Source organism: Anopheles cruzii, chromosome 3, assembly GCF_943734635.1.
Source record: "Anopheles cruzii chromosome 3, idAnoCruzAS_RS32_06, whole genome shotgun sequence".
NCBI lineage: Eukaryota > Metazoa > Arthropoda > Insecta > Diptera > Culicidae > Anopheles > Anopheles cruzii.
The window spans coordinates 70,215,177-70,359,355 of NC_069145.1; the positions used below are offsets into that span (position 1 = coordinate 70,215,177).

Consider the following 144,179-nt stretch of genomic DNA (forward strand, 5'->3'; position numbering starts at 1 on the left):
TTAGTTATTGTAGAGCAACACACGAGCCGACCGGCGGCGTGTGATGGCCAGCCACACGCCAGTTTTTCATTTCGGTTTTGGTTTTTAAATCAATCTCTCGTAAATCAGTGCGCGCACGGCGGTGATTGGTGATAAGAGGAGGAGGATCTTCGCAACAAATTAATCTACTTTTCTGCATTCCTCGTGACGCACAAGACATAATTTCGACCACTTTAGAGTCGTGTGCGATGCGCGCTGCACGCTAATCAACCCGGAGAAGAGATGTTTTATGGAAAACTAAAAATGCTTCATCCATTCATGTCCCGGGGGCGACCACCAGGGAAGTAGTAGCAGCTGCGGCCCTGCGTCGTGTGAAGGTGGTGTGGCTCCTTCGGTTTTCCAGTCCCGGGGAGAGTAATGGACCATCGTCGAAAAGAATGGAGGCTTCTAAAAATACTCCAAACTGCATTAAACGTTGGCGGTCGGTTGGACTGCGGCGCCACGAGACCACCGCCACCAGAAGAAGCGGATCTCTTATAGGCGGAAGAAAATGTTGCAGCATACCCACCACCCACCGTCACCGGGATCAAGAATCGGATTGAAGTAAATTTTTTGGTGAAAATAATTTACTACGATAACATAAACAAACGCAAAATGGATGGATGGCTGGCTGGTAGTAGGACACGGCTGGCAACTGGATTGATCTCGGCAGTGAACCCTTTCTAGAGAAGAGCTACGATCCCTGCTTTGGAAGGTGCCCAGGAAGACAAGGCAGCGTTCAAATAGCTTTGACGTGGCTTGGATCGACATTAATCACAACCAGGAGGAGTCCGGTCAGTCGATCGTTAAAAATGGATCGACCACAGTGAAGTGTTGAGAGCGTCATGAGGCGCAGTCGCGCAACGAAATGTAAATATTTCTCTTTCATTCTCTCGCTACGCTCTAACTCCAGTCCAGCACCAGTCCTGAGATTCGTATCTTAGCAGCAAGAAACAAAGTACTTCCTTCGCCATATGAACTGGAAAAATAACTCCCTTCTGGCTGGTGTTGATGGGGCTTCGAACACTTTCGTTTTCAGATTGATCGCTGCAGATTATCACACATCATAATCTACGGCTTCCGTATTTGCCAGTTAAGCTTACCACCGCCTTAAGAAGCAGTAACGATCGAAGAAGAGGCCATTGCGTGACGATACAACGGCAACAAACAACCAATAAAAGACATCTCTGGAGAGCCATCCGGAAAACAGAAAGATTGGTTGCCGTTTGCCCCACCACAAAAAACAAACAGAACATAAAAAAGAAGAACCCATTTATTTGATGCTCCCCCTACTTTTGCTCCTTCTCATAATCATAAATCATAGATAACTAATTCTAAGCTTCGGCTTTTTTGGGCCATCGAAAAGAAAGAAAACGTCCATGACCCACTAAAGGGCTGAGAGAAGTCAACCAACATCGGGACCAAAAAGCAGAGCTCTTTCTTTTACTTGACCTGCATTTTAAGAGCGTCCATAAAAACCCAGAAACAAGTGAAGAAGTTGGTAAAAGCGGCGCTCACCACCCAGAGAACCAACCACTACCCCAATAATTTTGTTCAGTATTGTTGACGGTTGCTGTGCCCCATAAATCTTGCTTCCATCGTCCACCTGCACACACAACAAACCCCTGTGTGTGCGGCGTACCAAATTGCCCCCAAACTAGAACTTAATTCCCCCTTCAAATTCCCTGCCTTTCCAGACAACCCCAGAGAGACTAAAATTGAGCGCGCGCGCCAAGGTTCAATGTCCTTCTTCTAGCCCGGTTTTTGCCCTGGCATTGGCATCGTGTTTTTTTCTCGGGAAACTCTAAACAAGAAAATGGCCATGAAAGTGCCATCATTTTCAAAACTTTCCCTTTCGCGACCGGCAAAGAGCAAATTGCCTTCGCAAACGTGTCCTTGTGGTCTCTCTCTCGCTTCTTACAAACGCCACATACCATCGCCCAAACACAGCTTCTTCTTGGGACCGCGACTTGGGTTGTTGTCATTTTGGAAGTCTGACGTTTCTGTTATCTTTATCACTCGGGAAACGTGACTTCTTTTCGAATGAGAGCCCCCTTCGAAGCCTCGAACTATACACTTAAGCCCAACTGGTGCTGATGTCTTGGAGAAGCGCTGCTGCTGCTGCGGTGGCTTCGGCATTGGGCTGGAAAATTTAATTAAAATTCGTATCCCATTATTTGAGAGGCAAACCCGAAAAAGCCGGTAGCCGGTAACGACGGAGTTTTGCCGGTAAAAATCGATACACTCTCTCTGATGTTCTCGCTGATGAAAATCAGTCACAAATGTGTTTGTTATTGTGTGCCTCTGATTAAAGGATTCGAGGTCTAGGCTGTATATTGTCGGGCGCCAGTGGCCCCCGTACTTCAAATTGAATAATTCATTATTAATCCAAGATGAAATTAGTTTTCTGACCCTTCAATGGAAGCAACTAATTCATGGCTCTAGCTGCTCTGTCACTATAAAATTTGAAGTCCTTAACAAATTCCAATACTGTAAAACTATTTACTAAAACGAGTAAACTAGTTTAAAATAGAGTAGTAGAAAAGCACAGAGTGTAAGAAATATGTTATTTCTTATTATTCTTGGTGCCGATGGCAATGAAACTCAAAAGACACTTAAAATGACAGCTTATTGATGAAGGTTGATTAAATTTTTGAGAGCAATCGTTTAACATGACGTAAGTTAACGTTACCGTGCAAGCAGAGCAGCACTACCAGTATTGCCGTTTTAGAAAAGGATGAATTTTATTTATTCGCTTTCTCGTGCGGTTCAATTTTCATCGGCTTAACAGGCAAAGTGAAATATATGACTCGCACTTTCGCCCGACAGGGTTTCCGATTTTTCACGCAAACCAGCGGCGTTCTGAGTGAAAATGTATTTTATAAGGTTTTAAACACCCTTCGAAAAGACGCATCGTTTCTCGGGCCAGCGTCGCAGAGAGCGAGAGAATCAGTAAAGTTTAACAACATTTTCTTCACTTTCTCGCCGAGCCGTGCGCGCTTTCACAATTAATATTCTGGCTGCCACCCTGGTAGGGTGATTCCTCCCCGAGCCTTTTGAAACCCTCGCTGCGGTCAAACACGTGGACGGGCGTCAGAAGAGATTAGCATTTTATGCAATTCCAGCCCAGGCCAGCCGCCAAAAGCCGAGCTTGCTTCCCCTGCTACGCGATTTTTGGCTGACTTTTCCCCCAATTCCGGTGGCGGCTTCTGTTTTCCTTCGGCGCGTTATGTGCCTTTCCATGTATTGGGACGATTCGGTTCGTCTGACGGTGATTAAATGACGGACTCCGGGGGAACGACAGCTTGTCGTTGGCACCCCTCGCTTATGTGCAAATCTAATCATCGCTCACAAATCGTGGAAATGAGATTACGGGCCGGAAGATGCGTTTCTTACGGTAGGATGGATACCTCCTGGTTTGCCCCGAGGGCAACGCAAACGGAATTGTGGTTCCCGGCGCCTCCCTTGACACACATTTTCCGGAGTGGGTAGAAGTAGACCACCGACCGAAATTGGGAGGGTTGCAAGTGTGCAATCATCTCTCTCGGGAGTCCGCCTCTTGATCCGGCCACACAGCCAACAGCAATGTGTCGTAATGTGTTCTTATTATCGAAAAAGGGCGCAAGTGGTTTGGAGGGCACACGCTAATACATGTAGGACATAAACCATCTGACGCTAAAACTTTCAAGAGGAAGCTGTTCCGCAAACTTCGGAGAGTTTGTCCAAACAGATTGTTTTGCTATTCCATAGCTGGAATGAAAAAAAAATACTAGAAAAATTCCCAATAACGTTACCAAACTAATTTCCGGTTCGAAAACCGATGGCGGAAATCGAGCATTAAAATCCTACACTTGACTGGAAGAGTAAATTGTGTTGTACCCAGAATTTGAACAATATGAATGTGTGCCAACCAACGATTAGATTGAACAACGGCACAGAACAACAACAGAGGTACTGCCGCCGACGCATTGTGCTATTATCCTACCAAAATGTGTTTGAAAACTACAGAGGCTAGTCACGGGGGACGCCGCCACGCACGAACCTGGAACGAACCTCTAATAATTGATCTATTAGCGATGTTCGGCTTGGTGGTGGATGATGTTGTAGCAAAAAGCAATTTTCCCATACAGCATATCAGTCATGCATAAATTTAGTTTAAAATAGAGACACCACGCCCGTGCGATTAAAATTGATCACGACACGCTGGTGGGTCGGTGATGGCCCGCCGTAGTTTATGTTGTAGAAAAATGATGTGAAGCGCCAGAACACGACGCCGTTTCGCCGTTTTCTACATATGCTGGACGACGATGGACGTTAATTATTAAAAGAGGACCCTTATCATCGTCGCGAGGAAAAAACAACAGCATTCTCCTGATAGAATTTATCGTTGGGAGTCATGTGTTCTCCACTTTAAAGCAACCTTCTTCGTCAGTTTTAAAGCTAGAGATCCTCTCTCTTTGGGAGCCATACGTTTTTTATTATCCTTGCGCATCAGCGTTCGTCATAAATTTACAATTAACCGAGAAAAGCATTTCACCCTCGGCGAACAAGAAGCGAAGTTTGATGCAGCGCGTGCGGTTGTCGTTTATTGGCTTGTTAGAGAAATTTGTTTGTCAAAAAATGCTGAAAAACAATAAAAACAGGGATCAGAGAAATGGAATTTACGATCGCTGGAGCATCAAAGTTCTCTTCATTCGATGCAAGACGTCGTGATGTTCTCTGCCTGCCGTTTAAACGAAAAGCCGAATCGAATTTTACAACTTTTAGAACAAATGCAATATTTAACACGGATCCAAAGCCGTTTTGGGTGAAAGGTTTTCCGAGCGAACGTTTCGTGGAACTACACAGTTCTGTGACACAACGCACCTGCGCTGCAACGACAAAAGTTGATAGGGAAAATGTTTAGATGACCGAAAAGTGCAAGGGCCCATCGTAACTCACATGATCGGACACTGAAAAGCCGTCCCTGAGCACACCCCGGATACGTGCGTTGGGGCGCCGGTGGTGATGGTGTACCAAGAATGACCCGTGCCGCCCCATGTTCTGTCTCACCCGAGGGTAATTAGGGTCTGAGCACGAGTCACGCGTGCAGTGAAATCATTTGAAGCGGAACGGAAACCGAAAAAACCACTGTTGGGTGGTGCATTTTCTTTCTTGCACCTACAACACTGGGGCGGTTTCCGTATGCAATATTAGGGAACGCTTGTGACCCATGAAAAAGCGGAAATGACAAATTCGTTGCCCGGAGGGGACGCGGGCCCAAGCAGTATGGTGATCTAGGCACACAGAATAACTAGTAGAAACAACAATTATTAACAATTCCTAAAGGGTGTGAAAAATACAGGTTTTCTGTTCACTGTTCATCAGAGTGTGTTGAAGAGAACGAAGATCGATTCGAGTTTTGGCCATTTTCGATTGTCAAGTGTTTCTCTTTCGTTTCCCGATTCCCAATAATATTCCAACCAGACGAAGTGTTGCTTCCGATCGAAAAATGCATCTAAAGAATAAGAAAACGGCCCAACATGCAGCTGGCGTCTGCTCTAAGCGCCCCGGCGGTCTGGTGCTTAAGGGTTTAAAAAGATCGACGCCACCGATCGACAAGGAACAAACGTCTTCGCGTATGCGTCTGCCGCCACCGCCGGGCCGCTCTCGACCAAAGGTGCACATTTTCCGGGTGTTGAAAGGAAATTCGAAACCACCGCACCACCCCGGAGGATCAGTTAGGGTCTTCTCGCTCTCATCGGGGATTCGGAGTGCATTCCTGCTTTTCATTTACCCACAAAGCCACGTGATGGTCGCGGTCTGTGCGTTAAGTGTGCACGACGCACGACGGGAAATTGTTGAGATAACTTGGCGGTTTTGGACCCCGAAAAGGACGATACAAGAAATAATGTACACTGGAGGACCGATAAATCTGGTGAGAGTGAAGGCCACGACAGCAGTCTTCGTTTGCAGAGAAACACCCCGGCGATCGTGGACTCTTTTGGGCGACACGCGACTTTCTTCGACTTTGTTCCTTCTTCTCGGGCTCAACACACGTCTGTCGTCGTCGTCATTAGTATTTCCTCATTGAGATAAATATATACCCTTCGACGGGGCGTCCGTCCTCCGTCGTGCGTACCCAAGAGGAACATTACCTTCGCAAATGGCAGCAGCCTCAAACATCGATCGCTCGGCGTTTACCCCACAGACAGCCCAAAACCGAGCCTCTTGCGGTGATGTTTGTTTTGACGTTTTTTCCATGTGTCGATCGGCAAACGCGCAGCGAAAGAAAATATGTTCTCACCAGAAAATGAAGAAGAACCGGCAGGCAATTTGTAGACAACATTTCGCTGGCGGATGGCGGCGGGCGCCCTCCTCGAGCGCAAAGAGAAGATATTAAATTACTATTTGGTTAAAATTTGTGACCGACAGAACAGCGCGGACAGCCCGCTTTTCCCCTATGTCCCTCTCGATCGCTGCGAGAATTGAGGAAAGATCTACGACCTGTGAAACATGACGAATTGACGGCAAACCAAAGTGACAGCAATGTTGAGATGTTGGAAGAAAAAAATTTCACCTTTTCGGGAAGATAATTAAGAGCAGGGGTCTATTAAATTTAAATATGTACGACAATTAGTTAGACAAGTTGAGCGACCGGAAACATCATTTAAAAGGTAAACGAGAGACCATGTTGGTCGGTGTAATATTTGACATAGTTGAATGCTAACATCTTGTAATTGAAGTGATCAAACGTCCTTCAAATAAAACACTCTCGACATTCGAAGGTTGGTTTAAAATATTAAAAGAAACGTAATTCATAACATGAGAAAATTCGCAACCAAAAATAGTAATTAAGTTCCCCATCATCATTAAGGATCATTTGATCATCTAAAACATGCATTTGCAAATCTCATTCACTGATTAATGTCAATAACACTGACGGGAAGATAAATCACGGCACCAGTAAAGCCGACGAAAAGCCCGGGAAAGGGCCTCTTGCCGCAACCCAAACACATCCTTCCTCCTTCACACAATTTCGCACCCAAAGCCCATCGATGATAAGGGCACGTGCCGATGATAGGAGTCTTTGCGGCACGTTACATGTCCCCCGTCGTCAGGTCCACAATTTCCCTTTTAATTTATCTAATCCGATTTTGCCGGGCCAAGGCACTCTACCTGCCGCAATTGCTTCCGGTAAAGGGATATTCGTTCAATCCACGTGACGTACCAGTCTTTGCTTGGTTTTCTGCTTTCCTTTACCTCTATTTGTTCAGTGTCTCTGTGGGTTTTCGGTTGATGGTGGCTGTTTGCCCTGACCCAGTGTGCTGCGCCGTACGCGGAACAAACATCCTCCCCATGCTCAGCCTGTGCAAACAACAGGACTCATCTCCTGCAGTCCTTATCTCACTTGAAACAGCAGGGAAGCTACACGCAACAACGGCCGGGCCGACACTACCGTTGACAAGGCAAACACAAGCACCAGAGTTTTAACCCTTCGAATATAGGGAGAAGAAAAAAACTGTTTAGACCCACAGCGCTGTTGCATCGCCGACCAACGGGATAAGGGGAAAAAAGGGCTCGAAACCTGAAATGCAAACGTAAGTGAATTTCTGTCAGTAGGACCTAGGACGCCGGAACCGGGACACGTTCCATTGTAAAAGCGACCGAAACGTGCGATTCCTTTTAAAATAAAGTGCAATTTTATTGTCCCAACCGTTCGCGAAGGATGAGAGAGACCTAAACGTTTCTTCCTGATCGAACATGCGCCATTTGAAGTCATCTTCGCCAGAAGGGACTATTTTCGATTCCCACAAGAGCCCAAAGATGATTGACGAATGGGTAACGTTGACTGAGTTTTACGCCAAAAACCGTCGCCCGGGACATTAGAATGCACTCACGTGGGCCCGGAACTGCACGACCGCGTGAAGCACTTTTGATCGTAAAAATATGATCGCCAGGATCGCCTGGGACCCGTGGAAAACGCGGGGTGGAGTGTGTAGGGTTGCATTCCCTTTTCGTCTCTCGCGTTACGCCATGCCATAAATCACTTCAAAACAATTGGATAAAAACATACATTTCAATCGTTTTCCATCACCTCTCTACGGAAGGGCGCGCGTCACGTCGGCTCGCATCTGCCGGAAAAGGGGAAAATGAGGTTGGAATGTGTGTGTGTCGCTGTCCGTCGGCGGAAAAAGTGGAACGGAAACCGATGCCAAGGCACACAGTGTGCTCACACCCTCCACATGATGGTACTGATTTCGAAGAGGGCCATCACCTTTTGGAAGGGAACGCGTGCCCGCCGGTCCGGGTACAAGTTTATTGCACCTCCGCGCGATCACCGGGTGTGTGTGTGTTCCCTTGATTGGGAAAGGATATCCTGCGAACACAGGATGTTCACAGATGTTGGGCTCACTATTTTTCGCTGTTCGGCAGTTATTAGAGGCACTTTTCGTTTGTCAGCAAATGATTCGCTCATGCAGAGCGAATCATCGTCCTTGTGTTGCTACGGTCGAGACAAGGACTCGAGAGACCGAACCTGAAATAGGACACGCAGGGGGAATAAACTGACCCACACCCAGCAGGAGGAGAGCATTGCAGTGCCCGAAATGCAGGAACCCATTTGATAGTGGTCCCCTTCTATTGTGAAAGGCTTTCTGCAGCCACGGCGGCCAACGATGCAGCTGCATAGTGTGCGGTGGTGAGTCGAAGGAATCGGGACAGATCCTGCTGTACCGTCACCCCTACCGGTCAGTCATTTTGTGCCATGGTCATTCTGCACGACTGTGACCCACTACAATGAATTCTGTTCGTCCTTGGGTCTCTCTCTCTCATCGCCTAGAAAAACACACTCAAAATGTTTGTTCATAAATAGGAAATAGCAAATGATGAAGTAATTAGAACGTGATTTGAACAAACAATTTGGCATGGCCTTTCTTCAACACGCCGCTGAACGTGGGGAAAGCAAATGTTGAACATTACAGGAACTAATCGCCGACAGAGACAAATGGTTTGTGTAAACATTGTGCGCCAATTGATGTGTGGCCATGGAGGCTTGACTTTTACAATTAAATGAACACAGTAAATAGCAAATTGCGTAATTTAGGCTTAATAGAAAGTATAAAATCATACTACATTGTTTGTGAAAAAAATAACATAATTTTATTTTGGTTTCTAGATTTTCAACCGCACATTTGAAAAATAAATTTCCGCCCGAACGGTATAAGTCCTGGGGACCACTTCTCCTTTGTTCCCCCCGACGGCTTCAACGGTTCGGTCGTATCAAATTTCACGAGCTCTACGGTACTTCAGCTTGCTTTTGCATTGCTAATTTCGTGCTTACCTTAAGCACGTCACAGGATAACAAAAATCAGTTATCCATCAAAATGAGATTTCGACAGGGAAAAGAATGTCCTGACGCAAAATAGAGAGAGAGAGAGAGAGAGATTGTGTGTGTTATTTGATCGTTTGGTTTCACAGGATTTTTTGGTACGAATGAAAGGAGGCTGACGGTATCGCACAGCTGGAACGGCATCACACATAGGCTCACATTCTAAAAAGGTCATTTCTTCCGTTTGGCGTCCTCACAGAACACAAGGCAAACCCGAAATGCCGAGCATGTGCCGGGCACGTGCACGTGCGTCGTGTGCCGCTGCTGATGGTGTGAAATCAAATCCTTCGCGAATCACAATTCGTTGCCCATTGTGAGGGCGACCGCACCACGCAGCACCACCAGCAACAGCTGCTCTTCTTCTGATTCCCTTTACCACCACACCACACCAAAAACGGGTGCAGTAGTGCCAATAATGTGGAAATCATTCGGCCACGTGCGCTTGACCAAAACTGCATGTCTCCCGCTGTTGGCGTTACATGTTTTGGGATTCTACAGGATTATAGACGATCCAGGAAAGAAGTCAACTAACGGACGAGCGACCGGGCACGCAGCAAACTGAACCGCCATTTCCTTTCCGGTTCCGGTGGCAAAACACGCGACTCAAACGGATCGTTGCACAATTCCCCTTCGAGGATACGTTCCATGCTTCGAATCAGAGAGAAGTAATCCGATTTCGATAATCTCCGTTTGATGCATTCGGGCATGCCCAATATTTTCTCCTGAGCGGAAAAGGGCAATACAACATTTGAAGATTTGGGTTACTGGTCGCTGCAGACTACTCTTAATTACCAGATTAAGGAAAATAAAGAGATGCACATCCTGCTTACGGGAATCATTATCGAAGAGGTTTTCTATTGAATGGCTGCACATGGACGAAAGTGATTATTGCTTTGCACACATTTTGAAATCATACCTTAGTTTCTTTGAACTGGATAATTTGGTGCTACTTTTCCAAACGGAACCGTTCTAGGAAAGCAGGAACGAAAATAAATACGATTTTGCTCAAACCGACTGCGGGTAGCATCAGCAGCAACAACACACAGATACATTCGTGTGCTTTGAAGTGGTTAACAGTGTCGTAATTAGAACAAGCCACAACCGGAAAGTAAACTTGCTCCCCGTGGTCGAATACATGAATATAAGTGAAAAGAAAAACATTGCCACCTGGCGCTGCGATGCACCATTTTTTGGGGGTGAAAAAGCGAAACGAAAACAATCGGCCGGTGCAGGATTTGATACTTAAATTACTTTCATGGGGTGATGCAATCCACCATGTACTTGACCGACAATTCAATCGTACAATACAAATAAATACAAAATCGCAACTGCTCGCTTTTGTTGGTCAGCACACTCAAAACGTTTGAATCGCTCTTGTTTTTGTTGATGCCGTACTGCTGTGAATATTATTATTGTACAGCAATTGGTGGGAAAAGGGTGCTTTCCATGAGGCCCCACAAATGCCCTGGGCGCGTAAAGTAACCCTAATTAAAGGCAATGTGTTAAAACAATAACTTACCACCCAGGAAGTGACTCACGGATTCGATAGCCAACGCCCCTAATGCAATAAAAGTTATGCTCCATTTTGGAGGAGAGAACGAACCGTTGGTGGTCACAGGTCAGTGCGACTCCGTAGCAAATAATGATTAAAATATCAAATAACCGTACGCTTTTTTCGTGGTTTTTATAATATTTGGGCACACAAGCGACGACTTGGGTAAAGGGTTATCCCCTAAGCACGCTACTTAGAGAGGTTATTGCCGTCCTTGCTATTAGACACGTCGTGGTTATTAACGTACGATCCTGCGCGAGCTGGACAGGACAGCACATTTCGTTCGCTAATTTGCTTTCAGTCTCCCTTGGGGGCAGGTAGGTTAAAAAAATGCAAATGGCGGTTGGTGGTTTCGAAAAAGAACGGACAAATAGTTTTTTTCTTTTGTTTCTCCTGCCGTAGCCGGCGAACCAGCATGTTTGTCATGCGAGGGTACCCTGCGAAAGGGTCGAAAGGGCCGGCGGAAGATAACCGTCAACTGCAGGTCCTTTACCCCTTCTACGATGGACGTGTCCCCGGTGACGGTGGGTCAAGTGCATCGACGTCTCACAGTCTTTTGTGCGGTTGCAAGTGTGGTTTACTAAACTTTGTGGAAGTCTTTCTAGTTTTATGCAATTTTCTACATAAGAGGAATAGCGCAGGACCCCGTATGCCTTGGTACTTTGCTAAACCGCAAAAAGTGGCCTTCTTCCAATGGTTGACAGTAGAATGACCATCGATTTTTTACTCACTTCGAAGTGGGCGTGTAATGTCTCGTCGCTCCCGTGGATTAGGCGGCTAATCCCCTTATAACTAACTGGCTTTCAGCGAGCATAACAATGCGCACGGTTAGAGAGAGTCGCGATCAGCAATAGCAGCAGTTCCGGAGCTTTAAAAACAACACACCCAAAGAGTTCCACAGCCTAATAGTCATCGTAGACCGTTCGTCAATGTCTCAATCGTAGAGAAGATAGCAAGGAGTGTGTGTTTGTGGTGATATTTCTGAAGGGGCTGAAAAAGACACATGCATCCCCCTCGTTTTGTGCATGAATTGTGCGTCGAACACTGTCGTACGTTATTGCCTCCGCTGCTTTTGATCCATTATTAATGACACCCAATCGGAACCGGGCCGTCGAATCAAATGCTCATCATCGTCTTCGGAGTTGGACGAGATCAATTGTACGCATGAACGGATCTTTTGGAAATCGCAAACAGATCCATCTCCAACCAAATGGAAGAGAAGAGTCTAGGCCGTGGATGGATGATGCATTTCATTGAATCCGTTACGCTCCAATTTCCGAAGATAAATTTATTGAACGGTTACCGCGTAGGATGTGACATCGGAAACCGAAAACTAACTCTAAATTAGACACGATCTTATGCCGGTGTGTAAAGTCATCGTGTGTTTTAAGACAAAAACCGGTAGTCTTTAATAGAATTCTTTCACCTACTGCTAGAAGCTTTCCCATGGGATAATCCACGCATCTAAACTGCAACCGCATCGGCACACAGACGGCACCTACAGCTGTTCTTTTTGGTGCATCGTATTTCCCCGTGAACATAAACGTCCCTCCTTGCTGCCTTTTTCCAGTGTATTTCATACCTCAAGCGCCGCCACGCTCGTTCGTATCTAATGGCTGAGGTAATTAGACGGCTCCAGGAAACCAAACACCAACGGGACTTTTTCGAACGAAGAATTAGGCCACTTGTCGCAACACAGCCCGGTCGGTTTTCTGGTGGTGTAATTGAGTTTAAAAAAAAAGGTGTGGTTTCGATTTCAAACTACGTGCGCCGTGGACCGGCGGGGGTAGTTCCTCGGAAACCAGGAAGTGGGCTCACAGTAACAGGATAAAGAGAGTGCTTGTGCAGGCGACAGCGAGGATTAGCCTTGCGAGAGGATTAGCGGCGGAAGGATCAGACTCGGCGCGGCGCGAATCGGCTCACGATTCGGAGAAAGAACCGTGGAAAGTTAACCACCCGAAAACGCGCTTGACCGTCGGTGTCCTTCGAAATGCGGAAATGGAATTCTTATCTCGAGGCCATAAACACATTGTTTGCATTGATGGCAGCTCATTAGGTTTATGAAGAAGAAAAATGGCTACGCCAGTATGGTTTAGGTGGTAATGAAGAAAAGATTGTTTAAACGATGCATGATTAGGAGGAGAAACCTATTTTCAATTTACCACATCATTGTCGACGATTTCCCCACATGACTTCCGTTGACCACGGTTCGGTCAGCGGGGGTCCCCCCGCTGTACTGTATGGCGTGTAAAAGCACATTCAAAATTGACCCCTTGTCCTGCACATGAGGAACAGGATAGGTTCGTGCCATGCAGCTTGGCCCTTATTGTTCCGTTTTATCCTCCCGCCACAGGAACAATAGTGATCCGCGTGTGTTTCCGGCGCACAACATCGCTGCTGCTGCTGCAGGGGTGTGCGTTTCTACTCTCCTGCGGGTCCGGTCGTTGGTCGATTAGCGTATTTGATTAAAACAAAAATTCAACGATCCGAGATCGAGCGATAAACTTGACTCCGATCTCTGTGTGTTCACGTCGTCCGTCATCCATTGAGGACCTTATGGTAAGCGTCGCCGGTCTAGGGGTGCATATTCTTGAACGCAGACCCAGAGCAGTGCTCTTGCTGCTGTCTCACGATAAATAACGATCCTTAATCATGCCACTTGCCCTTGCCGTGGTTATAACATTTTTTTGCTCGATCGGTAGACAAATACAAATCATTTTAATGAACACGTCAATGACGGATATGATCTAACGTTTTTGGGCTTATGATTCGGTGCAACATACATCCGCTGGTGATGGAAGATAAATGACAAATTTTCCCTTTTAACATTTGCTTATCCGGAAGCGTATTTGCGTAGCCCATCATGGAACACACTCAACAAGAGAGAGATAAACGCACCGCTCGCCGTTGACAAATGTTTACCGATGAACTTACAAAACCCGGGCCCGCCGAACGGCTCATGTCCCGGCGCCGTTAAATGTCCACTTGAACCGAATTGTCCTGTGGTCGAGGTACCTGAAAACGCGGTGCACCGTCGAGACCACAAAAGGACCCCACCACCGAAAGATTACCCACGGCAAGGGACAGGACTCGAAAATCAACGATTCCAGACGACGGCGGCTAATAAGAGGACCATTACACAGGGCCAGCGACAAAATTCAGCGAGTGAGACCCTTTCTCGCGTGTGAAAGGACCAAGTGCGGCGACGGTTGCCGGGGCCGCCCGGGTTCTTTCGGCTTCTTTTCATTAAAGTCCATTACGTTTGCATTTTCCGAATTATTCTATCGTTTGTTCGCACAGACCGTGAGCGAAGGGTAAACACCCCGGGTTCCTCCGCGACCGGTTTGGAAGGATAACGGACGTAGGTTGGCAAGAAGGATATTGCGGGCCCCGGGATGTCCCTATGATGCGCGGCAGGCACACATGTAATGCAGCTAGCTAATCAGTCAGAAACAGACGCTACCACGACCGTGCCATCGTGCTGTGCGAATCAACCATTAGAAAAGGGGAAACTTGCCACAGATAAGCACAGATGGACCTATAGCTGAAACGGGCGGCGTGCAATATTTAATGATATTTAATTATCGAAAAAAAAATTACAGTCTAAACAATGCGTTGCAGTTTTCTGTTTAGTTATTCATTATACTCTTTCCGACGGAGCTGATTTTATCCACGAACCCCGGTCGAAATTCAGCAGACCGGAACCTGGCGGGAGCAGCATAGTGGCCAAAATTGCATGTAACTTCCGACGGTGAGCTATGCGAGTGTACAAAAAGGGGTTTTCGTACTCTTGCGCTTATTTTTACCATCGGAGGAAGGTATACGGCGGCGACCAGTTGTTCCCACCAAAAACGATATCGATCATTGCCTGACCCTCTCGCCGACCACTGGTTCTCTCTGGTTTTTGGGGTCCGTTTGGTCGCCAACTGGTCATTTCTTGAACACCAGCCCAAAAAGCCCTAATTTGCATTCACATTTACCGATTGAACCTCGTTGCGGTCACAAAAAAAGCAACCACGACGATTTAATAGCGTGAATAGCATTTTTTCCGTTTCGATCGGTGGGTAAGCAGCGGCAGACGTTTAGATTAGAAATAGGGAACCATTTTTCCTACATATTATCAACGATGAGAATTTTCGTTTCTTGTAAAACCTTCGCTCGTTCGCCTGATGACACCCGAGACACGCCAACTTGTGCACCAACCCGTCTAGACAGGAAATTAATTTATTTTTTCTCACTTCCCATTTTGTGGCTCGAAACGAGAGAAGCCGCTAAAATTAAAACGAAACGGAATTCTTTCCCACCACATTTCTAATTCCAATACACGCCACACCCTCCTCTTTTTGCCGAAGAGAGGTTGGCCGTCGATCGGAAAAATTCCTTCCATGCCGGGGCTTGCAACAATGTTGGCCAAAATAAATACCATTTTCATAGGCCAATAAACCGGCTGCCGGATCCACGCGGCAAATAATGCCGGGCGTTGCCACGGCGACAGGTCGATGGTAAACAAACACAGGCCTCGGAAGGTGGCTTTGACAGCCTGCTGCGTGTTTTGGACGGGTTGTTTCAGGAATTCCGTTTATCGCACTACCCCAGCGTTTTAAAATGTGTGTTGTCCTCAGACTACAAGTCCCTACACTACTGCGAAAAGTAACGTTTACTTCACGCCGAGTAGTTACTTTCTGGCACCGAACCTTACAAGAGGGTGGCAAACGATTTGGGGAATTTCTCGAGCAGATAAACGGTTTTAAAAGCCCGAGGGTGACATGGAAGATGCGTTCAGGACGATGTTTTTAATTTCAAAAATATTTGTCTTTCCTTATCACATTTTTTATGCCAATTCTATGCCACGTGATCAACGGTCCAGCGTACATCTTGGGACGAGGGCGCATGGACGGACTCTGACCAGGGGGGAGAGTTTGCAATTCGTTTCGGTTCCGCTACAACTACATTCCTAATCGAGCGGGAAAAGAAGGCAAATTTGAAACGATCCACCAATGTCGTTTGCGTAAAGAACGTTATGTTTCGTTTGACACAGGAATCAAACAGAACAGCATGTGACCAGAGAAATCATTGAAAGCAGATACACGTTGATTGAACGGTGATTGACAATTCATATCAAACCCATAAGGGGAGAACGGGGATACGCGAAAAGCATTCTTTTGTGAGGTGGCCTTTAAACGGTGATTCACGGTGGACAGTAAGATGACCAGCCGCGTGCCGCGAGTTCGTGTTTGGTACGGGAAAAGGAAAAAATTACCCGCACAAGTGGCTCACGCGTTGTGAGACGCGTCAATTGACTCAGTTGCGGGGCCGCGAAGAAGCAACCCCATTTGGGTGACAAGACACAACCGCGCGTCAAACTACTACGTCGACGATGCGTCATCGTCATGATCGCGATCGCACCTTGCGGCGGTCACACGTTGGTGTGCGTGTGTGAGATGCATCACCACCCTTTCGCTACATGATCATTTCCGAACCGCTCCATCAATCGCTAATAAAGGTTAATACTCGTATTTATAGTTTTTAGGACATTTTTTGACTTAACAACAGTGATAAAAAACAGAAAACCGCGGCCGCTAACTTGGATGCGGTTTCTAGCACACGCACACCTGCACGTTCCGCGGACTGATCCACAACAAACGCCGATCCGATCCACGCCCTTTTGGCGTCAAAAGTCAACGCAGCGCGAGTTGCGTAGCAACAGGTGTGTGTTGGTGAGTGATCCTTGGGTCCCAGGTACACACCTTTTGCCACCATTACTTCGTACGTACGCACACCACTATCGCCCTTTGGACCGCACAGGAATTTCTCCCGAAAACCGTAGGGTTCGTTGCTTTTCGCTCGTTTAAAAGAAATGATATTCCACGACCTGTCGCGAATATGTTGCGAAGCTTCGGTGGAAGCGTCAAACAATCGGCACAAAGGGCAACGATAAAAACTCAATTCCACGAACGCATAGTAGCAGACAGAGTACTCGAGAAACTGGCACCTAATTAAGGTCTGGACGAGGAACACAATAAGTTAGCGTTGGCTTCATTGTTGCCGGGTGGTCCTCTGACGTTTCCAACGAAAACGGAGGCTTGGCCGATTGTTTCACATTTTGTCCGGCAGCACCAAAGAAAACAACCATCAAAAGATGGCACAGAGACACAAAGGTGCTAATGTTCGGAGGCACTATTTACCTGTTTCTTCTGTTGCTTCTCACACGTCGTACGCATGCAGCACACGGGTTCCGAGAGTCGTGGCGGTTGAAAAGCCCACACCACCACCGTGCGATGATCGTGGCGCGGCCGCGGCGCTGCCCGCGGAATCACCAACACACGCACACGCGGCGAGGTGATCCACGCTTACGACGACGGCACAGAGAGATCTCGGAGGCAACACCCAATTTTGAAGAATGCGAACTATTGGAAACTGAAACTTGAATTTAACTTCAATCCGCTTGCTGAACTTATTGAACTCGAATAGCGGCCGTTAGCAGTGCACTTTTATCTCCGAATTATCAAACAGCAGGGTGGAGCAGCGCAGCATAATGTGCTCGACGGGGATGAATAATGATCGATCAGCGGTTGCAGGGGACGGAGAGGGGACGGCCACTTGGAAGCTTCTTAATAGAATTATATTCGAGCGGTCAAGAGATCACTGGTGGGCTGGTCATTTTTGCTGGCGTCACTTATTATGCTGTACGCGAGCGCACCCTCTTTTCCTGAACACGCGTAGGGTGGCGGCCGGGCTCAAGGCGGACACATACGATGCTTTCGTAATCACACTGCTCCGGCACTGGAAAAGGATTCACCGCGCACCACGGTTCAAACGGCGAGCCTCACCAAGCATTCGCTGGCGTTGGCTTAAAACACACTTTATTCGCGCATATCCTTATCACGCAATTTTATTTATTATGCTACAGGAAAGGATACCTTGGTGATCTACGCGCCCCAATCAAAAAGGGATGCATCCGCACAAAACACACGCACAACCGTTCGCGACAAAAGTTTGAATTTTTCTGATTTTTTTTAATGATCCCATGAACCAATAGTTGAACCTAACTTTGAAACTTCGAACCTGACGAAATGCCGATTGTTCTCGCTCTCGCTCACGCTTTCGCTCGCAACTCTAACTCGCTCTCGCTCTAAATTACGAAACTTCCCGAACATTCACCCGAAGTAAGCTGCTCGAATTTCCGAACACGCCCTGCTCGAAATGTTTCGTTTCTGAAGGGGCGCAAGGCAACGTTAAACGGCAAACAGTCGAGCAGTTCAAATATAGTGCAGAAAACTGGCCATCGTGAATTCCAAATGAAATCCAAATGCATTCAAATTTAGTCTAAGTATCCTCCCCTAAACGTTCTCTAATGACTGTTTTTTCAATTATTCGTGAACACTTAAATTTTAAACTGCAATTTTCCACGAAAACTCTCACCACTTTGTGGATGGGAAACCACGTGCAGAAAGTTTGTACCAAGTTTGAAATGAATCGGTCAAGTAGTTTTAAAATGGTAGTGAACACGGAGTTCAAAAAGGAATTATTACACAAAGGCGTTGAAAGAATCGGACGCGTTTAAGGACACGAGACAATACCTTCAATAGTTTTGATCAGATTTCGACTTACAATTTTGGGAATATATTCTGGAAATGTTCAACAATGACAATTGACCCCCCGCTGATAGAGCAGTCGGTAGTGCTCTTCGCTGTCACGCAGCTGGCCTGGGTTTCGAATCCCGGGATCGGTTGTCACTCAACCGGCCATGGTTTCGATTCCCGATACCGGCGTGATAGGGGGGTTGGCGCGGGGCTAACAATCCCGCCCGTAAAAATGAAATGTTAGAGAGAGCACCAGAGATTAACATTGTCTCTGGTGCAGGCCAAGACCGCGCAGCGGTTGTAGAGCCAAATAAGAAGAAGAAGAAGAATGTTCAACAATAAAACACGATTAAATATAAAATGTTGACCCTTTCTGTCCGTTCTATTGACAATAAATAAAAACACCAGAGCGTCAGAGAAAAAAACAAACGGTTGGTTTATTATTTTTCACTAGGTTAAATTTTGTTTGATTTTCTTAGAAATAGTTTAACATTGTCGGTTGTTGATGTTATTAGAAAAAGAAAAATGTCGCACAAAGCGATTTCAATGAGAGCCCTCGTTTGGATGCTGTGTGCTAATTAGTGAAAAAGCCATTCAGGGTGCGCGTCGCAGCCCTTTCCAGTTGATTAGCACTGCGAAGATGTGGAAGAGAGGTTTAGCGAATTGCATTCGGTGAAGATGTGGCAATTTTATTATTTCTAGTCGTTTGAATAAGGTAAACCTACCGTGTGGTTTTAGTAGAAAAATTACCAGCCGATAAGCGGGGCGACAAGTATGGCCTGTCAGCGCTGCTGGTGCTGTACCGGTGTACAGTTTGCGTGCTTAATTGAACGATTAAAGGTTCCGTTCTTGCATCCATTTGATCATGCGTTCAAACGTACAAGAAGTAAAACGAATTGCTTGAGTTGTCACCGGTTGATCGGGCAGCCGTGTGAAAATATTCATAATATTGTTGTGAAATTGAATTAGGCGTTTCTATAACACGGCAAAAATTGGGCTCCCGCTGGTGTCGTTTCCGTTTCCTACACTATCTACTTAATAAGAAATGGTGGTCTTTATGCAGCTACAAATTATCGAAAGAATGCCATTGAAGTTGATGTTGGTGGACTTTCATTGATTTGGTTTCCGTTGTACGGTTGTACATCCTAATTTACTGTTTTATGTAATTCATTCTACACACTGCATCGTTTCACTATGTACCGATTTGCTCTACAACTGTGTCCAACTACAAACTGTTTCGCCGTTCCTGTTGACGGAAAGAACGATATTTTTCCGTCGATTTTACCGGCGCACCGGAGACTGATAGTTTTACATTTTGCTTCCTATTCCGAAAGTACAACGATCAACAATGGTTTAGCATTGTATCACTGTTTTTTTCTGGTGGTGGTGCTGCTGCTAATGCTTTTCAAGGTTTTGATTTTGGTGATACAACTATCGCGGCTCTGCTAATCGCGGCCAGTTCAAATCGCAATCATAATTTCTACACGAACGCCTTTACGCTACACGTGCATTCCGGAACAGAAATATTTCAAAATAGAGTGAAAACCATTAGATAAAAATCCTCAAACTACGAGGAGCATACAAGTTGAGAACGGTTTGAAAAACAATTCAAATACTCTCTTTAAATTAAATTGGATCGTTACGATTGGCGATGCGTGTTTGCGATGTTCTCTGCCGCAACCGTTACATGTTACAGTAATCGATTCCACCAAATCCAATAAACGAAAAACTTTTTCACGACTCAGACGGGAGCAACGTGACTGAACCGGAACAATGCTACGATTAACGATCGGTCGTCGGCTGCAAAAAACTGTTCGACGAAGGCCTGTAATGTTGCGATTTAATGCTTTGCTGTCGGTTGCTTTCTCATATGTACAACATCGGTCAAAGGCGGTACGGGTGGAGAGCATCACTTCTTCAGCTTTTCCCTGCAAAGAAATGGCGGAAGAAAAACAAACGAAAAATATTGGAAAAATGGCAACAAAAAACGAAAACCGACTTAAGTGTATGAGTTTGAACAACACAATTGAAACACAAGAAGAACAGGCACAATAACGGGAAATCGGCAACGGAAACTGATAAACAAATGCGCAGGACGCAGTGTCCAGGAAACACGCAAACACAACGAAACGGTGGGTAACACAATAGTTAAAGCGTAGGAAGGCACAGTTGCACAACGAAACCACTCAACATTGAACGATACAGCAGAAGATAGCAGAAGAAGACAGAATGTTATTTTAAATCAACTGTTTTTCTTTTATTGGTCAAACATTATACATAATAACAATATCTGGTAGTTTTTTTCCTGCTTTCTTTTGCCTGGTTTTCTCTCTCTCTTCGCTCTCTCTTCGCCTCATGCTCATTTCCATCATCTCTCTACTTAGCTCTCGTTTATGTTTGCTGTTTATTTAGGTTCTCTTTCTTCTGTTTGTATTTTTCTTTTAATTTAATATTTCATTTCTTTGTCTGTGTGTGTCTGGTTTGTCTGAGAGTGTAGTGTGTTTGATGTTTTTCATTTCTTTTATTTATCATAACTCTACGGGTGTTTGTTTTATTTACTCTGTTTTGCCAGCGCCGCGGCACAGCACTTTTCTCGTCTCTCCGTGCGCACGAGCGCACAGGGATTTCGTGCGTTGTGTGTCTGCTGTGCTGCTGCGCACCGGTACCGGAAGCGGCGGGTTGCCAAATTAGTTTCGTTTGGTTTTCTTTTTGGTTTGTTTTGACTCCTTTTACATACTTTGTTTACGACCCCCCCTTCATTTTCCACCCCCAACACTGGGCGCGATGGCTACGCCCCTTCGGCTGAGTGGCCAGTACCTCTTGTGTGCAAGACGAATGGGTCACTGTTCCGTCTGCGCATTGCTTTAGACTTTAGTGTTGTATAATTGTGTATAATGCTTAATGGTTGGTGCTCTTGAGATGGGGCGTATGATAAGCTGGGGTGCGTACCACCTTCGTGGTACGTTTAATTTTTAATTCCGCGCGAGATGTTTGCTCTTGTGCCATATTGGCCGGTGCCGATGGTCACAATTTCCAGCTGAGAACTCTGAATTTCCGCACGTCTAGCGTTTTACTTTCGCGCGCTACAAAATGCTTCATTTCCGGGAGGCGGACAGTAAATCGGTAAAGCGTACAGTTGTGGGGGTAACTAATAATTACACAGTTCAGTTCAGGTGGTGTAATTGATAAGTAGTGCTAAACCGATGCCGCCATCCGTCCATCCGCAATCATTGTACGCGAACACGAACGGATTGTTAGCGGATCGCGTCGCTGAAATGAACTGGAAAAGACGAACCGCTACCATCGATGGCGGCCCTACTTCCTCTTACCAACAACGAATGGTCCTGGTGGTCCTTACTAACGCAGCTAACAATGGCGCACGTATTGGTGGCTGTCAGCAAATAAACTACGGCAGACAAGCAAGTAACGAGGTCAACGTATTTCATAAAAGTTAACAGCTGTAAATAAGCAAACGATGCTACGCGGTCTTACTTCCGCATCTGTTTTCCGGCTAACTAACGGCTAATTTGTAGAGACCGTGGTTTCACGATTGGATCACACCTTCATGAAGTCCACAGAAGGGATAAATTTTACACTAAATGGCGTGGCCCGGATGCGCCAGAGATAAATTACACGCAATGAGTAAAGAACCTGTCTCACTGGTCAAAACTGTTTGAAGCTTCCGATTTTCAGGCTCAGCACCTCAGGATGTGCACTTCCACACGCACTTCCACTCAGAGGAACATCGCATCCCGGATGCGCGACACGCAAATTGGAGTTGTTTCTTTCTTCTAGCTCTTTGATTGCAAGAGTCTTTTCTTGCTACCCGCGGTTACCGCAATGGTTGGCCTTTACATCCACTTTTCCCCACAAACTGGTCGCGAGAGGAAAATACGATAAGAAAATGTGCTAATGATTCATTTTTTGTAGCTATAATGGTTTTGAAATACGAGTTCTTTAAAGACCAAACGTCTTCATGCATTCGTTTGGATGATTTTCCGAGTACTTAAAAATGCTTGCACATGCTCGTGTGTGTGTGGTTCTCGTGTGGAATTTTATATTATAAATGTGGACGAGGTGCGCAAATGTGTCCGGTAGCTTCAAGTGGAGTGTGTGCACGTAATGTAACCGTGTGAATCCTGTGTGTAATGGCGCAGAGTTGCGAGATGTACAGAGGCTTAACTTACATCCACGGGAAGGGGCGCGAACGACGAATAGACGAAATGTGTGTTGAGAATCCGTTTCAAAATTCCTGTACAATCAATCGGGCCACTCGTGCCCATCCGGCTTCCGGCGGCGGCGACGACGATGACGACGACGGCGGCGCGGCGGAGTCAGTTTCAGTTTCCGGTTTTAGCAAAATTTCCCACCCGTTCGCATCGTCTTACTGTGTGCTGTGGTTTCGCAGCTCTTTTCTTTCCCTTTTATGGTTTAGTGAGAAAGTAATTTGAACACATAATGTGTGTGTGTGTGTGTGTTTGTGTACATGTGTTTGTATAAAACAAATCCTGGATCAAGAGGGCTTCATCCGTGGTATATTGTTGTTCCTGTTTTTTGCGTTTAGCTCTCGTTAAAACGTATCATGCATTAGTTTCGTATTTAAATCGGGTAAATCTGTTGTTGCATCGTTTTCTTTATCATCGTTTTGCCTCTGCGTCTCTCCTGGTTCGTATTTCAATAAACGTTATTCTAACGATCGCACCACACCGTCGCTCTATGCATAATAATGCGCAATTTGCAAATATTTTATTCAAGATATCTACAGTGTGTGTGTGTGTGTGTGTGTGCTTTCTGTGCTGGTCGTGCCTGGCGTATGCACTCGCACAGTTTGGTGATACGGTTATCGAAAATTAGTAACTAGTAACAGAAACCGAAACGCATCGAAGACATGTACACTGAGAAGACGCTGAACCAATGGTACCACCGCCGCAGCATGGGTAGTGGGATACGGTGGACGCGAGAAGGATAAGGCGGAAATGAACGTGCAGAGGCACTTCCTCTTCGGGTGCTGCCTCAACCTGGCAACATGGCGCGAAGTTCAACTGCCCGAAAGGGGCCCCAAAAGCAGTGCCCTTGAATCGATTCAACAAACGGTAAACAACATTAATCAACAAATAGACCGAACGCAGTTGAACGGGTGTGTTTAAGACTCTATTAGGTAATACTTCTTGTTCTCTCTCTCGCTCCATCTTTCTCAGTTATTATTATTGCGATACGAAAGGCTATGAACACGATGTCTTCATTTGCTTCATCTTCTGATAACCCGTGTCCGGCAGCAGCAGATGCAGTGAACGTTCTCTCGGGAGGCTCCACTTACGGTTTATTTTTCTGTTCCTCGAACTTACTCTTTCTACACTATTCGTCAAAGCATCACCGCCCCGCGCTGTGGGTGGTGTTTCCTTTTTACTGCCTTGTTTCCTTGTTTTTGGGCTTCTACTATAACTTTTATGCTGCCTTTCCTTCCTTCTGTTTGCTTTCATAGTACCAAGTTGAAAGGAAAGTGTGGGTTGTTTTTAAATTTTCCTTTTCCTCTGTTTTCCCATTTTTTGCATTGCATTTGCTCTTATTTCACGACTACTTTACGTGTGTACGTCGCACGCGTTCTGTAGCATCGTTCTGCGAAACGCAACGAGTGCTCTCCGCAGGTATTCGTTAGCTTAGCATTTAAATTGTCTACACACAATCTCTTGTCTTGTCTGTTTTCTTTTTCTCATTTACTGATAAGGCGACTAGTAAACAAATGATTTGCTTATTTCTTCCCACCATTCGCGCGTGCCGGGAAAAGGCGAGGAAGTATCGTACTTGGAGTTTTGCTTGTTGGTTTCGGCATCGGCAGAACATTGTACAAAACGAACTGGTACCGGAAAGAAGAGCATGATGGACACTAGTTTTTGAGCCAGAGCGGCAGAGCTGCACCGAGCTGGAGCGTTTGTTGATTGTGGTTTGGTTTTCGAATTGCTCCAACAATGCCCGCGCAAGGCATAGAAGCCAACAGAAAGACCTTCTTGCGCAAACTATGGTTAGCTCTATCTGTCCGCCGTTCGGTTCCACTCCACGAGCGGTGTCAAGAGATGCGTGCTGCGCGATGTAGTTTACGTTCGTTCGAGTAGAAACACTAAAGCCTAGCGAATCCGACAGCCAGGGAGAGAAACCATACATTTGCCAAATCAAGTCGCTTCTCTGTAGTACGGTAAAAGAGCGCATGGTGTTGTTAGCTAGTCCGATTTGATTTTATCCTAATATTCCTTTTTGCCCATAATTTGATTTTATTGAAGTCGGCTACAAAAATAAATGTGCTCGAGTAGCGCTAATAGTAATCGCTCTCCGAGCGATTGGCTCTCGAAGCCTTCGTGTGCCCGGAGGAACCCGTCTACCATTCCGTTTTCTCCCTATCCTCAAAACCATGCGTTTCCGGGGCTGTTTTGTGTTGTGGGTTGGTTTTTTCGGGTGGTTTCCATGTTTGCCAGGGTCTTTTCACAAGTGTCTTCTACTAGTTCCACTAAACCTACGCCCTACTACGTCGCGGCTATCCGGCTGGTTGGCTCTACTATACGCAGAAAGATCAAAAACTGACCACGAAAAGGCTACGAACATTGAGAGGAAAATGAAAACCCAAAAACCTTTCGACCCTGTCGATCGGCCTACACGGTAACAGGGCTCGCTACGAACCCTACACGTGTAGAAGCTTTTCCGGTACTCGGTTTCGGTTTCCACACCGTGCATCAACAACTGTTCAGCACATTCCATTCGCTGATTCGCTTCCAATTGATCTATTCGTACTGTTTGCTCCTGCGACCTCCCCATTTTTGTCTAACATTAGTTCACTCTGCTCGCCACCTATAACTGATAAGCTACTCTGGTTTTTGTTTACCCTTATTTTACACTATGTACAGTGGTGCAAAAGCATACAGACGATCGCTGCTGACGTTTGTTAATACCGATCAACTACTACTTATCGTCAGTTGCTTAATTGCTACGTGTTTCTTGTATCGTCTTGTACTCATTCATCTCTCCAGCACACGTTGCTTCTCCCGAGAATCGGGACCTTGAATGAGTTTCGAAATGGTCAACGGTCAACTGGCAGATCCTTTCGAATTGCAAACCTGCGTTCGTTCGTAGCAATTTGACCACATTCGTCTTCTTTCTCCATCTCCGTCAACTCGCGTTGCATGGGATGTTGCGCGCGTGAAGCGGAATCGATGTACAAAATGAATCTTTTCTGGTGCGCCCCATACGTGAAAGGTGGTAGAGGTGGCCAAAGTCAGCTACCCTTTTCGGCGCCACCAAATGCGCGGCGTGTGATCGCTTTGCTTTTATTTTGTGATTTTAAAAATGCTCCCTATGATAAACTCTCCAAAAGCCGTGGGTGTTGTTTTCGTGGGCTGTATGATACAAAGAACGAGGGAACTAAATGTGGCAAGATGAGCGACGGGCTCGTGATTCGTTTGCGAGTGACTGTGAATGAAGTGGCGTCTGCTGAAACGGCACAGCAACATGACAGAGAATATCGTTTGACGAGAAATTTGACCATACCATATGATTACTAACTAATTGTGTTTTTTGCTTTGTTTTTACCGAAACAACCTTCGCTACAACACAAGAGAGCGCTCAACAGTGATAAGACACTAAACAATCAAAGGGAGTCCTTGTTTTATTACTTGTTCAGTATTACCGTCCGCTACGAATCTACGTGTGTGTCCTGGCACTTCAACTGGAAGATTGAGGAATAGATCGTCGTCTCAAGTCAACTGGCGCAACCGCCGCAGGCAGTTTCGCCAGTCGGTTACATCTTTAGAACACGAAAAGACACCGCTCGCTGCCCGTCTCCGACCGTTTGGGGTTTGAAAAATAGTCTTTCAAAGGGTAGAATTTTTAAAGCATGATTTTTCTTCTCATTCAATTATCTAAACGTACCCCATCATGTTGATTTAGTATTAGTAGTAATAGTAGTAGTAGTAGTTTTTTTTTACTAGTAGTAATAGTTGAAATATCACCGCTATGAAGGACAATGGATGTAAAGCTATCGATTTCATCAGTGTGATGGTCAGGGAAGTAGGTGGTTAACGAGAGAGTCGACAAGGAGGAGAGTACAGGACTCGGACATTCGGGGAAGGTTTGAGAGCTTTTGGTGTGTATTCTGTTCACCTGTTCGCCTGGTCTGTGAGTGTGCGCACATCCAATAGAACCGATAGACCGATTGAGCATGCGTGGTTGAAAGCTACGTGGGAAAACGGTGATAAGATTGCTCGGCACTACGAATGATTCGACGATTGATAGTGTGTGTGTGTCTATGGTTTGGTTTCCATTCTCTGTAGCCTTATGCTTAACACTATTTTGTAAAACCGAATCCGCTGGCTACGTAAACGTGCGCATCCAACCGGCGCTGGCTGTCGTGTGGACATCGAGAAGGAAAACTTTCAGCGAAAGGACACAGTGATGCGATGTTTGCGTATTGATCTACAAAACTTTTTCGCCCGCTCGATCACTTGTTCCAACGTGTTCCGGTTCGGGAAAAATGACTGCACTGTGCTTGTCCGGATTTTTGGGGGGGTGCCGTGCAGAACCTTCCAGTCGCCAGCAGTAAGACGTATTTGCAATAAGCCTTTTCCTGTACTTCTTCCTCCTGCACTCATTACAATATGTTGCTGACTTGCTGCTTCGGTAAGTGGTAACTCTACTTGATGTCACTCTCTGGTGGGATTCAATGCGTAAACTGCAACGGGTTTTCTCAGCTGAGCTGTGTGTGTGTTTTTTGGACATCTGTGGTTAATTTTTTAGTGGTCCACCAATCGTGGGCGACCCGGCAGCTACAGCTTACGGTTCCACCACTCACAACACATCGGTGGCTTCTACACGGCTCTTCTAGCTGCCTGCCGGATGTACTTCTCTGTCTGTGTGTATGTGTGAGTTATTCGAGGAGGTGTTGTAGGTTTAGTAGATGTAAAACGGGCCCTTTCGCACGGCAGGATCGACACACCCAGCCAGCCCAGCAGTTCCTCTGCCGGCCGTGGGTTGCGATTTTCTGCGATTTCGTATCTTCAGAGAGCCGCATCATAAGTTCACACTATACACTAATGCATGTCGTACTGATTTTTTGTTTGTTTTATTTATTTTTTTGTTCATTACTGGTTTACTTTTTTGCTCTACTTATCTGCCCATTGTAGGGTAGTCGAAATTAGGTTATTTAGTGTTCAGAGTTTTGGTATTTTCCGTTTTGTTTCTCTTTTCTCGTTTGTTAAATGTGGTTCTTAGGTCTCCCCTGTCTTCTCTCTCTCTCTCTGTCTCTGTATTTCTTTTTTTTCCTCCAGTAGCAGTATTTGCTTGTTGGTGAATGCTTTTGTTAATTCAAATTCTCATTATCAACGTTTATTCTAGATTCTCAAAAGTACCGGTATCTATCCGTAGTTTGTTGTGATGAGTTTTAAAGGTGTCTACTTCGTTCTCCTTGCAGGTTTAGAAGCTTACTGCTCGTCTAGTTTAATGCTTACCGTAAACTGTTGTTCTTCGTTTATTTTCCCCTTTTTTGTTTAAACGTGTTTCGTTCTTACGCTCTAGCTCAATCGCTTCTTACGTTATTTCTACAAGTAGCGCTCAACGTTCACGGATTGATCACGGACGCTGCGACCGTGGCGTAACGCGGCCCTCTGTATGGCGAGTCGAGTGTGTATTGTAGCGAGGTCCTGTGGCGGGACATCGCTTCGAAAAAAAAACCCTGACCTACTCGTCAACAATTCATTAGTTTAATGATTTCGACCAACGGTCGTTGTACGGCGCTAGACTTATCATTAGTTGTAATTTCGAGAGCTTTTTCGCCTTCTCCTGTGCGACCGTGAACGAAGAGTTCACCATTTTGTTCGTCCAATCATGTTCAGTTTGGTACATTTACACATCGAAACACGTACAACACACACACATAGACACATGGAAACACAGAAAAACGAAAACGAAAATTTATCGAATTCAGACCACAGCGCGAGACCGAGAGACACAGAGAGTTTGAGAGAGAGAGTGGAACATTAACAGATCACAAGTTTTGGTTTTCCATTAGCAACATTCGCAACAAGTGGCCCGAGTTCCGTTGCACCACGTTCGGTTGTTGTTGTTGCGCACGCACGAGAAAGTAGTGGTCGTGTTGATGGTGTGTAGTAGTAGTAGTAGGAACAGAGAAATGTAACGAGTTCAAACATCGTGTAACGCAAACGGAAGAGGAAGAGAGAAGAGAGAAAATGCGTCAATTTCATCGGCCACTGCTTCACAACATTTAGTTTGCATACAAATCGGGAATCGGCATTAGTGAGGTTTCACACGGCTGGAAGAGGGCGCTCTACTGGCTCTACAAGGAACTCGGATTGGATTGCGCAGCTGCTCTCTGCCCGGGCCGGATTGCAAGCGAGCAAATTAGTACGAGCGCAACCGAAAATTTGAAACGGAAATGGGTGGAACTACGTTGCCACTACATCGACGGCTCGCCCGAAGCACAGAACGCGGGTGTTACGCGGGGAAATGCATGCAAATGTAATGTATCCGCACAGCGCGCTCGAGAGGTCGGAAACCGGATGGTCAAACAATAACGCAACTGCATGCTGAAGGGGAAACTCAAAACGGAAGCGATGCGGCGATGCCATGATGGAAACAATACGGTGGTGGTGGTGTGTGAAGAATAAAACAATTTAAAATATTTCTTTCCAACTGCGTTCGATGGATGGACCCGAATGATTCGTTGACGCTTTTGACCGTTTTCCCACCCCGCAACCAGTACCGACTGATGCCAGGGGGCCATTTTCTCGCCAGCAAATGAAACTCATCAGCGGGAGTGATGTTGTTAGAAGAAACGAATTCCTTTTTATTGAGATTCTAGTCGGCACTAAGTGCACCGCCTCTTCCTTGGGGTGCCCGTCGTCGCTACTACAATAGGTATGTGCTAGGTGGTGGTGTAGGTTTGTCAACCAGGTGTGTGTGTTCCGTTTCCGTTGTTAAAATACTGACAAAGGCTAACAACAAAGTGGCAACATCACTGCTCTAGGTTTCGCCCTCGGGCTCGGGGTGGTGTTGAAAGATACGGAAAAAGTTTAACTCGATTAAAGTTCGCCCACTGAATGCGGTGGCCCACCTGCTGGTGGCCAAAATTCATAAGCGCCAACGCACGGCGTAGGGTCGCGTGGCGTACGGGTGCGGCTTTACGATGGGAAGCACGCAAAGGCTAGTGAAATCTTTAAGTACGTGGCTGTGCGTTTGCGGGCCATGGCCTCTCCGACCGGGAAGTTGGATCCGGAAAAATAGGGCCCTGCTTTCGATGCCGGGGGACAATGCCCGGGGGCATGGTACCAATTCCTTGCTCCGGTCTTGAAAAGTTCAAATCTAGTCAGATCGCGCTGTTTGGGAACTGGCAACAGGGAAAGACAGACAGAATGAGAGAAAGGGAGCGAAAAACAAACGACAGACACTCAAAATGGCGATACTAAATCGCCTAAAAACCTAAACTTGTTTCTCAAATCGCAGGGTTATTCCCGGAATCGGTAGGAAAGTAAAGAAAGAAAAAAAAAACAACAGAAATTACAAACACCGAAAAGCGTTACGATGGTAGCTGTTGGTTCCCGCGCTCGTCAAAACACAAATTACGCACGTATCGCCACACAACACGCACGTGCGCACGCGGCGGCATCCCGCGGAATTTCTCGCCCGTTTGCGCGAGTGTCTCTCTACTTTCTTTGGCGTAGTTCGGAATCTTTACCATTGTAGCCGTTCTTGGTTCTGCGGGAAGCGGGAAAAAGGAAGAAATGAAAAAGAGAGAGAGAAAGAAAAAGGTAGCTTCGGTTAGGAAAGTTTCGGTGGTTTGGTGGGGTAATAATTGTCAGGCAGCGGCGAGCGACCGCGTGAGGTTAGAGAGAGAGAGAGACAGCCGCCGAAAACAATCCCTCCCCGCCGGGCTTAGTCCGGTTAGTACTGGTTAACGTCGGAAGTGGTTAGTGCTGCCCACCGCTAATGGCGGTTAGGCTAGGGTTCGAGAGAGAGGCCAACGGTGATGGCGAAACCACCCATGCCGCGAACGATTAAGGCATTCGATTAGTGACGAAAACAAACCGCCTATAGCTACATCAGTTTTGTTAGTCATAACCATCCAAACCGACAGGCTCGGAAAGCTAACAGCTCTTTGCAATTATTACGCGGTTGTGGACCACGTGGTCCGAACGCTACCGACCAGCTGCGATCGATAGCTGCGTGCTCTCAGTTGGAGTGGCTGCATGGCCAAACGAAGGCCCCCTCGGTGCGTGTTATCAAAACAGAAACAAAGACCACACAAAACGATACTATGAAGCGAAACGAAACAGTGACACGACACGGAACGGCAGATAGAACGGGTGAATGGCAATGGATGAGTTCTCGAGATTGAGACATGGATAAATGGATAAACAAAAGTCGTAAGCGCTACTGGATCACTACTACTCGGTCAACTCGCAGTCCGCGACACACACATAGTATGGCCTTCACTCGGGGTGACGACGGCAGGACGCTGCAGCCAAACGATACAGTTTTCCACGCTGGTCAGTCACCCCGGCGAGCCATCCGGGGACACACTACGAGGGGTACAAAGATGAGGCGTAGCGGAAGGGCTGAAGGGGGGGTGGGGGGTTGGGGGAGCTTAGAGAGCTAGTTTGGGGTCGGGTGCTACTTACTGGTCCGGACTCTGGTCGGTATCACTCTCCTCGATCTCTGTCTTGTTACGTCTTTTTTCGCATATTAAAATAATCGCACATAATACAACAACTTCCGCAATGATACCCAAAAACACGTACAGCGCAGCGTACTTTCCTAAAATGGCACACGAAAAAGGCAGTATTAGTTCGGTCCGGTTCGGTCGGGATCGTCGCACGCGCTCGCCCGCTACTGCACCTCTAACTCTAACGGTCATCGCGACCTGCGCCGGTTTGCCCGTGATGTCGGTGGCATTATTTCGCGCCTCGCAGGTATAGTCGGTGTAGTCGTCCAGCGTTATGCTATCGATGGTGAGCACTGCGTTCTCCACGCCCCTGTCGTCCTCCTGCAGCACGATGCGATCTTTCGACGCGTTATAAGTATTGTTGCCTGTGGAGAAGCGGAAACAGAAAGGGCCATTAGTTTACAGACAAAATACCGACCGACGAATCTGTAATGTGAAGATAATGTATCTTTCTTTGTAGAAAATGTGCAGCTGCAGCACGATTACGAACGCGCGACCTGCTCCGAATGATGGGATGGTTTGTGGCATCAGTTTGGAACGCATCCCCACGAAGGAAAGAAGGTACCGAGAAGAGAGCCCACAAGTCACGTATAGTGCTCTTGAAGAACACACTCCATCCACGCGGCTGGTTGTGTAGCTCGCGCTCGCGATGAGAAGACACTTTGCGCAAAAATCATCGCTTCCGCGAAGACCATCATTAACTACACACACACAGCCACGCCGTGCCGCTGCGACAAAGCGAGCCCCGGAAGTAGAACAAAAGTCCATTAGTGGGCTGCCCAGCGTGTAGTCTGGCGCGGTCGTGGACGATAAGTTCCGCGCGTACAGCCTCCCGACCGACCCAGCGTCCCCTTTCTGGCTTGTGATAGGCTTTGGTAAGCCCCACGATAATGTCTTCGTTCGATTCGTGTGCCGGGGGATGTTCTCGCATTTTCGTCCTGTTTTTTTCCTCCGCCCAAGCAAAACTCCCACTGGCAATGGGCCGGAAATTAGGGGATCGTGGCTGGACTATCCCGGACCATCCACTGACTGTGGTTGCATCCATTAGTGTCGTACAGGCGGGCGCCCTCAGGGGGTGACGATGTTTTGGTCGATCGATCGGCGGAGGACGACACAGGCCAGGCGTAGTCGCGCGCCCGGATTCTTCGACGCACCAACCGTCGCCGTTGTCGTGTTGAGCAATTTAATTTATGCCCAAAAGATTGCGTGACCGCGTGAGGTGTGTGCTTGGCCGTTCCCCAGAGCTAGCCGTCGCTTCCCGAAACACGCAAGACTAATGCGCTGCGTGTTTCCTCTGCCATACCGGCACGTGTTCGGCGCGCGTTGGCTCTGGTTTGCGTCTGGAGCCGCGGCGTGCATAGGGAGTGTGGCGTTAAATTTGATCAATTAGGAAACCACTTCCGTGCGATCCGAAGCGGAGCTGCTACCGATTGAAAACCTGGCGACCAAAATCCTACAAACAGAAGCGAACTGTTGATCGTAATGAGATCAAAGTTAGGAAATTATACACAATCAAATTGTCCCATTTGTCTGTGCCGCTATCCAGTGTCCTGCAGTGTTTGGTTCGGAGGTAGATTGGACGTGACAAAGGCCTCACTTATCGATCGAACACCGTCGCTGTATCGTTGAGACTCTCTCAAGGGGACACCCCATCAATAAATGATTAAACCGATTCGGACACAACAACAACGCTTTCATAAAAAAAATAGGACTTCCAAACAGTGTCTGGTGGTTCTGTTGGTTTAAAAAATAACCGAAAAATAACTACCCCCAAGGGAGGGCGGGTCAATGACACAGAACGATGTCATACTTGACACTGACAGAGCAGTAGTAAATATTTATCCGATTTGTGGTGTTCCGGTTGAATCCTTTTTCGCCAGCCCACCCCCGGTTGGTGGTGCTAAGATAAACGGCGTTGTTTATGTCCGGAGCGCGAGAGACTCCGACCCACGGGGGTTTCGGGGTTTTTGTATTTAAATTTACATTCTCTTCGCGGGTAAACAAATTCTGCACACTGCACACAAAGCGGAGCAGCTGCAGATTCAGTTTGCCCGCGGGGGGCTGGCCGAGGAAGCGGGAAACTGTGCCATCGTTTTTTTTATTTGCTGGCAGCCACCAGCGCAGCGCCGCAGCAAGACGGCGTCATACTCTGGACAGCGTCATATAGATCACCGACAGGTTTATGAAGAAACATAAAACCGATCGATTTTATGGTGTACAGGGCATAAGAACAAGAATCAATAGCTTAAGCAACACCGGCACCGTTGCGCCAGGGAACGGGCTTGTTGTGTGCCGCAGCCAAGTACACGTCAATCATTCGTTTTTTTATATGCCGGAAGAGGTTCATCGGCGTCTCCCGAGGCCGTCTAGTGGAGGGCGCCGTGACGAGCAGTCGATCGTGGATCATGTTTGTTTATTGATTTGATTACTGTTAATCGAATGTGTCCACAGTGGACGGTTTCAGGGGCGCGATTCGGCTCCAACGACGCGGGCGCGCGCGCGCGTGATGGTCATTATTTTAAAGCAAACAAACAACCGCTTTTATGGGCGCTCGCATTTGGCATTGTTTTATGGATTTCTATGTTTTCACCATCAATCCGATGGCGCTTTCAAACGGGAGACAGTACCCGATCAACGGAAAATATACGTTCGTTTCTATCATTCACGATGATCCACGATGTCACGTAAAGAGTGTACCAAAAAACGGTGCTACAAAAACCTGAAGCGATTGCCATAATCCGGCCAGCCGGGATGGGCCACATCAAGGACACTCCGACACACGACAACCAGGCGAAGGGGACGACGCCGATTGTTCGTCGCGTGTGGTGGAACGCAAATGAGGACGGTCGACGAAAGGCCATAAAAAGTCCAAAAGAGAGCCGCACAAAAACACACAATCGTCGCCCCCTTCGGGCGGTGTATTAAAAATAAATTTTAAATTAAGCTGATAATGCTTATGAGCCGTGAGCAGATATCGTTCCTGGTCGTGTGCGCCCTCTCGTCGCTATTTATAGCGCGCCAGTGTCGGAATATTTTTGTCCCATTCCTTCCGTCGTCCTCGTGCGCCGTCACCGAGTTCCGAGTGTCGTCCCAATAATGTCGTTCGCCGTTTGCGTTTTGCACGACATTTCTCTGGCCGTCGATTTTGTTGGCACGAAGTGCAGGCGCGTCCTCTGCGTTTGGTGGTGGCGCGATGGCGGTGATGCTTCGCCAGAGCTCTCATCTCGTCGGAGGGGCCACCGCGCCAAGGCTTTTGCTCCACTCATTTGCTCTTCCAGCATAAAAATAGTGACAACATAATGGCTTTCAAGGTGAACGCTGCGACGAGCACGGCGCGGAGCGACACAATACACGCGACGGAGCCTCTTCCCATGTGTGTGTGTGGGGGGTCTCATACAGCCTTCTCTCGTACAGGGCACAAGCCGTGGTGTCTAGCAGTGACCATAGCGCGGGCATTTCCCCGTATGGAAAAGAAATATGTCGCTAGGGTTCGGGAGTAGCCATAAACGGCACAATAATGGACTTTTCGTGAGCCGTGTGTGTAGATGTTTCCTTTCCTTCTCACTCTTTGGAGGACCAGTTTCGACCTCAAGCTGTCCCCCATTCCGATCTGGAAATCTGATTGATAATCCTTATCGAGTGTTCCAATGATGCGCAAATATTTGTAACAGCACTTGAATAATCATCATGAGCCGGCTCCGTAGGGCTTTCATCTAATCAGACGTAGCTGGTGATAAAAAGTTGAACAAAAATCCAACCCGGGCGCGAAGCAATAAATTCAATCATCGCTTGAACAATTTAAGATAACGACCAACAAATAAAGGTGTCAATCATCGGGGCTAGACGATGTAGCGAGCGATATCATTTTTCATCCCTTTCCGTCTGCGTCTTCGCGTTGGTCACGCTTCACCGACTCTTATCGATTCGCGAAGACGTTTTCGGACGTGCTAATGGCGCCGGTCACCGTCGTCGGCAGGGAATTCTGGGAAGATGAGGTTGCGGAGGGACCGCTGCTGACCACACTTACCGATTGTCCAGGTGATCTTCGGATCCGTTCCGTAGGCTATACAGCGGATCGTTAGCTTCTCGCCCTCCACTATGTTCGTTTTGCCTACCTCTGTGCTTTCAAATTTAACAACAACATTTGCTGCAACGAAACCAAAAAGGCAAAGTTAATGGCAGTCACTTCAGTGTCTCGGTGGCGCCGTTCCTTGGTGCGGCCCCTTGGTGCTTACCAACTACGGTAAAATTTTTGGATGCATTCAGCTGATGCACACTACACGTGTACACGCCGGCATCGGTCTCCAGTGCCCGGGTGATGATGAACTTCCGTTCCGCCGGAATCAAATTGTAGCGACCCTTCAGCGACTCGATTTCACTTACGTTTTTACCGTCTTTTGACCTGAAACAGAAACGCGGCGGTGAAACGATTAGTAGTGCTCCTCTCTCTCTCTCTGTCTGGCGCAAGATGGAATACGATATGCTTTTAGCCGAGGGCATAAGGCTCGCGTGGCACGCGTGCTTACGTCAAAGGACGTCACTGCGGCTGCACAGGAAATTCATGATTATTTGCCCGGGCCAGTTCTCGGGAAGCCACCACGGCACACCACGTCACCGTTGTTCTCGGCCGAAGCCGAAAGATAAACAGTTTAATTACCTAGAAGATGCTTGCTGCAGAACTTTATCGTCCACCTGACGTCAACTGCGTCAGGGGTCCCACGAGCTCTCTCGCTCTCTTTCTCTCTCTGTTGAAAGAAGATGGGAGGGAGAAATGCCAGGGCATCAAGTTTCCAACGCTTGGGAATTGCTTTTCGAAAGTTAGCTCTTCGACAAATCGATCTGAAGTGATACTGTGCGCCGGCATTCCATCATCCAGCGGCACCGCCAGCCAGCAGCAGGTTCAAATTATTTAGGTCAAGTTCTTCGTCTGAATGACTGGCGCGCACCCAGAAGACTGTTCGGCCCACTCTGGCCCAAAGAAAAGTCAGTGTCAGAAGCCATTCATGCGAGAGAATGTGTGGAGCACAAAAAACGATAAATAAATGTTCAACGAACGCGCTGACGTCAGCCAAACCGGGGGTCTGTGTGTGGCGGTGTTAATGAGATGTTTACTTTCAGACCCACACCGTTTTTTTTTGTTGAATACCTTTTGGCACCCTCCTCGGCCGCGGGCCAGGATTCTTGTGAGAAGGGGAAAAAAGGAAGAAGCACGCCAACAGAGAGCTTTGGACGGCGGTAATCTTGTTGGATCAATAGCATCGTCGCCCGGTGTGCTGCTGCTGCGAAACGCGCGCTCTTCTGGGCCACAATTATGTTGTGAATATTTTATGATCCCTCCCATCGATGGAGGCGCCTGGTGGCGCGTATAGCGCGTAGGCCTCTCCGAGACAGAGCTGGAGTTTAATTTTACACCACGACAACCCCGCAGCGCATTGTTCACCGGAGCCGGCAAGAAGCGCCCACGTCTGTGACCTCACGCAACCGGTTGGCGAGAAAATCCGAAGGTACTCCTGGGGGGTAAGAGAACCGATGAAAAGTTTTTCCTCCCAGCACAGACATTTTGGGGTTTAAAAGATTCACCCACCAACCACGGCATCCCAAACAGGCGATAGAACGAAGAGCGTCATCCTTTCTTGCCGGTAAGAGGACCGAAAAAAGGAAGCTGACCCATTTCGTCCCACGCGGGAGCAAGCCCAAGAAATAAAAACAGCCGGGAAGATAGTTACGAAGCGCAAATGGGGAGTTTGATAAATATTAATGGCAACCCAGCCAGTGGACGTGCCCCGTGTGTTGGGTGTACCCTCGCGTGACCTTAAAGTGCATCCCGATGACAGGGGGGGGGAATTGCAATCTGTAAGCGCATCTGTGGACTGTGGAGAGGCCGGGAACAAGAGATTAGCCCGGCATGATAAGGCGCGACAAGAGTGAATCGATCTGGTCGATCCAAAAAAGAAGGCGGACCGAGCAGGGAATCTGTAGGGAAGGATCTTAACAGCTACGATAAGGAACTAGGACAGCAGACACTTACCAACTTAACTCATAACTTCCATCCTTTGTAACATTACAACCGAGCGTCAATGCTTTACCTAGGTCGAAAATTTTTAAACTAGTGCTGGCATCGTCGTAGTTAGGCTGCAGTACATCTGTAAGTGTGACCAACAGAGAAAGAAAGAGAGAAAGAGCCGGAAAAACCGAGAAAACTATTAGTATATATCTCATAATCGAATCAGGGGACCACCTCCAGGGGTTTCTGGAGAGGCAGCTGGTGCTGTAAAGGAACGATTGAAATAAAACGGAAACGGCGGAAGTGAAAAACTGGAAAGCGACCAAAAAGAAGGAAAATCGAAACACACACAGCTGGTAAGCAGAGGCGGAAAAGAGAAAGAAAAATGTACTGGAAAAAATGGGGAAAGAAAAACCGAAACGCAGGGCGTGGAAAAGTGCCTCGAACGGGTGCGCGCAGCAGACACTGATAACAACGGGGCTGGGGCTGGCTAGATAAAGTAGAAACTTGCATCAAACTCGTTAAATAATGGTACGAAAAGGAAGAAAAATCGAATATGCAACAGACAAGCGAGAAACTACGAGCCGCGTTCGATAAGGAAAATGTACAGAAATGATAAATCGAAACGCTTCTCCGGTATCTAAAATGTAAAACTTTTTGCCGCACTAAAACAGTAGCGCCAGATACAAATTAATCGGTTCGAGCAACAACATCAACAACTCAGCCTAAAGCCTGGGCCTTAGAATAACTAGCATCAAATAACCGAATTCCACCGTAAAGCCACTCCCTCCCACCGCCGCTGGCCGTTGTTGGGCGGCGGATAATAATATCCGTTTGAAAATCTCCCCTCACGTCCGGCGGCGGCAGCCCTGAGCACAGAATGAAGCCATCACAATTTCCAACGCCGGAACGTCGGGGAGCCGCCGGCCGCCACTCGCTCTAATTTTCCACCCACCCTAAGACGAACGGGATGGGCGGTCACCGGCGGCCGCCGAGCGAGCACCTGTTCCGTTTCCATCTTGGTGTAATTTGACTGATCGTCTTTTGGCCGACCGGTGGTCGTGGTTGGGTTGCTGCAAGGAGCGTGTCGGTGGGTTTAGCGGGAGCTCCAACGCTCGGGAAGGAGGCTGTGGCACGGCAAGACAATAATGCTGGCTGGCCAAAGGACCACGACCGGCCGACCCAGTTTCACCGGACAAAGAGTGAGTGAGGGAGAGCGAGGCACACCGACCACTAGAGTGCTGTTGCTTCGGAGGTGTAACCGGTGGATTAACTTCACGGACGGAGGGATGAAGGGACGGCCAGGGGACGACGGGACGCTCCACCTTGGTCACACCGTTCCTCCAAAAATGCCACACGCGCCGAAGCACCCGAGAAATGCCATGATTACTTAATGAAAACCGCAGTCATCTGGCTTTTAATTTGGTGAGCTTCGGACTGGATGGAACGCCGCGGACGGTGGCACTCGCCCGGTGCGCCCGCTCCGGAACATATACACGACCCGCCCGCCCTTTCCGCAGGCCTCCCCGGTAGCAGCCGCAAATGAGACACAGCCGGCGGCAGCCGTGGCCGCGGCCGATATTTATAAAATTAATAAATATTTAATTTGCCGTTGTTTACAATCGCCGGCCACGGCCCAGACCAGGCGCCCGCTGGGAGTGGGTGGTGCGGTTGGACTGGTGCGTGGGTGGGTGGTAGCTGTTGACTTTTTACTGCTTGATTTTTATCGGCCACGAACGGTCCAGTAGCGGCGCGGACCGTAGGGCGTCATCGGGCTCGGGGAGCGATCGCGACGACTAAGGATCGCGAAGAGATTAACCTGAGACATTTCCGTGCTGCATGGCAGGGTTCAATAGAAACATCTTTCTTTCCGTCGGTTCGTTTGTTTGGACCATATTTTGTGGGGCTCCCCGGGGGGGTCTTCCAATTTCGTTCCGAAAGCTACATCATATCCTCTGCCAATTAAACTGTCAATCGTTTAGAACCCGAGCTGACCAGTGAGTGGGCACGGCAGAGTGACATTTAAGAGTAAGAGAGGGAGAAAGTGTGAGAGACAGGGCCGAAAACGGGGACAACGGCAAACATTGACATTCCGTGACATCACCGCAGGGTCGCCCCTGTAGTTAGACTTCTTGGGTAAACTCGGAGCGCGCGCCTCCGAGTCACGCGAGTCTGGGCCAGGGGATCCCTTCGGACGACCGCCCGTCCGCTACTAATCAAACAATTAAAACACGGATATCGGTTACGCATCGCCACGCGCCACAAGGCACCGGGGTTGTGTTTGTTTTCTATCGACCATCACATTTCGGGTAAAAAGGTGTCATTTCTAGCTGCGGCTAATTGGCGGTGTACCAAAAGAAAGAAAAAAAAAATTACCAAAAATTGGGACCCACCATTTTGCCGCACGTTATTGGCCGGATAAGACCGGTTTCGAGTGGCCAGAAACTGGACATAACCGCGTTTTAGTGCACCCCACAAGCGTCATCTAGAGAGAGACGAGTCTCGTACATTTCACTGCGACCTTCGGTCGGGGCCTCGGTCACTTCCCCGGGTTCCCCTTCAGTTCGTGGGGACGTGGAAGTAGCGCCATAATTTGGCCTTTTACTGTCGGACGAGAGCTGTCGGTCGGGTTAGTTTCATGTGCCTCTATATTACCGACTCTGCGCTCGCAGGGCCGTCAAAGCCAATATGCCAAAAAGGAAACGGAATGGACAGCGTAAGACAAGAGCGCTGCGCGAGGTTTGTGCTGCTCCCGAGTCTCCCCGGGGTCCTACCGATAACCGAGAAGACCGCCGGGGAAAACATCAAAGCACAGCGGCGACAGCTTAGCTCCGCAGCAATACACTTTGTCGAACATGGCCACCACCACCTTCCCGGGCAGATGCGCAGTGCGTGCGTGTGAAGAGTAGTTTTCACCGGCTGGCAACCGGTCGGAGGTGGTTTAGCGTCCCGCGAAAGCCGAGAACCGAGGTTCTGAGCAGAAGGTGTGGGCCTCCACGTGGTTTACGAGAGAGTTTGACTTTTGTGTTACCGATATTTCGGTTTCGGAACGTATCCGTTTACTGTGTCCGCGAGGGCGGCAAGACAAAGGCAAGACCCGTCACAAAATTCCACATTCGAGAAAAGGCGTGATGAGCTGAAGATCACATTTCGCAGTGAGGAAATTTTGAACCAAGCATTCTCCCGTCTTTGGGGGTGCTGATTATGTATTAAAAGGCTTAAAGCAGCGGAGACCAATTCGGGAGGAGCTTCGCTAAAGGGGTAAAGCGACATGGTGGTCCCTAACATTGGCGGCGACCCCATTTGCAATATTTATGATAAAGATGGCAGAAACTCCACTCGTTGCACGGTCGGTCGGTAGGTCCCATCCGGTCCCAGCCGGATAGGGCAGGCTTCGAAGGGTTGCTACTCCAAAGAAGGTGGCGAAAGTTGATGCCCAACGTAGGCCTACGAAAGGCAACACCTTATCGAGCTTCTTCGCGAAACGAAGGACGCCCCCCCGTGTGTGTGTGTGACCTAATTATGCTAATGTTCGCTCCGTGTGTGCTCAACAGGTATATGAACAAACCGGGGACCCAACAGTGGCCCTGACTTATGTTGTTGCTGCGTGTCGAGTACCTTGTCGGTCGTGAAGAGGACGATGTGTCGGCGAGACACTTTGTAAAATGTGCATAACTCGTCGTCCGCACCGCTACACGGTACTATGCTAATGAACACACACACGCAAATTGATTCACGGGTCCGGAAAATCGTCATTTTCCCGGCATCCACCGTGAAGCGGCCGTGCTTCGCTAGGCCCCCCCCGTTTTTCATTACAAACTCACCGACGGTACGGAGAAGAAAATTTAAGATTAAGCAAAACACTAAAAGATGGCTATCGGTTTGCCTAGCGAGTTATAATCGAGCACTACAGTAGAAAACGAACATAGACAGATAGTGAAGGTAGAAGAGGTTAAATAAAACAGAGGGCAAGCTAATTGGTTCTCAAAACAGTAAAGCAAACAAGTTTGGAGAGTGTAGACGAAACGGGTCGCTTTATTGCATCGATTTACGCACGGCCGGCCTCTACGGGGAACCAGTCAACTCGTATCAACGTACGCAAGCTCTGCAGGCGCGCGGCAAGGTACACAAGAATGTCGCAACTGTTTTTTTGAAGTAAATGTGGCAATACAGATTGGAGCGTAAAGTTAATTTTTTGTTTGTCTTTTTTGGAATGGTTGCTATTGCTACTAAGCTCGCCCACAGCAAAGCCGAAACGAAAAATGATAATCGAGTAACGAATCATTGAACACGAAAGCGATAAAGAAAATGCGAAACATAATGAAACATAAACACACAATTCAAGCAATGGCCGCGCAAACACTATTGAGGGTAAGTAAATGGAAACAAATGAATGCAAGTAAATGAAACTTCTTTTTTACACAACACAATGCAACCAGCCAGAACCAGCGATCAACAGGCACAAACCTAGGCACAGAAATGATAAACATTAAAAGCATCAGCACTAACTATGTTAAAAAGTGCAACAAAATCATGGCACAAAACTAGCGATGAACAAACAATTGCTTTCGACGGAACTAATTGCAATGCACAGTAACGGATCGGAACGACGGAAGCGAAAGCCCAGACAGAGTGAAAACCGGAGCGCATTCCCAGGATCGCAAGCCGATCGCCGATCATGGTGCGAGCCCCTCGCAGAAGCCAATTGTGCGAACAATTTGAAGAATCCATCCTTTTTTAATTTTTGATCGGGTGCTGAAACAAAAAATCGTGAACGCGTAAACTTAGCAATAAAATAAAAGAACTCCAAGGACACGCAACACTATTCGCTCCCTTCGTTCTCTCTCGCTCTCTCTCGTTCTTTCTAGCATTGAACAACTACAAAACTATTCACTTTGCCCTTGCTGGCTACGTAAAACGTGAAACAAACTAAAAACTAGCGCAAACAATTATTGCTGATTTTCGCTTTGGTTTTTTGGCACATTTGTGGTTTGGCCCAATTGGGTTTTGCAACACGAATTTTTTGCTCGAATCGGAACAAAATAGAGGGAAATTCTTGTATCCTCACCGGCAGCAGCCGTTGTGGTGATGGTGGCCGAGGTGGTGGTGATGGCGAACGCGACGGCACCGTTCGCCGCGGCCTTCAGTGTCGTGTGATGTTCGTGGTGATGATGCTGCCGATGGTGACCGCCACCGACACCCTGCTGTTCGGGTGCCTCTGGAGGCCTGGGGGTCGTTGTGGTCGAAGCGGTGGTTGGTGTCGGCGTTGTCGTTGCCAGAGCCGTAGTACTGGGCGGGGTTGCCGCCACCAGGGAGGTTCGCGTGTGATCCGGTATGTGCGGCGCAGTTGGCAGTAGTAATCCTTCCTCCACCAGCGCGCCGTCGGAACCGGTGGAAGGTTCTTCGTCTTCGTCCACCGTGGCACCGCCGGTGTTTTCCGGGCGCTGCTGGAGGAGCAGATTCCCATTTAGCTGTAGCTCCTCCAAGCTGTCCACCCGGATGATGCCACTGATGTCGCTCTTGTTCTGGATCAGCTTGTCGATGTTGTCCTCCTCAATCGAGAGGGCCTTCCCGTCGATCACGATCTCCGTGTCGGTCCGCATGTCACCCTCCGCTTCCTCTCGATCGCTTCCACCGATCGAGTCGTCCAGATCGACACCCGAGGCACCTCTTTCGTCCCCTTCTTCTTCTTCTTCCTCTTCGTCACCCTCGAGCGGTGCCTCGATCAGGGGAGGTGGTGGATGCTGCTGGCGACCACCAGCGGGGTGCTTTCCGACCCCATGCACTGCACCCGCGGACATAACCTGTTCCAGTTCTTCTTTCTCCTTCAACCGTAGGTCCTCGCCGCCGTCGGGTGATTCCTTTTGACCCGCGACGACGAATCGCTTCAAATCTTCCTTGCTGCTGGTGGATTGGGCGGAACCACCGTACGGTTTCTTGTCGGAACTCGGTCCACCGTGGTGGCGATGCCCACCGCCCGCCGCCGCTACCGACGACGGTTGCTGCTGGTGATGGTGGTGTTGACTGTGGCCGACCTTCGGCGGCAGTGGCAGTAGGTCTTCGCCGGTGGCCGACGGCAGCGATCGATCGATGGCGGCCGGCGCCAGGGCTACGGCCGTCGTAAAGTGGTGGTGGTCGATCGCGAGGGGCGCCACCAGCGTGGACCGGGCCGTGCCGAGAAACGGTTCTTCCAGCCGCTTCCCGGACGAACCGACCAGCGGCACGTGACTGAGCAGCGAGCCGTTCCGGAGCACGTACAGCTGGTGGTAGTTCTTGTACAGCGCGTTACACTGGTACCGGCCCTGGTGCTTCGGCAGCGCGCGCTGCACACTGATCGATGCCTCGATCTTGTCTCGGTTTCCTTGGCCGACCGAGCGGTGGCGACCGTGGCACGAATGGGGAAGAGAAAAGCTCGATCAATTCAGCGGCCAAGAAGAACGCCTTCCTTACGCCGTTTCCAGGCAACGTCTACTACGATGCTGTGCAAGCCTCTCTCTCTGCTAGCTTACGCGTTGCTACTCATATGAAACCTTGTGATGTGTGTGAGAGTATGTGTGAACGGCAAGCGAAATGGGGCATGAGTCCCTACGGTGACTGAGATCGTTTCAACTCCTTGCTGCTCGTGCCAATAGAGACGAGAGACGAACGATCGACTCTGATGAGGTGATCGGTTTTAATGCCAAGCGCTTTCTTCTGAAACGATCTGTTCTACAAATAACTTTTCCTGAGCAACGCTAAAAGGACATTAATGCAGATGATGAATTTATCCAATATTTTATCTACAGAGTATTTATTCACAGCAAATTAAAAAAATATTTTGAGGACATTTTTAAATGATTTGAATTATGCTATTGAACAAAAAATGCTATTTTTTCTCAAATAATCAATTGTCAGTTAATTGAATAAAATGACTATGTAAACAGTGTTGCTTCTAGTTCTCTAATGTTTGCTTCTCTAAGAGCTGTGTGCATTTGGCAAAAGAAGAATGCTAAATGTCACTTTCTCTTAACTTTCCAATTAGTACTCTTACCGATGAATAAACACTCTATACAATAATTGTGGCCTTTGTCATCCCTTTCATGATCAAGTGGTGTGTATTTCTAGCATGCATATTCTACGCTCTATTTCTTTTTCCGCGCGATCGCAGCCAATTGGAGCTCCCATTCGGCGAGACAACATCGTGCAGCTCTTGCTTAAAAAAAATCGACATTTGTTTTGCTCTTTGAAAGCACGCCACGTGTTGGGTGTTTGAAACCGTCTACGGGGGAAACCAGACCGGCATACATTTTTCTTGGCCACCATCGTACGTTTTTTTTACTCTCCCCAGTTTTTGACAGCCAGACGACACAGTGCTGCTGGTGGGTGGGTGGTGTGCGGATCGTATTTGCGTGGGAAGCACGTCGTACCAGAAACGGATATTTGTCTTGGGTGCATTTTCGTTTGCCCACCACCTTCACCCACGGCATGACAAGTCCACTCCGAGTGCGTCTGAGTGACGCAGGATAACGGATATGTTCAATTAGTGAGAGCGCGGCCGATACACACGGTCGTTGCGCCAAGCGGTGAGCTCCAATCTTTGGCCCTAATCCCAAAGTGACTCATAATGATGATGATGAAGGTGAACCTGAACTAGTTACACAACGTGGTGCCCTTCCGTTGAGATGGAATTTTCCAGGAAGATATCTTCCGATCGGCCAATTGACCACTACACGCACACATACACACGCGAGCGCTCGCTCCAACACTATATCCCTCGCTACCGCTACCCGGGGAGTGCCGATGGGATCGTGATGATGATGATGATGCGAATGCGTGCGAAGGCATGGCGTCGTCGGTGCCGTTACCTGCGATGCCCATCTCGCTTTCGATGTAGCTGTGCTCGTCCTTGCCGTGGCGAATGTTGCTGTGCTTCCGGATCGGTTCACCGTCCTTGTGCCACTCGACCGGGTTGGCGATGCTGATGATGCACGAGATCGAGAACGGTTTGCCGACCTCGACCTGCGAGTCACCGTAATAGATCACTTGGTACAGATTGTTCAGATCACGCTTGTGAGCACCAGCACCTTTGGGTTTTGTTTCATATGCATTGTTTTTTTTGTATGCCACAAGAGAAGTTGATAGATTTAATCGCTCCGCACGAACGGAACCGGACGCGCGCGCAAACGAGCGCAGATGACAGAATTGATGTGAAGGAGAGGCCACCAGAAAGGAAACGAGCGTTTGGAAGAAAGATATTAAAATTTCGCACAACTGACACATGCCGCAGAACTCGTTTCAAGGCCACTCTGCTTTGCTTTGGAACCTGAAACGGGGGGTGATAGCTTTCGGAAACGTTTCCCCAGCGCGATGAGTGAAGCATGTCTCGTCCGCGTGGTTAATTATCGTGGCGCTGACTACGACTAGGCGGTGAGGCGAAAGCGATTGTTGAAGCACTACTACAGGAGCATGGGCAAACGTTCTAATGACACGACACATGACGAATGGACACCATAATGTGGCGTTCGGAAGCAAGCAAAAGAAAGCAGGGAAGAACTGAAGTGAGCGCGGGAAAACTGTAAGCAAGTCTGGCATTGTTTTAAACGCCGCCCGTCGGTCCTATTTTTGGCGTGGCGAGTGAAGAGCATTATTCACTTAGCCAGTCAAGTTCGCACACGCAAAATAACCCTTAAACTTGGAAGCCCCATCCGAAAAGTGCCTTCCCTCGTGTTTCGTTACCGTGCGCCGTTGACTGATTGGCCTCGAAACATGATTAATCGCGGAGCGTGGCGTAACGAGCCACCGGCATGCGGCAATTAAATGGACCACCCCGTTCGCACCAGTTTTTTTTTTCATTTGATATTAGCTCATCTGCACAACCGGATGACGGATGTAGTTCCCGTGGCGCTAAAAAATGTATACATCATTCAGCGAAACAGCCTCGGTTACGGTGGCCACTCGGCGCTGAAAGTTTCATTAAACCTCGTGCTCCCATCCCAGTACGGTTTTCCCAAGAGAAGAGCGCCATGCTCCTCCGCACAGTCGTTTGGCTTTCAGCGGCGACGGCGGTGGGTTCATTTCATTTTAGTTCGTAAATTACGTAACCTTCGCTCCTTCTGAGCGCTTCCTCCCCACCAGAAAACTCTTTGCAGTTCTTTGCTCCCGCTCGGTTATTTGCTGCCACATCATCCCCAGCCCGTTAAAACATGCATGAGGAATGTAATTTCCAGCCTGCATCAGCTTTCCGCGTCAACTTTCTTACATCTTTCGGGCGGCCTCTACCGTGCGAGAGTTTTCCTTTGGCTGCGCGCCGAAGGTTGTAGTTGGTGGCCGTTGTTGTCCTTTCGTAGTCAGCACCGTCGTCGTCGTCGTAATGGGTGCAAAAGTTTCAACCAACTCAACCCTGCCGTTGGCATCGTCTTGTCCGTGAGTGTGTATGTCGGAAACCACTTCCGTTTCATTGCCACACCGAAAGGCGCAACCTGTACTTCTGTTCTCGCTCTCGCTCTCTCTCTCTATCGAACCAACCCAAGACGCGAGTGTCCTGTGGTTTGTCATCCTCCTGGTAGGGCGGCTCCTGGCGCCGAAAGTGCCGATGAACCCGGCGAGGCGGCGAACAACAGCAAAATTTACAAGCGGAAAAACGTAAAATTTTCCCTCCACTTGTGGTGCGCGCTGTTGTCTGGTGTCGATTGAATCGATGAAAACTTTCCAAGCGCCCTCCCCGGTCGTCGTCGGTTCGAGCACCGAACCAGCATCGTCAGTTATGCCTGATTCCGGCGCCGGAAAAGCGGCAAAAGCAGAAGAGTTCACGCGAAAGGGCATATCGGATGTGCCACCTTCCTTCCTGGGCCGGGTGCCCGTATTATTGGTGTGTCTGTGTGTCGGTGTGTGATGGGGTAAAAGGATGACTGAACAATTCTCAACCCCATAATAGGATCAAGACCGAAGATCGAGGTTGGGCGACAGAGAGAGAGAGAGAGTGAGAGAGAGAATGCTTTCTTGTCAGCAATTTCCCTAACGTGAACGGCTGGGCGCCTCCATCTCGAAAAGGACCAAGCGCCTCCATCGATCGCTTCAAAGTTTTGTTGTTGCCGTCCCCGTCGTCGGCGAAGGAAGACCGGAATCAGGGCCGAAGTCGGGAAAACCCATCGACTCATGGGGGAGGGGGCCCCATTGTTTCGGGCCGGGCGTGTGGAATCACACTTGAAGCTCGGCGCCGTGTAAAGCGGTGATATCTCGCCGTGAAACATCCATTTTCCATATTGCCCCACACACGACGGGCGGACGGGACGGATCGCGGAGGAACGCTGGTGGTGGTGGTGGTGGGTGGTAAAAATAATAACATCCACCGGAAAACGGAACCACAGCGACCCCGGTGCGGTGCACGGGGAGCTGCTCGGTTCTTCAAGAGTTTCAAGGAAAAAGTTTCGACGTCGAGGCCGGCGCGTTCGTCGCTATGTCCCTGTGTCCGTGCCTCCGGTGAGATGGTGACGATTGTGTGGTTGTGGTAAAGTTTGCGTGGACTTTTGCTTAAAAACGGCGGCCGACGACGAGGCGCTGACGAAATGCGCGAGAAATTGATTGATTATCTTCTGTATACACACCAGGCGCGACGACAGTGCCCGAGGGGTCTTGGGGGGAAAAAGAGACAACACCACGACAGTAGCCCGGTGTACGGAGGGGGGGCCTATTCTTTGTGCACGAGGGATCGAGGGAAAGCGCTCTTACGCTTGGAGTGGATTTTGTGTCTTCGGCTTAGCAGCGACAGCAGCGATTAGACGAAGCCCGCCAAGAGCGTCGCTTTATGGCCCTTGAAAGAGGCGCCGTCGCTGGGCCCCCCCATCTCCGCTGCCCGTCAGATTAACTCACGTGATAGGACACGCTCCCGGTGGCTCTTGCTGGAGTGGCCATACACCGCTTTTCGCAGCACCACTTGTAGCTGGGCTGGGCTACTGTTCTGGTGGAATCGCTGAGGATTTTTCTTGCCTTTCGAAGCCTTAATTTTCCATCCTCACGAGAGGTAGGGAACGGACGGACTGACGGACGGACGGAGCGATTACATCTACTGTCACTCCGGTCCACAAGTTGGGTATCCCAAGCGAATGAAGACGAGAAGAAAAGTTGCTTAATTTGAATTTTAAATTCAGTCCGAGGGCAAGAGGGATAGAATTTTCTTCTACCCCCATTAGGGCGCCTTCACGATTGTGAGTTAATTGAGGAGCCACGAGGTGAGCTGGGCGATTGGGTCATTCGTGGGTCCATAAGTCCGAACGGTGAAATACATTTGCAAATTATCCAGCGCAGATTTGCTATGGCCAAACAGCTGATTGAAATATCAAACTCAAAAGGACCTCAAGGACTTTGCTGAATAAAGTGGAAAATTCAGTTTCCTACAACATCTTTTGGATTTATTGACCCACGTGTTGCACTTCATTCGCAATGACCGGAATCCCGCAAAAGTCAAGGCCTCTGACTCTAGTGTCCCAACCGTCCATTTATATTAAATCTTGGATCCATTAATTCAACAAAAAACGGAACGAGAAATCGCAATAAAAGCCCCGACCCGAGTAGTAAGTGCATTTCATCAGCACTATCTTTCGTTTGCGTGCGTAATTGAAGGACGTAAGCATAATTCCCACCGGCAACTTAACTCAATTACGAGCCCCCGGCACCGTAACGGAAGTGGAATAAAATTTTAATGCTCCTCGCGAGACCCTCGGTGCACCCGCGGCTTCGGAATAATTGTTTTATAAACACATTGCACCATCGCGCGGCCCAACAAAATAAATATATGTCTAGGCCCGGGTGGGGGCCACCATATCTTGGGCCAGATTTAATTGAGCAGTGCGCTCGCTGGCGAATGGTGCTGGAGGTAACCCGCTGGAGGGGTAACGAAGATTGAGCCGAGAGGAGTTTTGAGTTTTTACTCTCCACCATTTTTATGACCATAACACGGTACGTATCCTTAAAGCCGATCGTATCGACTCGCTCTCTCTCTTTCGTTCCGTTCCATTAACACAACCCAGTGGCCCCTGAGGTGTGATGAGGGGAACGGTGGTCAGGTCAGGCACCGCACTTCCCAACTACCCACAACCCGTGGCCACGTGCGGGAAATGCTAAATAATCGATCGAAACCGAATGCCAGATGGCCTCCTCCGTTCGGTGGGGTCGATATTAAACGAAAGCGTGAGGGGCACCGCTCACGGGGTAGGTGGGTGAAAAGCGGAAGACCCCACCCGTCTCACGCGGGCCTCTCACAAACAGCCTACGGCGGGGGCCCAAGCAGCGGCAGCAGTACAAATTGGCAGGATGGCAATTTTCTCACTCGATCACACGCCTTTGTGTGTGTGTGTGTGTGTGTGTGGTTTGATAGCGTGTGGGAGGGCTGGCTGTGCGTTCCACAAAACTCACAGTTGGGAACAACAAAAATAAACTCTCCATTTTCTCGCCGCCAGCAACAGCCCGGACCACCCCCGGGTCCGGCCAACGTTACTTCGCTTCTCCGTTACATAACAGTCTACACGATCGATCGATCGACAAACGACCACCTTGAGGACTCTCCCTCCCCTTGAGGCAGGCACTGCCACCTTGCCACACCAAGCCCGATTAGCGTCTTCATTCAGCGAGCGAGCAAGTCAGATCGGAGACTCATTAGCGGAGCGGACAAGATTATTGCGAACCTGTCGATCGAAGTCGGTCGGGTGCTGCCAATTTCATTAAAGCTACACAACATCGTGCAGGAGAAGCCTCTGCGCGCCGGTACATGGTCCGGTGTGGCCCCGAAATTACCATTCTATCGCCCCGTACGACGGCACGAGACGGGCGGGAAAATCACATTAACCACCGTCGTTCGGCTGGTCAGGGTCACAAAATCGATATCGTTGCCCCGGCGCGGAAGGCAAGGCAAAAGACCGATTCACGGGCAGCGGAGCACGTGGCTCGGAGGACCTCCACATACTGATTACTGACCACAACTTGCACGGCACCACAAAAAGGTATCGGAATCCGTAGAAAAGTAGAAGTGGTTCACCAAGCCCAGACAACGGGCAAACTTTGGGGCCGAGAAGTAGTCCATCGTTTCATCGTGTGCCGGAAGTGCCCGCACCGGGTTGTTCATCAACACCGACCTTTTGCTTCCTTCTCTCTCCCTCTCTCGACGCACAGTGAGAAACCATCGTGGCCGCTCCGTTGTATAGCACAATTTAATTATTGAAGTAATAAATTGCAGTCTCCAATATCTGCGCTCTGTTACGACGGGTGGGCTGAAGTCGGATAGGTATCTCGCGGGGTGGTGTGTCGAAAAATACCGAACAGCAGTCGGCAACGTTTGGTGGGTTTAAGTTACAACCCTATCCCTCCACGCGGGTAACGTCAAGGGTGCTGAAGGATTGGCCTCGAGAGGTTGCATCAAGCGGTCGAGAATTGGAAAATAATGGGTTAAGTGTACAAGTTTAACGCGGCAATCTGCAGCACAGGGTAATTTTCCGCTTAGCGGAGAAAATGCGAGATTGAAAACGGAATCGGACGCACACAGCATAGTAGAGGGTAACGATGGCGAAGAAAAATGAATTCCGTCCGCAGACCAGGAAAGAAAGTCTACCGCCACAGGGAAGTCCGCAGGCCGATGCTAATTGTAGACCTCTTTCGCTCGCGTGGATCGTCGAGATATCCAATCAAAAGAATACACTTTCGTTTGGCATGGCAGCGCAAAACATCGCGCGCGAATGGAAAAAAATGAAACGGCCAATAAAACTACAGCTCAAAAATAGGTAAATACGGCGGATTTGTCATTTTGACAGCTCGCGCGTTCGATGCTAGTAGGCGGCCGACCGACAAATGAAAATCGAAAAAAAGAAACCGAAATCTCTCCCAAAAAGTAGATATAAATAAACCACTCGCCGCCGGAAAAGCGCGTGCTGCTGGGTAGACATCAAGGGGACACCCTTCTGGCCACTAATAGATGTTTGGAAGGGGAACCCCCTACAACAACGTCTCGGCACAAAAAAAAACAGGGTCTTCTCATCCGTGGGGCAACAACATTTCTCTCGATACACAAAGCTCCAGAGTCTTCGTCTTAGAGAACGGCAGCCAGCCAAGACTGCGCGCCGACGACGGTCACCGTTGACAACGGTTGCTCGAGAAAGGGCATCTAGTACTCTTGTCGTGCGCGGAAAGTGTATTGTGGAAAGAGATATACGGGACGCGACAGCTGCCGCCGTCGTGCGGGTGTACGTGGCCACCCGGAACTCGCCGAGAACCGTTCTCGGTTTCAGCTGTGTGAACACACGACTGGATTCTGGCCCCGACCAAAAGAAGACGATCGATCGAGACAGACGGTCTTCGGTGTTGCGCGTTGCGAGTGATGCGATGTGACTTTCTTCGCTCACCTGTCACATGACAGAGGTGAGAGACACAGCTTTCGTGCACTGATCACTCGCCTGTGTGCCACAGCCGGACCTTCTGAACCCTGGACCTACCGAATTACCGAACGAAAAATAGTAATAGTAAGCGAACGGAAGACGCGGCCATCCTTTTAGCGCTCGCACACAAACACACACACCAGCAATCATCAATCGAATGAACTCGCGGAAAATGAGTGTCCACAGGCGAAGGGGCCACTCATCAGGCGCACCACATTGTTACATCATCTCGCGGCCAGCTAGCAGCTGTGCGCCAGCCAGCCAGCCAGCCAGCTAGCTAGCGAGTGGTCCTGACTTCCTGCGGACCAGCGGAAACGGCGAGCCCGCGAGTGAGTGCCTCGAGGTGAGTGTTTTGTTGTCGTCCCCGTGCTCAGGATCAGCCGCGGGCCACCCGTTGGCAGGCGCTTGCGCTTCTCGCCACAGGACTCTCTCTTTTCATCTTGTGCCCCTCTGTGTGTGTGTGTGCAGGTCGGTGGGCTGCCACTTTTGCCGCCGTGTGACACACAAAACATTCCCGCATCAATGACGTCATAGTTGTACGCGCGCCACCGACAAATCGGAGGCTGGTGTGGCATCTCTCTCTCTCGCTCTCTTTCTCACGCAGCCACACAACCCCGTTTGCGGATAGAGGTAGGTAGGCAATGCCCACTGTGACCCACTTTTTCTCGTCCTTTGAATCCGGACCGGGTGACCGTCAAGTCAAGCCCTCTCCTCGAGCGCAAGCTGCACACCAACCGAACCCATCAAATTACCGTTCGATGCGCGATGCCCACCAACCGCAAGCGGTCGGTGTGTGTGTGTGAGACGGAGCGGGACGGAACGACAACAATATATTTTTAGTGCACAACAGCCGCCCAAACACACACACACAGGGACACGGGCACACGGGTGTGCAGTTGTTTTCGATTAGAGAGACCGTGGTGATCATCGTCTCCTCGTTTTGAGGTTATTTTGGTCGCCAAAAGCGACGTCAAGCAGCGCGGCTCGTGGGGCACCGGCTGCTGCTGCTGCTGCGGCGGCTGTTGGCCTAATAATCTGCGCGTCGGTAACATGACAATCCAGACCGTACCGGTCGCCGGTGGTCAGATCTCGCCGTTTCGATTATTAATCGCGCCCATCGCGCGTAGCGCAATAATGTCGGACGCGGGCGAGAAGGAATTCGGGTCAGTCACAGGACCGAACGATGGGAGAGACTAACCCGGAGGAGAGGCTCTGCATAGAACATCGCACCCGCCGCAACCAGCCACCACACCACCCACTTTTCGCCCGGAATCAGAGACGCACCAGTCGCGGCAACACGATTTGCGGTGACGTTTGACAGATGAAAAATATCGTCGTCGTCTGGCGCGCTAACGTCTTCATTCTACAAACTCCCAGCCGTCGTTTTGGTGTGTCAAAAGGGAACCAGAAAAAAAAGACACGGGAATTTATAAGCCCCACCAACAGACGAAAAGGCGACTCTCGACAGGATACCGGTGTATGACGTAGGATTTAACTGACGACTGACAGATTGAAGTCAAAAGGATTCGGCACGGGTCTGGGGAACCGCGCCGTCTATTTGCGGCCCCATCGAAAGCCCCCGATGACTCCGACGACGCACAGCGACAAATCGCAGCCAATAGCCGTCAATCGATGCGGGAAATTGCATCCGCATGATGTGCGCGCGGAGCGCATGTCGTTCCTCGTCGTCGTCCCGACAGAATCGGGGCGGCCAACAAAAAATGGATGCACCACCGGTGGGCAGGTTTCCACCACTCGCGGCTGTGATTCTCTCGGAGTTATCGTTTAATTAAACATCGTTCCGGGCAGTTCCTTTGGGGGGCCCGCGCCTTTTGCTTAGATATAATGCATCAAATGTGTAGAAATGTTTTCAATCAAATATCGAGACTCGCCTGCTCTTGTCCTCCTGCGACCGAATCGATAAAATTGGATAATTCAATCACGATCGATCGGCGGGGGCTGGAGGAGGAGGTCGCCCGGTGGCACAGAAAAAGCCAAACCCGTGTTGTTGGCTCGCGGGTATAAATAGCACCGGAGCTAAAATTGAGCCCACGGCGAGACTGCTGTTGGCCTCCGGTTGCAGAAATTATGGGACCGTCGCGTACAGAGAAATGCTGCGCCATCAGCAGCCATCATCACGGAACTGCCCTCTCCTCTTGGCGCGCCCAGCAATTATTAAACACCCATTTATTATCCAATCTACCTGAGGGTGGGTTTACACGGTTATTTGACTATTTTTAACCAACAATTAATGATGGATAGATTAGTGGGAGCTTTGGGGGCCACCGAATTCTGCTCAACCCTGATGTTCAGCTGCCAATTGCAGCAAATGGTTTAGAATATGGAATTGCATAACTCATTTACGAAGCCCGAATTCATGCTTGATGAACTTTCGTGATCGATTCCTTATGGAAGATGAATCTTATTCTCGAAGGATCGGATGTGTGTCAAGGACCCCTGATTTATTCAATTCTGTGCAATGGAAAATGGGAAATACAAACCCAAGCGGTTCGTTAAGGCCTACGGAACGATCGAACTAATTTTATGAAGGATAAACTTTCTGGATAAGTGACTTAGAAAGAAGAAGATGTGCCTTCAATGGAGTAGGGTTCGCTTTATTTTTATTATTATCAGAACGGAAAAAGTGTTCCACTCAAGATGATGCACTGCCCGACCCGGAGTGATCTACGCCACAGTTGAATGGCTTGTAATAATTCAAAGTTGCTCTTTGAAACGTGAAAAAGAAGCAACGATAATTGGGGGCGCGCACGGGCGATTAATAATAATTTACTCGCCCGTTTCACCTTTCATCGACGGGTTTCGGGACCCAAACAGCAGCCCGCCTTTAAACGGCCGTCTGCCCTGGCACCAAATCATCATCATCATCAGGGAGCGCACCGTCTTATCTGCCAACCAATATGCCTAATCACTTGCACCAGAGGTCTCTGTGTGTTTATAGTCGATGTTTTTAATTTTGTTTGCATAATATTTTATTGCGATCATTTGCCGCGGTCCGCCCACGAACAGCCAGCCAGCCAGCACCCCCGTGGTGTTGTTTACCGGGTGCGCGAGCGGGGAGTTATGTACATATTTTCTCCGATGTTTACTCTCTACGATGCTGCTGCTGCTGCTGCTGTTGATGTGGTTTGCTTTCCTCCTGTTTGACCCGGCATCTGTTTGCTTCTTTTAACCGATCGAGCGGATAAACGCGATATTTTTTGGCCGCTTTTTGAAACAAACGGTGGCCGCGTGTTGGCTTTTCTTCGTTGTTGTGTTCGTTCACGCCCGCGCTTGCGTCGCCAAGATGGTTGTGGGGGCCCCAAAAGCGGCAAGGATGGTGCTGATTATGACGCGTAATGATAATAACTCCGACCACCGGTAGCTCCGGCCTGTTTTCTGGTGCCTCTTCCTCCCGAACTCGCTGCTGCTGGGAGTCAATAAACGTGTCACGTCGACTCGCTAACTGACAATTTGATTACCCTACCCGCCCCGCCGTGAATTCTTTGAACCTTCGATTTCCCTCTTTCTTACGCTCGCGGACCAACCAAGGAGGAGGACCGAGGCTGCGTTAGCATAAACATTGGCCCGAGCTTTGGCGCAGCAACATCTGCTTAGCATCAGCGAAACCGACACGACCGGGAAAAAACCAACCGTCGATCGAGCCAAAATTTAGAACATGCCCGCCGCGGGGGCTAATTTCCCTTCCGTTTGGTGGTGGTGAAAATTATCATGTACCCACCCCCCGGACGTACGGCGGCAGGAGTGCAGCGATGTGTACAAGACCTGTCCACGGAACCGGGCACACAGCGGGATAAAATCGACCGTGGTCGAGGATTGAGAAATGGGTGCATTCGGAGAAGGTGCGCGCCCGCAGCACTATCGATGAGCGGCGAGCGTCGAGAAATGGGATCGATTTTTCTGCGCAATCTTGTCAACCCGATTTGGCACAATCCGGCGGCGACTGGCAGAAACTGGTAAAACCCGTAAAGCACGGCTCGGGTCTATTTGCATCCGTGTTCAGTGCGAAGTCAAAGTAATTAATCGCCCCCGGGTTAAGGGCTGTCAGACGAAAGTACGATCCGCACACGGCGCACCGGTGACGTCAATCGGTTCGCCTGGCTCGTTATGTAGCGTCAGTGTGGCCATCCGTACGCCATTCGTTCGATCACTCAACCCAAAGTGACGTTGAGCCCATTTGACGCGTGAAGGAAAATAATAAAATCCTTGCACCTCTGTGGTTTTTTGGGGGCCATTCGCGGCGCGGCTTATGCTGCTCAACAATCGTTGGAAAATTGTCGGAATGCTTTCCGCAAAAAGTCAGCTGGTCCTTAAGGCCAAAGTTGGGAGTAGAAAATGACACAATAGACAACGTGCCCGGTAATTAGCGTAAAATGAATTTTAATTACTGATTTTGGGCGGCTAATGTCCCTTTCGTAATTCAAACTGATCCTCTCTTTAGCGGCATTCTTTATGTGTTGAGTAATGGAAATTATTCTGCCAATGGACCAATTGTATATTCTGAGTGTCAGGGTTTGCTCGATGATCCCTCAGGATTTTCAACTGAAGTAGACCGCGTAAAAACAGAATCTCGCACCGACCAACTGGCATTTGAATCTCTAACCGGGTAATTCCAGTTGACCTACCCAAATCCCAAAGGTTCTGGAGCTTTCTGGGTCAACAGGTTTCTCTGCGAGAATGCTCTGTGCACTTGAATTAGGCCAATAAGAGAATCTCTGGCGAATATCCGCTAGATCCTCCTACTCAACCTATCAAGGCTTTCGTCTAGAGAAATCGAGGAATTAAAATGCGCCCCATAATTGTAGTCGTTCGTCGGCCCAATGTTTACTAGTGCCCGGGGATTAAAGTGGTTGTTGGGGTGTTCCAGTGCCTCCGAGCGTCCTAAGCTCGACGCTCGATGAGCGCAGTGGAAAAGTTGGCCCAACAGTCTGCCCAGTTTCAATAATTCCTCAGAAGAGGGCCCTGCGCCAGGCGCAGGAAAACAAAAACAAAAGGCCACCACACACCCGGGCGAAGGGAGGGTGGACTAAAGAATCCAGAAGTCCCAAAACTATGTGGTGGAAACACGGACAGACGGACACTCTATTGTGCACCGATGGCTCCAGGATGCACGCTCGGAGTCGGGAAGGCGGAGGTTGTTTCGCTAACCGAGCGCTGGGCTGGGCTGGGCCCGTTGGTGGTGGTGGTGTGTGTGGTTATCACCAGTGCACCTTTCTGCCTTCGCCGGCTGGGCTTGCCGGGATTAGATAAAATGATGCGAGCTTATAAATAGACCAGCTCCACATCGTCCACCGTTCCACCACACCCGGGTGTGTCCCAATACGGCATTCGGTTCGGTGCGCGCTGTGAGTGGCCGCCCTATCATAGCCCTCCTCTTCCTTGGCGCTGTCACCGGGGTGTGGCGGATAAAAGACAAAAACCTGATGCTGGTGGGAGCTCCCTCCGGGGGTCTCCTCGGTGGGACGATGGCTGGGGTTTCAAACGAAAAACTGACCACCGTCGACAGCATCATCAGAACAAGAGATGTACCAGAAATACCTTCGCACAACACAGTTGGATCGGTCAGAACCTAGGATCGGCCAGTTGGTGGAAGCTCATTCACATCAGGACCACCACACACCTGGCGAGCTGGATCCTGGATCCTGGCTATTGCAAAATAATTCCGCCCATTCGTATGAGATTGGTTCTTTCATCGCACGGAGAGCTGATGTCTGCATTTGACAAACACACATACTCACGTCCAAGTTTCCGCGCTTTTCCTCCTGCTTTAAGGAGGGACATGGGTTTCACTTTTTTCATATCCTCATTTAAATGGGCGCCCGACAACAGAAAGCAAAATGTTCGACTCTCGTCCCAGTAACACCCAGTCACACGGTGCTGGCAGCCAACCAACCGGACCGGCGGACCGGAAAATGAGGCACACACACACACACTGCATTAATTAAGAGCTGTCCGCGTGTGTGTGTACCTTAGGGCGGCGACTGTCTCCGGACCTGCTCGGAACCGACAAGCCGGTGCACAGAATGCACATCTCGCCACTGCCGATGAAGAGCAAACTCCAGGTACCGCAGAGCCGTGAATGCTAACGAGAATCACGGGAGTCCGAGAGATTCACTCAGAGGCACTGACAACGGCGCTTGCATATGGGAGGCAAAACATGACCATGTGCCGCCGCCGCCGGTTGGTCGGTCGGAAGAGATTTGGTGTTGTACCTTTGCCAAGTTTCCTTTTTTTAGCTCCTCTCTTGCCGTGTTGGAGACATCGCTCGGCTCGTGAAGATGAAATTTGGTTGTTGGAAAATCAATTTGTCCGTAGCCGAGAGGCAATCGAGTGCCAAGAAATGATTCCATAATGATGGACACAGCCGGCCATTGTTGGACACACAGCGCCCCGGGGCACCGAGCAACGATGTCTCGGCTGGACTGCTGACCGAGATCATTGGCTCACAGGACTATATTGATAAGCCGTTTTAATTAAATATCTCATCCCCGTTTCGATTCACAAAATCCGAAGGATTGCGCTATAGAAAACTGATATTTGTGACTTTAAACGTCGGTAACGGTACGGATCAGTGTGGCGATAAGTCGGCAACTAGAATTGCGACTTGGAAAGGATCTTTCTGAGTACTTAAGTTATTTTGAACCTTAACAAAGAAGAGAGCCTTTCGAACATACATTTTGTTGCTCAGTTGTCCTGATGACGTCTGTCGCACTTTGGATCCGATCCGTGTATGGACAAATTATGAAATAATAGTTCAGAATTTAACTTGCATATCTAAGGGCAACCGTAGCAACCGAACGACAATCCAGCGTTGCGTGTGCAACACACAGCATGTTGCGGATGTCGTTGTGTGTCGCAAACCATTAAACTTCCTTGGTTCCACGGGCGCCGATGACGTGGCGAATAATCCTCGGCTAAGTGGCTCACGGTTCTGGGAAAGTTGACAGTCGAAAGTACTTCATCCGCGTTCGCATTGAGCATGATTAATGAGATTTTCTGGACTACTCCCTCTGGACCAGATGGCCCCCGACGCGGCGGCGGCGTCGCTACTTTCTATTCGCATAGTTTCCGACACTGAAAATTATTTACAGTTGTGCCAACCGGTGGAACCGTACCGAAGAAACTGCGCACTCTTTCTCTTCCTCTCGCTTCCTCTGCCTTCTGGGTTTGACTTTCCGTGGAGGAATCAAGCAGTCGATAACCTTGGCCGAACCTTGGCACCGGACGATACGCGGACGCTCATTTTTAATGTGTTTTCTAATTCTTTCCGAATTCTTTTGGCAGGTTCCCTATAACACCCACCCACACCTTCGGGTCAACGTCCGAAGGTGGGTGTTGTTGCGTGCGGGTGCCGCCGCCTCAAATGTGGCCGAATCATGCAACATTTCCCCAGCACCAGCAGCGGCCGGCCATAAAACACAACATTCATTTGCATTTTGGCCGGCCCGGGGTGGACTCTACACTAATTCCCAGTGGCGGCGGGGCTAATGGGTCGACCTGGTCACAATATGTCACCAGCCTTCCTTCGTTCCACAACAGCGCGGAGTCTTGGGCCCTGGGGTCCCTGAGAGATCCCCAGTCTCTGGTTGTGAGGATGAAAAATTAAAATTTATGAAAAATCCGATCCGCACCATTACGCGCGGCCGAGTGCAACAAGATGTGCAGATGCAGCCGGGCGCCCGAGACCTGGGCGTGCCGGTTCTCCGTGTGCCCGGTGTGCGATCTCCTTTCTGACCGTTCGAAAACGTGACGAGAACGTTCAACGAACACGACTGTGCGGGGTGTGTTTTACATACTTTCCACCGACCGGCCACCGAGAAGAAGGAGAGACCACCGTTGCAGTTACCAATTCCTGACCCCCGCTTTGGCGCGCAAGCATGATAAATTTCTCGCAAATGTTAATTGTAGGAACTTTAATTGAAATGCTGTGCGCGTAAGGCTGCTGCGTGATGATGGACCGCCGGTCGGCTGGCCGACGGTCCGGGGTTTATGAATTTCGAGTGGAAAACTAAACACGACAACCATCGCCAACGCCATGCCGTGGCCTGGTCTGACCGCTCATCCGCATCGGTACGCGCTGATTCTATTTTGCATTCCATAATTATGCTACAGCAGTAGCTTGTCCTGTGTCCTGCCCTCTCGGGAACGGCCGGAAGACATGGCCACAGCGAAAATGGTTTTACACAGCTAAAACACACTCGCTGGTGGTCGCAGATTTTCTTGGAACCGAGAGCCAATGAAATTCACATTAGACATCCCCCCCGGCCGGGACGCTTCGTGGGAATGTGAACACAGCAGAATGGATACCAAAATAAATTGGCCCCAAAAAACAACCGGTTCATCAGAAACAATCAACCGGGTGCCGGGCGAGCGATGGGGCGGGATTAACACAAGATTAGTGTGATAACAGTCGTTAGGAAGTCGGGCAAAAAGTCCTCATGGGAAAAAGCCACGACGAGCGGTGTCCTGTGCGATAACCGTTCAACGGTAATTAGCAAGCGTTTGAAAGGGGAATCGGAAGTCCCACACCTGGCAACAAGAGTGGAAGGTCTGCCGGATGGTGGTCCACGGTGTGTCCGCAAGGGCCATCGGCAGATTTTCGCCTAATTTATTCCAAACTCCCGCGCTCGGCTCAGGTGAGCACCATTAGCATAAGCATTAACCCCGAGAAGCTTCGGGGCGGAGCAGCTTTCCTTAAGGCGAAAGGCTGAAGGCCGTCGTCCTGGTTATGTACACCATCACGGGAGATACTAGATTGGACTGTGCTGCGGCCAGAAAGTACTGGACCAGTGTCGACACTGCACGGGTGCATTCTTGAACAGCTTTGAAGTCGGAGCGGACAACTTCTGGAATCGTTTGATGTGCCACAAAATGGACCGATTTGGGAGGGTTTTATCTTCTAACTTCACTGTTACCCGATGGAGCCAACATCTGAACCTGCCCTACAAGAAATACCCGGATAATCGTCGAGAATGACGCACACGAAAACACTTCCGAAGCCAGTTCCGATTGTACGGACCAAAGCGATGCGCGTATACTTTGCAGCGACATTTACAACATTTTGTGCAACGCTTTTCCGGACGAGAGCGTCTCTCTCGGACCTTTCAGGATAAAAAGTGTTTAATTAGTGGAGCGTTCCGGCCATTCGGGTGCACTTTAAAAGTTTCTTTTCGCATGAATGGAGGGTTTAACATCACAACTACTAGGCGCTACTAACAAGCGCAACTATCAGTGGCGCAATTGAGTGTTTTAACATCAAACATCACGCGGCAAACTTTTGCACATTCATTACGCGCACCGCGCTTTTATTATTTAACGCTTAATTACTAGCCATTGCGCTGCTGCTGCTGCTGACCTTCAAAAACACGGGGCTTCGGGGCTCCGATCCATCCACCGGCCGCTGCCGGCGGGCGTCACTGCAAAACCGGCCCACTATCGGTGGAAAAACGAATCAATTCGTCCTAAAAATAAATATTCATGCGAGACAGTACACATTCCGTGAGGCACACGGAAAATCAAAGCACCTCCATCGTGTGGCCATCCCCCCCAGATTGGGACACACAAACAGGCTGCTTTTTTGCATCCCCGGGCCCGGAGGCTTCCCGTGAGGGCTTCATTTCGGAAGGGCGAGCTACCGATCTGTCCTCCACTGAGCCGAAGTGAGTGAGTTCTTGCCGCGAAAACGTCGATAGTGTTTAATAAAACATAAATCGATGCCCGGAGCCGAACCACGCTCCGGCGACGATGATGATGAGGGTGATGGTGCTGCTACAGCATGACCCCCACGAAAGTGTGTGGCCTTCAAAAATGTGCCACTCGCCGTGGTTCATAAACTAATGAGGTTCGGTTTTTTTGCCTGGGTGATTATTATAATTTTAGGACAATGAAAATAATAATTTTAGAAAGAAAAGTATTCATCTGCAACCGGAAAGCCTTCGTCGTTCGAGTGCAACATTTTGCTGCCACCGTTTGTGTGCTCAAGTGGCCCGCTGAGCTACGTCTCGAGGTGTGTCAGGCGATACGGGTGACAACGGTTTATCTAATCTTATCGGGCCAGGTTCACAATGTTTTTCACAACAGAAAGAGGCCTCCACTATTTACCATCTTATCGTCGCACTGGTGGGTTGGTAAATGCTCTGTTGGATCGATCGATTATTGAATATGGAGCATCCAATGCGTATTGTTTGGGAAACAATGTTGACCATAGATAGAGAGATACTTCGCAACAATCGAGTGAAGTCGAGTCGTGGCGTGACTATTTAAAAACAAATACTCAAATCAGCATGAAATTGAGATTGAGATGCTGATTCATTGGAAGAGAATAGTTCAACAAGCTTCCCAATAACCGCTTTCTTCGAATGGTCACCGATTTGCCGGATCGGCAGAAACAAAATCCGAAATCACGGACCCCGAGATGCCGTTATTAAATTCATCGCAGCAGAGAAATGGGCGCTTGGCTTAAAGTCCCTCACCGACAGGTTGTGGCGCCCCCACAGGAAGCCGATGGCCCTTTCCTATGTAAAGCGGAAGGAAGTGGTCACCACCACCCCCGGAAGAAACCGAGTGTGTGGTTTTATAACTCTCCCTGTTCAAAAAGGGAACCATTCGTCGAAGTACCTTCGGGCGGTGAAGTGAGCGGTTGTCCTTGGTGGAAGGGTCTGCTGGCGCCCGATTGACAGGCCACACGGCAAAGGACGCATGCGTACCGTCCGTCGGCGGCAGGCTGCCTCTCAGCCTGCCGCCGGTCGACCATACACACAGTTCGACCAGACCAGCCCAACGAGGACAACGATGGAGACGGCAGCGCAAAGAGCAACATTACTAGCACCACCCACTGAGGGGGGTAAAATAAAAATAATAAAAACAAAGTGGACACAAGAGGCATACGTAGCTTGCTGGTGGTGGTCAGCAGAACTTTCTCCCGCGGCCTGACGCTCGGCTCGGGGGTGCTCCGAAGGTTGTTGTGGCAGGCAGGCAGGCGGCAGTTGCTCCTGCATCTTCGATCGGCACTCGCCCCACTCGACCGCCGCCACTAACCGCTCCGAAAGGGCCCTGTGGTTCTGTGGTGTGTGTGTTGTTCTTCTTTTGCCCTAAATTTTTGGGTAAATTTATGAATGTTCTATTTTCTCTCGCCCGCATCAGACAGAGAGAGAGAGGGAGGGAGAGTACGAAAGAGCGCACAGGCCACAGGAAAATTGGACCACCGATTTTACGATTGTTTTCGTTCGCTAATGATTCACTTCGATGGTGGAACCGTGCTCAGGGCCAGCCAGTGTTTTCCCAAAACCGTTCCACAAACAGACCAACAACCAACACAGGCGCACCTCTGCTGTCTTCGTGTTTCCCCCCTCACGCGAATCGCTTTGGCCCTGCCTTGGAGAGGCAGCAGTCCATGTAAATGACCCGAACCGGATGACGTGAGTGAGTTGCGCGGTACAAGATGGGTTTTCGATGGGTTTTCCACGCTGCACCGGGCCGAGTGCAGCGTGCAGCAGAACTGATCGAATCGATAAAATCGTTCTGCTGGCGCGACCGAAAGAGAGAAAGAGAGGCCACGTCGGAACCCGGGTCCCCGCTCAACACTTGACGGAGATATTAGTTATTTTTAAATACCCATCAATAGCCTGCGTCCGAGCGCGGAGGAGAGCGATTGTAATTGGAAAGGAAGTTTCGCCAAACCAACAGGAGCTACGTTTTTGGCACGCATTGTAACTCTACGGCATTGACGTGCGGGTTTGAGAGTAATCCAGCCTGCCAACCTGTCGGACACGCAACGGAGAAAAAAGAAAAGGCCGAGGAGTTGCTTGTGATATGTTTGAAAGAAACAGTCCGGCGTTGTGTTACGCGCATTGTTTACGCTCCCGTCTTGTACGCCAATCTTCAAAACCACATCAAACCCCGCCACGGGTCGGATCGAATTTTTATCGGTTGCGTGCGATCACCCAAGACGCCCAAAGGAAGTCCACACCGGTAGTTTTAGCACATCCTTCGACCTCGCGATCGTACTGCGCGCGCGGCTTGCGGTAGGAAGCAACCAACACCACACAGTCGAGGGATTATTTTTGTAAATAATCGTGCCATCGTGTAAACATCCCGACCCCAACTGACCACGACGGCACGACCGACAACAGCAATCAGCACACCAGGTCGGTTGTTGCTGCGTTCCAAAAGCGGTTGGTTCGCGTGGATCAACAACAATGTGGAGCTCCACAATGCGCTGCGGTGAAGATGGATAGTTGTTAGCGAGTTCCGGGCCAGCGAGCTGTTGCGGTGGTGATATCCTTACGGCCGGTTAGTTATAGGCTTTCCCGGACCGACATTTTGACAAGAATTTACAACCTACCAGCCAGCGGGCATCCAATCCAGTTCCGCTACAATAACAGTTAGTTCTTATCTGCTGGGTGATGCGCACAGCTCCGCCTCGGAACCACAATGTCACCGAGACCAGAGGACAACCGGGGACGTGAGGGCCCATGGCGACATCGGTGATAGTAAAACGGAAAGCGATAGGTGCGAAGTGAGTTATTAAAACGTGGCCAACGTGGCACGACACGGCCACCGAGCGCTGAAAGACGTCGCGCACCGAGGCAGATTGCGGTCATAATTTGTAAGTCAATATTAACTTCTCTAACGTCTGCAGCCTCTCCGCACGGACACACGGCCGTTGGAATCACACTGCGGCGTTGCGGACGGATCTCGTCGCGACAACGATTGGTTGTCTATTAGCACGTGGTCATGTGGATGATGACAGCTCCGTGTCCGTCTGGGCAATTACTAACCGCATTGCTGCTACGCTGCGCGCACAAATTTATGATATTAATTGCAGACGCAAGCTGCGGTTTTAATCTACGCGGCCACAGAGAACGCGGGTTGACCTTACCGCAGAGTACTCGGCGCGCGCTTATTTGCACGTTTGAGAGACAAATGTTGCCATTTCGTGACTCGTTTAGTTTCTTAGTTTTTTAGTTTTCTCGATGGCTGTCGAGATTATGGAACGTTTCAAAAGTTGTCTTGTAAGGTAAATGAATAATAAAATTCTAACCTTATGCCAAAGGGGGTCCTCCTCGCATGAACCTATTTCAAGGTCTCAACGAGGACAAAAAGCAACCCAGCCGGGAGGGACTGGCGGCCGCCACAAGTCAGCAATCGATTTCAGGCATAAAGCGAACAATAATAAACCAATTGATAAAGGGGGCGTCGAATGTCGATCGATTGATCGAAAAAAAAACGAGGAGGATATTCTCGCCGTGCGCTAACGACCGTGAAGCGCGGCACGGCGGCGAACTCGTATTCGTGTCAGTGATTTTCGTATCCCCGTCGGCCGGATTGTGATACGGACTTCACCGGATTTAACCGGCTATGCCGGCGTGCGGCTATGCGATGAGCATAGCACCAACACTAGCGCAACCAATCGAAGGCCGAAGCGACAACAGCGCCCCCGAGCAATCGGAACCAATTCATAAAGCTGCTCTCTCAATCGCCCCCGAACACCGGGGCCGGGGGGCCAGCGCCCTGGCGAACCCTTATTCCGGCCCATTTCAATTAACTCATGCGAATCGATCAAAAGCGGCACCCAACCTGGACGGCCCGGGTGGCTTGGTACCCCGTTATGCTTCTCAGCATCATGCTGCTTCTTCTTGGTGCCGACGAGAGCGTTCCTTTTCTGTTTAGGAAATTAATCCAACAAAAGTGTGTGGAAAGCCCGCGGCACGCAAGAAAGTTATCGGGAAGAGTAAATAACCCGGAGCAAATGTTACGGCACGGCACGGCAACAACAACCCGACAGCCCTTCCAGGGGTGATGTGCCATTATTAAGGTGTGCCGCTGTCCGGTAATAACCAAATTTGTGGTTAGAAGAAGTTCCTTTTAAGTTTGAGCCCAACCTCGTTGTGGTTGGTACTCGCGAACCGTTTCGGATAATGCGGTCACAATCTGAAACGTTCGAGGTTTAATTCGATTCTCCCGATTTTTTTCCCCAAATCAATGTAGAATCGCGTTTGATTGGACGACATTTTTTGTGTGTGGCCCACATTAACGCATCGAACGTTGCTTCATTTGCAAATCGGCTCGAAGCCATCGTCCGTTGGTGGCCTCATCCGAACCACTGGATCAGTGCTGTCGCCAAAGCGGCAAAAATGGTGGTCAATTCCGTGGGACGATGCCGTTGATGGCAAGCATTCGAAGGCCCATCGTTGGCGCGAGTCGCTGATGACTAACGACCAGCGATCCACGACGGAGAGCGTTCGATGATTGCATCCGTAATTGCTTTGCGTATAGAGTTGCGCAGAGTGGGTGCAGCTATTCCTTCCGAACGTAACTCCGTCGAAACCCGAACGTTGAGTCACTCGGTGATGACATTTGGATGTTTTTGTTAACTTCTAAACCCAGTCAAAAAGCATTTCAAATAAACTTTACTAACATGATTAGCCTGAAAGGGATTAACATCTACAAGCATCGTTCATAATCATTATTGGCAGTCCCAACATGCGCTTCAATGTAATTTTATGGTCACTTTAAAGCCCAGGGGTGGACTCTAGTGCCATTGCATAACACACTCCAATCAACGTGGAACACCCTCGTGGTCGCGCGAATTAAAACACGGCACAAGTCGGAACACTCCTTCCGGTGGCCGGTCATTGAAACTTATATTGCTGAACTGGGGACCGAGGTGAAACTTTCCATTCACGATGGCGTCAGTCAGTGGCAACCCTCGCCCAGGAACGCCATTACTCATCGACACAGTCAACGAGAACGCTAAGCAGCTCAGCGCCGCGGAAACATAAGGCGTCTTTAATCGGTGCGAAGGAACACCGAGCATCCATTAAGCGGACCACAAACGGGGACAGCGGGTCCGCCCAAAGGCCATGTGTTTCAGCAGAAAAATCCTTTTTGCGAACAAAAAAGCATTAACACGCGTTTCCTCTACCAGCTCCTTCGGTTACACAGCTTTGACGTTGACCGCGGCCACCGGGGTGGTCGTGGGCGCGAGGACAGTGAGCGAGAAAAGTACACACGAGAGCAAAAAAGACTCCTTTCAGGGTCAGGGAGCGACCTTTCTTCGTCAAACACGGGCGCGACCCAGGTTGGGTCGTTGTTTTTTGGGGTTCAAAGAAATCTGTGTTGCTAAAAAGAAAAGGCATCTGGTGTGTTGCTAAAAAGGATAACGATGGTCGGTGGCGGCAAAGGGACACGGCCCGAACACGGTGGAACATGCGTAGAGGTGATACGAGGAAGCTTCTTTCCCGAGGAACGCTCGAACAGAGCACAAAAAAGGGACCCACGAGAATGATGGAAGATGTATTTATATCTACCGCGGCCCCGGGGGTCGTAACATCGACACCGTCCACAGGACACCATTGGCTTCCATCTTTCGAAAGATACTTCTTTACGCACAGAGGTACCGTTTGGAGTATCTCCTGATAAAGGTTAAAGATCCTTCGGAGAGTACTTTAAGCGAGCGAGCCACGCCAACGCCACGGAGCGCCGGTTGGCCATTTATGTTCCCACAAATCGATTAAACGCAAATGGCACCCCCGTATCGAGTGTCACACGTTGGTGGCCATTCCCGAGAAACAATATGATACGCACACGACCACGGGGGATATTATGCGCACGCAAATAATACTTCTACTGCACACTAACGCGAACGGGGAACGCAAAGTGTGATGGAAATGGATAATGAAAGAAAACCGAGCTAATATGCGGTACGAAAACCGGTCTCTGCATTAATGGTTCCGTGAGGGTTTCCGCTTTATCTGCTACGCTGCTAAACGTGACACCGGGAAAAAGGGGTAAGGACGACGAGCCGGTGCAATGCTTTTGGAATCGATCGTCTGCTCTACACGATCCGAAACGAATCCAGCGATAAGCGAAACGAAATGAGAACATTTTCCCGACGCGAATGATTTATGGTACACGCTTTTGGCGGTTTCGCTTTGGCCACCGCGCCGTCGCAGCTCCCTCTCAACATCCGGATTGGCAGAGATGAATGATGTGGAATGATCCGGTACATTGAGCGTACAAATAAAAAAGAAAATCAAAGGACAACGTAAACGTAACGCCAGGTTCTGGTTCCATTGGTACTTGCGAAGTACAACGGCGCAACCAGAATCGGGACGAACTATTCTCCGCGATGCATTCCACACTGCTATTATCTGTCTACGTTTTAACAATCCAATTTTACACGCGTATATATGTTACAGGAGAATGTGAATAAATAATAGCCTCAGAATGCAACGCACTCCAAAAGGAAACGATGTTTTTTTTTCCTTTCCAAAACAAACCCGCCATTCCCACAACACAATCGTAGTATGGTCGAAAGGAACACACAAAAGATACGGAGAGGATAGTTGATAAAATAAAAACAATAAAGAAGGAACACAATCCAACAACACATCTACAACACACTATGAACCCAGAGTTTGGCCTGTAGAACGAGTGGCAATCAAGAGGGGAGGTGAAAATTTGATAAGAAGAGGTACGGTAAGGCATAGTGATAGTGTGTGTGGTTGATAGAAAGGATCTATTTCGAATATATGAAAAGTAGTAAAAGTAGCGCAAGAGCGTCGAAATACCTGAGTTTTGTGCATTAACTAGGGTGACTAAAAACAGCACGACTAGCGCCGCGTAGCTCGAAATCCGTTTGCAATCCATCATCGCCTTTTACGCTGCTCCTGCTCCTGCTGCTACTAGTGCCGTCGTCGTAATCGATCCGTAATCCGATCGGATCTTACGGAAATCCCCTTTTTCTTGCCCGGCTCACTGGGGGGCTGGTTTCTCCCGGCTGGAAGCTGTTGGTGGTGGTGGTGCTGCTGGTGATTGTGGTGAGCGGCTGCGAAGAGGATGGCTCCTGCTACCGTCGTACACGGGGGCGTCGAGCAGTTCGTCGTTGAAAGTGAAGCCGCAAGAAGAAACCGTCCGCGGGGCCAGACGGCGACGAAGCGCTGCTGCTGCTGCTGCACGCGTTGGTCGGTGGCCTTAGCCCTTCCGTTGCGCTGCCGAGACTCGGGATTACCGGGCGGACGACGATCGGTGGCGGTTGCCGCTTCCGCTGCTGCTGCTGCTGCTGGACGACGAAGACGGTGATCCGTGCACCGGTGATGGCCACATACGCGCACTCCGATCGCTTCCGGCACTTGTCGGCACACACCCGATCTTTCGGCTCTTGCGCTCTACGCTATTGCTCTGCTCGGCGAATGGGTGGCAAATACCCGACCGATCGCCAACACTTGAACTGCCCAACGCCGTCGACAACGCACAACAAAAACACAACAACGGAAACAACACACGACGAACACACACACGCGTGCACACTCTCGATCGCAAGTGGGACACCGAACACACCGAAAAAAATCGACGATCAATCGTGGTCGGCTCGGGCCGAGGATCCTGCAGCACTGCAGCGGCACTGCAGGGTGGTGCGGGAGAAATTCACGCACACTTCGGGCGGCAACACTCACACGCGCGCGCGCCGTCGGACACACCAGGTTGCGTGGTGTTGCGTTTCGCACGTTTCCGCAGAAAACTCACGCGCAACAAACAACTCGGAAACTACAAAGATTGAAAATCAGAAAACAGAAACATTAGCGCGTGCTTTGGGACCCCTAGATTTACAATCCCTGAAAATCATTCGTGCATGTCTCACTGTGAGGTTCTTTTCAACCATTTCCCCGGGAAAACCATCGAAACATTTCGCCTCATTTATGGATCCAAATGCTGGACGAACCCTTGCGTTATGTAGGCGTTCAGCACGCGACAATTCCGATGACTCACTCGGCGGTTGCTGATAGTTGACGTCCCCAATCGTCCCCGGGGGTGGTTGTGTAATGAAATGGGCAATGAAACCAGCATTGTCTTGGCATAAAGAAAACGATCGAAAAGAGAAAATCTTTTTTACGCACAGAGCAAAGGCCTGCGGCCCAACACGTTTCTGCATAAATATGTTGTCCTTTCGCACGGCCGACCATAGAATTACGTAGTTTTTTCTCTGCGATTGGCAAAGGATTCGGAATCGAAAGAAAACATCGGCCGGTCGGTTGGTTCGACCGCGGATTTCAATCCGGATCCTTTCGGAATCCTTCGGCAGCTAGGAACACAGAGAGAGCACAGGATGCGGGTTTGTGAAAAGCCTACACAAACTAATCACACCCGTTTCCTTTTCACTAATTATTGAAGGCCCACGGTCCGAGTGAATACCAGGTTCGGTCACGGCAGGTTGTGTAATACCACGAACGGGAGAAAGTTTCGATCGGTTTCAGGTTCCTTCTAGGTTCTTGATTTGGTGCCGATTTTAGCCGACATTCGCACACTCAGGCCCACTATACCACGGAGCTGTCAGATGAAGGCGCTCAGGTGAGCGGCTCTATTTCGCCCCACAGTGTTCGCTCCGTCACGTGAGTGCATGCTGCCGATGAAGCATGATGATTGTTCATGTGAATCAACCAAGCACAAAAACGGGGACCAATTCAGTGTTCAGCGACAGCTATCCAAACTTTATGTTCAGAAAATTCGTGGACAAAGGAACGTGGCGGTGCACGGCGAACAGAGAGAGCACACAACACTTTGTGAGTGTTCTCCCAAAATAGCGAACTATTGATTTGATCGTTAATCACCGAAGAAGAGGCATTAAATGCTGGGAAATGGACCAATTTCAGTCCAAATTGCCCACTCGTCTTCCTGTTCGGGTCCAAAAGCAACCGTAATCAGCAGTTCACGAGACCCGTGAGAGGCTTCATTTCGCCCGATGGTTCATTTGGCGTGTGACGTTCACTCACGACCCGACCGTCACATAAATATTACTTTTTCTTTCTTCCTCGCTACACACACGCACTTATACACCCAAAGATTCGCGAACAACACACACGGGCACACGCTAGCCCACACGCGAGAAACAATCGTACAAAAGCCCGACTATTATCGATTTTGGCCTTGGCCAGTCTCGCCAGCGAAGCCAGAGCGAAACCCTTGCGATGACGAACGAGCATCACAATGCAACGCACGGCCGAAGAATGTCAACGCAGTCTGGGGTTCCCGGGGCCGATCGATTGCTAATCCACGCACAAACACGGTGGGTCCTTGGCCACCTGCACTTACTCGAGGGCCGTCGTAACGTGCCGTCGTCGCTGCCAAAAAGGAGAGAACCGAAAAACTAAAGCGGAACTACACACCAACACACAACACGACTTCGACGAAGTCAACGTTCGACTGGCGGCGAGTGCTTCGATTCACTCGCTTGTCAGCTCGCTCTCGTGCGCTCGCCAGGTAATGAACGGTCGGTCCCCAAGCTTGACGATGATGATGATGATGTTCCTTTGATGATGACCCCGCTGGCACCAGACCCCGACCATCCGCTGAAACGCATTCGCTATTTACAATCCCGTTCGCGCCAGTAACGGCTGGTTGGTGGTCGTTAATCACCCTCCCTCCGCGCTAATGGGACTGTCATTTACGGCCGATGACTAGCTGGCGCACATCCCGTGATAACAGACGCACGGAACTAGCTTATCACACACGCTGTTGGCGTGTGTGTTAGCTTTGTGTGACTTTTCTGCAATGCACCACAGCGCTGCTGGCCGATGGCACGTAGATTCCAGCCGCAGTTCGAGAGCACTGCAATGTTTGCTGTAAAGATTAGATTGTAGCGCCCGTTGATGCTGTGCCTCTTAGTGCTCGCTGATAAGTTCTTTCCACTCGTTCCGAAGGACACACTGCTCCTTCCGTGGAGAAGATCCTCTCATTGCTGAAGTTTTCGTAATCCAAGTATGCGCCTCGAGCGGAGTTTCACCTCCTTCGTGTCACACTCTAAGCCACTGTTACGCTATTCGTGCTACGAAAAGTGTCACCACGAAGCCCCGTATCCTTTCGCACCACGGAACGGAACGGGCACAGGCTTTCTGGGGAAAAGACTCTTCCGATAACGTTTAGTGATGGAAACGATGGCCAGAGGCTCGCAAGGAAACTCGTTGGTGGTGGTGGCACGAAAATTTTTGTGCCACCACACGCTCCGTTCTCCACCAACCGCGCACGGGTTCTCCTGTGTCCCGTTTTCTAACTATCTATTGGGCCTGTAAGTTGGACAATTTCACGAGAGTAACCGTCTAGTATCTAGTATCTAGTATCCAGTTATCCAGTACCGTCCGAGCACGATCCGCGATATTTTTGCTTTCGAGAGTGAAAATTTTCTAATGACTGATTCTAATTTCTTCAATCAATTTTGACAGCCAGCTCGCCAGTTTTGAGTACGCCTGCGCCAAACGTCACAAAACTGACGTTTGTATACATTCGACAACTTTTGATGCATACTGTAACTGAATTTTGAATTTGAAAAAGACCATTTGTTGAGAAAATGTTAAATGGTAAGTTTTTGCTCGTACAAGAAATGTGTTTGAAAGCTGAGTTACTGTCCTTTTTAAAATCAGTCAAATTCGTATCGTGTACGAATTTTATTTGAATTCTGGTCGTTGTTTTGTTGAATATTGATGCTAGCCACAGGGCCGTGTCGCAGGCTTACCGGGTTTGTCGAATGTTGATTGTGGATTGTGTCGAATGTGGTTACTTATTCTCTGTGGTCGATTACTTTGTTGATGTAATTACTTGTGGTTGACGACGGTCGAGATGAGTAACTGTTTCAGTGATACCGCCAATAGAGTTGCTTTGTTTAAATGTATAGATTTGGTTTTTTTTTGTTTCAGAAAAATAACCCACTTTAGCTTTAGCCTTGCGTTAACCGCCAGACACTATACAAAAGGGTGCAGGTTTCGCCACATAACGTTTAAGTGAATTGCTGCTTTGGATCAACTGAACAATTTAAACAAATTGTCAAAAAGCTATTTTAATATCGTATGTTTCACCCACGCTCGCGTTGAATTGTATGAAAATAGTACAGTGTTCGGTAAGTATAAACTTATTATAAAACTAATAATGCTAAATTTAATAAAATTAGTCCCTTAAGTTTACCTCGTATTACTTTGTAGATACAAAAATTCTATCTACAACTTTACTAACAATTTACCGCACCTAAAACAATTAGTTATAAATAGCTGCAAGTGGTTTAAGATGAACGATGATCTCAAATAATTTCAGTCCTTGAAAACGGCGCGTCATTTGTAATTGTTTCTGTCGATTTCCTCCGAGAAAGTAATTTGCTGCCTGCCGAAATTGTTCTATTCTATTGTACGTCTATTGTCTACAGAAAGTGGTTAGGAATCGAACATTTTGCATTTTTTGTTGCATACGATGCGGAAATACAATTTTCCTGATCGGGTTGTCGGACTATGGTGCTGTCGGAACAATGGGATTGAGATTCGAATTTGAAACAGTTGTTGTGACTGTTAAACCCTCTGACCGTGTCCGAAACCAGTTAAATGTTTAAGATAATATTAGAAATTTACATTAAACAAAGCTATGTTCAAAGTAAAACCAAATGTATTCACACCCTATAGTCATACCCTATAGTAAAGCAATAGTCCAAATGGCCTCCAAATCACGATGTAATGCATTTTTTTAAGTGACAAAGTTGAGATTGACAAGATTGTGATAGGAAGGACTGCTTCGTACGTGAGGTGCGCGATTTTGTCCTTATATAGTATCGCCTAAAGCTTCATTATTAAAGTAAATATGGCCCACAGGTCTTGGTTTCAGATTTTAATCTTGGCAGAGATTGAAGTAGTGCACTATTAAGTAATATTTACTTTCGTGCAGCAAATCGTTGAATTTAAATGGAAATCTTTACAAAAGCAATTGTAATTATTTCCAATACTCTTTCGAACTGAATACTCCTTCGAACTTTCTGTAAAAGCTTTTCTATAGTGGAACATCATTTCGTATAATTTTATATGTACAGCCTATGAAAGTGTTAAGGTACTTCGTGTTAAAAAAACAAGAAAATTTAATTATTTACAACATAACAGAATGTTTCCCACATTTCTCAAGATGAACTTAAACGCGATTTAAATCGGCAAAAACCTTCAGTTCCTCGTTCAGTCCTGGGCCGGTCTGTTGGGTGCCGGACAATCTGTGCATGCAATAAAAGATTCTCGGAATTGTTTGCTTTTGGTGGCATAAAATGAACATGAGATTGTTGTTACTACGTTGTTTGCATGTGGAATGGTGCTCGGTGCTCTGGCCCTGCGCTGGAACACCGCAGAACCGGAAACGGGACGCTTCGAAACGAAGCGTTCCGTTCCGGCGAGCACGGCACGAGAATATGTAAACGAAACCGACACTCCGGTCACCTCGGTGATGCACTGCAATTTGCATTGCTTGGGGTTTCGGCGACGACACATTGCTGCATCTTCTTTTGAGCCGGTCCTTTCGGGAGCCCCCGACGGAACGACGCAATGGAACCGTTACCGGGAAGGGGGCCAATCATATTATTATGTACGGCCATCGCAGGGCACTGCAGGGAACGGCGTGCAGTTGGAATTTCGTGCGCTCGGTACCACTTCCAATCGTCCAGATAATAGCTGGTGGTGCTGGTGCATAAATTAGATTGGGGAATATAAGGAACAACATCGACCGATTCTTGTGTGCCCAGGTCTAATTTGGGCCCTTAATTGACCGATACGAATTTACGTTTGGTGCCAGTTTGAGGCTAAAGCAAATTCAATCAGCATAATAACGGCACCGATAGAAACCAATCAGACGTCGCAGTTTGGGGTGTGAAGCGTCTTTGGCCCGAAAGCCACCAGGCACCTCCATCGGGTTTCTTGGTTTCCGAAATTTCAACATAGTATTTTTTTTTAGTATTTCTCGTATTTTCCCTAAGTTTGTTAATTTAATTTCAATTTAATTTGAATTTAGTCACATGGTTTTAGATTGCACTACTCACCGCCAGGTGGCGGTGTGTTTGTACGAGAGAATGTGCCGTTTTCATAATGGGAAAGATAAACTGGAAATAGGGTCAAAATAACTTGTGATGAAAATGTAAATGGACGATGGCACCGGTTAGTGTCCGTCATCTTTTCACATAATCCGTTTCATCCGTCTCGAGCATCGTGTTTGGAGATTTTCTGAGGCCGCTGGTAAAGACTTTAACCCCCGGCGGGGGTAGTTTCACAACGCAATTGACCTAAAAGCGTTTGTTTTTTTCGACCATGTACTACATCGCACTCATCGGGCGACCCAGTAACTTATCGTCATTCATCGCGTTCCTCACGGATCAGCTTTCTGTGCTATTGCTTGAATAAGGTCAGCTTTAGATGAACACTGCCTGATGAAATAAAATGTCGATGGGATGGATAGTCGCTTTGATTTGCCACACATAAGTAGCCAACGTGAATGTAATTCCGGTTCCCTATCGGCTGAATTCTCCCGATTCGCCGAATGCCGATTCGAATGTCCGGCCACCCGATGGCATAATTATCTGACGTTCCCCGAACAGGATCGCTCGCAAACAATGATAATGCTCTGCGGCCATCGGCTCTGCATCAAGTCAGGTCGAGGGCCATTAGTTCAGGCAAATGGGCAGATTGGGATGCAAATGATGGGCAATCGCCAAATACATTACTCCACGAGCTGCGATCAACGTCATTCACAATCCGTGGAGGTTTGCCTGACGGCCAACGAGTTCCACGAAGAGCCTGTGTGCAGTTTTCACCCAAAAAACGGGATACTTTCCCGTAGCTTTTAATTTTCCAGTGCTACGCCGAACTGCCTTTAAATGGTATCTGATGATGTAGACATAAACGAGCTTTTATAACGAAATGGTTTGGGGTTTATTTTTGGAACCTCGTTTCGGACAGCGACGGTTGGCGTCCGGGTTCGAGTTGTTATTTTATGCATAAGCTTATGCATTTGTTTCGCATAATTTTGGAGCGTTTGCGTAAATGAATTTCATTCCTCAGAACACTATTCAGGAACAAAGCCCATTGGCCGTGTACTGTGTCCAGTGTGTGTCTGCTTCGCCTAAATGACATTTTGCGTGGAAAGTCACTGTTTCTCTGTGACACCAACCCATTTCACGCTGTTCCCTTTCACTTCAATTTACTTCTGATTCCACCGCTTTGCCTTTGATCGAAGACTCCAGGGACAGACGTTTGGTTTCCCAGTTTTACAACCTCTTCCCCGGAATTCGGTTTCATTGACGCCAAGTGTTGCTCTATCGTGGTGCCTCGAGGGCTGCCAATTTTGAAACCATTTTCACTCAGCGGCGGGCGGTTTTTCCCGACTAGACAACGGCAGAACGCAAGCAAGCGATGCACCACTGGCACGGCACGGGTCTGGTGCCAGCGTTTCCCGTCTGATTGGAATCGTTCAAAATTCCCCCGTTTTTTTCTTCTCTCGCACGGCCATCCTTTCCCGTTTTTCGAGCGTCTCGTCGTGCCACATTCGCTGAGCTACGGAGTGTTGACCAAAGGCACAGCTTTTCGGGACGCCACGGCCGAACGCAAGTGGAGCGGATCTTAGAAGCAACGAAACACACGAAATGAACGCCGACAACTCTCAAACAATCCCTTTCGATGATGGTGGCCTTGTTTTGTTATCGTGTGGCGTAAAAGGGGGGTTTGTGTTGTGAAAGCGATGCTGGGCTTAAGCATTACTGCCAAGCGCCGGGAGGCTGCCTGTGACCTTACAACATATCCGCCCGAAGGTCGTTACAGGACCGGAACGTCGACAGAACATGATTAAAAAAGTCGCCCGGCTTTTTTGGTTGTGTTATGTTCGCCAGCGCCGTGACAGGGACAGAAGAGAGAGAGAGACAGAGAGTGAGAGAGATGAAGAGAGTGAAACGGAAAGAAAAAGAAGTGGCCTTTGATCCGGCCACTGTCTGTGGGGGGCCGCAGTGTCGAAACGATAATTGTCAATTGCGAAAGTGGTCGTTTGGGGAACGGGACTCTCGCCGAACGGACCGCTACTGCCGATTGCTTTTTAGGAGGTTTTGTTTTATGCGCCACAATTGGTTCGAAAGCAGAATTTCGAAGCGCGCAATTGTTGTTGATTGGTTTCAGCGTTTCGGCTTGCGGAACTCGAGGGGCATAATGCGCAAAGAGTGTCCCGTATACGAATTTATGTCGCTTTATAGAAATGTCCCCGATTTAGTCACGGATTGAGCACAGACGTTGGTGGGGCGTTTAGTTTATCTATAAACTTTATAGTTTAATGTTTAGCAAAGAAAAAGAAATGCTGCAATTTACGTATTCAACTAAAAACTTTAACTGCCATCACTGAAACGCTGGAACGTTCCAGCACAATAGAGAAGCATAAAATTGATAAGAAATTTGCATTAAGAACAATCGCCAGAATAATTCTCACAACTTTTTGCCGGAAACGTTATCAATAAACGAAGTTTGGCGCGCACGAAGTCTTCGTGAGCGATACTTGCGCAAACAAAGGCACAATCAAACGGGTGCATATTTCTTTATCAGATTTGCATATCAGGTGTCCTCTTCCCAGCCATTCGCCGTATGATGCGGTGCATGCATTTTAGTTGCAACCGCTGCCAGTTGCCTTCGCAAAGAAACACGCGACGGGGCCACCGGCATCTTTCGGTGGCTGTTCGATCATTCAAAGGCCGGCTGACCGATTTTATGCTGCTTGGTGGCTGCTTTTGGTGACGGCAAAACACAACCGAAACATAATTCCCCCGATGCACCGCGCCAGAACAGTTTCGGCTCCTTCGGCGCTGTGTCCTTTTGTCGCTTGAGGCCGCTGAAAACGGGGGGTCTCGCAGACGTTGCTGCAAAGCAGCTGAAACAATACGGTCAGCGCCAGCGCCATTTCATTGTCGTCGACGCCGCCGTTGGCGAGAATGGTGAATTCTTATTGCGGTTTTATTATTTATTTACGCTGCCCGAAGCCGAAGTCCTGCTCCACGCTGGCTCCACCGGAGCGGAAAGCATAATGGCATAAGCAACCGCGAGCACTCGGGCCACGATAGTAGTTAGCGCGTCAACCTGGATCGTGCTGATTGTCGACTGTCGGCCACCGAGGTCCGTTTTGCACATGCACCGCCGGCAGGGAATGCACTTCCGGCTGGAATGGCAACGGGAGGGCCTGGGCGGGCGGTTCGTGACTACGAAGTTATGCTGCTTTTCAACGTTTCAACCGCAACAAACGAATTCCGAAAGCACACCAAGCACCGGCAGCCAGTGGCGACTGTTGAAAACCCTCGGCACTCGGTTCCTGGGCGCCGGAAAATTGCTTCCACAGCTATAAAAAGTGAATTAAAAGTAAATGAATTTGTTGGCACTCGAAATGGCGGGCGGTGCCAGTGTTTCAGTGTTGCGTTCCACATGCTGCTGACTGAGCCCTCCCCGGTGACGACTCTGAGCTCAGCTGGCTTCAAGTGGTTTGATGTGGTGCCCTGGTGGCCGGGCCGGGCCGAAAAAATCGACTCCAAGTCGACGGGCACATAAAACCATACATAAACGAAATGAAACGAAATGAAGCAAATTTCTTTCCCCCAGGCCCCGGGCTGTACGAGCTTCTGATGGTGGTCGGAAAATCGTTGGTGAGCGAGTTTTAAGGTCTCCTTTTTTGTGTAATTTTCGTTACTTTGACCTCTCGCTGCCATGAGTCAGCGCACCACCAGGCAGTGGGTTTTTAATTGAAAATTTATGACATTGCGTTTTGGTTGCACGAGCTGCAGGCCAAACAAAGGTAGGAGCTTGTTAGTTGACGCATTTTGCGAGGCATGAATTTGCATTTAAATGACACACGCTAAACAGTGAACTGAAAATAATGTGATCGTGGCACGTTATCACCCCATTTTGCAATTGTACTTTTAATGGCAAGGAAGTAAATTAAGAAATAAACTGAACGAACCGTTGTACGGTATGATGTGCAAAATGGAACCATAAACTGGTGAATAATGAAAATGAAAGAAAACTCATAGTAGTGTCGAATAAAAAGAATTAAAACTACAACAAATGTTGTTGAAACCAACAAATAGTTTGGAAGGTGCTAAAAGAGACAAAACATTGTCCTAAAGAGTCCTAAAGCAGTGTTTCAAAATCTTTATCAATGAGACAGCGAATGGATTGAGTTTGTTTGACGAAAGGGGTATAAAAAAAAATAAAATAAATAAATACACAAATACATAAATATCCTCTGAAAGGTTCCAAAAAGTACATTAGCAAGACAGTTAATGGGAAAGAAATTTACAGCTCCTTAAACATACATAAATTAGAAGCTTGGTCACCAATTGATGGAGTGTTTGCCGTTACTCACAGTCATCAACAATAGTTTGTCCGTGGTCACTTACTCCGAGTCACTTATACTGCCAAAGAATGGTTCAAATGGAAGCTTATCATCACGTGACAGAACCGGGCCGTGTTTGCATGCTTCAAAAGAAAAGAAAATAAGACTCGCTGAAATCGCTTTTCGCACCTTCTTGGGCCATGCGAAAAAAGCCAATGAAATGTAAATTTATGTCTCCGAACGGAGCAGCGCCCGCTGCCACTGGGAGGTGCCATTTCCCCGCGGCACTCTGCGGGCACCCTGCTCGGGCCTAGCACAAGGAAAAGCTATGCAGTTGTCAGGTGTTGGAAGTTGGAAGCCACTGAGCTTTTCGGGGTGGGAATCGTTTCTTTGTTGGAACCATTCCTTTCGCCAGCATTACAACGACGCCCTACGCCTTACAGATGCACTTTGCCGACACAGAGACCGGGGTAGCGATGGTGGTGATGTAAAAAATTCATTACATTCCGTAAATTGTGCTTCAGACAAATGTCTTAGACGGTGAGGGTGCATACCCTCTCATTCGCACCCGTTTCGATGCGCAGGATGCGCAGCAGGGGCAGATGGCCGGAGGTTCCCGAACCGAACCAGGTGAAAGCTTATGGCGAGTGGCAGCGAAATAGATTGTGAAGCTAGATTATGGCTACGACACTTTACAGTGGTTTTGCCCGGACGAGGGTGTGTGTGCCAGTTTTTTGTGTGCCACCAACCAACGCCAGATAACGGCTGTAAGCCATCTGGAAAGAGCAAGGAACGCATCCTTCGTCCGTTAAGCTCCGGGAACACGTGTGCCGCTGGCCGGGACTGCATGAATATTAGATTCGCCCAAGGGGAATCCGTCTTTGATTTATGGTTGATTAAAATTCAAATGCAAGACGCGACATTAGGGCACACGAACAGAATGCCTGGGGCACGGACTTACGGACATCATGTGGTTGTGTTTGATTTTGTAGTTATATTGAAATAAACGTGGTTTTGCTAGATGCTCAAAATAGCTTCTGCAGATTTATTCACACAAAAATAGGAGCAGAGCCAGACCCAGCGCAGATCGTAGCGTATATTGAGCTCTATTTATTATTCAACGATAATCCCGTAATGTTCGCATAGCTTGGCCCGAAACGCTACAACTGCGGCTCGTAACATCGTGCGGAAATTAATTATTATCTGCTCTGCGGTCATGGTAATCTTGTGAAGGCGCCGCCAGCAAGCGTCTATGGGCGCGATGTCTTTCCATCCGGTTGAATGACCTTCCGACGAAGGCAATGAAGCTCAGCGAGGCAATACTCCGACCGCCGGAACCGCCAACCTTAAGGAAGGATACGGAAATCGATTGCTTCCGTTTTGTGTAATTTCAACCCAACGCCGTGGCCCACCATGCGCCTCCATTGGCCGAGAGTGCCCGTCCGTGTGCTTAATGTTCTTCCTAAACCATTCCGACACGTGCTGGGCATATAATTGAAAATCTTCAACATCTTGCTCGGGTGCGGAAGCTAGCACAATTAGGCCTTGAACAGACCGCTTCGTAGATGAATTTGCATTCTCTAAAGGGGTTTGTGGCTACTTCTGCGATGGTTGCGAGGGTTCCGGGGAAGTACTAAGAAAATACCATAGAAATTTGCCCTAGCTCTGGGGGCTTGCGGCTAGATCAGACAATGTTAGCAGCTCCAAATGTAACTGGTATCGCTCTTCACGTCCACGCTGGATAGCTGTAGGTTGCAAGAGACAAATTTTAAGCATTAAATGAAGCAATTTTGGGCCAGTAAAACACACACTCCGAAACAATGTCGGCGGCCGCATTGTTCGACCAAAGGGTGATTGAATAAATAATACGCATCTGATATGCTTTGAGATCGAAACACTTTTGAAAAAATGTGGGACATGGCAAGCGAAAATGTTTCACCGTTTTATCGAACATCGCATGAATCTTTTCTTCAGGACCGTTGCCAAACGGATTGCGTGTGTGCAAAAAATCGGTGTGAAAAATCGTAAAGCGTTTGTGGAACGTTAATAATTTAATCACCCGCCCCAGGGTGAGGGGATCAGCGTACAGGCCGTTTTCGAGCCATGGCAGGAAAAAAATCCAGGCGTTTCGATCGTAAACGAGGAAACCTCGTGTCCTTCGGATGCAGGAATGGGGACCGGGTTGCGGGGTGGAAAACATGGCCCGTCCCGACCCGGCCGTGGACCGTGGAAGCGAAAAGTCACGTTTCGCGTCCCGTTACGTGTTTACTGGGAATTCATTATCAGCAAATGTTGCGTCGCTTCATGTTTCTGCCACCCCATTCACTTCCAGCTGTTGCCAAACACTCCATTTTAAATAAAAAAAAAAAAACAAACACCAGTCAATGGACAGTTAACTTTTGCCGCCGACCCGTTTGGTGATAAAGTTTTCCGAGGCCGAGATTATGGTATGACTTGGCAATCCTTTGCAGCGGAGCAAGTTCAAAGCAGGGCGGCAGGGTTTCTCTTAATAAAAGTGGTCAAAGAGAGATGAGCACGGTGAAACCCAACCCCAAAGGTAAATATGCTTGTACATGGTAATTTTCGTCAGTTGTGGACACGGAAATGAACGTAATCTCCGATCGACTGGGGGTTCCGTGGGTCTGCGTGGTGGCAACCGGCAGACCGGTGGGTTTGCGAAAATTAAAGCCGTTCTTTGCTGTTTGACCCATATTTTGATAAAGTAAAACAAAAGCCAGCTGTCGGTCGAGAGATAGGGCCGAGTGTTCCAAAATCTTCATTTTATTTATGCTCAACGAGGCTGATGTTTAAACATAAGTTTTAAGCTGTATTTCATGTTCCTTTCGACCGACGATAAACAGTGTGGCGAATCGATCTAGGTTTCATTTGGGTTTTGGTGGATTCGCTAAATTCCTTGGTAACGCATAGATCTAGTGACCATCGTAGACCGTGGTTCCCTATTTAAACAACTTTTAATATAAAGTCAGACAAAATTGAATCACTCGTGTTCATATAACTCTTTGAACAAATTAGTTCATCAAACGGTAGTGTCGAACCATTGAAGGTACAACGGATGGTTGTTTTTGTTTTCTTTTTAATTTTAGAATAACGGACCGGGCCATATTTATAGATGGTTGTTGCTAAGTGAAACAACGCCCAAAACGTGCTACATTTTAATTTTGACGAGTCCCTTGCTCACCTCCTTCCATATTCATAGCCCAGCGCATTACTCTAACGCACCACGAGTTGATGGCTCAATCGAGCCCGGAGCCCGGTGGCCGGTTCCTAAAGTACGCCACTTTATCGCCCACGGGATCGGTTTTCCACGGAAATGGAACGCACAGCAAGTTGCGACAAGAAAACGCCTTCCATAGGAAAGCGAGGCAGAGAGAGAGAGAGAGGGAGAGAAGGAACTATTCATTCACCGTCGCCGGAACTTCAATTACCCTACCGTTGGCGAGGCCGGCGAACGAAAACAGGAAAAGAAATTCAACGAAAGACCAAGGAAAAATCAACATCTTTTTCTGCGTCTGTACCTGACACGAGTACGAGGGGGCGCACAACGAAACGCACCGGGGACAGGGACCCAGAAGGATACCTTCGGAGTTGGTATTATTTTTGGCGCGGAAACCGGCACCGGCGGGAATGTTATCCGCGGAAAGTTGGTAAGTCGGCTGCAGAGAAGACGAATATTTTAATTTGAATAATTTATGAGCAGACCTGCCGTCGGTGGGTCGGCCTTCAACCGGTGACGGCCCTGATGCCAGATCTGTGTGTGTGTGTGGGTTGGTGTGTAAGAACTATCGCCGGGGGAGTGCGGCCAGAATCTTTCACCGGGATCGCACCGTGGAAGCGAATCTGATTATAAATGGGCCAATTTCTCGCGAAACAAACAAAGCGAATGGCTGAAATCGGGGGACAGCCGTTTGTTTTTCCTTTCTTACCCGGAAAGTTTCTGTTTTTCCCGAGCTCGCGGACGGTAAAAACAGTCGCGGCTCGGCCAAGGTGTGAGCCAAGGACTAGGGGCTCTATCGACGCCCACTTGGCCAATAGTTGCGCAGCGCAAATCAAGATAATAACTTCTGGCGGGAATACGGAAACGGATTGGAGTGAAAATACCTAGTTTATCGGCCCGAAAATAGACGTTCGCTTGTGCTTTGCTTTCAGCGCTCCGTCTTCTGGGAGAGTCGTTCCCATTTCATAAATGGATGATGTCGGCTTCGGCTCCTAGCCGCCGGACTTTAGAGTGCGATTTTTTAACGGCTTGGCAATGAGGACGACCATCACGAAGAACCATTCATTTAAGATTAAAGCGCAAGATTATGGGGTGGTGCTTTGTGTAAAATGAACTTTCTGACACCCTATTCAGCTTTGGAGTCAAAAATGGTTGATTGAACAACATTTTTCACACCTATCCACAGCACTTTGATATGATTATAATGTATTCCTGCTAAGTAGAGCTGTTATTCCCATCGCACAAAGGGCAGATAGCGTTGACCGTATCGAGGGAGCGGTTTTCCGTGCGATCGGACTGCATTATAACTTTCGGCTAGGGAATTCGAGTTCGCCGAATGCGATCACGCCGTTGTCGCGTTGATCAAGCGTCAATGCTGTTATCCCGCGGCCCACTACCTGCCCGAACCGCCCAACCTTCGGTTTTGGCCGTGGCGAGCCCTATATTCACTGGCTAGTCAGACAGAGAGACAGAGTGAGAGAGAGAGAAATTAAATTATGCAATGCGAATGTACCATTTGCACTCGCTGATTGCACTAATCGAATCCGTTAATCGCGCATCCCGCGGGACGTGGCTCTACGGTGCCGTCGGGCGGTCGGTTTTCGGAGAAGCGATAATTCAATTCGACGATTTTATGGGTCTCCGATAGGGTATTTACCTTGGCGCTGGACGTGTTGAACCTCGAGCAGGTAAATGTTGCGTTCAGGACAAATGGTTCCAATAGTTGGAAATGGAAAAACCATGTGTTTCGTTCAACAGATTGGGCCATCATGCACGCTTGAGCCGGAAACTGTCAGCTTCAATCTTGCCACAGAAAAATACTTTCTTAAAGGCGATCGGGCTGTCAACGCTGGTAAGGAAAATCACCCTTTTTTGAGGCGCAAAAACAAGTGTGCAATGCTGCCAACGATTAATCTAGGTTTAATTAACCATGACCCATTCGGAAAACAAAAATATTGTGTTTGTCATCACCCAGCCCACCGGTGGGTCGGGACCCGTTGGGCGGGCGATCGGTACGGGACGGATGCAGGAGAAGATTTACGACACGGTTACACACTGTCACCGATCGGAAAGAAAGTTCCAGGAAGGTGGATACCTTCCTCTTTCTCTCTCTCTCGCGCGATCTCTGTCTTTCTCTCTACCCTTCTGAGGAACTTTATTTATTTTCGTTATTTTCCTGACTGACTGGGACGACGCCATTCAACATCCGAGTTCTACCGGCTCCGGCTCGGATTTCAGCAGGACGACCGACTCCTTCCGGCGATCGTCCGGCGGCCCGACGGGGAGGGCACACCGGACGCAAATTCACGGCCGGTGCGCCCGGTGAACAGGAGGGCAATCTAAATAATGAATGCCAATCCGAAATTAAAAATGAGAGCCAGGATTAAGCAGCAGGAACAAAATGGGAAATTGAAATGAAAATATATTTTCTCTTTTTCCATTCCGTCCGCCTTGCCTATCCTGTAAGCCGTTCCTGTGGGCGAGTGGCACCGGGACCGGTGTGTTGCTCGTGAGTAGAACGTGGTGGTGGAGGATACTTCCGGTGCGCTACAACGTTGCTTTCTTCGGCCGCATCTTTGCTCCATCCGTTTGCATCCATTATTTTCATCGCCTAATGGCTTTTCCGAAGAACCGACCGAGATTTGGGCCGAGCGGGCGAGCCCGACGGAGTAAGAGGTCGGCATAAATATTAATAAAAATCCGCCAACATAAACAAAAAAAACGACGGAAATTTGCTCCAGAAAAGGGGTTTTTGGTTAATTGGTCTAGCGATGGTTGTCTTTTCCGCTCGCTTTCCTTGGATGCATCCCAGGTAGCGATTGGGTTGCAAGAAGTATCTAGTCGGGACGCACCGGGAATTCGGGGCAGAACCTTGCGGTTTTGGTATTCTCCTCGGAGCACGGAGTGGTGGCGGTCTCGTAAAACCCGGAAGCCGGCACCCCTCGAAATTGCCAGCCAATCGTGACGTGCGTAATTTTATACCTAATTTAATCTGCCCTCGCACACCCTCGACAATGCGCGAACGAACGCGAGCGGGTCGGTGGCGGTGGCTTTGACACTTGAGAAAATATTTAGAATTTTATTACTATACAGCTCGTGCGTCATGTTTGCGCATGTTGTGCCTGCGATGGAAGGCGCAACGACACGTGGCACAAAATAAGAAAAAAGCGCTCGATGCTCACGGTCTCATGGATGAACGCCAGTGGGGCGGGCAGTATCAGAAAAACCTTCAAACTGTTGTAAACAATGGCGCGAACAATAATGAGAATCGTGCGGGATCTCTGGGGCGGGCAGTTACCGCGGGAAGCCGCCGATACACGGAGTTTAACACCGTGCCACGTGGCGCTTTTTGGGTTTGTGGTGAATGTGCGAGGGTTGAGCGGCTTCTGTGTAGGGCGGCCGATGACAAAGGCCTAATTTCGCGTAGTCTGGGTTCTAATGTCCCACAAGGGTACTTAATGGGTAACATAAAAATAAATGTTATGCCCATGAAACTTTATTATTCGTTCTACACATTAGGTTCAAAAATATTTATGGAAAAATTGGATGTTGTACTAATTTGAATTCTTCGACCTTAAAAGTTTGGTTTGAGTTAAATTTGATATTTCAATCCAGGGACATTCGAAGGTGACATAAAAACGAAACATTCTCAACATGTATAAAGTTTACACATGTGTATAATGCACAGGTATTTTTTTTCTGTCTGCCTATATGAGAAGTGGCTTGTCCGTCTCGCTACACCGATTCATCCGGTTTCCAAGCGAATGACACCAGTTCGAACCCTGAAAGTGCCTCGCTTTCCCTGACCTTTTCCTTCGCAAAGGGACCGATCAATCGGTACAGACAAATGATCTGCAGCATTTCACACGTAACTCATTTGCAAATTGCATTGCCATCTTACCGCTTCAATGCTAAAAGGATGATAGAAAGCGTTGATTAAAAGTCAAAGCCAAAAAGAGAAGGATGAAAGTAACACAAACCAAAAACGTAATAAAGATTGATTTTCCCTTTAACGGTGCGCAATTAAACGTTCCTCCGCCACGTTATGTGCAACCTTCTCAACGCCAGTCGCTGTCGCAGCAAAAAAAAATCCGTTGCCATTGAATGGGTGATTCCGTCCAGGCCGTGAAGCAAACCAACATCAATCGTGTGATTTTCCTTTAAACGGTCTGTCCCCAGTAGCCATTCGGTTCGGTGTGTAATTCACGCATAAAACACTATCGCCACGTGACTCCAGGCCGCGAGTCAACTGAGTCAAATGAGTTTTTTATTCCATCACACCCGTACGCGTGTTCGGGGCCGGAGATTTTATGCTGTTTATTGGCCCAGACCGATCGCCGAGCGATAAATGCAAGATAAACACCGCCAGATAAACGGAGATAAACATTTACCATTACGCGCATTTGAGGCCACACTCCGGTTATCCGGAGCGTTTGAGGTGTGAGGTTCGTTTTTGTCTGACGAGTATGCAAATCAAAGCCATGGGCCGTGGTGTAAAGTGAGGCGATTTAAATTAGCCAGCGCGCACCAGGTTTGTGGCGGTTCTCCTTAAAGTGGTCGCTGTAGCGTTAAAACACAAAACGTTCCACCGTTGGTGTGAAGAGAAGGGGTTTTCTTTATTTCCGCCAGCGGCCCGGAGCGAAGCCTGTTTTCCGGCCCCGTTCCGGAACGCTTCGGATCGGATCGAACACGTTTCCGTTTGCTGGTGGTTGTCAGCGCGCCACGCTGCATACCGCAAGTTGCCGCATAAATGGCCCGTTTATGCACCGCGGTTCGACGCGGCCGTTTTGCTGCACCGAAGAACGTGCCGATCTCCGGAGGGGCAGGAGGGAATCGTGGGGCTGGAGGGGGTCGTGATTCGAAGTGTTTTCGATTATTTTGATGCCACTACGAGCGAAGCGAAGTAACGGTGGCACCAAAACCCCGACCCCCGGTGTATGACGACCGGTGGCCGCATTCGGGGTCGATAATGAGGGAAAACTTTCTCGGTGACTTGGTGCAATGGAAAGCGAGTCGGAAAATTACACGTTTCTGGTTGCAGCAAACGTGACGTTTCGCTCGGCCGTCGAAAGTTCGGTCCTCCTTGCCTTGGGGAAAGCTGAGATTGCTGAAACGCCAAGTAGCTCGCCAAACATGACAGATGAGCCGGCGAACCGGTTCGGCCGGTCGGGAAGGACGCGGCCCGCGCGGAACGTGTTCCATTGGGGCGTGTTCAATTTCGTTGCCGCGTGCCGGCATCGGGGTGCGGGACAGTGGGGAGGGTTCCTTAAAATAGTTTTCCGGAATCGGAAAGCTCCGGTTGATGACATAAGAAGACGCTGCGGATGCGGGAAAAGCCTTGTCGTTGTCTCCACGCCCGCAGACGCGACGGGGATGTCGCCAGGGGAAAAATGAAATCATAAAACCAGCGAGAACCGAAGTCGCCGTTAGGCCGGTCGCTCCGGGCTGGTTGATGTGAGCCATTGGTTGTGTAAATCATTTTTATGTGAACATCGTACACGCTCCGGAGAGGCGCATACGGCTTCTGCATGCACAGCAAGCAACATAATTTGTGGAAAATTCCCCGCCGGCCCTGACCGACCGACCCACGGCGACCGAGGGTCGTGAAAGTTTTTGCCAGAAAAGTCAGCGCCCAAGTGTCCCCAAGCAGCGGATGGCATCGGTTTTCTTGCAACCGTCGTTGCGTGTCTGGACCGCTGCCGGCAACATCCTCATCCTATCTGGAGCGTGACGAAATGGTTCAGAAGTTTGCTGATTAGTTTTGTTGCCAGTTGACTTTCTCTCTCTCTCGCTCTCTAAAGTCCCTGAAACTGGCTCCTCTCCACTTTTGCCCCCCTCCCGCCACCGGAATAGTTCGATCGGCCCCTCACGACGGCGTAGTGGTCCTGAGGGGCTCCAGCATAAAGATTTGTACTCCGACAGTGTACCTTTCTTTCCTGTTTTTGTTTTTATTTCTCTGTCGCACACGTCTGCCTTAGTCTGTCTCTTCCGGTTTCTCCCAATTGTGCAGCCAATTAAACGGCCAGCTCCGGTCTCCAGTCCCGGAGACCGGAACCTCAATCTGCCAGGTCCGGGGCCCCTTGTGCCTTGAAAAAACCCAACAACTTATGTAACACAATTTCTTTCGTCGGTCGGGCCGGATGCCGGGATCTTTGTCCGAACAATGTTCCGACGCACCCGTTCCGAGAGGAGAGTGCGCCCGTCGGTCGGTCCGCTTGCTGATTCAACACCAACCGACATAATTACAGGCAAATTATACAATTTGTCATGCAATAATTGTCATTTCCATTTCTCGTCGAAGTTTGGGTCCTTCCGGGCTCGCTGAGGTAACATTTATTTTTATTGGTCACTTACCGAAAGTTTTCCGTTCCGATGCACCGGCAAGCGTGTGGCGACGGGTGCGACCCGGGTTCGGCGGCACGTCCGGAAAGAAGCATGTTCTGATGGTCGTTTGATCGGTTGGCCTGTCTGTTTCCGGTGCGGTTCCGGTGACATGCAAATGTTTCGCTTTGCGCCAGCCTCTGAGTGGTTTTGATTTTCATGCTCCGATAAGAAGGTTCTCTTGGCTGAGTTTCTGTTGCATTCTTTCCTGTCGTGTGGCTCACAAGGCAAAGTCTGATGTGTTTGGGGCGGAGCAACGCTTTTTAAGGTGTTTTTTCTTTCAATTTCCGTTAGTTTTATTACTACTGAAGGAATTTTAAATTACGTTTTGAGAGATCTGATAAAATAATAAAATTTGGTATTTAGTTTTGATTCCATTGAACATGAAAGTTCATTAGGAAAATCATACCATTTATTAATATCAGAATTCTGAATAGTAATACGTCTTCCTCACTATATTTTGTGTTTCGTAAAGTGGTGCATCCGATGATTTTGTTCATAAACTTTCATATGGTGAGACGATTAGTATTACAAAGTTTCGACGGATTGACATTTCTCAAAAGAATAATCCAACCTCCATCCTTCAACTTCAAAATACATATGTCGAGGCAGTCCTGGTAAATCAAGCAAGTTAAGAAACTCGGTTGGATCATTCACTGCTTATTCACGGATCATTTTATGTAAGCTTATTCACAAATATTCTAATTTATTGCATAGTGAGTTCAGCCTTCAGTTCCATTGCACCCGTGAGAGTGGCTAATTATCACTCATCATTTTCTCAACACTCAACTAACGCCTCCTTTGATTCGCTCGAGTTCAATTTAAAAAGAAAGCGTTGGGAAATGACACCAAAGATCGGCTTTTAGTAAGCAGTCTCGCTTGGGGCAAGTTATTGCAGCGTGAACTATGATGAAAGTGTGACCATAAAACCTGACCCTCGGCACTTAGAGCTCTAACGTCGCACGCCGCGTCCATCCGATGAGCGACCTAATTTTGGAAAGAGTTAAAACCAAAAACTGAGAGCCACCACTTTAACAGCAGATGCAAATAGTGCCGAAATGAGAAGTTTTCCACACTAAACTTTAGACTTTACTTAGCGCTGGGTCCGTGTTTTGGGAGATTATTTTTCGCCAACGCCCGAGTGTCCGATGTCTGTGCACTGTATCGACACCAGTTTAGCGATCGTAAACATTACCAGCCCTGCACCGGCAGCCGCCAGCGTTGAATCGTTATGAAATTCGCCAGCAGCAGCGAGCTCGGTGGTCAGTCCCCCAGGGATTCCGTTTACATCGCACGCCGGCGCGGCTTCTCCTTCTTCGCGCAGCTCATCAACTTTACGGGTGCACTTTATCGGACGGTTGTTCATAAAGTGGAAAGACAAATCTGTATGCATGCTATTTTCTAGCCGCCGTGCTCCGCCAGCCGGGTGTCCAGATGGGCCAGCCTCAGGGGAGTGTGGTTCGTGGCATTCAAGCCATCGCTACGAGGCCAAGCGATATGAACACGCCCAAAGGGTGGTGGCTTTCGGTTGGGTTTTTGATGAACTCCCGTGAACGTGAGCCACCGGAACGCCAGCGTGCGGTGTGGAGTCGGGGTTAGTTTTCGGGGCAAACCCGGGACCTTCAAGGTCTTGTTTCAGAGAGCTCCTGCCCACAGGGCCCGGTGGGTGGGTAAATTGATTTCGTCTTCGCCTTAACTGATCCTGGCTTCGTTTGCCAACGATGCACTCGGGTGGATCGTTCGCGCGCTATACTGCCCAAAGGATAGCGAACGCAGGATAAAGGGTGTCCCTATTATACGGGGTCAATAAATTAACCAAAGTTATGACAATTTTACGATGCATCCGAATTATTTTTTGACAATTTAGCAGATTGTCTGTTTAATCTTGAATCTGTAATCTGAGATTATGACGTCGGTGGGGGCCCTAGCACCGGTTGGCCAAACGATGATCCTATGCAGCCTGCACTTTGACCGTTTATGCTACGCAGCAAACTTGCGACAAGTGCACACGATGGCGTCGACATTGCTGAGCAGCTGAAAGTAGCATCACCGACCACGCACCAGACGCGCCCTTTTTACATCTTCAAAAGGGGGGGGAAGTAAATTAGAAAACAAGCGAAGCCGCCCGAACCCGAAGAGGTTGAGTTTATTTTGTCATTTATGGTGATTTAGTTCCCGTTTCCAGAACACGTTACTGCCACCCGTGCCGCATCGCATTGATGGCTGGCAATAAAAACCGTACGGTTATGGTTCGCCGGCACCGGAACTCATCCTCCCAATTGGCCGGCACTTTAAGAAACCCGGCCGAGCGGTGGCACTGGTACACTTCGGGTTAGGAAACACGATCGGGGCGCAATTTATTGCCTGCTCTGGTAAACTGCTTTCCTATTACGCGGTGATCGATCACCGGATCGGAAAATGGTCCGGTCGGTCACTGGTCGGTGGTTGAACTCGGCGGCTTGCCGGTAATGATGCTGGCCATCATTTCGGAACCCAAACCAAGCACTTGACCAAGCGTGTCCATTACCGGTCGCTGGTGGGTTTGGCCCAATTTTCGGGTACGACGCGAGGCATGGCCTTGGGTTTATTTGTCGTCCGATCTTTACTTCCGTTTCCGGCCGTGCTTCCGGTGTGTGTGTGCAGTAATTGTGATGGATACCCCAATCGACCTCGAGAAGTGCTTACCACCAGAGCCACCGAGTTCGATCCCCGATTAAGTGCGTGTCAATCGCCGTCGGCAAACCACCGCAACACCGTTCGGAAACGTGCCACATTTTCACACCGCCACTTGGTGGCGTGGCGGAATATCGGGATCCCGTCCCCGGCCCCCGCGCTGTGACCTCGCTCGTCACTGGACCGTGGGCAAATAAATCGTTGCAATCGGGTTGGTTTAGAAGCAAATGGCGACGCCCGATGGAGCCATGCGGCCCACCACCACCACTGCCGGGCGGTGGCGCGTTGTCAGTGATTTGATTTCCGGTTTTTATGGTCGACATCATTTTACCAGCCCCCGGGAGCCAAATCCCGCCGGGTTTCGCTAATTAATTTCATTCCCTACCACGGAATGCGCCCCCTTTTTCGAGCTGGCCCCCGGGCCGGTGGTCGGCCGAAAGGGTTTCGGTTAATGTACTGTGCGGGAATCGAATTTTGTCCGACACCAATCACGGAAATGGGGCGCACGAGCGTATTTTATTTATCGGAATTATGGCGCACGATGACGCGTTTCCTTCCTTGCTGGCCGTTTTGGGAGTCGCTTAATTAACGCGCGCAACGGAAGAGCTATCAGTCATCATAAAAATGGATCGAATGTCAAGTAAGAGGTCCCTTATTTGTGGCCGAACGAGTCGGGCTCAACTTCGATTGTTCGATTCGATTGTGTGCGCCAGTCATTTGGGGTTGGGTTTCAGATGGGTAATTTAGTTGTTGCGATTAATTGCCGTAACTGAGACTTTATTCCCCTGTTGACGTTTTATCTCCAATTATGTTCACTATAAAGCTCTCTTTGCAGTATCTTTTTTTTATTGTTATCAACTTATAGCATGACACAAAATGGTTTTATGTAACATTTTACAAATTCTACTCAGCAAATCCCTGGCTTTCTCTCGTTTGTTTTCAGTACTCTTTTGTTTTCTTGTTGACTTACAGCCATTTCATTAGCTTTTACCAAGCGATGAAAAAACATAATTTTTGATCATTCTTTTCTTTCTTCTGTAGGTTGTGAAATGAAGAGAGCTGAACAAATGCTTACATTCCGACGCGATAGAATGATCATCCCTTGGGGCTCAGTTTCGAGCTGAGCAGGAAAAGTTGTGGCTTTTCGAACGAATCGGGCTTCGTTTTACATTTAAACGTAGAAAACATGAGAATTCGCAAAAAAAACGGAGAACTCGGTACGCAGCATTGGATGAATTTTAATCACTTGCTTGTCCAACTATTTTCTCCCTGCGCGGGTTGCATTCCGTTTCCCGTTTTTATGGCTTTTGTACGTTAAAACCGGTCCCGTGGTGGTGCTCGATAAATGTGTGCCAGGACACAAGCCACGGACCACGCTTTCGCTTGGTTTACGCGCACCCTGGCGCATCGCTCAATTTCCAACCGGTTCGAGCCCGGACGCTTGGCCCAGCACCATATTTCATCCGGCGGACCAGCGTTGTCCGGAAGCTTAGCATGGACATCATGCGCCCTCTAAATGATGGGCACCACTTCCGGCCCGGTGTGGTCGGTGCTCGCGAAACGCGAAACCCTGGTGGCCGCTGCGTTAGCCGTTGCGGCGCCCTTTTTCCCACGGGGAGCATAATTTGTATGCTTTTGCTATCGATCCGCGTGCCCGAACCATGGCACCGGGTTTCACCGGTCCGGTGCGCTGACCGGTGGAAAGTGCATTCCAAGCCACCCGTTATGGCTGGTGATGAGCGACGACTGGCCCGGTTGGCAATCGGGTTGGCGAGCAGGAAACCTACCGCAACCATCAATTCAAATTTCGCGGGCGCGAGCACCGACCGACGGCCGGCCGGAGCCGTGGTTTGTCTAATAATTTTTCCCGCTCCGGAGGAGAAATCATTTATCATCGACGTCTTATCGCGCGACCCGGGAGCGTTGCGTGCAGCGGGTTGGTTTTTCGGGCCACGTCCCGGCGGTCCAACGATGGTTGGTATGTGTTAATCTAGTGACTAAAATATCATTACTCAACATAAACGGGATCGGTGAACCAGAAGAAGACGTCAACCGGGAAACTCTCCCGGGAGCGAGTTCTGACTCCAATTCGTGGCCTCGGTAGAGAGAAGCAAAACGAAACTGTATTGAGGTGGTGTTGTTTTTTGTTCGTCCCTAGCGCATGATGATTTAGAACGGAAAACAAATTGATCCACACGGCATGGAGGCCACATTATGGGAGGTTTACTGGCTTTTGATTGGGTTATGGCTGTCTTGTTTGTTCTCTGAATGGATTGGGCGACGTCTGTTGTCGGATTGCTTGTGCTTTAAGCTGACAGAAAAAAATAACAGTGGATTATATGATTTCTTAACAATGCAAAACAAGGTCTCGTGCAAAAAAGTTAAGTTTTTGTTAAGATAGCAATTTTTCTGTGCTTTGTGAGAAAACTCATCTCACTCGTCTCACTTCATTCCCGGTAACTCACCTCACATTGCTCGCAATAATGGCTACGTTACATACTTGATCGAGCTGCATTCCTATGATGACGAAGGCTTAAGACAGGTTTTAATTATAAAATATTCATTGCGGAAGAATTCTAAATAATTAAAACAATCGGTCAATCGGCGTTTTTCTTACTTTGCAAATCTACGTTTATCATGCCAGTCCGTTGTAAAAATGGTAAGGCTGCTTTTTAAATGAACCAAAACGTTAATTGGCCGTCATTGGCGGCGGAGCGCTGACTGGACTGCAACCCGTAGTTTGCTGTAATTGATTCTTACGTGATCGTTCGCTACGTTACGTTGAGTAATTGTTCCAACTGCGTCGCAGTAGGCACGAAGTGCGGAAACTGCAAAAGTACCTCTTTCTGCACCGTTAGCGCTTCCATAGCGCCGCTGCTGCGGCAGCTGCTTGCTGGGCACACGATACCTATCGGCAGCTCGTACTCACCAGCAATCGGCAAGCACTTCTAGACAGACGCGCTGGACGGTGAGAATAGCACCTTTTTATTCCCTTTCCGTTAAGGCGCCATTTTTCCAGAGGCAACAGTGTTGCTAATTGCTAAAAAAATACAGGGTCTTTAATGATTGTTTTCCTTTTCTCTTCAGGTGCGAGCCGGACTTTCCTGGGAGAAGCAGGATTTAGGTAGCTGGCATTGAAACGATGGCAAACTAAGAACGTTGCCGCGCCAACCATTAGCAAGCGGATTAGCAGTCACTCTGCTTCATATTTACGATTCCCACAGCACCGAGGGACGACCTCGTGCAGGCACTCCTTTTTCGGGATAACGTTTCTGTTGGGTTTTAATTATAGTGAAGATGAAGACGAAGGCTGCAGGTTAATGTATAGCGCCGTTGTAGCGTTTGTTTTTCCGTTTAAATTTCTTGTTTTCGCTATCCTTGCTGTTTGGTGTGTGTGATATACAACATATTCATTTACATAAAACAGTTTTCCTTCATTGCCACCATCGTTTGGCCTATTGCAGGTTGGCTTTTTGATGGGTTTTAAATTAAGCTCTCACTTCTAGTTCTTTGCTCCCTTCATCACTCGAAACTGCAAACTCAACAAACCGGATCTAGTTTTCTTTGCTCTGACGCTGTACTTTTCAATGCAAAAACTTCTTCGCCGGCGCTTTGATCCGCATGATTTGCGAAGCAAATTGTACAACTTCAAATTAATTTTGTACTTCAAGCTACGACCTGTCTGTGTCAGTAATGGTCCGATGTTCGGCGAGTAATTGTACGCTCTCTTTTCGAAGACTATGGATTACGTTCGATGCCGGATGAAAGGAAATCAATTAGCAAGAAGCGAGACATTGGATGTCGCGGAGGACACACGGCGTGCGTCGGTTCTATGGTAAAGTGATTCTGTAAGGAAGCTACGACATGACAGCCAATTTGGTTGGGAGATTCGAAGCTTCCGCAAAATGAATGATATTATTCGATACATTCCGGTGCCCGAGTGGATGAAGCGGTATTTCGGTCGCTGAAGCGCTTAATAATGTGATGCAGTGTGAAAACATTGTTTGACGTCAAACTTGTCACCCTATGCTGTGAGTACACTTCCGGGGCCCGTCTGCAAACAGCGAATCGAATGCCTTTAACAAAATGCAAGCGATTGAAGCAAATTTAATCGCTCGTTATGAAATTGTTTCTGCAGCATAACTCAATCAGCGGGAGCCCAGCAACGGGTCGATGTCACCGTGGGGTGATAAATTGGCACTGCGCGTCCAGCGCGCCAGGGACCCAGGGACCAGGACTCCACAAACCACATTCAATGTTCACCAGCTCCGGCGGGGGGGTTCGCTTCGAATTTATTTTTACACACACGGCAATATTCATAAATTTCCACACCATTTTCACGCGCGGGCTGCATTTACAGCGTACATTTTTATGCACACCATACGGGGCTCGGTTCGCTTTCCGCTTCCGCTTGCCCGGAGCATATGATCGGTGCCATCGGTCCAATTTTTGCTCCAATACGAGGTCCGATTTTATGCGAGTATGACGAAAGTATCCTGTGGATTTCGGTCAGAATTCGGTTGTGAATGGGGAGAAAATTCGTTCGTGAAGAAATAAAAGCGGGCTTTAGTTTTCGTTTTAGGAAACGATCTCATTAAAGCTTTCCGCTTAAGCAACGATAGTTAAATGCAACATACAACATGTGTCAGTGGTTGGCAGCAGAATTAATAAAACATTGTGACACAAAGAACATGCTGAACATGTTTTATGTTTTCGTCCGGCATCTTGACGACGAACGGGGTGGTTGATTTACTACGAACGAGGAATGCTGTGCTCGGCGCACCGTATAATGTACAGCTCGTTTACCTTGCACCATAATGGACTTAAGCTAGGGCTGAAATATTCATTCTACCCGTATGTGACGCTGCCACCCACCCGCTGTCCTAGGGGTCCTGCGGCCCAGGTTGACGGGTGATAGGTGTCGCTCACCAAAACACTAGCCCGACCACGGCCGAGTGGCGTTGTGGGGACGCGATTAATGAGATTCCTTCGCCTGCTGGCCGCGCACCGGGTGGACCCGATATTATTCATGATATCCTTTCGATGGCACGAAACCGCAAGCCGAAATGGCACCCGGGGCACCTGGGTCTTCGACGCTCTCCGAACCACACAGCGAGACAGCTAATATCACTTGGCACGAGGCGAAGCCAAGCTATCAGCCTTTTTATCATGTTTGCCATGCTCCATTATGCGCGCGCCCGTCTCGTCCGTCGGCCAGGCCACGTGCAACAGGGAACATGACCGAGTGTGGCGGAGAAAGCGGTGCGCGTGAGTGTGGGGCCACAAAAATGCATTAGCACCGAGACAAGGGTTGGCCAGGATATGAGTGAAATATTGCCAAAGATCAGTGCACCAGGTACGGCCGAGCTACGAACTACATAAATCTCCAAATACTTTACAACGCTCGCCTTGCGACCGAGGCTGTTGGCGGGTAGGGAAGGGAGCCGAAAGAGTGTGCAGTTTGTGGTGAACTTTAGCACAGCCAGCCAGCCAGCCGCTGGGGTCCTGTGGGCTCCAGACATGGACCTTCGTAGTTCACAAATCTTCGCAGAAGTGATGGCTTGGGTTCACCATCGTGGGCGAGCGTGGGCCATAACGGATGGCGAAGCTTAACTGTTTTCTCACCTTTAAGCTCCGATTACCCGGATCAGGTTGGTAAAGGTTGGGGTCCAAGGTACGCCTCGGTGGGCTTGAGAACTATGCGATACTGTGAGAAGGTGTCTTGTACCGCGGCTCATTGTAAACGTTTGGCTCTTAAATAGATTATACTATGTTTTGTAGTGTATTTTATTAACCAAAAATGTTTATTTATCCCATGCGCAAGAGACAAACAAAACCAAGTCTGCTGCCCTTAAATACTCTTAAGCATAAGTCTTAAATAATATCTAGTTTCACTTGATTCAAATTCACGCTTAAAGAAGCATTAAGATGCCAAGACATAGCATTCAAAGCAAGTGTTGAGTTATGTGACCACATAAAACCCACTTTCGTGCGGTTGCAACTTCTCCGCACTTGATTGCGCTCGATTGAGGTGAGTTTTACCTTTACTTTTCGGAACAATGTCGGTCTGTGGTGGTCCGTCCGACGGGGACCCGGCCCCGGTTGTTGGCTGTTTTCGCACATCGCACAACATAAACATCCTTTTCCGTCGGGCCGTTTTTCTTCTTTCGCGCCACGCAGCACCATCGTCGCGGCCAGCGTCTACCACCGTGGCCACCACTATTTTCCCCCAATTGCCGGTAAATGATTTCTAGTCCGGTGAAATGAGCATCGCGGAGGGGAGCACACGTCATCGCCCCTGTTTTCTTTCCCGTTTCTATTTATTCGTCTTCAACGGTGCATTGTGTTGGCTTTCCGCCACCAGACGGAAGTCCGGAACCGGAAGCAAACAAAATACTTTGCTGGTTCGTCCACAAACACAAAGCTGCCGCTGGCGCCTGGAGCGGGCTCTCTCCGGGTTTTATGGGGCTTTTATGGTGCCCATCGGAGGCCCGGTTCCCGGTTCGCGTGTGTGTGCTAGTTTACATGCCCGGAAGAAAATTGAAAGCGGGCCGGGAAAAAGTTTTCCATACGGCGCACCTGACTGTGTGTGTGTGCGGAGGAGAAAACAATGGACTGGCAGATGAAAAAAAGTGTAGCCAAACTTGGCGGCCACGAAAGCAGCTTCTTTTGTGTGTATGTGTGTGTGTGTGAAGTAAAAGTTAAACACTAAACAATTAGAAAATAAAGCAATAAATCCAAACACACCGCTGGCCGCTGGTGCAGTCGTTCGATTGGGCGTAAAGCTTCTTCCTGCCTTGTTTAAAATTTACCCCGGCCCGGGTTACCGGCGCCGGATGGAAAATGGCATCCGTAGCATCCACTCACCTTGGGTTGCGAGAGTGCGTTCTTCCGGTCGCACCGGCGAGGTCGCCAAACTTTTGCCACCGCCGCCTCCCATCGGTGAAGTGGTGCGGCAAATGTTTTGCTTCCGTCGATCGTTCCGTCGCGTTATTTGGCGTGTAAACAGAGGGTAAAATATCGTGCACCCGAGCAGGAGTCCGGATAACATTGTCTCCTGTCTCGTGCGTGCAGATAGTTCGCGCCGACGCTCATGGCAAACACTCATGAGGCAAGCCATCCGCGTAACTGCTACGCACGGTTGAGTTCACACGCGCATCGCGAGCTGGCACGAACAAAAAAAGGACCCACCGAAGGTTGGCTTATTTTCCGGTAAAACATTCAACGAGGCATTCGATGGGTAATAATTTAAGCAGTTTTACAACAACCACCCGGCCATCGGCAGTGTGGGGATACTCTACATTCACGTAACCCAGTGCGGCCTTACAGGTTCAATTAATGCGTTGAAAGTGCGCGATGGAGGCGCCTGGTGCGTTATAAGAAAATATTGTACGCCGTTTAGGCACACTTCCGGGCAGTGCCTCTGGGTGTATGTGTGCCTTACCGATAATGAGGGCCAAAACTGCTGAGCGGTACACTAGACACGAGCCGGCTGCTTCGAATGGCGTGCTATTTTAAAGGTTTAATTTACGGTGGGCACTCCTTCTCTTGTCTTTTCGCTGATGAGACACGGAACACGCGAAAGAGCGAACCGAAATGCTGCGCACCCAAAAGCACGCGGACGTCGCGTACGCTTTCTACACCCTCTCCCGTTCTCAGTTAAATCACTTCCCCGCCGAATATAGCCCGTGCCTGTGCAGAGGAAAATGGGTCCGTTTTGGGGTGCTCCTGCCGGAAGGGTTTTGGACAGCACTTTTCCGGTCGTTTTACCTTTCCACGCGCTGCTGGGACTTGAGCAACCCCGGAACTGATTACGAACGTTCCATTTACACTTTCAACCGGGTCTCCCCAGAGTTCGCCGTGGTCCGTGAGTTATAATCTTATCAGCCGGGAGGATGGCAGGAAATGGGGCCGCTTTTCCGCCTAATGAAGGAGGGGGCACAATGGCGAATCGATGGCCACACTTTATGGCCTGAATGGCGGAGGAGTGAAAGGGCTGGAGGATTAAATATAATTGCATTTCGGCGTTGTCGTAGCGCCCCCTAAAGGCACTCCGTTCTCCGTGTTTCCTCCCGTCCTTCGGGTTGGTGAACTGAACTTCACTCCCAGGGCTGATGATTAAAGGCGTAATGCGTAATGAGACTTTTGAAAGATGTCAATTTGTCACGCAAGGTCACAAGCAAACGGATGTACGCTGATTCCCTCTTTGAACGATGGAAATACTGTGTACGTGTTTGCAATGCACATCACTGCAATCAAAACATATTCGATGCAAAACAATTTTCAGGAAAATCCAGGAGGAGCTTTCACAAACGGAGGCTCTAGTGCCGTTTGGGCGCCCAAAGAGATCAAACGAAAGTGTGTCCGATCCGTAATTATTTTGCGTAATGCGTTTTTGTTTGTTGGTTTGTGCGTTTATGGTGTTTCTCGGCGCGGTAGAAACTGGCTGAGAAAAAAGGGATGCTACTGAACGCTGCAACAGAGTAATGCTCAGCCACTGGCAGCCAAAACATTCACCACGGTTCCAACACACCCGGCAGTGGCAGTCCTTGGAAGGTGCATGCTCGATGGTGTATGGTGCCATTAATTTGCCACCCTTGGCGCATCCCAGGGTTCTGATAAACTTTGGTCGGCCTCCCCTCACACCCGGGTATTCCGGGAATATGAATTCCCGTTTGAACCGGTTTTGGAAGCGATGGCGCTGGCGGTGTCTGCTTTTAATTAAAATTTTGCCTAGTTCGTTAGCGAGCTCCGGCAGTTCTCTTAAGAGGATTCCGGCTAACTGCTGCATTGCGGGGACTCGGGGACATTGCGGGGTAGCGCGGTAATGCGTGAGTGTGATAATGGAACCGTTTTCGCGAGTGAGCATCGATCGGGATGCGCCATCCACAGCCGCCGAACCCCCTGGAATCTAATTGAACTTCAGCCGCCGTCAGCCACATTCGCGAGGATCGGTGAATTGAAAGCGATGCATTTGTCTATGGTTTCCGGGCGGGGAGCATTTATATTCTCACATCCATATGGGCACGGTTATGCGCCGTAGTCGGGCTGTGAAAGAGATAAGCAACCCTATTGAATGCAAAATGATCGAATATAAATGGAACGGAATTGATGTAAAGAATGTATCATAAAGTGTTATTTGAATTCTTTGTTTCCTCTATTTTCAAATATTCTTGTTTTTTTAATTTTCTTGCAAATGATGAAAATAGTAGCCTCCTGTTGGTTGTCAATCTTCTGACAGTTACTCACCACCATTTCAGCAAGTTTGGGCGAACAGTTTTCGTGTAACAATCGTTAGAGTGAGTTGACGTCAGTGTTTTTGTGAAAATGGACAATATGGAGGATCGCAGTGTCGTTGAATATTGTTTTTCAAAGGCAATACGTCAACGCAAATCAAAGATGAGTTGGGTACTGTGCATGAGGACTCACTGCACCATCAATTGCAATTATGAGACTTTCGCCAGCTAAATTTAATTACTCAGAGCTTGGGAAATGATGAACGGGTTCGGGATGAGAAAAAGCACTACTCACTCAAACAATGGTTACTGCCCGTCCAAACTGGTTGAAGTTGTGATGAGTAACTGTCAAAAGAATGATAACCAAATTAACTAAATTTCGTTTTCTAGTGCTGTCATCATCATGTTGAGGTCGGAAACTTATCAGGTCACCCAGGTATTGTAATTCAATATTACACTAAGTTGTTTGAAACATTGAACAAAGTTGAAGCTTAATGCTAATAAATGTATTTGTTAACGTTAACAGGAATTCGAAAGATTGAATTGTACAGCTTACCACAGTTACTGGGATATTTATGTCCACAGCATACCACTGGCGCATGTAACCCGTAAGCTTAGGCGTACGCAACCCACGACCGGCGCCAGTGGGAGGTGTCGCGGCGCGTTAGGGGGATGGTATTTAAGCTGCCTCTCGTCATCATGCCAACAGAAAAGAAAACCAGGAATTATCCCGAAAGCGGCAATCCTCCCAAATAGCTAGATTAGACGGGCCGGTTGGTGTGCGGCGAATTAAATGGACAAGCTTGTACATGACACACGCCGGGACCGGCGGCGGCGGTCCCGGCGCTGAAAAGGGTCAGCGATGCGTTTTATGTGCCCGACTACCCGCCCCGAGGGGGGTGGTTGGCCTTGCATGCGTCCTACGTGACAGCATCCGTCCCAAACGGATGATTGTGGTCCTGCTGCTCCTTGGGCTGTAGCTTTTACGGTGTTGCCCTTGGTCCGACCATCCGACATTCCCATGCGGAAGCAACGGAGGGGATATTGGGTTGTCGGTGAGTTAGGATGACATTAATACTATGTCATAAAACCTGTCGCACTGCATGCAACACACACACGCATGCACGCGCGAGCGGACAAAGGGCGAGCGATCGCTTTAATGAAGTACGTGAGGACGGGAGCATTAATCGGGTTTTGGCCGGTGGGCCCCCTTTTGATAATGCTGCTTTTGATGTACGGTTGGCTCCTGATGCCATGCAAATGAGCCACGGGACCTTTTCCCCGGGTGGGAGTCGTGAACCTAAGATAACCGAAATGGACACATGTATCTGTGTGTTTGTGTGTGTGTCGATCATGCATTAAATATTCGTGTTGTGCTGCGAAGGGCATCTAAGTTGTTGGACTGCAAACTGTGTGTGCTTTATTACTGCTGTTACATTGCCCAGGAACGTTACCGGCCGGTAGAACATGTTTGTATTTGCTGTTTAAAAGTAAATAGCATAGCGTTATGTAGTTAGAAGCGGCAGGTTTTATTTTGTAAATTAATTTCAACTCCAACCCTAAAACCACGGGCAAACAGTTTGGCATCCGCGCAAACTTTGGCGCTGTTTTGGGTGAGTGGAACGAAACTTTTACTTATCCGCTAACTGGGGCAAGTTACTTTGTTTGTTTTTCCATTACCTTGCCACTGCTCTTATGCGGCTGGACCCCAGCGGAGGCCCGGGGACGAACCCTGAAAGCAACATTTTAAATACTTGATCAGCTTTCACAAATTTTATGCACTCATCTACCCGGCCCCGGGAACTGGGGAACGGAGTCGACCAGCAAAACGAAACATAAAATCCCGTACAGAGAGATAGAGACAGAGAGAGAAAATCCGGAACGCCCGGAGCGCTCACTCCGGCTGGGAGCGAACGGTCCTTTTTATGCTAATCGGGTGGAAATTTGCAAATGTGATTGGTGGCCATTTTAAAGCGAGTGACCAGCGTTCCCAGGCGAAAACTCCGTGAGCCCTCCACGGGCCTCGTCGTGGCCGTTGTGCCCGATTTTTTGCCCGAGCGGTGAACCGAATTAAAATAAAATCCCTCCGGTTCGCTTACGGCGGCCAAGTAATTAACTGTTCGCGCGGATGTTCGTGGCAGTAATTGAGCGACGGATGACAGCTGTTTGTCGGTTTGTCGTCTTGGTGCACGCACGGTACGACTGGAAGGATTGATTCCGGCGTGTGGTTTTTCATTTCGTTCTGCTACTTTCGCGTCAGGACCCCGTGTCGGTGGTGCGCATTTAACCTTCTCTGCGCCAGCGACACTATTTGTGCACTGCCGCGTGTATATGTGTCTGTGTGTCTACCGTTCACGGTTGCCTTGTCGACGCAGAACAATAGAAGCAACTTTCCCAGAACCCGCACTAACGGCGCGTGGTGTGTGTGTGTGTTGGATCGCAATTTCCCAGAGAAAACTGGAAAATACGACCATGTTTAACGCTGATTGAAGTGTGCTCCACTCCGGAAACACCGGCGCAAGGGACCGGGCTGCCACGGGTGGGTGGGCGTGATTTGTGAGGTCGGTCCCAAGCCACCCCGCATCAGCGATGGAGTGAAAAAAAAAACCAACGAAGTGCCATCAAGTGTTATGCTCACTACGACGCAGACGTTCTCCACATTGGGCTTATTTCTGTACCCACCAGACGCTGACGACGACGACGACGTGTGGAAAGCACGGGCTTACTGGGAAAACAATACATGCTACATACCGGCGCCAGGTGACGGTTCATACCTGTTGCGGAACTGACAGCACTTCGGGCGGCTGGGTGTTGGCTGCTCGCAACGGTAAACCACAACTCGGAACGGGTTTCCCGTTTTTTTGTTGTTGTTGTTCTTGCCAGAAGCGACTCATTGTGGTGGTCGCCGATCGCCATGTGAGTACGGGCAGTGAACAATGAATTAGGTGGTGGGCGAAAAAATGGAAAATTGTATTTTTGAAGTCAGATTCAGACGCTCCGCTTCAACAACGGCGCCCACTTCAACGGCAAACATGGGTTTGCGTGGGGATGTAAAGGGCAACATTAGCGCCGGAAAGCAATGTTTTTATGGTGTTCTTTTGTTTGCCATTCGCTTTCGCTCACAATGTTTTCAATTCTAACGCTTTGGTTATCGTGTTTTAATTTATAGGTAAACAGTCAGGGAGGGTAAACAGTCAGTGAGTTGCTTATTCAGCATGCGCGCGTACAAAAGAACAGCCTTGTTTATTTTTTCTACATAAGAAACCATACGGTTTATGTGTTTGTACACCTTTCTATACGATGTTTGAAGATTAATGTGTCTCTGTAGAACAATGCAGCTGTATATCCATGCTTGACGCTTAAGACCAGATTTGTGGAGAGTTTTTTGGTTCAACTTCCTCGTGATGTTCGACGTACGATGAAAACTTGACCAATAACGGTTCGCAACCTCCGTATTCGTCTAACTTAGCATCAAGTTGCTTTGGGCCATTCACTAAACTCAAGAGACCGCTCCGAGGACACCTTTTACAGTCAATAGTTGAGATAGAAGCCGATACGAAGAATGTGGTGAAGGATATTCCTTAAACGAAGAACTCGGACCGTTTCGAAAATTGTAACAAATGAAGACATAGATGTATTGCATAGAGTATGGATTATTTTAAAGATTATGACATAGGTTTTGAAGAATAAAGGATGATTTTTTTAGTTATAAGCCGATATTTTTCGACCACAGTAGTAACTTGTATTACGTGTTACGCAGTGTACTACTGTAGAATGTCACGACATTTATGCCATCTTGTGGATTATTTATAAATCAGCCGAACTGTTTCGTTATTGAGCATAGGTCTGGCTGTATTAGGAAAATGATCTGAATGACTTTCAATTTCAAATTCTTAATCGTAGCATGCCTAGCGATAAATGACAAACTTCAAATCTGAAGCACTAATGTCAAAAAGGAACTATTTTAACTCTTTAATTCGCCGTTCAACCGAAATTATAGAAATAACACAGAAACTGTATGTGTATTCTTACGGCTAGTTCAGTCATGGTCCGACAGAACAATGTTGGAAATCACATCCAGCCCAATAACCAATGGCCATGAACCGTGATGAGTGTTGTAAAGCGCAGTAGAAAGCACCGCTTGGCAGTAGAATGTGTTTAAAGGCGGCGAGTGCTGGCTGGCTTCTGACATCCGGGAAGAAGTTTTCTCAAATGGCTTCAGCTTTCTCCCGATCGGGAGTAGGTTATAAGAAACAAAGCGGGAGCTGGGCCATAAACGTCAGCGGACCGTGGTTAAGCACATACGGCGAAACGTTCCCTAGTGAGAATCCCGTCCATAAACCGTAACCAGGACCGAACGCTGGAATGAGCCAATGAGTGCAGAGTGGGCAAAAATATTAGAGAAAAGAATGAAAATGCCCCAGCCCCGACAGCTCATTCGAGCGATGCTATGCAAATAACATGTATCGCAGCGCTTCCGGGCATGAAACGAACCCCGAGGGCCCGGTTTTGAGCCCGGAAGGCCAGCAGGAGAACGGGCACCAAACCGGCCGGGGTCGGTTACCAGTAACCGGAATGGGCGCCGGTCGGCATGGAACCCTCGAGAGGTCGCGAGGACGTAAACTTGCATACGCCGCTGCCACTGCCACGGTTGCCGCCGTCGCTGGCAGCCTTCGGCAGGCGATGGGTAACGATCCGAGATCCGGCGGAAGACCGAGAGTAACAAGATATTACAGTTCCCAGTAGACGAAGCTCCGGGCCCGAGCCGTCGGTGGCCCAAGCCTTCGTAACGAGTGGCACACACTTCATATCTGGCCCGGACAAGCGAAGGCTTTGGTTTCCCGGCCGCTTAACTCTTGCGGGCTGGCTGTTGACTCTAAAGCTCCCCGCGCAAGAAGGACCTACGCGGGACAAAAGCAAAATTGTAAACCGTTACGGTTTTGGGAAGAAAGAAAGGATCTTGAGCCGCGGAGAGCGCGCGCGCTCGTCGCTGCGTTTGCTGCGCGGCCCCATTACGTTATCCTTACGATATGTCCTTTCTTCATTTTATGCCACTTCCCTGCGTTCGCGTTTATCGCTTGTCGTCGAGCTCCGCCGGGATCGACGGCTCCGAAGTACCAGTTACATCTTTTGAATCTGACGGTTTATGGTCCGTCCTGAAGCGTCTCCTGAAGACGATGTATGTACCGTCGTTGGCCGGTCGTTCATCTTCTTCGAATGACGTCGTCGAGGTATCGTCAAATGTCGCGCACATCGACTCGGGACGGGGCGCCCTTTTTTCTATGACGAGCGAGCGAAGCGAACGGAGAACGGATTGTCAATTTGGGTCCTTTATGGGTGGGTGTCGGGTGGGTTCACTGCTCGACTGCCCGCGGTCGGAACAATTGTGGTACTTTTACCCGTCCATACAGCAAAACAGAGAGACAAAGTGAGAGAGAGAGAGATGCTGTGTGGGAAAAAGGATACCTTTTAGCCTGTTTTGTTCGCACGGGAACGGGCGCTCGGTATCTGCAGAGGACGCTGGAACCCTGGCTGGCTGCTACTCTTGAGTAATATTTATTTATGGGTTTAAGGATCCGGGGTCCACCCCGGAGAGTGCCCTGTTCCGGACTCTCGTACCTCTCGAAGGCGCAGCCGATCGTAAAAGTGTGATGAGAATTTGTCCCACCGGTTCGGCCGCCGGCCCTCCTTCGGTGACATGTTTGATTAACTTGGGTGATTTGGCGAAAAGTCCAAAGAATGTACATAAAACGACGACGGACAGGCGGCATCGGACTGATTAATGCCCCGTGCGGTGCGGTGCGGTGCGGTGACGATGACGTCGGTTCGTGTCTGGCTGGGTCGGGGTGAAAATGATGTGATGAGTAGTGCCACAAATTGATGGCCGCCTCGCTGAGTGTATTAAAAGCATCGTGTCATCTCCGTTTTGGGAATTAATCAATGCGCTCCCAGCCACCCCGGCATAGCCGGCCAGGTGATAGTTTTGCGCTTCGGCGAGCGCATAATGCGAACTTTTTTATGCTGCGGCCCCACCTCGCACCGCCGCTAGGATGCCGGATCGTAAAGTGAGTGACAAACTTCTGGCGCTTCAAGCTTCTTATCGGTACGTGACGCCGCCGGTTGATGGAAGAGCCGTGTCTCACTTTTTTGGCCGGGGACAGACTCAAGTTATGGGCTGGGCGCCCATAAAGCGTTCTGTGCGATTCTGTAAATCTCTACCAGCGAAATAGCGAAATAATAATACACCTGGGTTCGCGGTGTCGCGGTCCGTCGCGATGATGCTATTAGTGGTCCCATCGCATCGCATAAAGTTTAACGGGTTTATAATGGCCAATCGTAAAGTAAGGCGCTCAGGTCCACCCACCGTAATGTGTGTGTGTGTGTGTGCGATTTATTTAATCAACGTTCGGTTGTTTTAAGTTTTCCCGTTCCCGAAAGACCGGGAAGGATTCGGATTAAGACATGATCACTATCGAGGCGAGCGTCGGGACGTGCCGGGCCCCCTTAAACTTTCGCCCGATAAGTCGAAGTCGATCGTAAAAGGACGCCACCATTACAAAGTTTGGCCAGGCAGGCAAAAGGAGCCCGAAAAATCCCCGATCGTAATGGGCGATCTCGATTTGCCGGTTCGTTGTCCTTTCTCTCGCTCAACCGAGAGACCGAGCGAGAGAGTGATTGAAGATGGCGAGAAGTTTGCATGAATGGGTGCATAATTTTCGGTCCGATATGGGAAAAGTTAGCCACGGCACGTGCGCGGCCAAGGAAACGTGCAAACGAGTTGGAAGTTAAGCTTTCGAACGATTCTTCCCGAACGATGCGCAGGTGAACCTTTTGCGTGGCTTCAGAGGCACACTGCAATGGTCGTAGACCACGGCTAACCTTCCGTCTGTATACGCGAAACCGGAAGTGCGTGCGAAGTGTATTTTTTTGCTCTCTCTCTCTCTCCCTTGGGCCACCCAACGGTTCATGTAATATTGATTAGGCTAATGAAATGGAAAGGAAGTGATTTCGTAATCGTGTTTGCCAGTTGAATGCTATTTCGGGCCGCCCGGGCCGTCGTCACTGGACCGACACGGAGAAGTTTGCCAGACGAGATTAATGGTGGGCATTAGAGGGCAAATGCAGTCGGGCACAACGGCACACGGGCACACCGATTTGTGACACGGCGCAGTTCACCGATGAGGCGGGAAAATTGAAATCCATCCGTTGCCCGGGAAGCGAACGATTTCCGCAACTTTAAGCCAATTGCTAGAAGTTACACTACGGAACGGCTTGGGGTTGGGTCAATCCGGGAAACGATGTAACTGTCATGTTCACCCAACTAAGCCGTGCTCGGGGGCCTGGAGTTTTTCTCATCAATTAATTCGATTGAAGTCGGACGTTCGCGACAGTCCTTTTACTGTCTGCGTTCCGCTTCCGGTTGAAAGGATTAGTCCAAACACGAGCACGACCAAACACGGATTACCGGTTGAACGAGGTGCCATGTTAAGTGGTTTCGAGAGGTAATAAAAATGATTCCTGCGAAGGCCCTCTCGAGTGACAGTTGGCGGGCCGAAGATTCCTAATCCTCAAGGCAGTCCGGGAGTCTTAGGGCGTGCAGGAGGTGAGAGCGTTTTCACGGCATTTTCCGCGCCAAGTATGCGGTGGCTCGGGGCCCAAACCGAGCGTGTCGGCCACGGTACGCTAGTGTGCGCCGAGTCAAGTGATGCCTTTCGTTCCGTTCGCGGTACGGTGCCATTTGAAATGCCCTGCCCTGCCCGGCTCCTCGGCGAGGCGACAGACAGCGCGAACATTCTTAATTACTTATGTGTGTGTTTCCATGTTTTATTATGTGCGGTGCGGTCGGTGCGCGCCCGTATGCTAACGAATCCGAAACCGGATGTCGAAGGGATAGAGAGCGATATGCAAAACGCGCCCACCAGCAGCGGGCCTCAGTGCGGCCGGGGCGCCGGGTGGGGGGCTTTTTGTCTCCATAATGAAGCGAGAAACAGTGCTGCCCGGGGCTGAAAGTGGTTGGTGCGGCCGTGTGTGCTGATATGCAAAGCAGGAGCCACGACGGCGAACATGGAACTGCAAGGATTTTTCTTCGGTGTCTAGCAGCAGCAGCACCTCCCCCCGATTGGCAACTCGATTCCGCCGATTGCGTTCATTTAAATTTGCAACTTACGCGAACACTGGCGTGGCGGCCCAATTACGCTAAACGTTATTTGAAGTTTTCGCGACAGTGACGCGAAAATGTCGTCCCGCTTCCGGTGGCGGGCCAAATCTCGTTAGGGTCCCGTCCCGGCGCTTGGAATACAAAACAATTTTTCTTCACCGTGCGCCGTCGAATCCGTGCCGACTCCGAGTGTCATTGCATTTGCAAAACTCATTTCCTCGGGCCCGGGTTTTTGGAAAATTGGGTTTACTTTTCATAGCGAAACTTTTCGTCAGCCAGCGTAATTAATTGCCGCCTTCGACTCGGGCTCGGCGCTTCCATAATCTTGCCGCTCGTCGAGCGCTCCGGAAGACGCTGCCGACTTCGACCGAAACTGCGCGGTGGTGAGCTGACGGAAGTGCTGCCGTTCGGGTCTTATAACCCGTCCGTCACCAACTGGTAGTCGTGTGGTTCCAATGATGTTAATACACATTCGATACACAGCACCCGGTGCCAAACTAAGATCGGTAAGTAGTGGTTCGGAAAAGTGAGTATTTTCCGCACCGAGTTTTCTAACCATCCGGTTCGGGCCCGGGGTTACAGTTAATTAATTCCGGTTCAGTTCATTAACTCTAACCAACTGAGGCCGGCCGAAGCCGAGAACTGTTTGAATGGTCGAAAAAAGTCCCAAAGTCGGGCAGTTCCATTTTGTTTTCCGAGGTTTTGCCAAATAATAGTAGTTGTTCGAGACGTTGTTGCGGAGCGGTGAAATGATTTCCGACAGGCCACTTTCAAAACGAGCCGGAACAAGCCGGATCAGCCATTCATCGAACGCATCATTAACGTGGCGCAAACAATTTGTCTGCCAACGGTTTCGCGAACTGTCTTTGAAGTGGGCAACACTGCCGTAGGCCTACGAAAATGTTGGCCGTTATAGAAAATAAGGGCGAAAATTATCATTTTATAATGAAGTGACACCGTGTTTATCGCTCGCTTCAGAAAACGAAGCTGCGCCATCTTGACGTCGCTGAACAGTAAACCTGTCAACACAACATCAACACCGGGTGTCTTGGGGAGAAGTCGCATCAGGGAACCTACTTCCAAGGAAGAAGTGGCTTCTTGAACCGCCAGCTTCGAACCTCGAAAAGGATTGTTCGCCAACAAGACCGCCCCAGAAAGGTTGAAGAAGAAGGGCGCGCTTTGTTCACGTGACAGTAACGGTCCTTCAGTTTTCGTCGTCGCCTTCGATTCGCCCGCAATGTGACCGTGACATCCTTGAGACGGAGTGTCGGACATCTATATGGCGCCCATCATCAAGGCCACGGCAGGGCCTCTTTCCGATTGCCCCGTATCTTCTGCACATTGCCAAGTCCAAAATAATTAAAACATCTCCACAAACAACCTTCGTCTCGTTCGTGACATTCAATGGCGTCCGTGGCGAGGGAGCGTCCTTTTCCAGAAGTTGCTGAAACCGGGTCCGGGTCCTGCCGTGCGTTCCGAACCAACACCAGGGATTGGGTGGGATAAGGCGGAACACAGCTAGAAATAATTAAATTGTCGTGCATGTTCGAGCAAATCTAATTGATTCTTCGTGTGCGTGCGTGTGAGGGCCTCTGATATCTGATTATGGCACGGAACGACTTGGCTAGATCAAGTGTTGAGTCGGATAATCGTATTTGTGGAATTTGTGCTGGGAGCTACCCCCGGGAAGGGGGCGGCCAACAGTGCGGTTCAAGTAGATTGTTTTGCCAGCGGCCACCGACATTGCCGATGCGTTTGAGGGGTTGTTTTTCCGAGCCAAACCGAGGATGGCAGGATTTCTGGAAATATATAATAATTTCCCTTGAAACACAGTTTGATACGCTAACGGAGGATTGCTAACGGCACATCATGATTATCCCATTCGGCGTATTCTTGGCTTGTTTTAAATGTCAGAATTTTGTCAGAATCGAAGCCGCTCACAAACGACACGCGAAACCAAAGCCTTGTTGGGAATTAAACCCCAATTAAGGAAATTTCATCGTACGCTGTTTTGCTTCATCATTATTTTGGATCACACAACAGTAATAACACTCGCGCCGATACCGACAGCTTCCTACGGATACGCCGAACCGAGTTAACAAATGTCCCTGTCCCGTTGGCTGGAACATTTCTCAACACGACAGGGGCACCAAGGGTCACAACATGTGGGTGCTTGTTGAGGACTCTTTCGTATTGAAATGCGACTTGATGCCGAGAGCTACATGAATTCGAAGAAATTTTTGAAAGGGCATTTTGCTATTTTTCCAAATAACTCGTTTCAAAAGATTCGATTCGAAGCTGTTGAAGACCGTATGGCAGAATCCACCCTCCGTGGTATGTTCTGTTTTTGTTCACATTTTGTGTGTGATGGTCTCGAAAAAAGAAACGCTCAGTCTCGAAGGTTAATGTATTCTGAACCGGAACCAAAGTATATTGATTAAGTAAATCAATGGTGCTTCCATTTCGGGCAGCTTCAAGCAAACACTTATGCGTGAAGCTTCGCCCCGATGGAACACCGAATCATTAGCGTAAAATCTCACTTTAAACTCCCACCACCTGCCATCGGCTGTATTGAAACTATGCTGATGAGCTTCCTCATATATCTTACGGTGGCCGCCCTGCACAATGCGCTTCCTCTCCATTCGACCAGTTTGTTTTCCCTGGTGACGCTGGTTCTCAGCTGACGCCCCGACGACCACACCACGCGTCCTGCGCCGATTGCAAACTCAAGGTTTTAATCAACAGTCCGACCCTTAGCCAATCGATACTCCGCGGGGCCGGAAAATGGGAAATAATTAACTTTGCCGACCGGTGGCGGGTGGTGGTGAATATATTATTTGCTTCTATCTTTGGTCGGACGTTCGCGACTGTCGATGGTGGCCTGGAACGGTTGGCCGGGACACTGGGACTTTACCGGCTACCGGCGAGCCTCTAGGTAGAGCAACACACCGTCCTTCGGGCGCGTAATCAACTCGTTCACCATCAGCTGCTGTTCGCGGGTGCGCTCCGAGCGAATCCGGTAGTGGCGCAGGACGGACGACACAAGGCTTTTCTCCTCGAGCATCGCGAACCGCTGCCCGATGCAGTTCCGCGGTCCGGCACTGAACGGTATGTACGCGTACGGGTGGCGGTGCTCGCAGTTTTCCGGCAAGAAGCGATCCGGATCGAAGGTTTCCGCGTCGGGGAAGAACCTGGCGGTGACACAGAGAGACACAGGCTGGTTAGGGTGGCCTCGAGGGCGCGAAGGACGTTGACGAACTGACGTACCGTTCATCGCGATGCACATTGTACGAGTGAATGCCGATAATGGTCCTCGCCGGCACGTTATAGCCTCCCAGTTCGATGTCTTCGCTGAGTGTCCGGCCGAAGAACGCCACCGATGGGTACAGGCGGAGCGTTTCCTTCAGGCACCGTTCCAGCAGCTTCATCTCGTTCAGATCGTGCATCGTGGCCGGCCGATCACTGTCGCCGAAGATGGAATCAATCTCCTGATGCACCTGCTCCTGGATCTCGGGGTGCAGGGCGAGCAGAAACAGCGCCCAGCTCATGCCCGCGGTCGTCGTATCGTGTCCCTGCGGGGTAAAGTAAGTGCAATCGATTACGGTTCGATTAACGACGCCCCATCGTGTTCCCCGGGCCGCTGCATACCTCAAACATGAACGTGTCCACCTCCTCCCGCACATCCTCGTCGGTGAGTGTCGTGTCCGTCTCGGTGGAGCTCTGTAGCAGCAGATCGAGAAACGCAAGTCGCTTCCGGCGCCCGACGGAATCGCCGTCCGTCGCACGGGCCGAACCGTCCGTCTCGCTTGCCCGGAGGGCGCTCTTTCTTTCCTGGATCACCTGCAAGGACACAACCGTCATTACTGTGAGTGTTGTGGGGTTGCCAAACAAGGGGGGGGCTCCCTAACCTTCCGTGTGTAGCCATGCAGAATCTGCAGTAGCTCGTGTTGCTTGCGTCCGAGAGCGGATCGCTTGAATACCCAATCCGGGTGCAGCCACGGACGGACAAGTCGGTCCATAAACAGAGCACTTAGTCTGGGAAGTAAGGTGAGGGTAAGTTAAGGTGTTTTCATGATGAATCTCGAAGCGCCCCCTGCGGCTTACCGATAGACCGCATTTACGTAAGCATTTTCCTCCACGTCCGAGGTCTGCGCGTGGACCTTCACACCCATGGCCGTTTCTGTGGAAACATGTGTGTGTAGAAAGCGTTCGGTACCGTTCGGGAGTGGACGCGTTTGCCCTACGGAACCATACCACAGATTATGTCCAGCGCGGCCGTCGTAATGAACGGATAGATGTTGACCGGTTTGCCGGTGCCGGCGTGCGGTCGCAGTTGGTTCACCAGGATGGACGCGTTCTCGGCGAACACCTCGCAGAAGCCGTCGAGCATGGTGAAGTGGAAGGTCGGTGTAATGAGCTTCCGGTGCTGGAACCAGCGTTCGCCTTTGGCCGTCAGCAGTCCCTCCCCGAGCCAGTCGCCCAGGAAGCGGTACAGATTTGCCTTCTCGATGTGTTTGCTGGAGCTGATGACCTTCTCGACGTACTCGGCTTTGCTGAGCCGCACCTCGGGTGTCATCCCCACCCAGATCCGGTGGATCCCATCGTACCGCCGGGTGCGCTCAGTGATCACCTGGAATATCTCTGTGCCGGTGCCGGTGTTCGGTTAGAGTGCGTTCGGCGGCAGAAGTGTCAAGCGGCGCTACGTACCTTCGGGTGTTTTACCTAATATCAGGTACAGCGTACCGATGAATGGATACGCCCGGGGTCCAGGAATTTTGTCGTAGATTTGCGATAACCGGTAGCGTCCAACGAGCCACTGCAACACCGGGGCCACGAGCACCAGCAACACGAGTGCCGTCGTAAGCGGTTCCATTGTGACTTGCCCCGTTTCTGACCCGTCCCGGTTTGTTTACGCAGCATCAACTGCGCAGCGCACCAGCCAGTGATGACCACTTGCGGGAGCGTTCTGTACGGAACCGGTTTCGGAGCCGGCACTATGAACGCTCGTTGGATGCGACTGTGTCTGTGTCGGCGTTCCCGTTTCACACGCGGCTGAAGCTGCTAACAGCTGCGCGAGCGACGCCCCGATTACCCAACTGTAAGATAACTGTCGGAGTGGCTGATTGGCTTCTTGCCATCCGCGATTCGGTCCGCTGGTGTTGGTGCCGTGGGCCGTTCTATCTGGCGCGGCACAATTCATTCCGTCGACTCATCGCGCTCCGGGGATTACGATTGGACCCGGTTATCTTTAAATATTTGGCCATAGACGGTACGCTAGCTGTGTAAGTTAGGGGAAGCTACAACTCGATTTCTAGGTGAACGAAACAACCGGCAACTTCATGCGGTGAGCATTAATGACGCAATATAATCGAATGTTTACGAATTGTTTTCTTTTCAGACACGCGATGCGATGACTTGCGACGGCTTGGGTGTTACGAAAATTTATTGCTTGTTTGAGCAGACCAATTTTTACAACTCTTTGCGCTCTAATCAACGACTGAGATAAGCTTTGATATCAATTGCAAGGAATGTTTACCGGTGATACTATTGGACGTCATGCACACTACGGAACGGGAAAAAAACCGGCGTTGGCAAAATCGACACTCATTTGCCGATTTGGAAATGTTATATGGGTGGAATAGGATAATTTCTGGAAAACGACAGGCCGCCTTTTGCAGCTATGTTGTGGCACAAAACATCGATAGTCGGGTGTGTCGGTGACCGTGTCCCAGCAAAACGAGAACTACCTTCACACCTCATTAGCCCGTAATGTTAACAACAGCCGAAAGCGATCATGCTGCACAATTTGACGCTCGATGGTGCTAACCCACCCACCGAGTCAATCGAGTGAAACTGAGCACTGAGACCACTGTTGGTCGTTGGTGTTTTTTTTGGGTGGCGTTTATCATCAGCACAACACAGCAGGGGCACGTGCGTGAGGTTAATTTAATTACAGCTCTGCTGTGACCTATTTAATTTCAGCCACAGGATGGCAACGTGTTTTGGGAGCACCATAATTTTAAACCTACCTCACCGAGACACAATAAAGACGCAAGATTACGCGTTGCACCGGCAGAGCGCCGGTGCGATGTTGGTTATCTCGTTTCCAAAGCCAGATAGTTTATTGCTGTTAAGCTTGTTACGGTGGCTTTGTTTGGGAACTATACTTTTCGGGCGGTTTCGTGATATCGGAGAGAAAAGCTGGCCGATGCTGGAGCATCCCCGTTCCGTTGCTTGCAACCGGGATAAGTTTCGGGATTCCAAAGAGCAAAAACCTGGGCCCGGAAGTTGCTCTCTTTGCCTTCTCAGCGGCAAGGTGCTCGAGATTATGTAACGCGCTCCAATGTTTCCGGGAACCCGGGGCGGGAATTAAATTCCGGTTCGTAGAAGTTTTCATTGCCGCCGCCACCGGAGTGCCGGAAAATGAGAATCCAAAGTTGAGAGCGGAAAAGTTACAATAGGCAGAAGGCATCTGAAGGAGAAGAACACAAAATAAATGCGAATGATTGAAAGTAGCAACGGATGTGGCAATGGCTGCTTCCGATGGTTTTGATCCGCGAGTTCCGCTTACATCCGTAATGAAGTAGTCATCAGTTCCGTAAGGACAATAGTGGCCTACCGCTGATAATGAGCAGCTGCCTGAAGGTCCACCGTCTGTCACTAGCTCGATTATGGGCTGTTAAATTAGTTCCTTCTGCGAACCATCGTCCGTTTTATGCGTGTGATTTGTGTATTTTACACACTCCAAGCTGCCCATCAGCGTGGAAACCACCAGTCCGTAGGTTCGGACCTCTGCTACGACCCTGCGAGATGTACTGCGCTTTATGTACTTGTTATGTCCGACCATTCCGGTGTTAATGATGATTAAAACTTTTAAAAAGAAGGCAGTGCCACAACCAGATTGTGTCAAAGATTGGGCCTTCGCCCCCGCTTGGTCTCGTGAACAATCCGAAAGGCCATCCCATAAAAGGCTCCACGGCCGACGAAGCACGCGAACCATAGGCGGCCTGAAAAATGTTACAAATTGAAAAATTTATCACCACACTTACCGAGTGTCATATTATTTGACGCTGGCTAACGACGGCTGGATTGTTCTGGACCCGCACATGCACAGGCACACGGCGTGATGGATCCGGCCGTGACTTCCGGTCGCGGTTTCGGCACCACCGGTTCGATTGGAGCTTCCGGGCGCCCGTAATGGTTGGCCGTAAAAGATGGTGTAAAATTGCCAGCATTTCGTGCCGTGCAGCCGCGCGCTTTTCAATGTTCCCACCATTTGCGGACGGGAATGAATTCCGGCTGTCTGGCCCCCGCGGGTTTCTAATCTGTTGTGAGGGGCGTTCTGGCACCAACATGGCCCCAACAGGGACGCGTTTTGCAACTCCCGCCGGGCTCATCGTGGTGACATGCCCCATAAACCATCGGCGGCCGGCGTAATGACTGTCGGGTCGTGGGACGCCTTGCTGGCCATAATTCCGGCGCAACGTACTCGTCTTTGTATTGGTAATTCACTTTGTTTAATGGAGTTTGCAGTGATGATTTCGAAGAGCCCTTCCGGAACGGTCCTTACCAGTTCCTGCACTCGGCAGCCAAACGATCCCGCCGCTAGCCATCGAGAAAATGGCCAACTGGTTAGCATTCTGGCCAGCAGTACGACGACGGCGACGACGACGGTGAATTAAGAGAACCATGGGCAGACCTTATCATCGAATGCATAATCCAGTGGACATCTGGTTTTTATCTTCCAACGAACAACTCATTTTCTTGCCATCAGCATCGGCCGCCGCTACCCGGCCCGGCACAATGGAAGTTGCAGCCAGTCGGTCAGGGTGGGCTGGTCAGGAAACTTTGAGGCCGGCAAAACTTCGTCTTCTTTCCGTGGCTCGTGCTCGGATGTGCTGAGCTCGGCTTAGAAGTGCAAGATGCCGAGCTTACGCCAACCGGGTAACCGTAAACCGATCATTGAACGCGCCAAGGATTAGTTAGTAAACGGGACATTATCATGAACCGGGTTTCGGGGAAACACCAAGTAAACACATTCTATCGATTTTGTCTTAGGTTTGCACAGAATTGAGCAAGTTTTACGAAGGGCATGGCAGTCTTATTTATGTCTTATTTTTTGTACTACATTGTGACATGTTTTACTTACGGACAGCCTTTCATGTATGAACTCAAGTGTTGGCCCGACGACGGCAAGTTTGAAGTCCCCGGTAATGGGAAATACTTGAATGAAACTTTTTGCTACCTAACACGGTCCGGCCGGCATAGTTAACTCCGGTCCCTCTCAAATTCTTTATATTATTTTAGATTCGATGCCGATGGCGTATCCTCGTGAGAAGTTTTTTTTATAGTACTTCATAGTTCCCTCAGGCCTTAAGTATTTGCAATGGTAAGTGTAGCGATACCACACGGGGTTACAAGGTCTGACATTCGTCTTGAGCACTACTGCTTCACGAATGATTGAACAGACTGCGATTGAGAGATAACTGAAACGTAACTATGCTCATCCTGCCTGGGCTTAGCCTAATCCAATCAGGCCCATTAGCTTATGTTGGCCAAAAAAATTGAGGCTCACTGTCCAAAACCTAACGATGCCCTATGCGAAGTAAACGGTCCGACATTATCATGCAGCAAATTCAATTAAATGATTGAATTTATCTCATCACAGGCCTACTTGCCGTCGGCTTTCTGTCCTTCAGGAGCGTAACTTTTCGGTTTTTATTTGATCTTGAAGGTTTTTCGGGTCGGCTTCAGTGCGTGGTCAATCCAGTTCCGCGGTGGATCCTGAGAAGCCTCTGGAAGCTTGAAGTTGCGTAAACCAATCTCTCCATTTTCTGGCGCCAGAAAACAATGCGCGGAGGTCGGGTATGTAGGGCACCCCTATCGAGCGCAAACACTAGTGTACGAGCCGGTTGGATCATAATTTCCATAATGAAGTAAACATATCTGTTGTTTATCATACTACGCTGGGGCCCGGGATGTGTCCGGTAAATCGTATAGCGTAAGCCGGTCCGATGTCCAACTCCGACGTAAATTTGGTAGCTCCAGACGGACTTCATCAACCGGCCCAGATTGGCTCTGGTGAGGTCTGATCGGGAAGTCCCGATAGTAATGCTGCGAGCGTACCATGCAGTACGTGTCCAGAAAACGGGTCACGAACTGACTGACCTGGCAAACATCCAGAGTGCCAGACCAGACGGCCAAGCCTCGGAAGTTTCGGTGACGGTCGCGCTGGATGTAATTAAATGTGTGGATGACATAAGGATAATTACGCGAACGCTACCACATTACGATAATGCATGACCCTTGGAACCCAGTGGAAACCGGGTAGGAAGCCAGGGCATTTTGCGTGCTCGTGAAACATAGCGTTGTTAACACAAAATGACTGATAAAGGTTTTATAGGTACAAACTGGTTAAAGAAATGACATTTTGCAAATGCTAACTTCTAACAAATCGTGAAAGCTTATAATAAGTTGAAATAAATCGTTCACTAAAAATATTTCCTTTAATAGCTAATACAGTTTCGATTTGGCAATCATTCGCCAATGCTGAAATGGTGTTTGAAATTTAAATTTTTCGTTGAAAGAATGAATCAATATTTAAGCTCTCTAAGCTCTCTAGCTTGTGTTGGTTTTAATTTTCGCGAAGCTTTTAGCAACGGATGGTGTATGAGTATCTGCTCCTAAATGGGCACGTTTAATCCATCCAATCTGTGGTTGGGAATTCGAGAACTCTACCGACGAAGCCCTTTCTCCACCCTTTGTTTGGCTAAATGATGAATTTCAACCGGCAAGTAGCTCGCACTGTAGAAGCCTACGCAACTGGAAGGCAAACGGCCATGCTGCTCTCAACGATGAGCGATTCTGACCGTTTCAGGAACTAGACGAGGTTCCGCGTATCCGTGTGGAAATCGTGGTTCAGGTTTTAACGGACGGCATTCCTCGAATGTTCGTTGACTTTCGCAACGGGTACCCCTTTGGCGCTGAGCACTCTACCGTTTGTCGAACGAGTCAGATTCTTTTGAAGCCTAAAAACCAAGCCACAGCTTGTCGGGAACGGTTGTGAGGCGCGAATCGTAAAGGGTGATGCAAGTTCACGTCATTACGCTTCCGACCGGCTCGTTGCATGAAGTTTGATGTTAGCAGGTTGGCATCTATTGTTTCGATCGCCCAGGGCCCGATGACAAGGGCCGTTGCACAGAATACATTCGGACCATGTGACTTATTGTGACTGGAACCGATGGAAACTCTCATCTCTAACGTTCAGCTGCGGTTAGAACACGAATAGAATTCCTGGTATCTCGTTCATGATAAATTCCATTGTGTCTTGAACTGCGATGTGGAGAGCAACAATTGAAAGGTATAACTCATTGAGACTCATTGAGCATTAGGTGGGTAACCTGCTGGAGTTTAATTGACACCAACATGGGTAACGGATATTGTTCTGCTGGTTTAACAAGACAAGGTTTGTGAAACAAGATGAAATTATGATCACACTTCAACTTGAATTTGTTTTTTTTTTGTAAACCTTTTTGCGTTTCTAGTATAAAGGCTTGTTGTGGAATTTTGTATAAGAACCATCTTTAAACCAATTTAATAACATAACATCTAGTTGAGAGACCCATTTACAGTACCATAAACATTTTATTATAGTTTTATAATACCGTCTACACGGTCCATGGGGAATCCGAGTAAGGATGGGCCAACATTTCCACTGCTGAATGAAAATGGACCCTTCAGTCGGCGGTGTCATGTTTAGCTGAGTTTCAGCACTTCTCGAAACCCACTACCGGCAGGTGCTGAAAAATGCATTTCGGACCCATTTTTAATGAATGCAACGAGATAAAACATGTTGAGGAATGTAATCCCTCGTCACCTCACCGGCCGCCGATGACGATGCACAGCCAAACGCGTGGAAAATCATTGCAGTAGTAACATAAATTATACCCAAGCATGTGACTGATTGATTTATGCTCCTGCCAACGCCGCGGCGCGTCAACATGGGACGATCGTAGGACCGACGGGAGGAACCAAATACTTTCCATGACACCGTCCATCCCCGAGAACCATGAAAAGGCTCCCGGGCCCCCTGTTCGGGCCCCTTAATGCAGTGCATCTGCAGTGTGCACTATCAGCAGTTCAGCGCGTTGATGGCAGCGAGCCAGTGCGTGAAGTTGTCCGCCATCAATCGGGAGCCACCCTGCGGGGGAGAACCCATTTGACATTCGTGACGTTTTTTGGGCTGCATGGTTGAAGGGTCAGTTGGCTCGGACCGAAATCCGTCACGAGCATCGGTGCAACGACCCACGCGACGTAACCGTTTCGTTCCATTTGTTGGCCGTACGCCGAGCCCATGAGCACTTCATCAAGGGCTTCGGCGCTGACCACGTTGGCGAGGCACGCGAGCAGTTTTCACCATCTTTACTTCCGCCGCCCACGCCGTGGGTTGGGTTTGGGGGAAAATGAAAATGGCCACCCGCTTCCGGTTCGCCCGGAGCGCAACGGAAATGCGTTGCGTAAGAACCACACTGTGACGCCCGCGGCTCACCTCGTGGATGTGGTTTTTATGGTGGTTGTTAAACCGGAGTGACGCACACGAGATAGATAGGGGCCGCACATTATCCCGGCCATATCTGGGCCGCAGTTGAATAACAAGGGTTTCGTAACCAAGCGGATCCGCCCGGTAAGGGATTGGGGTTAATTAAAATGGCGTCTTCAGCGTTTCTGCCAATAAGTTATCACCTCGATCACTCACACAAACATCGAATTCCATTTGGTTAAATAATGTTTACAACTATCTGTAGTGTAGCATAAAGCGGCTGTCCGCATGATTATGTACAGTTCTCCGATGGACACACTTCCCAAGGTCGTAAGCTGATGAAACAAGGAGCATAAATTTTGGATTACGCTTGCCCTCCTTCGGCCAACATCCTTGTCGCGCTTTGTTTGCTTAGGATTTTTCTGCTCAGAAAAGATTAGCCAATGCGTTCGATCCACTCGCTCCCAGCAAACCGTCATCCATTTTTCGGACAGGACACTCGCCCGAGCCCCAGCAAGAACGAAAGCCCCCATAAAGTGCCGACCAAGTGGGACAATCTCTCGAGAGCGGAAGGATGGCCCAGATAAGGATTATTTTGGTCTGCTCCCATCGTAAAGTGGACACCGTTTCTGGGAGGGCCCGACACCCGGTTTCGTCGTATTTATTTGGGCCAGCACTCGGTCCGCCGGTCAGAATGGGCCGAGGCCCACCATGAGCGGGCAATATTTCCGGAAATGATTATGGCCTGGATATCGTCAGTCCGTCACACCGTTGATGGGGACCCGCTGGACTTGATGGCGTTATCAGTGTGTCTTGCGACCACCGGCGGCCGTTGCGAAGAAAGTGGATGGAAAATTGTTTATTGCCACGTAGAACTTCTGTCACAGCCGCAGGACGTGGCGAACGAAAAGGAAAGGTTGAAAAAAATAATAAGGCCATATCTCGCAGTGCCGCCGGAATGCGCGGCCCCGGTCACGATAAACGTCTTAATTGGATGATTTATGAGCGGGGAAATGATACGGCATATTTTGCGACTGCCGGACGGTGTTGGCCGGCCACGTCCGACACTGGAGGACATTTTGCAACATCTTATTAAATATGGTGCTGCACGAGCGTGTCACGTTCGGTCCCGGTTCGGGCCGGCATGGCTCACGTTTATTTGCTCTTATGTACGTCCGCCCATTTGACTGACTTCTGTTGTCGTAGCCGGCGCATGTTTTACGACTTAAAGCGGAGGTTGAAGTGTCGCTGGATGAAGCTGATTGGTGTTAAATTATAGGGAAACGCAATTCTGAGAGCATTGGCAGAAAGGAGAAGCCAGAGATCCGGATTACGGTTCAAATTTTGAAGTCACACCATGTTGGGCCATGGTGAAGCCATAACATGTAAGGCCATTGCGATTTGCTACGCGATACAACATGACCCGCCGGCCCCATCGGTGTCATAAGCACACCAACACCTCTGCGAGGACGACACATTCGGCGTGCGCCTTGATAGCCGTTTAATGGGCGTCATCATTAAAGTGCCGGTTTCGCATCAACCGCACGTGCTGAATGTGTTTGGCGAAATGTCGCAGGCTATGCAAACATCATGTTAAACGGTTGGCCGCCAATGCTACTGTCATGGTCGTCGGAAGGATCAGTCAATTTGTTGTGCACCCCGTTCATGGTCGCTTGTGTTTGTTCGAACTGGATCGATTACAGGGGGCAGAGAGCGCAATAGGTTAATCGATTTAGGGGTAGTCGCAGTAGTAATAAACGTAGTTGGTTGATTAGTTGGTATCTAAAAACAATAAAAAAATCGGAATTGTAACTAAACAAAGAAAGTAAAACGTAATTGTACTAAACGTGGCTTGACAAAATTTAGTCAAGAAAAATGTGCAGGAATCGATGCTACCTTATTTAAAAACTAATTTAATTTTGAATTACGAATTGAACTTAGAACTTCAAGTTAAACTATTTACAGTTTACCAATCAAATGGTATTCATTTGATCTCGGTGTTCGTCCTTTCTCTGACTGGCTGAAGAGTATTTGGTTAACCTTTGCAAAAACGAATCTGTTTCGATTCTGAGCTTCTGTTTTGAACCTTTTCTCTCTTCTATATGGGGCCCTTTGTCGTTACAAATTATTCTTCTTTTCTTCCGGCCGGTTACTGACTATTAACATCCGGTTACTGACTATTAACGGGGGCTACTCTCTCCGTTTTAAACCATTCATTTGAGTTTTCCTATTTCGACAGTATTTTGAATTTGTTTTTGCACCTTTTTCAAAATTCTTTAGTCAGCTTCAATGTCCGTTGAGCAGAGCTTTTACACAGCAGCATCTTGGTTAGGTTCGAGAACATCCAACAGTCGTTGAGGATCAAATCCGGAGAGTACGTTTAAGGGTTGTCACTTTTTGCAAATGATGTAAGTTTTATGACGGCATCTAACGGATCTTTCGGACTTATTGACCCACGTTCTATGTACTTTGTATAAAAAAAAAACCAATTCGAGTGTAAAATAACCGATTCACTTGGCGTCGGTGGTTGTTTGGGTTGTAGCCACTTTGTCTGTCACTCTTGGGTTACTAGATCATATCAGCCAGCCCTCCAACTAGAGACGATGCGCTACAGTTCATCTAAACTTGTTTCACTTTGCAGCAAGTTTAATTGCGGGCTTTGTTGTGACCCGTTCCTCTCCGAGGGGCACACGACATAACACGGGAAGTTGAAAACCAATCAGAGTTATTGCTTTTCAAAAGCCCAACAACATAAACAACCAAAGTGTGCCCCAAAATATGCAAACACACACGCACACGAGAGAGAGAGAGAAAGAGAGAGAAAGAGAGAGGGAACTGGGTGCGCACATAATAAATGATTTTGTCATGAGGCCCTCGTCAAGGGCCTGATTGAAGATTGATTTATATTGATGGTGCCTGGTTGATCCTGTCACCGCCTGACAGTGACAGGAAAAATCAATTTGTATAATGCCCCGAGATGTTCCCTGTTGGCCTGTTTTTTGTCTCGTGTTTGGCCAGCTACGGGTCTCCCCCGCGGTGGGTGATTGCAAGGAGGTGCGTACTTACTTCTATGCTTCACTTTGATTGCCATCCGGTTGAAGTTTGAAGATCAAAGCGTAGATCAAGTGTTGAGATACACATGATGGGCAGCATGAACAGAAAAAGAGAGCATAATGAAATGGATGGCCACGTCGGTTTGAAGTGATTAAATGGAACCGATAGCCGAACGAACATGTCGCCACCTACTCGTGATTGTTGTTTTGTCAAATTGATTGAAATGCGGTGCCGTGCGGTCGAAACACTATTTTCGAAAGAAGTAATCACACAAGTGAAGCTCTATCGCCACATAAGATAGGGAAAATGCAGTTTCGATCACTAAACGGTCGCTTGCTGGTCGGGTCAGAGGCAAGTCGACAAGCGAGCTCGACGACGTGGAAATTATTCATACCAAGCTGGAACCAGCTTCCAGGTTCATTTGCACCCGTTCTCAGTGGCCACACGGCGACAAGGGTTTCGGCGAGCGTGTTACATTCACGCAAAGCGCGCTCCTGTCGGAACCTTGTGTCCTTGCCGGGTCCTAATGAATCGAGTTTGGCTAATTTACGAACCCTTTCAAGACATTAGTTCCCATCGATGGGGGAATAAATCGCAATCGGCGAATTCAATTAATATCCCTAATGTGCTTGTGCCGGGCCGAGCCGGGCCAGCTTGTACGAATGTTCTCCGCTTAGCTGCGTTGGCTCCGGGCGTTCCGGGCGTACCCGGGCACCCAAGACGCCACAAAAAGACGGCCCTTCTCGGTTGTCGATGCAAATTAAACTTGCCCTGCGCGCTCGGTGCTCGAAGAAAGTTCCAAATCCTTTTGTCGAAATAATAGAATTGTGAATGCCCGGCTTGGTGCGGGCGCGTTCGCCGGCTGCCGAGGCCACGAGGAATGTAAGCTCAGCTTACGCCACCGAGTCGAAGGGCTGGCAAATAGAAGATCGTAAATTAAACCATTATAGCTCTTTTCGACTCCCTAAATTTTTCGACCACCCTAGACTAGAGAATTCTCGAGTCGAGCCGGAGTTACGCCGAGAGCACTGGTTCCGGAATAGAACTTGCGGCAGCCAGCCATGGGCGCCGGGCCATGTTGTGCTCGAGTCTCCTCGCGCGTCCCCGGTTGCGAGCATCGCAGTAAAATTTGGAAAATTATTGCGTAATGAATTTCAATGATTGTCCTCGGTGGTTTCGCTGTGGTGCTTCTCCAGCGTGTGAGGATTCGCCATGCCGTACCATCGTTCCGGTCCCGAGTGAAAACGTCGCCTGTGCAGCTGCAGGTTGATTCCGGGGTGTCCACGCCCCATCCCAGCCCAGAGTGTTCGGTTTTTGCTCGGCGAAGCAAAAGTCAAAACAATAGAAACTAATTTTTGGCCCTCGCCGAGTTTTCTGTTTTAGTTTTCGGTTCACGGATTGGTGAATCGATGCTGGTTGCTGGACGTACCCTTGCGGTTTTGTGGCGTCTGGCCACGGAACACACACACACACACACAAAATGAGAATTTGTGTCTGGAGCTTCTTTTTTGTTGAGTTTGTGGTGACGCTTTGCACGTTGTTTAACTGGGATATCGGTATCATCGAACGAGTGAGTCTTCAAACGGAAGTGCGCGTTGCTGAGGGTTTTTGCTTTCTTAAACAAGAAGACAATATTCATATTCTGAGAATCAAGGAGTTGTGCTTAAATGTTCAAAAAACAATCAAATAGAAAGTTTAATGCCAACCACAATCGCCAGCCGTGGTGTTTATTTCCGTGAGCAGCTTGACGTGAGCTTGAATGAATGGGGTTTTGAGAAGGCGAGGCAACTTCAAAGAAATTGACCAGCTCCGATGAGGACCTCACCGGCACGTGAAGCAAACAACATTATTATGTTTTAATCCCCGAGTGTAATTTATCGCTGGAGTTGTTCTTGAGCGATCCATTTTCGCTCTCCTTCCCGAACAAGAGTGGTGGTCGTGTGTCGGAACCGCACGTATGAGACCGCTGAGGCTGAGACCATCTCGAGATGCTGTCTCTAGGTGGCCGCCGAGTCCGGTGGCCGGTTGCTCAAGAATTAATCTCGAGCTCGGCGTGGCTCAGCGCACGGTCCGTCTGGTTTGTTCCGGCGGAGGCACATCTGTCACATTCAGACCGTCAGCTTTCCGGGACGGCCTTCGAAAACGTGTTACTGTCGGAGCGGGTCGGTCGAGCGGCTCGTCCTTCAAGCGGGTGAGCTGAGGTCGGTGGGAAACTCTTCTACACACAACGGCACGTCGGCAACGTGCCCGCAGCATATGCTACACTTAATTTCTTAATTATGGATGTGTACTCCGGCCCACCGGCCGTACCCTGCGCCGTGGCCGTGATAATGAAGACAAACATGCTGTCGGAAGCAGTAACATTTAAATTAGTGTCGGCCAGCTGGTGGGAAACCGGTTTACGGGTGGCCACGGCACCATCCTTGCGCCGAGTGCGATTTGTTTGCGGTTGTGGCGGTTCGTGCAGCAATGTGTCTTTGTGAAAGACGCTTGCCAGCGACCGAGGTCACAGGAAATGGGATTTCTGCTTAGGAGGTGTCGTTACAGTTTCAAAGGACCTTGGCTTTTGTCGGATTTATCATGCAAAAAGTGGTTCAGCAGGGCAACAATTTGAATCTCCGTTCGAATCCTAGTACAAACTATTAAATTCAATCATCGGCAGCATTCACCTTAATGCCACCGAAAAACATGGTTCCCGCACATCCAGCGGCACGTCGGGTTCATCAGCAGGATGAACCGCGTGTTCGGAGTGACACGGCCAGAAATTTGTCAGAGATGTACCCGCTGATGGAACACGATTTTCCGCTTAACCGTAAACGTACCGAAGCTCTTGCGGTTGGCGGGTCTGTTGGTGGGAATGTCGCGCAGCCACAGCATATGCTGCTGTAAAATCGATGCACGATGGCAAAAGTTATGCTGACAAGGAGATCCGTCACTGGAGACAGATCTTGTCGCTGAGCTGCGGGAATGCGAACGATTATGGGTGGCATTAGAGCACTTTAAATCAGTTGCCTTGCCATTCTGCTAGTTTATTAGCCAGGCCATTACGGGAGCATTTCCTCTTCCGTACTGTCCGCCTTGCAGTAGTAAATAATTTCCAGCCTAATTCAACTACTGGATTTGAGAATGGCCACGGGTAGATTAGTCAAACGAGACATAGCAGAAGATACTGCTGCCTTTGTTACAAATCCAACCACGGTCGAAGTGTGTGGAATTTAAAAACGCTTCCAGTGGCGCATATATTGGCCATGTTTTCCGGCATTCCGTACCGCATCCGGATTCAGGGAGCTCCACAGCAAGAACATCCCAAAATGGACAGCCCAACGAGCTTACGGCCGGGAGTACGTGAACTTGCTACGTTCCACCACACGAGGCGCCCACATCCGAGGTGAATTGTTGCTCTGAAAATAGTTTCCGGTTCCGAGAATGAGAGCACCCGAAAGTGCGTATTTTGCTACCGTGGCTACGTGGAATGTGTAGGACTAGAGTAGACCCAACTTTTTCGGACCCATTGACGGAAAAAACCATTCGGCCACGCTCCGGGTTGCCGGTTTCCAAACAACGTGCCAACTAGCCGAAGGTAAACCCTTTGCTGAACGAGCTGAAAGCCACCAGGGGAAGGTATTCGTTCACTACCCGACAGCTAAAAGCAGTATCAATTTCCCACGCATCCTCACGGTTCCTCTCGGGCTAGCTTTTGGTTCACTGTCTAGGGCACTGCTTCGTCCAGGCGTGATTGATGCGCTTAGGAGTTAGTAATTTACACAAATCGATGTTTTGGGGTCTTCACTATCGGGTCGGTTAGGTTGCCAACCTGTCTAAAAATCGTGTTCAGAGAAGGCATGAATACTATCTGATGCTGTAGATTCGTTCGTTAGGTGAAGACACGTTCAAGACATTACGACTATGAACCGGGCAGGACATGTCCTACAACCGGCCATAACTTCGTGGACAGAGGGAAGGTGCATCTGTCAATCGGTGCGTGCGGTTTCAGAACCTTGATTTAAGTTTCGATCCTCATGGCTCACGCGTCCGACCGGAGATTGATTCGTTTATCACTGGACGTGAGCTGGACGGCAAAAATGGGTGGCCATGTTGTTTGAATCATCTGAACGGACTCATTGCTGGTATCCATCAGACTTTCCAACCAACTGGCTTCTATTTGGGACCCTATTTTCTGAGGTAGGAAAGATCGGTCTAGTTGTGAGACGTGATTCGTTACAGGACGTGTTTTTGAGGCGTTCGCTGTTCAGAGATTCAGATGAGGCTATACTTTAGATTACGTTACATTCTTTTAATGTAACTTGCTGATAAAAACTTTTTGTTAACACTTAAATTAATTAGAGCACGAGAAACTTTCAGAACAAGAAACAAGTCAGATTTATTTTTCAATTTTTGCCAAAAGTAGACAGCAAATGAATATCGCTACGCTTATTGGTTGGCAGCATCAGGGCCCAGTAATTGGAAAAGTGATTTGCCAAATACGAAGGTCGCAAGTTTCAGCGTTCGGATCACTTCACCGCCGAAAGGGATCCACTTTTCTGGACCGTTAAAAGAAACATTCTATTTCCAAAACTGCAATCCAGAGCAGCACGGTTCAGCGCACCCAATGGGCCATCGGGCCGTGGTTCCATCGGAAGTTTCGGTGCCAAACTGCGTTACGGCCATTCGCAGTGGCCCTACCGTGACGACTATGTTGCAGGCCCTCAGCTCAGACAACTCAGCAGCGACTCGGATGGATTCGGTGCCTGGCGAGCGCAGATGCAGCAGAAGTCTGGCCGAGAAGCATAAACACGCTTTGTCCAGCTGCGAGGGCCATTGCTTATTCATTATTGCTCCCCATCTCGCCTTGCCTCGCCGGCGGCAGCCCCAAAACTGCCAAACGCCCAAACAGTTGACAGCTATGCTCGCCGACTGCACACGGTGCCAGTAGCGATGGAAATCTTATGGAGCGGGCGAAAAAAAAAACCCTTCGAACCATACAGCCAACAAACTGGAAACATTTGATTTCCACTCTAAGCACAGACAGCCCGGGTGCGCAACTGAGACGCCGGCCGGCCGGCCAGCCGGAGTCCATGGTGCGGAGATCGTATCCTGGTGCGGAGGGTTGGTGTTTCGCAAAGTGGAAAGTTTAGTTTAGAACGGGCCGGGCACCGGACGGCTGTCATTCCGCTTACTGATTACGGTGACAGTATCAATAAAAGTGAAGTTGTCGCAGTCCGGAGACTGGCCGGAGTGAGCCCAGTTCCCCTTCGGGTGTTGTGAGCTGTGGCCGATTGAATTGAGTTTACAATGTAAAACCATTCCCAAATCGTCTGGAACCGGACCCGGGGCGCCGAAAGGGGCGAGATTCCGAATTCCGGCAAACCGACATCGATCTGGGGATAGATGTACATTTTTGGTGCCATCACTTACCTAATAAATAGTTCTAAATTGAACGGATTAATGGCAGCTCACAGCGTTCCTGGCGCAGCTTTGTTAAATTAAACAATTGCTTTCGGTGAAAGGGGAAAGTTGATTAAATCTAACCCAGCGATACTTGATGAGTCTTATAATTAGCAGCGAACGGTACACGATTCAAATGAAATAAAACCATTACGGCCCATCACGGGAGGGATCGAGGGGATTATTTTCCCATTCTCGTATCGCGTGTCTCACGTGCCGGATACGGGCCGGAAACGATGATAGGCTCCCGAAGTGTTGAGTAATGGCGATTTAGTTTATCCCTTAGCCGACGCCCCGTCGCTGCTGTTGGAGTGTCCATCATCGGAATCAATCTCGGCCATCGGCCACAGTGACCAACGATGGGCCACACTCTACCCGAGTGATAAGACTCCATTAATATAACTACACTGCCGGCACCGGCAAGGTCCTTCCGACGGTCCTTGCCACCTTCCGCATCGGGGGAAGGATAATCGAAAAAAGCTGCCGGGCCGCCGCCGCCGACAACGACACGCAGCTTTGCCCGTTTGGCCGCACCGGTGGCGCTGGTTAGGGACTCGAAGATTAGGGAAGATAAACGATTCATCGTAGAAATAATGTTTATTCTCCACCGACTCAGACTCGGTGGGATTCAGGACTTGCGGGGCTTAGGCCATACAAGCTGCTAGTAAACGGGCCCGGTAGGTCGGACACAAAAACTGTGTCCATCGTGATGGCACGGACCAGAGATGCCAGAGATGCTGCAAGACCGACGGTCCGCCGGTCCATTCGTCATTGGATAATTAATGATGCGTAACGGTTGGAAATGTTTGAGGAATTCAAATCACTGCTCCGCTCGGAAGTGGCCGAGTTTTGCGTTCGTATCCCGGTTCGATCGGAAATGTAGCTGACCCCTAATGAGGGTTCCGGTCCAGACGCACGGGACGTGATTTGTGGCTTAAAATCGAACCCCTGGTGACATAAGCGCTGGCTCTTGGCTGTGGTTTTCCACAAAATGGCGAAAGGGATTACCGGAACCCCGGTTCGGATTTATTAGAAACCCTTTTGGAGGTGGGTTGGAGTTTGCAAAGTCCCCGAACGCTGACACTTGGAAGCGCGTGTGCACCAGAGGCAGAGGCTCAGGCTCTTGGAAGTGCTCAAGAAACGGCCCTTCACTGGCGCTGGATTGGCGTCCTGCGCCGTGTGTCGAGATGACACTTCTCGCACAGAAGTCGACTTATTTCGCTTCGCTATTCCGACGCAAACACTGTCCCCCCCAGCTGTGTGCAGAGAGTAGAGTTGGGAAGTTTGTGGAACAAAATTGTTGGCCACAATCGGGCTGGAGGGGCCACCCGAACACCTGGCTAGTGCACAGTGCCGTTTGCTGGCTCGAAAGTTTCATCATTCCGGCCCGACCGACAGCAGCAACCGACAGCATAAATTGAGTGCCAAGACGATGCCTTCTGCTTTGGCCGGGCCGGTGGTAAAATATGAATAACCAAGCACTGTCGGACGGGTTGACGATACCGTTTTGGTATGTATTATTTTTACGAAGCACCTGCTTGAAGCTTTAGTTTGCCAAGGGTTTCGTTAGGAGCAACCAGGAGGCCCTTACTGGTGCTCTGAATGCTGGCAGCCTAGAAGGTGCCAGCTTGCAAGTAAAGGATTTTGATTTACCATCTGTTTATGCGTAGTGTGGATAATGGAACGTTGGGTGGTTGGTTAATAAGCAGTTAAGCTAATTCTCTGCTAGCAGGGCGGTAAGTCCATTAAAACGGAATTCAGCACTTATAACACCAGGGGTTAAACCCTAAAAGGCTTTTCGGAGTTAAAAATGCTTTACGTTCCTGAGTCTTGGGTTGACTAGTCAACAGAAACGAAGAAGAAAATAAGTTCCAATTCTTGAGTTGTTAAAGCAAAATTTTCAGATTAAAATGCTTCAGATGCTAAAATGCTTTCAGAAATGTTGTAATGTGGCGCCTTCTACATTCAATATTCCATATTTTCACACTCAGTTTTACGATATTTTCGACGCCACCGAGCAACCACGTGTGACGGTGCGGCATCTGGTTCGGAGACACCGATTTAATTTAGCGCGCTTGTGCGTATGGCACAAAGTAATTTCATTTCCTCGTGTTGCGTTACAACAGCACACCCGTTGGTATGCACCGCAAGCCTGACAAGGTTCGCCTGCCCGGGGGGACAAACCAGAGAGAACACGGGGAGGCTTTAATAGCGTAAAGTGCATCTCAACGGTGCACTGGTGGCTCCGTGCAGAGGCAAAGCAGAAGCAGCAGCCGAAAGAACCCGCGGTTGGTACCGGAACCGGAAGGACATACATTAGGTGTGCAATTTAATTCATCATCCCGCCGGCTCCCGGGAGAATGATGAATAATTCAGCGCCCGCAGTACTCGTGGGAACGGGACGGAAACAAGACGCTCGGAATGCTCGGCCGCTCGGCGCATGCAAAAAGGACCGTGAAAATGTGAAGCCCGGCTGGGTCCGTTTTTATGCACGAATATTTGTCACCGCAGCCTGTTCCAGTTTGCGCCATGTTTGCGACGAGCCTAAAGCATCAAGCCCGGATTGGCTTGCGGGGTTTACGCGAGGATCAACAATTTGTGGGCAAAAAATGTACCTCCAGCGGAAGGTTCGCCCTGAAGCTGAAACTTATTTTTTCGACTCCACGGGCGTGGCACGGGAATGGCATAAATCGTTCCAAGAAATGGCCAGCGGCCACTCTATCGGGCGCGGGCGTTTTTCAATCCCGTTCCTGAGAAATTGCTCGTTACTTTCCCCAAATCTCCATCGATTCGTGGGCAGATGAATCATGGCTCAGCCCCCCGGTCCGCCCGGGGCTCGGGGCCAAATTCCGGGAGTTCCGCTGTTCAGTCCAGTTTCTATTATCGAGCCGGCGCTCCTACCGGTCTGAGCTTATATTTTAATCTTCTCCCACGGCCAACTGGCTCGGTGAAAACTTCCATCGCAGTCTATTGAGGTGAAGCAATAGGTAAAAAAAAGAACGAAACTAACCCGGAACACGGTTCACTGGCCAGGAATCGCTTCAATGAATGAAAATTGATTGATAAGCGGAACGGTTCCGGCTTTCCTCCGGCTCTCCGGCAGATGAAAGCGCACCCGAAAATCCGGGCCGCGGCACCCGGGGGCGTCCTGTTTTACAAAGTCTCGGATTTGCATACATTTGCAAATTTGAATAAACCACCTCCCACCGTACTGCTCCCTGCGAGGTCCCGGGCCCCCTTTTGGCACCTTTCCGGCCCGTGCCATAATCCGGGACTGCTCCGTTGGTGAAGTGAAGGGCAACGAAAAATGTTTCGCTGCCCTTTCGCTGTCGCATCCGACCCGACTTCGAGGCTCGCGTTTTGTGGCCATTTGAATCTTAAGCAGCGGAACGGTGGCCTAAAAGGAAGTTGGCCAGGGCATGCCCTGGCCGAGGAAAGTATCGCGCGCGTTTTCCGCGAAGCGGTACGCTGAATGGCACAGATTAGCGTCACCGTCGACGTGCCCCACCGGGGCTCATACAAAATGCATGTAATAATCCTTGACGCAAGATGGATCGGGGTATCGGCTTTAAATCGGCCACCCCTACCGTCTCCGGTCCGTCCGCGTCAACGACGGTTTTCGAAAGAGCGCGAAGGACACTCTGGCGTGGGTCCCACGCGAGATAACGATAATTTCGAACGATAGCACTGGATGGCGTCGAAATCGAAACAATTAACACCCCATTGAGGTCGTGGAGGTCGGTTCCGTGCCGGCCGGGTCCGGTCCGAGATGTCCAGTCACCGGTAGCCGGCAGCCCGGGGCGATTGTGGCTTTTCTCGATCGTTTGATCCTAATGGCGGTCCCGGTGCCCGTGGGGACCCGGTATCCCCGTGGCGGGGGATGGTGTGCGGGGAAGCAGTGTCATAAAATGGTTCGCTTCGGCCCTGCCCTCCATTGCGGATGCTGGTCCCCGTTGCCGTGAATTACAATCATTATCGAAGGTGTTTAATTAAACTGCAGACCTCGAACCGATCTCTCTCTATCTGCTCGGGTCTCTGCCTGGCGGGCAAGGGGAACCGAAAAATGGCCCGGTGTGCCATGATCACCATCGTAAAGTTTCGCTCGTTTCACAGTCCCCCGGGGGCGGCCCTTGGAATCACGGCTTTGGCCTCTGCTGCTGTCGGTTCAGGGGACAGCACGCAACTGCAACTGCAGCTCGCCGGTGGCCCATGGACAGTGACTATGTTTGGAAATTGTCAAGCAGAGAAAGGCCACAGTTTGGATTGCACAATAGTTGCACTGTTGATGAAGGTTACATTATTGAAAATGTTATTTAGTTGGGCAAAGGTTGCAAACGGGGTGGTGAGCTTTTTTGATTGCAGAAGCTACCGCCGTACAGGGCAAGAGAGATGCATAAGGCTCTCCTATTCAATAGAATTGAAATGTACAGTGCCTCACAAATACATAAAGCAAAGTTCATTGTTTTTTTAGGTTTTGTTTAAGAAGAGAAGAAGAATTAAAAAAAGGCGTTTGGATTGGATGTTTGGTTAGTTGTAAAACGCATATGCCTATCACGTTTTTGTGGTGATCGGTTGTAAATGTTTTGTTGTTTTGGTAATCTACGACAGCTCGCCAAGCCAAGTGTTGTCCTTTTGTGACGGAGTTGAAGAAATCATTAATAGAATGAAATCTTTGTGTTGTTTAATTGGTTTGCTTTTGTGGTGTTTGATTGGTAAATCTAAAGGAACTGCATTTTTGTAGACCATCAGAAGAACAACCTTTTCTCTGAAATAGCCGTCTGTGGATGCTTTTTTCTGTAATATTACCCTTGTTTACGCAGCTCTTCTTTCTATGAAGTGTTGTTTGAGTGCTCGATAAAGGGCCCTCAACAATATGATACTCTTCAACTCTATAATAATGTTATCAAATCCCACATTGATGCGTTTCGACAACGGACGGTTCTGTGAAATGGTACACAAACCAATTACCGGATGTAACTTGAATCGAAACCGTCGGAACCGTGAGAAAGTTTCATCGAGAGAGAAAGAGAGCGATCATCAAAGAGCAGCAGACGGGTCGGGTTCACTCCCGACAGCTCAATTGACCTCTTTCCGAGGTGCGTATTTCGATACAGGAAACGGGTGGCTCCATTCGCCGAAGACGTTTAATTTTATTTCGGGTCATGCCAGGCTTTTTTTTATCATGTACCTATCCCGGGCCGAAAGAGAACCCTATAAAGGATTTCTAGGAGCACCCGGAACGATCCTTTCGGAGTGGATGGCTAGAAGCGGAAAGTCCTGTGCCGTAATATTTCTTGTTTTTCGCGTAAACACAGACAACAGCCGTCCCACACGCACGGGGACAGTGTGTTGGGATACGGTTGATAAGTGGCACCGTGATAAGATGTATTTCTGTTTCCGTCGCTGTTTCCTTTCGTGTCCGTGCCGATGCCGAAGAAAAGGTGGGCCGAATCCTTCGCTCCATTCGCCCGACTTTACGTGGGTTACGTTCTGACAATACATTTATTGCCGCGAGCTCCGAATGGCAAACAAATGCACAAACACACACACACACAAACATCCCAAACGGAGCCTTTATCCTGACCGGGCGAATGAGTCAAAAACAACGCGGCGGCGGCGGCGTCGGGTCCAGGCCGGAAGCGGGCCAGAAAAGTGGCTCCCATTTGCCGTTCGCCGGATTCGGAAGAACGGAGCCGGACCGTTGAACGTTGGGTTGTCATTTCACTCATTTGTCGAAGCGTGTTCGACAGAGAAAGCGGGCGGGCGAGAAAGAGCGAGAGAAAACAGATAAAACCCGACAAGAGGAGCATAAAATACAGCGTGGCCGGGCACGGGTGGCCGGGTACGGGTGGCCGGGCCCCTAGCACGTCTGGCAGCAGATAAGTAGTCGAAGCCGTGCCCGGGTTCGCTCGGTCCGCCTCGAAGGATACGCGTCAGGATTCGGGGATTTCTGGCGTGGCACTTGGCCACCGAGACTTGCTTCAGTGAGAGGGCCAGCGTTTTTGGGTTCTTTTTGCCGTCGTTCTGCCCTGCCTTCAGCCTCCATTGCCGTTGCGTGCGATTATTTGTTTGTTTGCCGTTCTACTTGAAGAGCCGTTCGCGAATGGGATTCGGGCCGCTTTATGCTGGCCTCGGTTCCTTTGGCTTTTTATTTCGCACAAACGCCTGGTGCGCAGCGGCCCGAGAGCTCGTCCGTTCCGTCGTTGGCCTTGGGTCAGCAATATTTCCCCGCGAATGGTCTCTGCTGGCGAATGGCGTATCTGTTGGCCAGCTGGAACCGGCCGGACAGGCAAACAACGGAGAAAAAGCGGGTCCGGGACTGAGTAGCCCGTGTTGCCCTGGGTGGCTCCTGGGGGCCGCGGCCCACGAGTGAAGATAAAAGTCTTAATTTGTTGATTTATACCAATGATTATCATAATGGTGGTTTCATAAGAGCCCACCGCCCGAAAGGGGTCGGCATATTTACTGCCCACCGGACTTGGCTTTCGGCTGCAAGTTACTTACGAGCTTTCCGGGCCCCAAGCCCCGGGAGATCGGCTTGATTAGGTAAGCGGTGGCGGTCGGTTTTCTGCGTTTCAATTGTTTCCGATCGATTTTACGCCGAAAATGGCATCCGCCTGCCATTATGTGGGCAGCCACCCACTTTCTTAATTAAAATCGCGACGAAATCAGCGCCGGGAAAAGCACCGAACCACCGGACCGGCGACACCATTTAAAACAGCTCCTCCCCTAAACACTGGCCGGCCGGCCGCCGGACGTGTGTCGTAATTAATGTAATTAAAAATCGCCTTTCTTTCGCCCGCGGTAAAAAGAAAATGGCTTTTCAAAACCACCGATCGCGAAGCGGAATTCGGAGCGATTCGGAATTTCGTTCTTAAGCCCCGCCGGTTTTCTTTCGCCTTCCAGCCTGGTCCGGTGGAACCATTTTACCGGTTTTCGACAGACCCCGTTTCGCAGCTCCGTAGGGCCCATTCCAGGGCGCCCTTTTAATGCAATTATCGGTCGGATTATTGGAATTAGTGGTCACACGGCAGGCGGGTTGGCTGGCCGTTCGGGGACCAGTCCGGGGCCAACTGTCCACCGGTCGACCCTCGGACGGACGCCGCGTGAAATAAGCTCTTCGATGGTGGATGGTTTGGTCCGAGCAGCCGACATTGGTTCGGATATTAATTCCCGGCTCCACCACGGATCCTGGCACATCTTTCGAAATGCGCATGAAAATGAAGCATGTTCCGGACGAAAGTTCTGCCCCGGTTGGCACCGTTGGTGTTTTTTCTTCGTTCTTTTGCCCAGACACGGCTTTTGCTTGTTCGCCGAGCGAAATATGCTGCCGACCGCCGGGCGGTCCGTCGGTAGAATGGCAAATGAGGTGTTGATCTGCACTTAAGCCGCCGCTATCCATCGGGCCGACGGCGACGGGCTGACGATCGGGTCCCGTGTTTGCGTTCCCAGCTCACGAATTCAGCTGTCTCTCGGCCATCACAGGATCCCGCGGGAGAGCGCACAAAGAAAGAATGGCGGAGAAAAGTGAACTAATTTTCCTGGATTTGCACTAATTGCATAAACATAAATTAACTTTCACTCATGATGCACGCGGCCGTCCGGCTAATCAGCCCCCCATCAGGACCACCGGCGGACGGACGGACGGACGGACGGGGCAGTGTAAACTTATTACCAGCCAACGAGCCGGGAGAGTGTAGGACGTTCGGACGGGTCCGAGTGTGTTGGTTCGTGCTCATTAAGGTAATGACAAACGGGAGCGCCAATAGTGCAAGCTTGTTTTGCGCCAAGAATTGCCACCGTCGTAGTGTTCTTACACCGTAAAGCACCGTAATTGCTGTGTTGTTCCTCCGCTGTTGTTTGGCTTTCGTTTTGTGTTTAAACAACTCTCGCTAATTGGTGTCCCGCTCATCACGAGGTGCCATTACTTCATCTTCCGCCATTATTTGCGCGCGAAGCTGCAAAAGAACAGCGTCGAGTGATGTGAATGAGCTGCTGAGCGCTTTTGAAGCACTTCGCTTAAGCGTTCCTTTTTTCTATTGTTTTTTCGATTAATTTTCCACCATTGTTTACATGCACTGACATGCATTGCCCACGACACACACAATGATAACATTCCACACGGTCCGGGACGGCTATGCCATGACAATCTAATGACCCCCTGTCGATAGTCGGTGTCCGAGCTGAATTGTCATGGCATGCACAGGGATTGCAATTCCAAGCAGCTCGCCCAGAAGACGCTCCGGCCCGACGGCGTGCCATTATTTGAAGATCTCAATTAACGTCGAAAACCTCAACCAAGCTCAACAATCAATGCCCCCGACGGCGCTTGGCGCTTGGAACCGCAACGGCCCACCGCCGTGTGGTTTCCGGTTTCCAGTGCGCGCTTGTGTGTGTGTGCGAGTGGTGAGGACGCGTCTCACGCAATTTCCGCGAGCGCCAAGAACCTAATCAAGGACGGCCCCACCGCTGCGGCGGCGGGAGTTCTCCCGTGGGAGTCCGCACGGCCCATGATTGCTTCGGTCGAATAATTGGATCAAAGCCGACCTCCAATTTAATGTCACAGTTTATCATCGGTGATTATGAGTCCGGCCAGGGAGTGGCAGGGAGTTGGGTTCGATTTATGACACGCCGTGGTCACCGCCTGATAACTTCATTTGGCCGATAACGCTTACGGGGCAATTTATAAACCTAGATAATGATGCCGGCGGACTTGAAGACCGAAGGACCTCACACTGGCCGCTACTGGAGGGAGGTACTTTTGGGTCAAATTAAAGAGGCCTGCTGGGGGTACATTAAATAGGAGCGGCTATTTAGCGACGAATAGGTCATGGCCTTCATGGCCTCTTCCGCGCGTGCACGTCAATCCAGTGCAGCATCAAGTCAGCCGTGCTGCCGTGTCTTGGTTGGGAAAGGTCTCATCGCGTCCGTAGTTTGTAAATTTTCCACCAGAGTGCCGCGGGCGATCCGACTGTAAACAGCGGCGTTCGGGCGTCAAAGTGTCAGCGAAGACGGTGAGCATGCGCCTTCGAGCCACTGACGAGCGGTCGGGATGGCGAGAGCAAGGACTCGCCACTCGCTGACTGTGTTGCGTTCGCCACGGTGCATCTCACCACGCCGTGTGCTGACCTGTCTCACCGTGGACCGCGTTCACCCGGTGAGCTGTGCGAGAGAGAGAGAGAGAGTCGAGCGTGAACTCCTGCCAGTTGAGCCGCGGGCCGATGCTGGGCCGACGCCACCAGCCTGTCAGTCTGTCAGGTCGCAGCCGCCAGTGCAGTGTTTCCAGTGCCCGCGTGTTGTGTCTAGCGACGTCCGCCGTACGACGGCATATCCTTGCGCACCGCTTCCGGGTGAACGGGGCCTCCAAAACGGAAGCACGCAGCGAAGCAAGAAGTGAAAAGTCGTCGACAGGCACGAGAGGCTGTCGAGCCAAAAAGGGCCATTACGTGAGCTGCGTTCGCGTGGTGGGAAAATTCGATTTCCCAGCTGATCGATCGTGATTTCCAGCACACAGATTTCTTCGTGGCCGCGTGAAAGTGTCTCTCGTGTGTGTGTGGGGCCTCTTTCGTAAGTGGGTGCGGTGCCTGTTCCGGCAAAAAAAAAACGTGCAAGCGGGACAGCAGACTCGAGAGTCGAACGGAGTGAACGGAGATACGTCACAGATACAGGCGGTGTCCTTCGCGCACGGAGGACGAAAATAGAAAATTGCTTACATCTGCGTCGGGCGCGTGCTGATTGAGTTTGCCTACGGCACCTTTAGGCCGTGGCCGTTGTGAAAGTGTCACCGCTCGTGAAGTAGACGCAAAAAGCTGGGCGTACCGTGAAGAAAAACGGTGACAACAAAGTTAGTCACATTCACCGCGCACCTGGCGCCTCCATCGGCATTCTCAATCGACCATCGGCCATCATCAGCGGCCTAATCGAGTGTCGTGCGTGCGTTTTTCCTCCCACCGTTCCGTTCCGTTCCACCTGAAAAAGGAGGGCGCAAATATTGGATTTACCACCCCCCAGCAAGGCGAGGGTGTCCATAAATTTACATCGTTTTCGTGGGCTTCCTAGCTGGCCGGCTGGTGAAAAGTGTTGGCGTATCTTCCTTCGCGGGACCGCCCACCGGAAAGCATCAAACTAATTGGGGCACGGAAAGGTGACGATGATTCCGGCCACCGTCCGTCGGTGTTTACTCGGTCCGCACGCTTTACGCTCGAAGTGAGATTCGGTCCCCGAACCCCTCGGTGCTCGGTGGCCCCTTAAAGGGCAAGGGCTACGAAACCGGAAACGGAAGCAAGAAAAGGTGTAAATTGTCAAACGGTTTCGGTGTTAAGTGGCGTCAAGAAAGTGTGTGTGTGTGTGTGTGTGTGGCCGGCCGCCGTCCGGTGGACAACGGCAGGATAACAATAATGGTTGGCGCGTGGATTAAGTGCTCCCTGTAGGCGCAACGGCTGGTCGTTTAGCATCGGGGACCGAGGTTTAGGATGAAGATTTTTTAAAAGGTACGTAACATCAGGTGGCCTGCACGGCCCCGGACCCTGGTCCCTGTCTTTGTCAATTAGGCAACGCGAACGTTGGCGCGTTCCACAGTTTACGAGCTGCCTTTCTTCCGAATTAAAGCCCCAGTTAAAGGCTTTATCGTCCGTGGCCGGACGGGAAGCAGAAGGTTTCGGGTGACGCTTATAAAAACATAAATTTATGCTTCTCGGCAGCGTTTTGGGTAACGCTTCTGGCTTGACTACAATGTCTCCGGGCCGCCTTAGATGCCTCGGATTCCTTGTGTTTCTCGGATCGCCATCGACCGTTCGAAGGATTGGGTGGCCAAACTAAACACAAAATGCGGCCCGGCCACAACAAAGGCCGGTGGACAAAAAACGGGCAGCCGGCTCGAGTCACAGCCACTAATCCATTTCGGGTAACTTTGGTGGGCTTATGTTTATGCAAAACCTCAATCCCTCGGTCCATGGGTGAGTCCCGCGCCCGGGGCCCGGTTCCGTGGGCACTTCTTTCTCCGCCCATCGTTCGCTGGCAGCCTTTTAATCGCTCTCGCGGTGCGCTGGCAGTTTGATGATATATTAATGAGCTTTGCGATGACCAACGCCGGGACGCCGGGTGCCGCATTTGCATCGAGCACCCTCGCTGGTGGTTGTTTTTGTTGTGGCGCTTGCGGTGGTGGTGGCCACCAAAATCTTTATCGTACCAAGTCAGTTGGATCGTTTCGTTTTTTTTGCCTTCGTGATCGAACAAACCCCCGCGGGTGATTGAAAGACCCTTGATAAGGAGAGACCCTTAATAAGAGCGCCCCTCGGGAGGCGGCTTGGACGTCCTTAGGCACTTGTTTTTGTTTTCTGCTCTACTGCTACTGCGGCGTGCTGATGAGCTTCCCTGCAGTGCAGTGTACGGTGTGCCAGGTTCATCAACATTCAGCCGGCGCTGGCCGATTTGCTTTCGGCCGGGGCCCGGATTAAATTTCCTGTACGGGCCGGAGCACAAAAATGTTTCGTTTTAATCAGATTTCCTCCGACCAGTTCCGGGCGCCCCCGGAGTTCCGGAAAAGCTCCCCCCGAAGCTGGGCGCCTCGGCTTCCGGCGAGGAATCTTTCGGGTCTTCCTTTTTGGTTGCTTCTCATTTTTCTCCACTCCATCCATCATTTTGCACTCAATCTACCCAAAAACCTAACGCTCTTCCGGGCGCAGCAATTGCTAATGCGAGTATTTAAAATTCAAATCATCTTCCCGCGGCCGGTCGGCCAGCTGTGCCGTTTGAAGTGGCGCCGCGCAGCGTTTAATTAACTTCCAGCCAGCCAAACCAAGGCACGGCACGTCGAGAGAAGCCTCGTCGAGCTTTAAGGCACCACCAAACGGCGGTGGCGGCGTGCCCTAATGCGAGTTTAAGGACCCGTCCCCGTCGCCGCCACCGGAGCGATGATGGCGGCTGTCGGTTGCTTCTTGATCGCTTCGAGCTTGCTTGGCGCCCGCCGTCTGTAATTACACTCTGCCAACCCAGGAGCCTTGGTCGGGCTCATTTTCGGTCGCTTCCGTTCCCGGTCGGGTCGGGTGGTGTGTTTGCGAATGTCACCACCAATAAAGAGTTACATGAATCGCGTCGTGAAGCAGAAATCGAAAAGCGGATGTCGATGACCAAAACCGAACGGGCTCCGTTCGCCTTGCTGTTGGTTGTAAATCTTGGGCGAAGGTCAAAGCGAAGGCCGTTGGCACCACATTTATCATCCGGAACGGCGCGGGCCTGGACCTGGGGGGAGAAGGAGTTCCGCGATTATGCCGCGAGGTTGGTTGTTGTGTCAGAAGTGATTAAAAGATGTGGGCCATGGGACGTCGCTCCGGTCTTGTGGCGTAATGAGTTGATCAGATTTTCGATTAGCCGTGGTCATGGCGCTCGGTGGATTGTCGCTGTTTTAGTAACACACACAGAGAAAGCCCCGAACTCGCTCCCAGTTGTCTTATTTGAGGCGCTGTCCCTCACGTGTCACGTAAGATGATTGTTTCCCGACCCACCCGGCATCCGGTCGGGCCCCATCTGTCGGCCGTCTTCCGGATGATAAATGGATGCGTCCCGGGGGTCCCCATATGAGGGCGCCCGGGGGAAAAGTTTGGGCGGGACCCGGCTCCTAGGCCGCTTCCTGGGCTTTAGGAGCCACGCGTGTGGTGCTTAATTTTTCAGCACTGCCAAATTGCTTTAAAATTGAATCAGACGGGAAAATAATGCGTAAGCGTTGGATCCCAAGCAGGGATTGGGACGGGGCACCGGCGGAATAAGGCCTACGAACATCAAAATCACATTATGCCCGGCGCGTGTGTTGCTGATAAATGTATCTATATATATGTTTTAATATCCCATTTGCGAACTCCTTGCTTAGAGTTCCTCGAACTGTGGCCCCCAAAGAGATAAATGATGTCGTATTTTTATGCAAACAATTTTCCCCAAACGCCACCGCCAGCCAGCCGTTCGATGCAAGATGTATGCTTCTGATTAGGGCACGAGCTTCCCGAAGCTCGGGGCACATCGGCATAACCCCGACCCATCGGCTTCAAAGGGCGTCGGGTCGCGTCAAACGCACCGCGCCAAACGCTGGGGCGCCAAATAATCTGTCAAAGAATCCCGCCGAGCCGAACAGGACCCGCGAGCCCATCATTGGCAGCCACGTGCCCCACGGCGGACAGTTCTGGCCGGCGGTAATTTGTTGAAGCCGTTCGTACAACAACAACGCCAACGCCATCCTGTGGTCGGCCGCACGGAAAAAGGAGCGTGGAAAATATCTCACGTAAATGGAACGCACGCACACACACGCACACGTTGGGCCAGATGTCGGGATGAATTATGCTTCGACGGACGGAGGGAACCACCTTTCGCGCATCCTGCGGCCTCCGGTTGGGGGTGAGAGTCTTTCCCGGAAAACTGTTCACGCACCCCGCGGGTTGTTTTGGCATTTGGCTGCGAGATACGTATTTTGTGCCTCCCGAACCGAACCCGGTCTCCCCCGGATGTGTGGGTATTGTTTTCGCTCGTGTTTGTTGTGGTGGGTGAGAGTTCCTCGGCCGCTTTGATGTTGCTCGACGAAAATACACTTGTTGGAAAAGTTCGGCGGAAAGGTGTTCTCCGAACAGGACCTCTCTCGAGCTTAGGGATAGGCCTGGAGGCGTCGGGTGTGAGTTTCGCACGCACGGCCCGGTGCTGGCCTTCCGGTTTGTTTGATGACCCCCGCGGGTGTTGGTGGCCGCCGGGCGTGGATTCATAACGCTGGGTTAAGCGTGTGGCACCCACAAACACGCTGCGGTTGTGCCTTTCCTTTTAATAAAATTGAATCCCGCTGCCAGCCGCAGACATTCACTTCCTCGATACACTGCGGTAGCATTTGTTTTGCCGCACTCATTAACTGTGTGTGTTCGGTTCCGGTTGCTCGAGGTGCTTTCGATGGATAGTTTTCCCGATAGTGTCCGGTGGCATCTTAACTTGCTCGTCCTAACCACCACCAGCGCAGTCGAGCCGATACTACGGTGTCATTAATCATCGCACGCCGGTCGGCCGCCGGCTTTCCGGTGGCCCCGGCCACGCACGCACCGCGGGAGGATGCGAATATGTTCACCGATCGATTACGTAATGGATGGCTTCATTTTTTTTGGGCTTTTCCCTGCATGGGGAGCGGGATAGGGTGGGAAATTGTTGTGGTGGTGGCCGGCGGAAAACTTTCCAACCGCTCGCCAGCCAGCCAACCGCCAGGCCGCGGCGTGTGTGGCAAAAAGTTAACTCATTTATTTTCCAACAGCACCGGGTTTTGTTTTGGGGCCGTGGGGCGATTGTTTACGAAGTAGTGGAAAGGAACGACGGCGGAACTCGGGGCAGAGAGTGGCCCTTGTTGTTTGTGGAATTGTTTCCGTGTTCTTATTTGTGGTTCCGTTGCTGTTTTTTACATCACATTGTTTGGCGAAATTGTTTATTGGATTAAGCTGGGCCGCAGCATAACTTCGATAAGGAGCAAGGAATGGCGAATGATGGAAAACAAAGGAAAACCGTTCATTGAACCATATTGGAACCTGTCGATCTGTGGAGTAATTAAAATGTGGAAAAGTTTAGCAATTTCCCCCGGAACATGCTGAAAGGAATTTCCATAAAACATGCTCCGTGTAAAGTCTTTTATTGAACAGCTTTCAAATGATTGATGAATGGAAAAATAAATCTCTCGAGAGCCGTGAAAATAAGTGTATATCGAGATCATTTAGGCACATGTATGGCCTTTCAATGGACTCTCATTATTTATTGTGCCGCATTTATCAATCCTATTTCTTAATTCTATCTACATAAAAAACTTAACGCTAAGAATAATGGAAGATGCCGAGATGCCGGATGTTTATGCCGTTGTTTTTTTTGTTCATGTTTCGTTTTTGTATTGTGTTGTAGTGTTTATGTGTTCTATTGTTGGCCTACTGCTGATCCATTCTACTAGGCTGCTCATTAAGTTCTGAGCTTTTACAACAGAGGGGGCTGCTACGAGCCTGATTTTTTTTGTCATATTGGTACACTATTCAAATGAACGTATGGAAAGTTCCATTTCAATCGGTCACTTACTTTTTATTTTACAAGCCTTTTAGCATCGACAGTATTTTTGTCACGTCACAGTATGCTTTACAGCTGCTATGACGTTATCATTTGATGAAAAACGCATTCCGCGCAGGATTTTTTTTAGGTTTGAAAACAGATGGAAGTCGTTAGTGGCCAAATCTGGTGAATAGGGTGGATATTTCAACAATTCGAACTTTATTTCATGGATTTTTGCCATTTTCGAAATGCCCTTCTGACAGGGTGCGTTGCCCTGATAAAAGAGGTTGTCTGTCTTCTGCAAACCGGGTTTTTCTTTCACGAATTTTCGCTTTCAGTTGCTCTAAAATGTTACAAAAATAATCAAAATGTATTGTTTTATCAATTTGCTAGTAATCCGCTAGCAAAATTCCATTCGCATCCCACGAAACTGATGCTAACATCTTTTTTGGCCATTTCTGGACGAACTCGTTTCGGAACCGAAGAAAAAGGTTCACGCCACTCCTTAGACTCTTGTTTTGATTCAGGATCATGATGATAGAGCTATGTCTCATTCCTAGTGATGATTCAATGCACAAAATCCACTTTATCCTATCGAAACCGCTTTAAATGTTGT

General features: G+C 49.4%; 3 protein-coding genes across 3 annotated transcripts in view; 1 reads left to right on the plus strand and 2 right to left on the minus strand.

Moving 5' to 3' along the window:
- Positions 1-18,935: 18,935 nt before the first annotated feature.
- On the minus strand, positions 18,936-98,029 carry LOC128270894 (uncharacterized). The gene is made up of 11 exons (XM_053008319.1): positions 97,957-98,029; positions 45,090-45,308; positions 43,321-43,606; positions 42,314-43,149; positions 37,270-37,384; positions 35,477-35,643; positions 35,269-35,388; positions 31,415-31,606; positions 31,198-31,333; positions 30,085-30,274; positions 18,936-20,451 (listed from the first exon to the last, which is right to left on the minus strand). Exons 1-10 carry the CDS (start codon positions 98,027-98,029, stop codon positions 30,223-30,225), a joined length of 2,196 nt encoding a protein of 731 aa, XP_052864279.1. The 3' UTR covers positions 18,936-20,451; positions 30,085-30,222.
- Positions 98,030-110,906: 12,877 nt separating this feature from the next.
- On the minus strand, positions 110,907-113,375 carry LOC128271635 (cytochrome P450 4C1-like). The gene is made up of 7 exons (XM_053009236.1): positions 113,191-113,375; positions 112,738-113,124; positions 112,588-112,663; positions 112,392-112,518; positions 112,132-112,323; positions 111,751-112,055; positions 110,907-111,674 (listed from the first exon to the last, which is right to left on the minus strand). The coding sequence occupies exons 1-7, from the start codon at positions 113,354-113,356 to the stop codon at positions 111,401-111,403; spliced, it is 1,527 nt and encodes a 508-aa protein (XP_052865196.1). The 5' UTR covers positions 113,357-113,375; the 3' UTR covers positions 110,907-111,400.
- A 25,555-nt stretch (positions 113,376-138,930) lies between these two features.
- Positions 138,931-144,179, plus strand: part of LOC128270895 (zwei Ig domain protein zig-8-like) — a 13,175-nt gene continuing 7,926 nt past the window's right edge. Inside the window, exon 1 of the mRNA XM_053008320.1 lies at positions 138,931-139,011. The gene's annotated coding sequence lies outside the window, so the exon portion shown is untranslated. The remainder of the gene's footprint in view (positions 139,012-144,179) is intronic.

Excerpts from the sequence above, each read along its gene's own strand:
- LOC128270894 (XM_053008319.1), bottom strand. The coding sequence starts at position 98,029 with ATGGGAGGCGGCGGTGGCAAAAGTTTGGCGACCTCGCCGGTGCGACCG. Across the intron at positions 35,389-35,476 it reads CAAAAATTTTACCGTAGTTG|CAAATGTTGTTGTTAAATTT; the intron begins GTAAGCACCAAG and ends GTTTCGTTGCAG. Across the intron at positions 31,607-35,268 it reads GAAGATCACCTGGACAATCG|GCAACAATACTTATAACGCG; the intron begins GTAAGTGTGGTC and ends GCTTCTCCACAG.
- LOC128271635 (XM_053009236.1), bottom strand. The coding sequence starts at position 113,356 with ATGGAACCGCTTACGACGGCACTCGTGTTGCTGGTGCTCGTGGCCCCG. Across the intron at positions 112,664-112,737 it reads CGCGCTGGACATAATCTGTG|AAACGGCCATGGGTGTGAAG; the intron begins GTATGGTTCCGT and ends ATGTTTCCACAG. Across the intron at positions 112,056-112,131 it reads TGGACACGTTCATGTTTGAG|GGACACGATACGACGACCGC; the intron begins GTATGCAGCGGC and ends TTTACCCCGCAG.